Genomic DNA, 144,179 nt, shown 5'->3' with positions numbered 1-144,179 from the left:
TAATTTGAAGAATAACTACAATAACTCTTGCTAGTGCAGTGAGAAAATGCCCAATGAGCTCTGCTGGTTTATGTGTCAGCACTTTCATGCTTGCATTTCTGTGCAGAGCTGTAACCCTGGGAGCTATTCTGGTATTCACCATGTCCATCTCTGTGTTTTCCCAGTGTTTTGATGTGAAGCTGTTTTTAGATCTGCTTGCAAGTCTCTGAATCAGCAGCACAAGGGAATGAACTGCTTTCAGTGATTAAAGGCAAATATCACTAAACACTTTCAGGATATAATTACAGAGCATTTTCACTCCTCTGCTGCTATTGGCTTAAAGGAGTTTGAGTTTCTGCTGATAGTTATCCTCTAACAGCTGGGGCCACTTTTGACCCAAACACATGGATGTGATCTATGTGGTACCACCATAGTCCTCAGAGATATTTAGTTAAGATGTTCTTCAAGATCAGGCCAAAAGCATGAAGGAAAGCTTACTCAACTGTTATGAAATGTACAAGTACCATTGTAGAACTATTTTCTGTTCTCTCTACTTTTATCATGACTTTGTTAATAGTATTTCCAATTTTTTTCCCCCTTTGAAAAGACCGCAGTTTAAAGCTCTCCCCCAAAGATATACTTCCTTCCAATGGGTTTATAGCTTGACTTTTTTGGCTTTTATTCCCCTTGCAGTACACCTTTAAACATTAAAATATTTTTATGCTGTGTGCATCTTACAAGGAGCCATAGGTATTTCCTGAGACAAGGAAAGCACAGAGACAACAAAAGTCTCACTTCTTACCACAGTGTATATGCACCCTCACTCCTTTTTTTTCCCCCTCTTTGTTAATCGTCATCTACTTCAAAACATGGATTTAAAAGATCAGTCTGTCTTTCATCAGATGAGGGCATCTTATCACTCAGTAACTGTAAGCTTGGGCCACTACACAAGATGCTATGAAGACACCAGCTATAAAGACAGTTCTTCCCTTGAAAACCTTACTGTTAAGACATCACACACCCAGAAAAAGACACAACACACCCAGAAAAAGAAAGAAAAGTGAGACTTGTAGTAGTATTTGGCAAAAAATCAGGTAAATTTTCACTTGGACGATACCCCCCTGTTAGGAGGTCACTGGTAAGGTGTGTACAACTACATGAATGCTGCTCAGTTGTACTTACCCAGCCAAGCTAATGCTGAGGGAAAACAAACAACTAATCCATGGAAGTTGTATTCCTGAATGAGAAGGGCAGGATATCACAGCAGCTCAGGATTCAGATTTGAACCCTGGAGCCCCCATAGATCTGGAGAAGGCAGCCTCTTTGACCTTCCAAAAGTGTAGTATTTTGAGGGCTTTTTCTGCAACTGTTCTCTCACTTAATCCTTTTTAAAACCACTGTCAAGGAGGGAATAAGTTCCAAAGATGAGTTCTCCAAGATCCCACAGGTGTGGACTTGGCACATTTGGAGAAGAAGGCTGTTTCCTCCTTCTGTGTCCCTCTTCCCTCTTCCTACCCCTGCCTTGTACACAGTCCCTCCATACTTTTGGAAAAATTAGATTTGAGCTTAGCTCTAACCAAACCCTACACTCCAGTAAGGCTCAGCTAAGAGACCTGATGAGGAAATGCTGCTGGTGAAAAACATCTGGGCTTTGTTTTATGCACCCAAAGAGTTATAGTTATTGTCAGAAATACCATAATGTATAAAAGCTGCAAACACCCAACTGTAGTGTCAGACTGCCAAATTGTACAAATGTATTTGTCTCTCTTATTTGTAAACGTTATTTGAACAGAAATGGCACATTGTAACCACCTAACAAGAAGCAGTCTTTCGGATGACGTTTGAGACTTCATTGCTGCACTGTATGGAAATATTTAAGACTTAAAAGATTTATATTACAAAATAACATTTCAAATGGCTCAGTCCTGCTCCCAGTAAAGTCAAAAAGGGGGTTACTTTCAGCTTCAATGAAAGTGGCATAAAGGCCAAGATGAATTTAAAATTATTTTTTTCTGTTTTGTTCCAAGAGTCAAGAAGTCTCTCCAAGAAGTCTACTCCTTAAAAAAAAAGAAGAAAAAAAATCAAGCAAGTTATCAAGCATCCATCAGTGCCATGGCCAGGCATGAACATCCACCGAGACCCCTGAATGTCAGAGTTCCACCACACACAGTATGCTGGGCCCAGAGAAACACCATGTATTTCCAAGTTTAGGATTGGAAGGCATCTGTTGCCTTTTAAAATATTTTCTCACAATATCCAACACACCGTCCCATTTGCTCTGAGACAAAGATTCTCATCTTATGGACATACTTCAAACATAAAAATCAACACTAGCAAGTAAGTAGTACAGTCTGATCCTTTAAAGGGATTAGAGATTGAGTAAAGTCAGCAACCTTTGATTCATTTTCTTTTTTTATGATTGACAGATGCTAAATTACATTATATAAATGAACAAACAGGCCGATAAACTTTTATATCCATATTTCAATTTAAATAGCACAAGGACAAACATTTATCTTCAACTGAGTTTTCCCACCTGCCTCCAGAATGAAAATGTTTTTCTTTGTTGGTTTTTATGTTTTACACTGAGATTTTTTAAAATAATTATTTGGATCATGCATTTTGCATTTCTGCTGATCCTCAGATGTGAATAGCAAAATCATACCTAGCTTCTTGATGAAAGTTTACAGGAAACGTGGAAATTATATATCCTAATATTTAGATTATCCTTTCTTCTCCTCTTTCTTATTATTTCTCTTCCTTTTTAGTAATTTATTTAGAATTATAAGCTCTGTTGGAGACCTTATACTGTGCATATGTGGGCTAGGACACCCTTCACTAGTCCAGGTTGCTCTAAGTCCTGTTCCATGTGGCTTTGAACATTTCCAGGGATGGGGCAGCCACAACTTCTCTGGGCAACCTGTGCCAGGGCCTGACCACACTGTTTCCCCTCTGGTGCCACGCTTTGCTGTTCTGCTTGAAGAGCCCTAAGTGACCCTTTAAGCTCAAACATAGCCAGACAATTTTCATCCCAGAAATTTATGAGGGACAGCACGGTAATGTCACACAAAGGTGATCCAGTGACTTCATTTGGATCAAGTTAGCAGAGACAGAGTAAAGCTGTTCATCTCCTGAGAGTCCTGGTGACTGCTGCAGTAGGGTGAAGGCCTGGAAGAGCTGAGAAAGGGAACTACAAGGACAGGGAAAAAAAACCTTACAAACCCAAACCAGAACAAACCAACAAGCATTTTATAAGGAAAAAAAAAGAAGTTGGAATCCAGCTGTATATTTTAAAAGGGAAAGGTTAGAAAAACATTCAGGGAGAGCACCCAAAAAGTTAATTTCCAGCAGCACTTGAGGCAGCAAAGCCTGGGAAGGCTCCTGGCGCCCTCTGGTGTGAGGCGGCAGCAGGAGTGGAAATTTCCTCTGGAAAAACACCTTTGTCCCAAAGTTCAGGCAGATAAAATGACTCTTAAGAGTCCCGATGGAAAGAGGGGTAATTTGATCCCCCAAGAGAAGCGTGGCTTGGGGCGCAGCTTCGTTTTGGGGTGACGGGGAGGAAAGGCGGGAAGCTGCTTTCTATTTTTATTCTTATTATTTTTACTTGGTTTTCATTTCTTCTCCGGAGTCTCAAGTTGGGCCGGCTGCAATATGAAGAAAGGAGCCCTGAAAGCCGGTGAATGAAAAGCTCGCAGGATCCTCGGAATAATGGCTGCAGCATGACAAACATTTTTAAAAAACAGGAAAACCTCCCAAATCATGCGCGTCTGTTTCCCTCCCGCCTGGAGTTTCCAAAGGGAGAGATAGCCTAAACGAGCACGGAGGAGAAATGTCTTCTTCAACACCATTTAAATACTAAAAGGGAAAAGCCTCCGGGAAAAAAAAAAAAAAAAAAAAAGAAAAAAAAAGAAAAACAATCAAACAACAAGACAGAAAAGGCATTGTTGACTTCAAGCACCTCTCCCTTAAAATTGAAGGATGCTCCCTAACCCAAATCGACACCCTTAATTTAATTGCCAGGAGAGTGAGGAGCACTCTCTGCTAGCAGGCTATGAATTCACATTTTTTTGACATCTTTTTTTACATTTTTGCTATCATTAACAGTGATAATAGCTTCTTGTGAGAAACAAATGCACAAAAGCCCACTTCTAAATGCAAAGGGACCGACAGAGCAAATCAGTAGAACAAACACCAGGGTTCTTCCTTTAGGTACCTGCTGAGGAAATATACTCTGGGTTTAACCCCTGAAATTAAAGGGGGGTGGAGCGCGCTGTTTATGCGAATTGGAGACAAATACACAGAGCTTTCCAGCTCATCTTCACCAGCTGTTTTTCCTTCATTCCTAGCATCTTCCAGCAAATGTATCTCCCAGCCCCTCCCAGGAGACGGGATTTTTGGATTTTTGGCAGGAGCCGCTTTTTGAGAGGGGGTGGTCCCGCGGCGGGGGGGTCTCGGCTGCAGGTCCGGCCCGCGGGGTGCCCAGGTGGGAGGATGTCCCTGTGGCGGGGATGGTGGCGGGGTTTCAGCTGGCCCTGCACTGCAGCTCTTCCTCTCGGCACCCTCTCCATGCGGGCAGCAGCCGCTGGGCTTCTCCCTCAGCTGAGCACAAATTTACCTTAAAAACAAATCATAGGTTTAATTACTTCTTTTTTCCTTAATTATTTTTTTCTAAAAAATATTTTTGTTCTTTTGTTTTTGCCTGTTTATTTGGTGGGGTTTTTTTCTCTTTTAAAAAGGAAGCTTTTTGTGCAAGTGATTTCACGTCTTGATCTGACAATGCTTGACAAAGTTTGGGGATATTAGCGGCAAGTCCGTGACTGTCGCTCTGCTTTTGCATACCAACCAAAACACACTTCCTTGGGATAAAAAATGGTAAACTAAACACAGTTTATTTAGTAAAAGCCAGCAGATTTCTGTCAAGATGCAGGCAAGTCTCGGTACCTATCTTGGATTTGTAGGTACACACGCGTGGTGCTCTTCCACCCCAAGCTCTCCATCGAAGTGCTGTGAAAGAGAAAAGATATTCGTATTTTTTTAATTAAAGGACCCATTTTACAGGCAGCGATAAGTCAAAGCAAACTGCAGCCGAATTCTTGTAGGAAGGGTCATGCGCGGGAGGATTTGTCCTATTAATAGGACACAGGAAGAGCCGGGAGAGCAAACGCCTGCCCCGAACACAGCGTGGGATGTTATTTGAGGTAATAGATTGAGAGCAGACACGAAATCAGCGCTTTGTGGACGTTCAAACGCGTCGTTTTTTTGCGTTAAATAACATCTTAGAAGACGCCCCCCCCGGTTTTTCTGCTGGAAGGATGCGGGATTATTTGGAAGCATTTAGAATGGAGAGAAAAAAAAAAACAACTGTATCCAGACGACAGCTCCCCGTGGGAAGCTAATCAACATTATAGACAGTAAACATTCTACTATTAAGGGCTACTTTGCCGCAATTGGCTTTAAATCCAGGAAATAATTCTGAGACCACATCGGAGTTTACCTGGAAATGACGGGAAAGTAACGGAGTATTCCCGAAACTGTCAGTACCTTTCAGGGAAGCCTGTTGATGCTGAAGGACTGATAGTGGGCAGAAAAAAAACCCAAACAAAAACCCCGAAACAAACAAACTTACAAAAAACCCGCACACAACAAACAAACAAAATTCAGGACAACCCCCTGAGCCCCAGTGTCGCCGCGTTTAGGAGACAACATACAATACGTTTCTAAAAATCCCGCTCGCTTAATTGTTGCTATTGTAGTTAAAATATTGGCTGACACCGCATTAAAGGTCTCAGCAAGTTACAGACGATCTCAGCGGTTACAGACGTACGGAACATTTAAAACATGACCCTGCCAGTTTAAGAACTAAGCATTTTAGGTAAAAAGGACTCTGATAGCGATTCATTTTCCCTAATTAGGAATTAATGGGTTTTTTAAAGAATTTTTTTTACAACGAACACCTCTCAAAACAAGATTTCAGTATTTTTGCTTGTATTGACCTTCTTCTTCACAAGCAGCAAAAAAAGTAGAGTTCAGGAGGTGCTGGATTTTTGGCTGGTTGTATTTTATTTTATTATTTTATTTTATGTTGAGCTTTTATTGTTGGTTGTTTGCTTGTTTTTCAGTATCCACTTTGTATCCATGTTTATTACATTAGTCCATTACTAAAATTTTCAAGAAGAAACAAAAACAAAAATAAACCCAAAACTATGGAGGCGATGAGTAGGGCCTTACTGTACTTTTTTAATTAACGGAAAGACAAAATTTCTATTGATTTAGGGTGGAAGGGAACGAGGCCCTATGAGAATCACTACAGGAGTCAGGTGTATTTTCCTTTCTCTCCTCAGCCTCGGGAGACGAGGGGACAATGCCGCACTACCCGCCCATTCCAGGGCAGGGCTGCTCCGGCCCGAGTGACACGGAGCCGCTCCCAAAACTCTCCGGGATCCCTTCCCACGTCCCCACCGATCCCTTCCTTAGCAGAGGGAGGGCACACGAGTGGCAGGCGGCTGCTGCCCTGCCCGAAGGATCGGCGCGGCAGTGGGAGCCAGAACCAAGCCAGGGGCTTTGCAAATATTCCCTTCCAAAGCGCAGCGAAAAGGGATTACACTGAATTACAAATACCCCGCAATATTCTGCTTCCATTCACGCTTCAAAAAATTACTTTTCTAATAATCCATTAACTGCTTTAATGACTGCTTTAATGACCAGTGTGACTTATTCACCGCTGCTCCGTGAAAGTTATTATTTATTTGAAAATTCTTCGCGATTTCCAGTTGCTCTCCACATAACATGCACTACTCGAAGAAAGCAAGAGGGCTCTCAAACAGGAAAATGCAGAGTTAGTCCCTCATTCTGCAAGACGGTGACGCCACTGGGGCTCGTAGTTTCATTTTTAATACAAAGAAAATTATTCTCCTCCGTGTTGAGCACTTTTTTTTTATTTTCCTCCTTACTATTCCCGTGGATCTCCCTGGCAGGTGCTGGGTGCTGAAGCCTTAGGAGAAAACGGGCTACCTTTTGACAAAGGCCTAACTATGGACTTAAACAGTCTCACTTGAAGCGCCCACATTAACAAGCAATAAACCCTACGACGTCGTTTCAATCCCAAATTCACTGTACCACGCTCAAAGGATGCCGTAAACAATGTGAGCAGTAAAGAAACATTGTGCGAAACGGGAATAAAAAAAAAAGGAATAATTTTTTTTTTTAAAGGGCTCTCATAACCGAAAAATACTTTCAGGATATGTGACAATCTGGAGCAGGACCTGCAGACTCGTCCGTTCCGTGGGGAAGCAGAGCCAGCGCGCTCCGACCGCCGGGCTGCGAACGCCGCCGCCCCGGCTCCCACCCGCGGGGGATGCTCAGCACAGGGGCCGCCGGCTGACAACCAAAATCGCCACGGGGCAGAGCCGAGCGTGCCCCGAGTCCCACCAGTTATTTTTATCCTCGTCCGGCCTTTCCAATCCATCAGATCTTCGCTGCGAGGCGGGGAGATAGAAAAGCACCCTTGGAACTCAGCCGGGCTCGCAGGGACACACGGAGCTCGCCACCGGGCTGTGACATCGGGCCGCAGGCTGCCCGCCCTGACCGTAAATTAGCAACAGGAAGAGTTAGCTACCTAAATCCGAAATATTGAAGAGATCTCAGTAAAGCAAAGAAAGAAAATTTAAAAGTAACAAAAATACACCCCCAAATACCAGCTTAGGACAGGCGGGCAGCAGCACAGCGCTGCTGGCTCCCGGTGACCGAGTTGCTGCTGCTCGGATTATCCTCCGAGACGCTCCAACCACGGAGGGAAGGAACCTTCCTTTTTTTATTGTTGGTTTGATTTTTTAGTTTGTTTTTTGTTTATTTGATTGTTTTTCCCCCCTTCAATGTCTCTTCTTTTTTCTGTACGAAGCAGCAACCCCGACCTTGTGAACTAGGCCTTGCAGAATCTCCCAAAACAGTTTAATAAACGGTAAACACGGGATTGAGATATTCTGATTGGCATTTATTTATAAAATATATAAAGTACATATTATGTATTTATATGCACATGTATAAATATATATCTAAGCTCCCCCCGGCCTTTTTCAATTCATCGGGAAAAACTCAGACTCGAGGTAATGCAAAGTCAGTAACAGGAGCAGCTTTTCTCCGGCTCTGTCTGACAGGCTTTGTCTCTATGTCTGCGTCAGACAGCGCTCAGTCTAAACCAACCGGATTAATCAGGACGATCCCCGGGTGATCCTGAGCACGGTGACAAACCGCAGTGCTAAAATATGCCCGTGCCACTCTCTGCGGACACCTCGGGGTTGTTTTACAGTGGCACATCCCCGGTTATCCCTCTGCTCGGGAATGCCGGCCGAGGCGCTGGATGCGGGAATTAAAATCCACCATCGCACCAGGGGAAAGTTTTAAATCCCAGGATTCACTGTCCTCTTCACGAACAGTAAAAAAAAAAAAAAAATCAGGTATAGTGATACGCTCTCACGTTAAAATTGTGACACGAAGGCAACACTTTTTTAATTTTTTAAGTTACTTTTAAATAATGATATTTTTAAATAACGTAGTGTTCAGGAGTAGCGATAAACTCATGTGTAATCATGACACGGGTGCAATGCAAGTAATTTTAAACAATCGGTATGGGTTTCTTCAAAGGGCTAGTATGATTTCAGCCTTGTCTTTGGAATACACTTCGGGGGCCCGGAATGTTACGTGCTCGGTTACTCGGCAGGGAAAGGACAGACCGGGACGCTGTGGATGTTCTATTTAGGGGAATTTTTGTCCGATCCAAGGACAGGAGCCCCGGGCGGGAGCAGGCGGTCCCTGCACACAGCACCACGCAGACAGTCTCGCCATTTTACACAGCCACCGCTCCTGCGCATTAAACGGGACAGCGGAGGACGGGCTGGGATCACATCCAGGGGCGGCACAAGCCTTAATCCGGGGCCGTGGAGGAGCCAAGAAACCCCCGGAGGGACATGCGAGCAGACGGAGCCCTGCGCCCACCGCGCCCCTTCAGCGCTGCTTCCAGAGAGCCCAAGATTTTTTAAAAAGGGAGGAGAGCCGGCGAACTCTTCCAGTTTGTGTTTCCATGCACGGTCCTCCAAGCGAACACGAAGGGGCGATCGAAATGAAGATGTCTGAGGGTGCTGCCCCTCACGGCAGAGAGGGCTCTACGCCTCGCCAGCCTGGGTCCCGCTGCCCGGCACCCGTCCGGTGCCCTCCCACCCGTGCCAGCCCGCTCGGCCCGCAGGGAAGGGCGGGCTGAGGGCGGCGGGGGCGGTGGCTGAGGGCGGCTGCCTGCGGGGGGAGCCCAGAGAAAATGGAGGCAGGCGGGATCGTAGCACTGAGTGGTTGCATGGCGGCAGCGGGGCGGTCCGAGCTTCATGCTGAGGCGGGAGCGAGTGAGCTTCCCCCCGCCCGTCTCGGCTTAACCGGGACTCCACAGCGACACGCCGCCCGATCCTCCCCGGGATCCGGACACCGCTCGGCCCCTCAACGGCTCGGCCCCTCCAGGCGGCCCTGGGGCCGTTCCAGAACGTTCCCCGCGCGCGGGCTCTGCCAGCCCGGCATGGCGGGCGGAGGCCGCCCCCTGCTGCCCTCACGCAGCGGTCGCGGCCCTCAGGGCCGCCGGGATAGTGAAACATGTAAAAATTACTAATTCTGTGGGGTAAAACGTCATTTTTTAACGCTGGTTTGGCATCCTGCAGCATACACGCCTACCCCTGCCTCTTCCCCCCCTCCCTTCCCGCCCACCTACTGAGCGTATAATTTGTGTCAGGATTTCGTCATTTTTTTATTTTAGCAGTGTAAATTGAAAGTGCAGAGTGGCCAAGTAAAATAAAGGTTGAGTTAAACTCAGCTGACCAGTGCAATGCAGTTTGTTTTCCCTTTTTTTTTTTCTTTAAAAGTACGTGCCCATTTAATCCCCCCTTTATGGTGGTTTATGGTTCCTTTAAATGGCCCTGAATATCAGATTGCAAATGCTGAAAATGTAAATCCGGTTTGTCTAATCTGGAGTTTAAAATATTCTTGTGATGTCAGACAGTGATGGCTTATAAAATATTTTCATTTAATTAGGAAGTGCTAAGAGGATTTCTGCAAGGAAAAAAAATAAAGGCAAGGAAGCTCAGTTTGAATTATTTATGTGCTATGAACTATCATGATTGCTGCTGCAGCTTTTCAAGTACAAAAATGCTGGATTTGCTCGCTTTTCGTTTTTAGAACATAATTCTTTAATTATTCAGGCATGCAAATTACTGTGAACAGGGATTAATTATGCAGGTAATTAAGGTTTTGTTCTACGTTTACTTTTGAAAAGCAGATTGGCTGATACTATGTACAGTGTTGCTGACAGTGAGCTTGTGCACTGGAATACTCCTGTAAGGTATGAGAGCAGTTTGGGATTTCATTGAAGTAAAAGGGGTAGGGATGAGTTTGTGCTTTGCATAAGCTAAAGAACACAATTGTCATATGTCTTGCTATCCTCTGAGAGAGAATGATCTCCTTCCTCAGGACCAAGTGTTCATCATCCTCTTTCTTCTCACAGAATCATAGAATATTCCAAGTTGAAAGGGACCCACAAGGATCATCAAGTCCAACCCCTGGCCCTGCACAGACACCCCAACAATCTCTGCACAGACACCCCATCAATCCCTGCACAGACACCCCGACAATCCCTTCACAGACACCCCATCAATCCCTGCACAGACACACTGACAATCCCACCCTGTGCTCCCTGAGCGCTGTCCAAACCTCATCCGCCTCTGGCAGCCTTGGGGCCATGACCATTCCCTGGGGAGCCTGGGCAGTGCCCGACACCCTCTGGGGGAAGAACCTTTCCCTGATCTCCAGTCTGACCCTCCCCTGACCCAGCTCCAGCCGTTCCCTGGCTCCTGTCCCTGGTCCCAGAGAGCAGGAGCTGCTCCTCTATTGCCCCTTGGGAGGAAGCTGCAGACCACGGTGAGGTCTGGCCTCAGTCTCCTCCAGCTAAAGAACAGGAACTCTTCCCCTCGGTGGTCTGTACAAGAAGACATTCTGCAGAGCATGCCATGAAGAGGGGAGATCACAGGATGTTTCAGACTTGAAAGAAGTGTAAGTAAGAGGAAAAGGGAAGACCATTAATTCCACCATTTAGTCGCGCTGGCTGGCCTCTGTCAGAGGTGGGATTTGGTGCCCTCAGTGGTCTGTCTCCTCCAAGAAGGTTATGCATCCATAGCATCATGGCAGTTTAGAGCTCAGACTCTATCTTAGCATTGGCTATCTTGGTTTGGCTGCCAAAGCACAGAAATCCAACAGTGGCAGACTGTAAGATGGAGAAGCTCAACTTCTGTGCATAAATACTGCTCTGCATCATTTAATAAATGATGCTGTCAAAAGTACCACAGAAATGCACCATCAGTGAGGACTGGTTACATTTCTAAACGTTTTTGCAGCTGTAATCACACTTAGATGCTTCAATTAGCAATCCCTTATTTGAAGCTGATGGGTATACTTGTATACTTTCCAGATATACAAGTAGGACTGATTTCAGTGGGATTATAATTTGTTATGTAAGATCTTCTCCCAGCTCTTCAAACTCATATATTCCATTGTGCAGCTGAGCATAACACCCTGAAGATAGTGAGGCTTAGGGCAGGGAGTGGTGGGAAGGGGCCAGTACCTGTTTCAAGGATCTCTTACAAGCTGTTGATCACTTCAGTGCTTCTGGCTTTAAGGCATGTCAAGTTAGAAAGCCAAGATTTGCAGACTGGCCTGCTTTGGATGCTGCTTAGTTATGAGTCCCTTTTAATCAGTTATGGAAATAAAGCCATACCCTACACAAGGCTTTTTTGGTCTTGGAGAAGGGGGAATGTTGTATATCTCTGTCAAAACAGCTGGATCTGTGGAAGTAAGGAGTAATATTATCTTATTTGTTGCCCAAGGAGAATTATCTTATTCAGAAAATGAGATGGTTTTTTATACATCAGAGGAATATTTTAAAATGTTAGGACAAGAGTTAAAGGCCTGTGGAATGGGGCAGCGTGAGTCTTTTGGAGGCCTCATGACTCATTTCATCTTCCTCCCACCCCAGAACTCCCATTCCATTGCAGTTGTTTGAGGCACCTTCTGGGCAGCAGGGAGGAGGCCACAGCATTAAAAAGGCTATTTTATTTCAGACTGACAAAAATGTGCTACAGTGTCCACCTCGTGCACGCACAGCAACTAACAAAACCTTTTAGCTTCTCCCTGCCAAAGTAGTTTCCTCAGGCATCTTTCAATAGCCACTCCTTAAAGCAGGAGGAAAATAAACCTCAAACACTAATCCTCACCAACTACATTTCTGGCAGATAGCCAAAAGGAGAAATGGACCTCTCACTTGCTTTGAAGTTTTACTTTTTTGACTCACTGATGAGAGTGGTAGTTAAGCAGCAGCAGTGTAGTGGCTGTGACAATGTCAGAAGGAAAAGATGGGGTTGGGGGATGCTGATACAGCAGGGGAAAATTCTACGTGCTTGATTACCAGTTACATTAGTTAGATGAATATCACAATGCAATTAATTACATGGAAAATGTTACAGAAGATATTTATAGCAAATATAAATCTACTCCTTGCAAATATGAGTAACCTTCTCAAAGAATGGAAATAATAGTGCTCATACTAATCACTATTGGCATTTGCATTGGGATAGTGGGGTTTAGCCAGCTTGAAGGAAGACATCCTGTTATGAACAAAACATAAAAGTTCAAGCTGCTTCTTGTTCTGAAGATAAGTTCTTCAATGTAAGAAAAAAAATTGCTGAGCAAAGGAACATGAATAAAAGAAGTCATGCCTATAGAATGTGCAAACGTGCATGCTCTGGTGACATGTACTTAAGGAAGAAAAAGGTGGGCAGAAAGAAAGATAAATTAAATTCACAAAAAAAAAATCTGATTCACCCTCTTATTTTGTCCCATGATTAAATGTGAACATGGAGAAAAAGCCCATGCACACAAAGGACACAAGCATCAGCACTTAATAATGGGATTATGATGCTAAGGTATCGTATAATGTCCAGCTTTCAGGGCAGTTTACAGGTGATTTACAGAGTGCTCATCCTCAGGACATGCCAGCCATGGGGTTGCATGCTTCACTGTACTGGCACTGATGAACCCATCATGGTGCAAACCCTCTGTAGGTACCGTAGTGTTGGTGGGACTGCTGCAGAAATTTCCTGCCTAGGAACAGGAGTGGCTGGGGGGATCAGACATCTCATCATTGCCCTTAGTTCAGTTTCTCAAAGCGTTGCTTGCCACTTCCAGCTTTAGGTGAATGGAAGAAGAAAGGGCAAGGAGCTGATCCTCAATTGTATAGAGTGAACAGCAACAGATGGAAAAGTAGGAGGCAAATTAATTTTCCCTTCCCTTTCTGGATATCTGTCTGTATTTAATTATCCTGGGATTTTATAGCTGTCAACTGATGGATGCGCAGCCTACCAGTGCCTGCTGGCTAATCCACTTTGGGGCTATATTAGATTGGTTGAAAATGACTGGATTAGAATAATATTCTGCTGCAACATTAAACAATAATGGGATAATGAGGAAGTTTACGGAAAAAGTATTATTGGTGTCAGTAGAAGGAACTGAGTTTCAATTTCTAAGAGGCAGATCTGAGTTTCAATAACATTAGTGCAACAACAGGGAGAGTTGGTCTTGTTCATATGAGACTGAGAATTGCATAAAAGAAAAAAAAAGACTGAAAAATGAGAAAATAAATAGGATATATGGTCTGGTGGCTTGGTAGGAAACCAAAGACAGGATATTAAATTATGTGTGGTCAGTAGCATCTTGTAGACGCAGATGCAGGACATAAAGAGTGGTAAAAAAATAAGAATTGGAAGAAGAGAAATAGAAAGTCATAGACCTGTCAAAAGAAATACAAGGGAGCTCCTTTAAATGAGTCCATGAGGTTTACATAGGTGAAGATATGCCTTAAGCCATGAGAATCTTACTGTGTGTGAAGTTATTTAATGATTCATGCTCAAACAACCCACCACCAAAACCCAGAATGGTCCATAAAACTGAGTGTGTTTTGACACTGTGTGTCCAGCTCCTTGCTCTTATTTGTGAATAAAGGTTTACTCTTAAAGTGCTGATTTGGAATGGAGTAAAATGAGAGATTATCTGTGTATGTTAAGGTCTAAGGAAGTTTTGAAATATATGGTTTTTTACTTTTTTGTGCTTAGTGCAGCAAACACACAGTGGGCCTTTTTGCAGAAGTGTGAAAATTGTTTCTGCACCAATACTATGCTTTTATCATCCTGAATTCTTTCTTTCAATATATGTCTACATGCCAGTATCACCATTGTCTTGTTTGAATTGAGCATGATGCATTTTCTCTAAGTAACTGGGAAAGAAAAGTTCTTTTTTCATCCAAACGGTTTGCAAACTGAGAAACAGAACAGAACAGAACAGAATAGAATAGAATAGAATAGAATAGAATAGAATAGAATAGAATAGAATAGAATAGAGTATTTTCAGTTGGAAAGGGGTCACAACAATCATCTGGTCTAACTACCTAACCACTTCAGGGCTGGCCAAAAGTTAAAACATGTTATCGTTGTCCAAATGTCTTAAGGTCTGGCTTTGATCATTGATCATCTCTCTAGGAAGGGTTTTCCAGTGTCATTGGAAACTTCAATGCTTTCAGGAACAATAGGTAAATATTTTTTTTAGTATCTTAAGGGAGTAGAAGTAGCCACAGAAATCAGAGTCCTCGTACTTCCAAAAAGCTCCTTGAACAAACCAAGAGTGATTCAGGAGTATCAGGAGATCTCATAAAATACATGTGGTGTCTTCAATAAAGTAAGCCTGATCTCCTGACTGGTTTCTCCCCGTGGGAGGAAGTGGTAATTTTCCCTTGTTTCATCCATATTAGTAATTAAACAGATAATTTATGGAAGACCTCTTAGGTGAGAATATCAACAGCTTAATTGCCTGTAATGAGCAACAACTGATGCAGTCACTGGCATTCACAGATGCTTTCTGTAGCAGTGCCTTCATTACAAATTGTGCTAAAGTGACCAATACCCTGCCCTTTATGTAGAAAAGTGTTAACAATTTTCTCAGTAATAACATCAAAACACTGATGTTGCTTTTTGCAAGCCATGAATGCAAGGGCCTAGGTCACAGGTTTGGTGTTTGGCAAAACTAGCTCACACATGCAAAGACTGTGCAATATTTATATCCTTTGGCTTTATTACCATTTATATTTATATTTATATTAAATATATTATTTATATATTAAATATGTGTTTATATTTATATTAAATAAATTATATTTTTATTTATATTAAATATTTATATCCTTTGGCTTTATTCTTTCGTATCAGCCAAACCTACTGCCACCTGTTTGGCTTTCCCCCACTTTTGATACCCCTGCTGATACCCTGCTTTTCTAGCTCAGATTCTTCATTCCTTCAAGCCTGTAGAGAGGGAACTGGCAGGAAAGTCCCAGTCTCCTTGCTGAGGCAGGAGGCACCATGCTGGAAGTGACTTGCAGTCATTTAGTAAGGCAGTGATTCAGTGCAGACTGTGACTCACGCGTGTCAAATTCAGCATCCTCAGGCTTCCTGCAGTCATGACAAACCACAGGAACAATGATGAGCTGAAGTAATCTGTGACAAAGAATCAAAAGGCAGAAGGCACCCACTTGCCTGTTGTTTGATTTCTATGGTTGTATTATTTTACTGCATTATCAGCAGTATGGCTTGACAGACTAACAATGTAATACACTTAAAATGGCTGAGCTGGAGCTGAAATGCATTGGTCTGTCAGCATCTAAAAGGAAGACCAGAAAAGCCAGTTGAAGGAGATGTGGCATTCTAATTTCAAAAATGAAGCTCTAGCCATGGAAATTGGAAAAGAAACAGCATCTTGTGGATTCTAGAAATACTACATTTTCTGTCAGATTACACTCTTGAACCCAGATTTTATTTTTAGTTTCAAAATACAGTTGTTGATTTACAACAAATTCTTAGAAATACTAAAGAAATGCTGTATTTCCTGTATATTTTTAATAGAATGATTCATTTTATAAAAGTGTTTGAATTTTTTTGGTTCCAGAATATTTCTTTCCTTTACTCCTATTTCATTTAATTCTTATTTCCTTCAGTCCTCTTTCCTCTATTTGCTGATTCTCTTCTGCACACCATTTTTCTCTTATATCACTGTTCTTCAATTCTACCTTCCATTTTCTGTTCTCTTGCAGACTCTTGTTTTTGGGCAGTATGTAAGAAGAAATAATAGCCACCATTAAAGCCCTCTAAATATTTATTGTCCTAAATTGGACTCTTCCAAAACATATAATTATGCTACATATTGAAAATAGATTACTCTGTGTTATGACAGGAATATAAGTAAGATTTTTTAGCAGGGCAAGCTTTGCAAGACCTGACACAATGCAGTTCTAAAAAAGACAAGTTTTGATTTTCACATTACAAAGGAAAAGTACACCTACAGCAATATGGTGATCAGAAGGAAACTTCTGGGAAATTGCTTTTCTTTCTTCTTAACTGCCAAAAGTCAGGGGATGCCTTAAGCCAAAAGAGGTTTTTCTCCCTACATTTATGCCTCATGATTGTGGAAGATGCTGTCCATGGACCATTGCCCATGAATCAATCCAAGTTAAGACTTTTTAAAAGAAGAAGAAATGTAGTGAAAAGATATGATGAAAAGACAAGAGACTGTATTTAATCAAGGCAATAAATATGTTCTCACTTTATGGCTCACGGAGGCTCAGTAGACAATTCATAACAATGAACTGGAGTTTGAAAGGTCCCAAATAGCAAAGGGCAAAAGATTGTATTAGCTGTGGCATGCACATGAACAACTCAAGAATGACTCTGAATAAACCTTTTGGTCATTTTAGAGGGAATAATTAACTCAGTATAAAATAATTTGTTCAGTATAAAATCCCCCCACATCCAGAGACCCCACAGACAATGTGAAGTAGTGAGGAACATTCCCAAGAGCAATACTGGGTTGGAGCTATGCTCTGGATTTGGAAGGATGTTGGGGATTAATCATTCACATTCAGTAATCAGAAATTTTGTGTTCAGTTACGTGAAGGACACAAAGCTAGGCTCCAATTTGCTAACCCTCTTACGAACTTGTAGCAAAAAGTAGTTGTCTGCACCAAAGAATGAAGGAATTTAATTAATTCCCTGGGGTGAGACATGTTCATCCTACAGGAACTGTTTGTACCTCCTCAAAGATTCTTCAATTCTTCCCTTTTCTGAAAGCACAGGTAGGGGTGTGCAGGTACAAGCACAGTGGCACCTATTCTGAGTTCCCCCCTTCTTTTAAAGAAGCAGAAAGATAAATTGGTTCTCAAAGGCACAGAGAACTGAAGACTTGCTATGGCAAGGCCATGGCTGAAGACACTCAATAACTGGTCTCAGCTCTGTGCTTGACTTGTTTTGCTCTCAGGAGTGGCGGGCATGGCAGGAGCCAGCACCTGCCAGCCCAGTGTCTTACAGGGCTGGTTTGGGGTGCTTCCTTAGGAGACTGTCCACATCCTGGCAGCTCTCAGGGAGATACTCTGTGGGGGGAGAGGCAGGCACTAGGGTGGCCACACGATGATCTCAGATAAACATGGGATTGTGGAATAGTTTGGATTAGAAGGGACCTTTAAAGGCGACCTAGCCCAACCCCAGAGAAGGAGTGCAGATTTAATGCCAGAAAGGTTTAATGAGGAATCTCCTACTCTTTTGGGCCCTTGCTCAGGGAGCCTGTGTGTGGAATCCCACCTGTGCTTGGTTTGGTAATAATTTTTTAATGATTTTTATAATGCGTGTTAGGCATGTTAGGGCTGCATCCAAACAATCTGCAGAGAGCTTTCAGCTCCAAAGGAGGTGATGAAAGAGTAGAGACTGTCAACACCATGTGAGATTTAAACCCTGGTCTCTACAGATATCTTGTATTGAGTTTAAGGAGACACTGGAGTCAAGCAAAGAGTTAAATCTGTAAAGTGAAGTATGCACTTTTAAACATTTCATAAATTGCTTGTAACTGCACAAAATACCGCAGGGTGCATGTGAGCACCCCCAGATGAAGCTGAATTGCAGCCAGATAAAATATCCTGCAGCTTTTGCTGATAATCCTGATGAAAGAGAGACTTATTGTAATAGAAAGAAAATGTAGGAAAGATTTGTAGATAAGTGGCCATTCTAAGTCAGTGACCTGGGGGAGGACATGATGCAAACAACATTATTTGATGAGTCATTGGAAGCTGTAAAGGGAAGAGTGGCAGACCTTTTTAGATAATTTACAAAGTCTGGCCATTACATATATATATATATACAAGTTAATATATCCAATTCTGCTTTGTCATAGCATGACAACACAGCTAGGTGAGCCAAACCCTGATACACAGAGGCAATGATTAAAATATCCATGTAAAAGAGACAAATGTTCTGGAAAACAGATGAAGGATGAATGAAGAGTAAACTTCTTTGGGCACATCCTCATAAAACTACTCACTAGAGGTCATCTTCACCTGAGAGCCTCTTTAATGGGGCATTTATTTTTGATTTAAGACACTAGAAATATTTCTAACTCCTAAGAAGTAGCCTATGAATGGACATTTATTTCCATTGACTTTGCTGTAGCTGTAAATAAATTGCAGACTCTACTCAGTAAGAGCAGTAGATGTTTTTAAATTATGGCTAGTGGAAAAGACAGCAAGCTAAACAAACCAATGTTCTCATGTTTAGGTTGGCAGCATTAATATCATCAATCCTGTGTTTTCAAAAATAATGTCTGGACTCTTCCTTCCCCCACTTCCACTATTAGATTTACTTTAAAAATCAGGAAAATTTTAAATATTGCAATTCTAGATATGCTTGTTTTTCTTAGAAGGCCATAGTTTCTGTGAGCAGGGAAAAATATCACATTTAGAAGTTTTTCTTGGCATCTCACATGTACGGAATAAAATAATCCAGAGGTTTTCGTTTGTCATTTTAAAACATCAAGCATTGGAAGGCATGTGATTAGCTTTTGAAATCTAGAAATAATGTACTGTCAAATGTATATAAATACAGATCATCAGAGTAATTTTTAAAAACAACCATGAACAAAATTGAGAGATGGTATTTTTATTCCAAACAGGAGGGTTCATATTCATACAGATTTATCTCAAAATAGTAAGCAGTATACAATAAAACAAATTAATAATTTCAATAGGAATAAAGCCGACAAAGTCCTGCATTTTTATGAAGAAATGGTTATCAAGTCTGTTAATGAGTTATTCTTAGGAGAAAAATGAATGTTTAAAGGCTCAATTACATGATAACGAATATGACCTAAGCATAGGTCTGCAATTACAGAGTTTCTTACTGGTTGCTGAAATAAACGGGATATTTTCTTGATAAGAGAGGGAAAAAAATATACTCTTACATCTGCACTATTTGCCTTCCAGGATGTTTCCCTGACATGAGACTGCACCAGGTAGCAAGATGCAAATAGGCACTTTGACTCTAGACCTGAGATTTCTGGGAAGTGTAGTTTAGAAATCAGAAAGAAAAAAAAAAAAAAAAAAAAATCCAGTTTTTTTCTTCTTTTATAGATGGTTATTTGCAATTATTGGAGTGACAAAGTTTTTGGTTTTGCAATTAATAAAGCTACAAGATTTTGTATTTGCATTTAGTGAAATTGCAAAATTTTTGTGTGGCTACATGCAGTGATGCTGTTTTGGTCTGGGGGCAATCGTGTTTCTTCTGATGACAGAAATGCATTTAAGCATTTATCTGAGAGATTATAAGCAATACCTTTGAAAGCAGTAAGATGAATTGCTAAAGGAGATTCACATGATGAAGCTGTGTCACCAGTGATGTACTGACAAATGTAAAAAGAGGTAAGCTCATCCATGTTGTGGTCAAACCAGTGGGAAGTGAGTAATTTCCACACTGCTCAAGTTAGAAACAAGTACATTTTCTCTCAGCGTGTGGCAATGAAGCCAGAACACGGATGGATGGAGGCAGGGTAAGTGGAAACCTCATGATACCTTGGAGCTCCAAATGTTGGTGTCTGGCTTGACTGGAAGAGAGAACCATTGTCACATTTTATTTGTCAGTTAATTCTCTTCCCCCTTATATTTCTCTTGCTTACTCCGACTAAGGCGCCCTGTCCTTCAATGAAAAGTTCATCTCTGGAGGGTCATCTGAGGAAGGACTCCAAAGGACCCTGCAACCCTAGACTCACAATCTCTCTACATACAATAGGGATAAAAGCAATATCTGGTAAGGGGACAGCTGCAGTGGTGTAAAACTTACAGCAGGACCTGATATCTTGTATTTATGGGGTTCCCAGACAAAGGAAGGAATGATGAATCTGACTCCATGTTCTTAGAAGGCTATTTTATTATTTTCAGACACTATATTATATTAAAGAATACTATACTAAACTATACTCAATAAAAGAGAAAGGATACTTACAGAAGGCTAAAAGATACTAAAGAAAAACTTGCAACTCTTTCCAGAGCCTCGACACAGCTTGGCACTGATTGGCCTATGAGTGAAAACAACTCACACCAGAATCCAATGAAACAGTCACCTCTTGGATAAACAATCTCCAACCACATTCCAAAGCAGCAAAACACAGGAGAAGCAAATGAGCTAATATTCTTTTCCTTTTTCTCTGAGGCTTCTCAGCTTCCCAGGAGAAGAATCCTGGGCACGGGGATTTTTCCAGAAAATATGATGGTGACACTGGTAGACTTTTCTCTTTGTCAATTAAAGGGTAGGAAGGTTTCTGTCATAATTCTGCTAAGAAGCAATCTTCCCTTGCTGGAAGCAATCTTCCCTTGATTGAAGAGTGCCATGCTCCTTATCTGCAAGCTCATCTCCACATTTGGCACTGTGGCCACTTTGGCCTTACACTGGGATGCTGCCCTGGTGACAAACACTCTGTGGGTCTCACTGTGTCTGAGCCAAGGGGAATATATTGCTTGCCTCAATGAGATTTCAAGGTCTAAATAGGAATAAAGGAATAAACATGCCCAGTTACTATGTAAGACCAGATTCAAACCTGGACTATGGTACAGGTTTTATTGCCATTAAGTCATGCTATTGCCATTAAGTCATTACCATGCTAGATGCACTTGCCAAAGGGATAATCTCGTACCAGTTTGGTACCCTTCTGCTGAATCAAAGCTCAAAGACCAGATGATTGAAAAGACATCTCAGCATCAGGAACTCACTGAAGGATATCGCAAGCCTGAAAAATCTCTGGCATCAGAGAGTGGGTTTGATAGTCTCTTAGAAAGAAGGGACATCTTAGACCCATCTTAGCAGGTGGGTAAATGCAGTAATGTGATTTAAAAAAACACTTCATGTACAAAAGCATGGTAACACAAGTACAAAATATTAAAGACTACTAGTATGTGCATATGCTTAATGTGTACATTTGTTAAAAATGTGCATAAATTGTGTGTAAGATCCTGATCAGATGCAAGATACCTCTCTTTGTGTGCTTCTTTTTTTTCATTTTCCTTCTTTTAGTTTTTTCCTCTCTTTCTTTTTTAGCCCCATATGCTCTGGGTGTTTCCCAGAGGAATGTTTTTGTGCAATTGTTTTTTAGTGATAGATGGGGCCTTCATCTACAACTGCAACAGTGGAGCAACAGTGCCAGAGAGTGGCTGGCTGGGATAAATGCAGCTGGAATTGCCTTGTAGTTAAGCCTTTGGGACTTATAACAAGCACACACAGAATCATAGAATATGCTGAGCTGGAAGAGAACCACAAGGATCATCGGAGTCCAGCTCCTGGTCCACTGGTTGATCTGAGCAGTACAGAAAGAAGAGAAAGGCATGTAGAGTGGCATGCCACAGAGTAATTATCTCTGTTGTCTGCATTCCCTTGAAATTTCATGAGATTTACTCTGATTTTGAACACTATTTTTGGAAAAATGCTAGGGAAGATGATGTGAGCTCTGACCAACAGTTTCTTTCCCCTTTGGTCCTGCTTGCTCATACTTCCATTTACAGAGCTGTACAGGCTGCAAGCTGTTCCCATACTGTGGAGATTGCTCCTCCTGCTTCGGCAGAGTTCCCTGCTCATGAAACCCTACAAACCCCAGGTCAGGCAAACAGCGCAGTGTCCCTTGTGGCACATCCTGGAATAAAAGGGACCCATGCCTGGGCCAGTGACTGATTCCCATCATCTTCATTTTTTAAAGAGATGCACACCTACGTTGCCCTTGAGTGCCTGCAGCCAATAGCTACCTCCTGCTGACTAAGCTTTCACAGCCTGACAGGAGGCTCCTGAAGGTCGCTTGGATTCTCCTCCCTAGGTGAAGGAAAAGGCTCTACAGTTGTAGTGGGGGTAAACGCATTTGTGATGGATTGGGAAAGCTGAAACTCAGTAGGGCTTTGAAATATTTTACTACAGGAGCCACTTTATCAAAAGGCTGTGGGAGAGGTGTAGGGACCAGCAGCAGTGTGTGTAGGTGACCTTTGCTTTCGCAGGTTTTGGAGGTGTGAATGTTGAGCTTTGTCAGCAGAAAGTCAGTGCAGGAGAAACTTAATTACTGAATTTTTAATTTACTATATCCCCTGCTATGCCAGTTATTTTGGATGAGTAATGAATAAGAATTGTGTACTAGAAGACCATTCAGCAAATTATTCCAACCCACATCTACCAATGCTTTTCTATTTAGGAATATTACCTTGCATCCAGAAAGTCTTTTAGCATTATTAAGGTGGTATTTGTTTAAAGTGATTCAACGGGCTTTATATATTTTGCGCATAAAGTAATCAGGTGAATCTCTGAATACTAATGTGAGAATCAAGCATTTTAATATTCTACCAAGTTTTTTTTCTTAAATCACATAATTATTTAGCTTTATTAAATCTTCTTATCTTCAGCCTAAGTTTTCAGGAATAGTCAAACTGATATTTGAAGGTAAGAAAATAGATAATTTTTCCCCAGTCCAGGATCTTCAAATCAATTCGCTGAAGATAACAGCGGAGTAAGGGTCAAAAATACAGAAATTTTTTTGCTCTCTAAACGATGCTACAATCTAGTCTAGTTTCTGTTGTTGAAACTTGGGTTTGTATGAAGAATACTCACTAGTTTGCAGAAGCAAGTGGGATGTGCTAGCCTGACAGTCACTGAGGAGACAATGTGAGTTGTGCTCCCATATCCATGGGGTTTGGGACAAAACAGGCACGAGGGGTCTGTAGAGGAGACCTGTGACAACAAATAGCTGTGATGTGGAGCCCCTCGCTCCTCCTAATCTCCCTGGCCAGTGAATGCCCAGTTCCTGCTCATGGTCTCACACGCGGGGGGAGGCAGCTTGCCCCTCCACGCCGGTTCCGCACCCACGCCCGGGTTTGTATGCGGGTGCGGGGGCAAAGGGAGGCAGCCCGGCGCTCCTACAGCCAGCTGCTGCGGGGGGACCGGGCTGTACATCCCGGCTGTGCCGAGGCTCCTGAGCGCATCCCGGCCCCACGGGGCGGGGCCGCCCCGCACCCTCCGCTCTCCGCGCCCCGCCGCACCCGGGCCCAGCGCACCGCCGCAGGGTGGCGCTGTGACCCCGCGGGACCGCCCGGGGCCGCCCGGGGCCGGGGCTGCCTCCGCCGGGCCGGGGCAGCGCTCTGGACAGACCTCGGGGCAGCGCTCCGGACAGACCTCGGCGCAGCGCTCCGGACAGACAGACGAGGCACATCCCCTGGGCAGCGCTCGTCACAGACAGCCGGGGCACATGCCCGGGGCAGCGCTCCGGACAGACAGACTGCCGGGGTGCATCCCCAGGGCGCACCCCGTGGCACCCGCCCCCTGCCGCGGTTCGGGTCCGCCGCCGCCCTCGGCATCGCCCGGCCCTGCCGCCCGCCCCATCCCACCCCGCAGGGAAAATCTTTATGTACCCCGCTCCTCCCGCCACCGCATCCCCGCGACTCTCATGAGGGACACATGACAGACACTTCGTTTCCAAAAAGTTTCAAAAACCAGAGTAAAGATTCACAGGTGGCGGGTGGTAGTGGGGTTGTATCGTGACTGAATTTTGGTGTTGGTGGAAGAGTTCGGGAGGCAGCTGTGGGTAAAGTTAGAGGCTGTCAGAGACACGGTTCTGCAAAAGCGAAACATAGAATCAAAGTGTTATGGAATATTCTCAGTTGGAAGGGCCCCACAAGGATCCTCAAGGTCCAGCCCACGGACCTGCACAGGACAGTCCCAAGATTCGCACAAAGTGCCTGGGATTCCTGTGATGCTGTGAAACACGGCCTCATCTTACAAAAAATCGCTTAAAAAATAATAGGGATGAAGAACAAAATAATCCTTATGTTGGGTCCGGAAAAAAAAAATAATAATAAATGACTTTTAAATAGAAGGAAATGAGTGTGAAGGGAAGACTCGGCATTTTTTAAGGACAAATTGTCTGTAGTTGGGTATTGATGACAGTGTGGCCGAGTGGACTGGAGGAGAGCTGGCTGCCTCCGAGAGCCGGAGCGCTGATTATTAAAGAATGAAACTGAGGAATGCGGGGGAAAAGAGCCAAACCGATCCGAAACAGAGGAATCGGAGCTGGCGGTGGAGTGGGAAGTCTCGGCCGCCTTCGTCGCTACTGGGGGACTTGCTCTGAGTCCCCCTTCCCCAGCACGGCCCGTCTCTGTCCCGCTTCGCTTCCCCTTCCCCTCCCAGGGACTGGCTTGGGGTCTCTGCATGATGCCTGGAGAGGACCCTGTTCCTGTGGGCTGAGTGGGTGATGACAAGGTGCGGGCAGGCAGTCTGAACATGACCTGCAATTTCACGCTGCACCTCTTCAACCACGGCAGCCTGGCTGGCCTTTAAAAAATCCATTGTTTTCTCCGTCAGGATAGATACTTCACGATGAAGTTCTATGTTCAGCCTCTTTTGCTTGCTTGTCACTGCCTGCTTTCCTTTCAGGCTTTCCTGGTGTGTGTTTAGCCGATTCTCTCTGAGAGATGCCTAGAGCCATCCGTGCTGACTGTTGCTACACGTATATGAATGTGTGTGTAGGAGAGGGCAGAGGTGCACGAGTTTTTCCGTATCTGTGTAACTCCCTGCAGCCCACAGACTTGCATCGGAGTGTTATTGAAGTGTGCATATGCATGCAGATCTGTGCCTCCGGACAGGCACACATTGTGTAGTAGACTGGAACAGATAATTCCGCAGAATGCAGGAATAAACGGAGCAGCTCAGAAATCAGGGAGGAAGAAAAATAGAAAAAAAAAAAAAAAAACAGAGAGAAAGAAATGGAAGGAAAAAAAACCCCAAAAATCAGAAAGGAAAGGAAGCCTTGCTTCATTGTTAGTGTCTGAACACAAAGTGAGGTTTTGTCCCACAGATTAATCTCTCTAGGAGTAGCAAACTGACTATCCTAAGCTAGTGTTACAAGCTACATGTATCAGTTGCTCAAAGGAGGAAGCATATTCTCTTACTGCCGAAAATGATATCAAATTTGGTGGCAGACATTGGTGTCCAGCAGGGTCAAATGGCCGAAGAAGTAGTCTGGACACATGTTGCTTTTTAGGATACAGCTGCCAGCAAGTGGGGATTAACGCCTGCCTCTGTTTGTTTAGAAAGGGAAAAAAAAAAAAAAAAAAAAAAAAAAAAAGAAAAAAGAAAGACGAAGAAAAAACTTAGAAAAGTTTAACAGTTTCTTTTGTGAAGTCCGTACATTGCAGATCCAGCCGCGTTACCATACTAAAGGAAATGAAAAAATGCTTTGGTTTGAGAGGACGAGTCCTTTATTTCCCTTATTGGATACGTTTCATGTGTTTTCCCCAATACTCCGGCTTAAGGACATGCCTTTTGAAACACAAACACACGCACAGCTCGCACATGCACACACAGATAAGATATGTATTAGATCCTGACACATGCAGGGTGGAGGGAAGAGCGGGAGAGCGAGAGAGAGAGAGAGAGAGAGAGAGAGAGAGAAAGAGAAAGAGAGATCCTCCTACCTGGAGCCATAGATTGCAAGATACGTAGTGTTACCTGAGGAAGTCAGAACAAGTAAAAACAGATTGAACTTCAGGGCTCTATGAGGCAGTTGATCAAGATCAGTGCTTGCTCATTCTCTCCCTCAGACTGTCTGTCTTGGGGTTTTGTTTTACTGTTTTGAGCAGCGCTTTCCGTTTTTTCTTCCTCTTTAGCTTTAATATCGGAGCCGGTTTCGGTCACCATGGCTCTGGGAAGAGCTGCCTGTCTGCGCGGAGTTGACTTTTTACAGCTCGGCCGGCTTTGCTCCTGGGTAGCTTCAGCAATGCTCTTGACTGGGATTTAATCGACAAGATCAGTTCGGCTTTTTGTGCAATTTTTATGGCTCAGTCCATTTTCTAGATCATGCACAGAAACTTTCGGAAGTGGATTTTCTACGTGTTTCTATGCTTTGGAGTCATCTATGTCAAATTAGGGTAAGTCCTTCTGCACGACAAATCTCCTTGGCTTTTGGGTCACGTTAAATGCAGAGTTGGGAGCAAAATACTGCAGAGGAGGAAAAAAAAAAAAAAAAGAAAGAAAAAGAAAAGAAAAGATGTGATTATTATTTCTCTCCCCGCCTCCGGGTGTCCCAGCGCCGGCAGCCCCCCGAAGCACGGCCGTCTCCCCCGGTCCCGGGCCATGCCCGGCGGCGGGGCGCTCCGCCCGCCCCGAGCCTGCAGGGAGCCGCTCGCGGGTGATGACGGATCCTTTTATTTTGTACTGCTTAAGCGAACTTAAATATTATCTCTGGCTTACAGTACCCTCGGAGGAAAAAAAAAAAAAAGAAAAAGAAAAGGCAGCCTGACAGAGTTAACTCAGGCGCTGCTGCTGGGACAATAGAGCAGAGCTGAGGTATTACGCGAAAGGGGCGGGAGGAGGGGAATCCCTGCTCTGAACCTGCGCTCAGGGATTTGGTTTATGCAGGCCTAGACACAATTTGCGTTTCTATCCATCACACGGACGTGTTGAAATTAACTTGACAACTGGTCCGGCTACCTCTGCTCTGGCGCTCCCGGGCAGCCGAGCGGGCTCCGGCGGAGGGACCGGCCCGGGGCCCTGGCGGGTGCGGCGGGGGCTCCCGGGGAGCCCGCTCTTTGCTCCTCGGTGTTTGATCACCGCAATCGAGTGCACGCGGCTATTTTGGTTGCCAAGTTTCGCCCTCTTTCCCTCTGTCTCTCCCCCCAGTGCCTGTATGCCCTTATTAATATTGCTCGTCGCAGTAGGCTGACTTGAGTTGAATTTCCACATTCCTGAGCCTCAGCCGAGTCCTTACCTGTCGAACTACAAACTCTTTAAAGATCCTGTCTTTGCGGGATTTTTATGCCTTTTTTTAATGATCAAGAATACCTAAGGTGAGTTGCAATCCAAAAACGCTCACTTCCCACCTTGAAATCAATACGGGGAAGCCAAAGGGCAGCTCCCAAAGGCAGGAGAAGGGGCAATATCCCCAGGGCGACGGGCAGGCTGGAGCCCGGCCGGGGCATCAGAGCGGGAGGGCAGCGAGCAGCGAGCAGCGGCCCGGCCCTGCCCGCCGGGAGCCGCCGCGGGCGCTGCCCCGCGCACGATGCGCGGCGGGAGCAGCCACGTCCCCGCTGTCAGCAGCGCCGGGAGGAGGGGGCGACGAGAGGGAGGGAGCCAGAGCCGAGGATTAAGGTTAAACAGCGGGGGGAAGGAATTAAACTGGGCTCCTCGGGGATGAGAAAGGAGCTGCAGGCTCTGTATAGCCCACCAGGAGTTCCCGCAGCTGCGGGCAGCAAGGGCAGAGCTGTCCCGTTTTCAGGGTGCCGGCGAGACCCTGAAAAGAAGCCGGCTGCTTCCCGGAGGGTTCCTAGCGTGTTGCTCGGCGGGATCGCATCCCTTTGTGTTTGCTCATTTAGGTATTTTTGGCACGGCTCTCGGCCCGCCCCTGCAGCCGCAGGTGCCGCCGCGGTGGCCGGCGGAGCAGGGCGCTGGCCCGCGGAGGATGCGCGGGTGCGGAAGGGGCACGGCCTGCGCGCTGCCCCCTGCCCTGTGCCCGTGGGGAGCCCTCGTCCGCCCCTGGCCCGTCTGAGCCACACGCCCGGGGGTAGCTCCAAATCCTGCCTGCTGCAGACAGGTCCTATCAGTGCTCTGACCTTTGCGGGGCCGAGAACCTGCGCCGCCCTTTGTCGTAGCGATGTCGGCTCTGTCCCCCTCTAGGCTCGGATTGCCGGGAGTGTAGATGTGTAGTGAATTTGTTGAGGCTGTGTATCCATAAATGAAGCGATGACAGGGTACCCAATCTACTTCAGTAGTGTGAGGACTTTGTAGAGCACACCCCTCAGAGAGAGGCAGGCGAGCTCAAGGAAAACGCTTTGCGAAATGAGGGCAATGGTACAGCTATTGCTTTCGCTGCGGCCGAAGGGAGCAGGGGATTGGGCAGTCTGAAAGGCAGATCTCTCTTCGAAATTGGTTTTGGCTGTTTTAGAAGGGGATTCAGAGCAAAAATCACAAGAATGTTGTCGGACTGAGCCTGGAAGTGAAACTGAGCGGACATCAGGAACAGTAAAAGCCTTTGCGGAAACCCTATCAGATCCATCACCATGCCTGTAAGGCGATGAGGATACTTCACTTTCTCTGAACAATAGCAGAGAAATTTGCTCTGAGATCCAGGGCTACTTCTAGGCTAGGCATGTGGGATGCAATTATTTCCTCTTTCATCAGCCACTGGAACTACCATTTTGTTGAAACCGTATCCTTTGGGTGTAATGATGCCTTTTCTGGTGAGCTCTTTGCTTTGAAAAGGGGGAGGTGAAGGTGGATAAAATGTCTTCCAGGGCATTCGGTTGATTTTCAGCGGGAAGGAGAGAGCCGTCGTGTCAACCACGGCAAGGAGGGGAGCCTTCGCAGGTTTTGTTTTGTTTCAGTTTTTTTTTTTTTTTTTTTTTTCTGCTGAGCACATCTTTTCATCTTAATAAAACGTGCTAAAACTCCATTTTCGGTGGCAAACATGACTCCGAGGGGAGAGAAAGTAACGCAATACATAAGCTGTTGGACGGGCCGGGGTGTTGCGTGGGGTGATATGGCAGGATCCCATAAAGAAGCTGCTATCTCCTCCAGTTAGGAGAAGAGAGCAAGTCCCACTCAAGCAATCCTTCCTCTAGGGGATCTTCCCGTTTCTATTTCCGGTCCCTCAGATTGCTGGAGAAACAGGGGTGAGGTGAAGCATCCCTTAATATTTCTGTCGATGACATTTCCAGGCACCGAAGCATTCAGTATCTGCAGCTTTGCTGACTTCATGTAACCCCCCGCGATAGCGGGTCACATCAAATATTGACCTCAGGCGGGATTGAAACAGAAATATTTCCTGCCAAGATCACAGAGCATTCGGATACTGCTTAATTCGGATACCGTTTTAATTATTAAATACGTCAGAAATTAAAAATTACAGCAGTAAAAATTTACAGTACTACAGATGCAAATGACAGCGGGAGCTCTGGGTATGAGTGATGCGTCTTTTGGAAAGATGAAGTCGTGGACAGTGCCCAGATCACAGATCTGGGGGCAATCCCCACCCTTTCCCTCTTTATTCTGGAGGAAAAGAAAGGTGACAGCCGGGCAGCTCCAAAGGGAGCGGGGCAGACCCCCCTTTTCCCGTGGGGAGAGAGTCTCTATGACGTTAGAGGGATGCTGGCGGCAGGAGCTGCTGCTGCCCAAGGGAGCAACGAAGGGTGTCGGCACCCCTTTGAGGGGCGGCACGGACGCTTCTTTCGTGCCCATCCGAGCCTCGGGCGCACAGGGCTACGGATATCGGGGTCCCTGGCCCGTTCTGGGAAGGCCGGAGCACTCTGCTTCCCGGGACGCCCAGGGATGCTGCGGCGGCGAACGTGAGAGCCGGTCCCGCTCGCCTCCCCCGCGGGGAACTTCGCCTTGGCTTTGCGACGTTTGCGGTAAAGGCCAACGAAATCCTGCTGCCCTCGCCATCCCCGGGGCTGTCCTGCCGCGGAGGGCCCGCCCGGGCCGGCCCTGTCCCCCCGGCGCTCGGCAGGCAGCGGCGGGAGCTCAGCCTCGACAGCGGCAGCACGTGGAGCACCGGGAGCGGCGGCGAGGCCCCGGGAGGAGACCCCGGGATTCCCGCCCGGAGCGCCGCTGCCTGGCGCCGTCCCGCCGGCGGGACCATCGCTCCCCGGCCCCTCCACGGGCACCAGCCCTTGTGCTGCCGTCACCCCCTTCCCTGCTGTCCCGTCGTCCCCGACACCGCTCCTTTTGAGACTCATCGTCGCCTTCTTTCCCCCGGCGCTGGGCTTGCAGCTCGATGGGGTACAACAAACGCCCGGTTCCACCCAGAAAGGAAGCGGTGTGTTGCCCGCCTGGCGCATCTTCCCGGCTTCCGACGTGCCCTTTTGCCGGGCTCTCTCCAGGCTTGGGGTAAAAAAACACCAAAACCAACAACAAAGCAAATAGTTTATTAGTGCCCGCCCGACTATAGTGTCGGCAACTATTTCAGTGTAATTCTGCCCCATTTTGTCCAAAACACAGCTGCTTGTGGGAAAAGGAGCGACAGATGCTGAAATGCCCGCATAAGACTTTGCCGACAATACCTCCTTACCAGTGTGACGTTTTATTGAAGGGAACTTCTCCGTCTTCAATCAACAAAATGAGTGTGGTTCTCGCTGCCCCAGCTGATATATGTATAGAAACCATTTGGATGGAATTTGCAAGGTTATTCTCATCATCATCATCGTCATAATCTTCATCATCCTCCTCCTCATCACCATCATTAATTTTTCGCCATATTAACCAGCCCGTGGTTTTAGAATAAAAATTAACTCCCCGAAAAGAAACTGCCCAGTTGGGTTTCTTCATATGACTTTTCTTCCCCTACACAGCACATCTGTGGATAAAGTCAGTTTCGACCTGAAAATTATGGAAATTGGCAAACCGTCTTCGTTTTCAGGTGGAGTGGGTCAAACTCTGCCAGCACCAGTCCGAAGTTTTCCAGTGCCAACTTTTATTTGCATTTTTACTGTTTTCTGTCCCTCTCCTTTCCCCCCTCCAGGCACATCTTTAAAAGCAGACGCACATTTAAAACACCTATCCGAAGCGAGACAAATACCAGAAATAAAACATTCAAAGTGGCTTCTCGTTCTCCTGGTTTCACACTCAGCAGAATTGCCCCAGCCACATGTCTAGCATGGAAAAGGGCACTGAGGAGATATACATCTCTAACTCTATATATGGAGCTGCATGCACACTTACAGAAGTATAAATATGTCCATTTTAGAATCTTAAATAATTATAAATAAGACGGTTCTGGGATGTTAATAATCGTTGAAAGGATTAAGCTTCCGTCTCTTGTTAATCGAGATCAGCGTTTCTCGGAAGGACATTGACTGCCCCAACGTCTGTGCTGAACTTGCAGATGAAAATGGTTATAGCAACCAAACCCCGAGAAGATTTTTATCGCATATTGAGCGGCATACAACGTTTTTGCACCAGTTCTGCAATTCCCAGTCCATCTGAGGATATATTTCGTTGTGTCGCTGAGCCAGCTGCACCCATGTTCTGGGACTGGTTAACTGGAGGAGGTGTTACCAGGGCGTTCGGTAACACCAAGACATCTCCTTCGGTCAATAGCCAATTAACCTGAGACGAACATTTACAGACCGAGGACACTTCATAGCCTGGTTCTTGTTCGTTTCAGCTGCATTTCAGTTTAAGTGTCTTCAGTGGCCACTTATTTTTCGGGGTTCGTTTTCAACCCCCAGCCCCGGTATCCGCAGCGCGCGTATTTCACCATCGCTCTCAGCACTTCCGAAATAAAGGAGAGATGTCCAACAATGCAGAGGAAGAGCGATGTCTCCTGCACGCCTGGGGCTGCTCAGGGCTCAGGCCCGCCGGAGCGGGAAGGGTCGAGCATCTCTTTGCCGCGGTGCCAAGGGGCAGGAATCGCTCGGCTCGGGGGGAAGGCGGGGAAGAGGCGACAAACCTGCCGGGAAACGCCTCTTCGGACTCGCATCTTCTCGGAGACGAGAGAAGCAGAGGGAAGAGCCGAGACGAAAGCTCTTCCTGCGGGGGAGGCGAGAGGTGTGGGGAGCCGGGAGCCGCCGGCAGCCGCCCCCCGCTCGCTCCCTACAGCGGCTGTTCCGCACTAGTCCGTTCCCGAAACCCAATCTCGCCAGGAAGCTACGAGTGTGCATGTCTTTATTTCTCACTCAGTAATGCTATGACTACATATATGTTCCTTTTTTCTTGACGTTGCTCCTGAAATCGAAGCCTAATTTTTAACATGGGGGGTACAACAAGAGCCAAACCCCCTCCGAGGCTGGAGGGAAGGCGGAACCCTTCGGTGGAACCGGGACAGCTCGCCACAATAAAGCAATTAGCCGAGAGTGGGGCTGGAAGCTGCCAGCTCGTTCAGCCTCTCGCAGGGCGAGCTAAGGGTGCCACGGCAGAAGCAGGGAGCTCTCAGCCCACCGAGCGCTGCTGGGGGGAGTTAAAAATGCCCCACGGAGCGAGAAATGAGCCCTTGTCGGGCGAGGCGTACGGAGAGGGCTCAGCCAGGGAGCACGGATTCATTGCAGCCCGGGCTAGATCAGTGTCTTTCCATTGTCATCCTCCCCCTAGGAAAAAAAAAAAAAAAGAAAAAAGGGAGAGGGAGAGAAAAAAGTAGGCGGATTGCAGTGACTGACTGCCCAATGGCAGCCCCGGGCCTCAGGAGAGTTACAGAGAGAGAGGGAGAGAGAGAGAGAGAGGCACTTTCTGCCATCCAAATCCCTTAAACCATCCTCATTCCGACACGAGAACCCACTGTAACAACTTCCAACCACTGAGACATGACAGGCAGGAGCCCAGAGGCAGCAGCAGCAGCGAGAGCAGCAACAGCAGCAGCACACACTCTGCACAGGGAGCAGCATTAGCACCAGGGGAATACTACACACAACAATACAAACAAACAAACAAACAGACAAAGCCCCCCCAGGCCCAAGGGACTGGATTCCAACTCAGATTCAAGCCACAGCTGACACCAAAAAGGGTGGGGAATTACGACCAGGGGGGGCCAGAAAGGAATAACCAAGGAAGAGAACTCAAGAGTGTAAACGGGATTCAGCCATGATCCTTTTTTCATCTCGCAGTGTATTACTCTCAGTGTATTACCCTCAGATTTTCCTCATCCTTACCAGTGGGAGTTACCTGTAAGTGATCCAGATTTTTTTTTTTTCCAAATACTGTTTGCAATGCCCCCGCTAGCAGCTACCTAGGGGCAATGCGCAGAGCGAGCAGAGGGAGCCGGGAGAAGCCAGCACGGGCGGCAGCTCCGTGCGGTGCGTGGTGGTGAGGATGGTGGTGGTGGTGGCGGCGGAGGAGGAGGAGGAGGAGATGCTGCGCTGGTGGCGGTGCTGGCGCTGCTGGTCGGACCCCGCCGGGGGAAGGGACGCACCGCCAGGTAACTCCCGGGGCTGCCCCGCCGGCGAGGCCGGGGCCCGGCGTGCCCGCAGCGGGGGCGGCGCACCTGGGAGGGCGGCGGGGCAACGGGACGCGGAGCGGCCGGCGTCTCCCCTGGGGACTCCGACCCCGACTCCTCCTCCTGCCAAACCGGAGATGGGCATCGCTTCGCGCCCGTCGCGGGAAGGCTGTTTGTGCGCGGAGGTCTCGGGGAGCGCGGGGCTGCCGCAGCCGGCGGCGAGCGCCCAGCCCGGGCCGCCCGCGGAGCGTCCCCGCTCGCCGGCCGGCTGCTTTCGCTCCGGAGGGATCTCCAGTCCCGCAGTTAGAGCTGGCTCCAGGACTTTTTCCTTGTGAGGAAGGGGGTGGAGGTAGGGGTGGGGGAAATGAGAGTCGGTGGGTGGGACTGCGAGGAATTTCGGTCTCTTTTTTTAATATCTATATCTGTATCTATCGTTGCGGTGGATAAGAAGCGGCTGGGCTAGTCCGTGAGGGCTGCGGAGAGAGTGTCCGCCGCCGTTCTCCTGCAGGTCCCCGGGCAGGTCTCTGTGCCCGCCGGCCGCCGCGTTAGGGTGGCGGGGGTGGTGGGCCGGGGTCCCGTCCGGGACCGCAGCCGGAGCCTGGAGGGGCTGCCGGGGACCCGCCAAGGGCTCCTGTTCTCCTGCGCTCCGGAGGAGAGCTGACCGCGCCGCGGGGCAGCCGTGCGGAGAGGAGGGCGCTGCGGCGGCAGGTACCCGGCGGATAGAGCCGCTGGAAAATCGGGGAGCCTTCTCCCTCCCTTGAGCATCCCCCCAGCCCCGGAGCAAGAGTCTCCGTGTCGGAACGCGGGGGTCGGGCCCGGGGGAGCTCCGGGGCGGTTCGGAGCCTGCTCAGGCTGCTGGGGCTGCGGCAGAGGGGTGCACCCCGGTCGGTGATGGGGAACCCCGTCTCGGCATCCCCGGCCCTGCATTTATCTCGGCTGCCGGAGCCGGACGGATTTCCCTACTCTCCTACCCCCAAGCCGACCTCTATTTTTTGTGCCCCGAAGGATGTGATTTTGAGGTCCTATCCCTGAACTGTACGTGGATTTATATATATTTGGGGTTTTTTTCTCTGTGTGTGCGCACGGGAGCACATGAACAAGCACGTGTGGGTGTGTTCCTCCGTGTGTGTGTCCGTCTGTTTTCTGTGGGCTATGGAAAAAAACATATCCCACTGCTGTGGGAGAAAAGTAGGAATAAACACGCCCATAAAAAGAAACTACAAGCCTATTTCTACATTCTTAATTCTTAATGAAATGCACATGTCTTGGCCACCGATTTTTAAAAGCGCTTAGATTTATGGAAGCACATTAGATTAATTCAACCAGAGTTGCCTGTTTCTGTTCACAGGAGGGAAATGTCTGCTGCGTAGGTGACCGATAGCTTGTAAAAAAGCTTGCCGTGCTATCTTTGGTTGGTTGGGGTTTTTTTTGTGGTTATTATTTTTTTTATACAGGAGGAAGGAGTCGTAATAAATAAATAAATACACCCTTTTAATATAAGCGTAGCCATATTTTTCTCAAAACCGTAGGAAATTACTATCCTACAAAGTTTTCCTTCTATAAATAGTTCAAATCTTAAAACAAAAGTTTGCAACCGCACACCAGATGCTGGGATGCTGGCGGTTTCCCTTGCTGTGTGACATAATTATAAGGTCCGAAAGCAAAAGCTATAGAAGTATAATAATAATACTAAGGCGACTGCTGAGGGGAAATACAAGGGAAGCAATGCCTGCTTTATTTAAAGCCAACTGCTTGTGGATCTTTTGAGCACTGCCCCGCGACAATGAGAAGTTGTGGTGGATAAATAATGCTCTCTCGCCTTTCCCTGGGCCGTCCCCAGTTCATCCCCTCCGCGGCAGGTCACTGGGAGCTGGACCCGCGGAGCTGGAGCCGAGGTGGCTATTGCAGCCCAGCAGAGCAGAAGCGAAAGGGATCAGGAGGTGAAACCCAACAAAGCGGAGCCCCAAAGCGACGCCCACCTCCCTCCATCCATCACTCCGGAGGGACGGAGCCGGCTGCTTTCCCGGGGCGCACGGGGCCGCTGGGATCAGGGTGCCCGGGACCCGACCCCCCTCCGCTTCTCCTCCGTGCCACCCCCGGCACCAGCCCCCGGCCACGCTTGCTCCTTTTCCAGAGTGTCCCCCCCATCCCTCCCAGAGAGCGGGGGCAGCGGCGGGAGAGCTGCGGCGCTTCGCCTCACTCCCCGTAGGAAGTGAAAAGAAAGAGGAGTTATTTCAGTGCTTAATGGAGAGTAGCCTACTTGTGGTGTTTGTCTGGTGGGTAAATATACTTCTCTGGCTTACTAATGGTAGCTTTTGAAGATTTAAGCTTAGCAGAGTCTGTTCGAGCATTATCTGCTGGTGTCTCCGCTACCCTCGCTCTCCGGAGGGGAGGATGCTTCCCAAGTTGCTGTTTGGTGAGCTCCCAGGGACTGTCAATGGTTATGTTAATTTTCCCCGAGATCTCTATCATCTTTTAGCTATGGGAACGACTCCTTGTCTTCTGAATTTCTTCGCCTTCAGGGACAGAGGGGGTGAGTTTCAGCGGGCAAGCAAATGGAGTGCGGGGTGTCCGTGCTCAGTCTCTCTTGGTGCAGGGAACGCAGGCCGGGGGAGATGGGATGCTGCCCGGTTATTCAGTGAGAAAACCTGTCAAGCAAAAATCCCATCGGATTTTTCTGAATGGAAAAGGCAATGGTGATGAAATGAAATGAAATGAAATGGGCACCACACCTCAGGTTTTTTTTGTGCAATAGCTGGAAAGAAGGTTAAGTTATGGTCAGCTACATCCAAAATTAATTTAAAACCCGACTGCTTTATAAAATTGATTGCTATATTGTAATTGTGCTATCTCATAAAGTCATCTTCTTCAGTGTGCTTGCCTGGTAACCTTTGGCCTGCTGAGGCACTGTGAACATTTTTACAACCAGAAGAAATTAGTGTCTGCCTCTCTGAAAAAGAAAACTGACTGTGGCTCCAATAGCTGGTGCATTTTAATGCTGGACGTATTTTGGTAATCCAATGAAATATTTAAAGTATAAAGCTGCCATTAAATAATATCAGTGTAATTAGCATAAATGTCTAAACACCAGGATTATGCAGAACGCTGTAAGTGTTTCTTGCAGTGCATGTGAGAGTGTGCATGTGTCTGTACACATTCACATATTCAGCTGCTTCTAAAGAAGATGGGGCTCGTGGGTTTTCCATTGGTGCACCCCTTTTACTGTTCATCTTATTTAGCGCAGGATGCATTCACCAGCAACAGGAGAGACAGTTCTGAAGAAGCTTATTTGGAGATTATCTGCTGGCACATAGATACAGTTAATTCAGTTATTTGCTATAAAGTGATTTGGAATAACTCTTAAGAGAGTGTGTGCATATGTAGTAATAGCAGCACAAATGTTCAAAGCAGATACATTTTCTAATACCATAGCACAGCAAATAATTTCTATTGGTGAGTAGATATCACTGCTTGGTTAGGAAATGTAGAGGAAGAAAAATCCTCTGCATGTTTTGCATTTGTTCTGCTGGTGCTGCCACATCCTTACAATTCCGTATCCTTAACAACAGGGCTTCTCAACACTTGTGGGAAGCAGATTAGAAGGAATGCAGATGGTTTATATGCCTACAGGAAAGTGGTCATGCCTAATCCCTAAAGATTAGGACTGCTGGAGAGAGCCCCTGGAGTTTGCTTCTTAATCCATCAGTGCTGGAGGGAGCTGCACAGGCAGAGAACAACCCGACTGCTCTAGGAGGCAGAGCCTTCAAGGGGATAGTGGGCACAGCTTCACCAGCAATGCCAACCAGCCTGATGATGCTCCCACTTTAGCTGATGCAGTCTGAGTTACTCAGGCTGGCCCACTCTTCCCATCCTGGTTAGATCAGGGCAGGATCAACCTCTGCGATTAAGCAGCCTGTTATGGGGATGGGATTGTCTCTGGCTCAGTCACTGATCTGCAGTGTGAATCCATCATTTCCCTGCTTTTGCACCTTCTTCATTTTATAACTGAGACTTTAGGGGAAGCTTGCTCTCTCAGCCTCTAGTTATGCAGTGTACAATGCCCGAGGAGAGCTCTGCTGTTATATTCTCCTTTTTATATGATGCGGTAATAATGATTGTCTATAAGAGGATTTGTAATAGGACTTCCTTCCACTTTACCATCCCTCAAAGATGTGTTTGCATATAGACAGAACAGGTCAATCTTCAAAGAGTATCAAGTATTTTCAGGCTCATCTAAAGCTAATGCTTTTGCTCAGCTGAAAAGAAAAAGATAAAGGATATTTTTATGCTGGACTGTCATAAGCTTGGCTTACATGCCTGGCCCAGGAAATTTCCATGTATTGAAGCAGCTACACAAAGATGGGAGAATTATTGTGATGTGATTTCTTGGTAGCTCTAGGAGGTGAAGTCCAGCATTTCATTTTGAGACCCAGAATAAAATTCCCTGCCTAAAATCAGAGAGCTCTGGTAAGTCTGGGACTGGCCACTCCTCTCCTGCCAAGGTCTAGATCTAGCACTTAAGTTCTGAATATCCTTGAATCCAAATGCATTTGGATGAAGGCAACTCTCTCAATCCTTTGCAACAGTCAGGTTCCAGGAATTGGATGTTGAGTACACCTTGAAATTGCAAGAAAAATAATTACTTTAGAAATTATAAGGAAAGGTGGCAGCATCCAGAATGTGTAGGATGACAGCATGGAATTACTACATATGTTGTATTACTAACATAGAATAAAAAGTGGGTAAAAAACTATATGAAATATTCAGATGAGTAGGTAAGATGAGTACAGATGTGTTTGTATATTAAACACCCAACAAGGCTAATCCCTCAGAAGGGAGTCTTTCAAAGAAGGTGTTAAAGAGCTGAACAAAATGACCAGCAATTATACAGTTAGACTGACAAACACCTTTTTTGCAATGGGAAAAAGCACCACGTGTACCTGGCAATGTGGCATGCTGAGGGTAGAACGGTGGCATCCACTTTGTCAGTGCATGGGACTGTGTAATTGGGGCTGAAATGCAGTGAGAGAGCCTCCTGACCCCAAAATATAGTTTAACCCTCTAGTCCTCCCAAGTTAACCCAAGCAACAAAAACCTAGGACCAGCTGTAGATCAAAGGAGTTCTACAGATATGCTGACACTATGAGTTACAGAATTGGTTAATGTTGCAAGCCCAGTTTCTTCAGCCCACAACTTTTGCATGTTGCTCTACCCTCAGTGGACTCTCACCAGTGCTTTTCAGGGCTGCTGGTAAAGCATGTCTGCCTGTTAATTACCTGACAGACGAATTTTTGCAATACAGGTTCACCTGTTGGTTTGGTTCTTCTCACAGTTTTTGCTCTTTCCCCCTTGATGCTCCACTGCCCTTCTGTAGAGCATCTCTCCAACCTCACCCAGGTATGGAACTTGCACAGTGCTACAGTAAAACTCTATATGAGAACCAGACAGGCCTGTCTCTGTGAGAACCATGACAGAAAAGCAAAATCTCCATGACTTTTTTTGTTCTGAAGTTGTGCCATGCACATGTGAACACCGTGTCAATGAACTGAAGAAACTTGTCACTGAAGGCTTCAGGTTTACAAGTCCAGAATGATGTAGGAGGATAAGAAAGTCCAGGAGTGAAGGCACAGGAGTGCTCTGGAAGAAAAGCCAGGGAAGGCATGTTTCTGGAGAATGTCTTTCAGTCTTTTAAGGGTTGTTTGAACCCTCTCCTCTTTTGCTGTCTCTTCAATCCTTCCCCAAATGTAGAAAGATCTATTTTCTCTCCATTGTGGATAGCTGTATAGGACTTGCTGTTAACTTCTTGATAAGACAATTCCTATGTATTTGCATTTGCTACAACACATGCCTAAGGAACATTGCAAATTCTGCATTAGCAGAAATGGAAAGAAATTCTAGATACAAAGACTTAAATATTTGACCAGTATGTTTTTCTGTCCCTATGTATTTCTGTCACTTCTCCCTTCCGCTACTGCCAAAATGTATTTAGGGCAAACCTTTAGATAATATGCTGAGGTTTTTAGTTTTTTTCCTACGCTTTCCTCTTGGGTTTTCTTTCTAAAAGTCAGTTTTCTGGATGGAGCTGAAAGTTTGCTGCCTTATTGAGTTCTAATAGAGTATGGGCAGTTTTACTGAAGTTAAGATAGTTAAGGCCAAATAGTTCCTCTCATCATAAAAACATCTTTCTTCCACTAGGATCTGATAATAAGATGATTATCACCTACTAATTATTTTTCAGCAAATCATACCTTCTCTAGAAAATCTCAAGACAGAGTAAATCAGAGAGTTATTGTATCTTTCTTTTCTGGAAATAATTTTAATAGTGCATACAGTGTGTACCCGTATCACTGTTACAGTTTTGAATGTTTGTTTTTGTTTCAGCCTATGCTTGTGGATCAGATTTCCCTTGAAAAAGGATAAACTTCATGTTTATGCAAAAATCCCACTTAATCATCATGGTGACAGTCTTTGTTCCAGCTCTTTGTCCAAGGTCAGATTTCACCCTGAGTTCCTAATAAGGAGAAAAAAGACATCCAGTGGTACGGCAAGTGTGCAAGTGAGAGAAGAAGTGAGGCTTAGGAGTTTGATAGGTGGCAGAAGAATTTCCCCTGTGTAGTGGCACCAAGTCCACTGGTCCCTGCACATCCCAAATGTTTTATCTGATGTAGAGCCTCGCTGTTCCAGGTAGTGATACCACTTTCAAAGCTGATGGAACTGTATGGGCTTTACTGGCAGATTTGTGGTGCAAAAAGCAATGCAGGTGAGCTGGGTCTCCACCAGCACATACTTGGAATGCACAACAAAGGCATTCAAAATAATTTCTTTCTGGATGGCCATCGCTGTGTAGAATTTTGGGAAGCTCTCACCTTTCGTCTTTTAAGCTTTATGGGCCTAAGGCTTCTCTCCCCTGAGGCCATATCCACAGCTCAGCAAGCTAATAAAGCAGGAGTAACTCTGCTGCAGTCAAAGGAGTGACTCCAGTGCAATCAAAAAGAGTGCCAAACAGAAAGTCAGCACCAGCCTTGTCCTTACAAATTCAGTATCCATTTGAATGCAGCCTTGACACAGGCTGCTGTTTTATGCAATTTATAGGGAACCTGGCCATAGTTCTCAAGAACATATAGTGAAGAGAGTATTAGTAGGAGGCCATGCCAGACAAACCCCAAAATCTGTTCCGTGGGCCACTGAAAGAATTATGGCCTTCGGAATCAGCAAGACCAGACATAAATACAAAACCTTATTTGGTTTTTTGAGGGGAGAAATAAGTCAAAAGCCTTGAAGCATTTGCTATTGCTTGTGAAGTATTGCAGAGAAGCCCAAAGTTGAAGTAAGCATAAACCAGAAAGATATAAACCACTGTCTGCATCCAGGCAGGACCTGCGTGGGAAATGTTTTGACTTGTATCCAATTAAAAATTTTGAAGTGCTGCAATACTGGGACTGGAAGTAATATGCACCTTGCTAGTCTTGTTGAAGTGAGACATAATTATCAAATGTGACTACTATTTAATAATAACTTCTTTCATCAGGGATCGTAAGTGAATTAATCCTACCAATATGCAAGTGAATTGGGCAAGGATCATTTCCCTCACTGCTGGGGTGGAGTGCAGCAGTTGCTGTGCAGCACCCAGCAGAGCTGCATGGACGTGCAGGACCAGCACCAGTCCTGGCATTCCTGGCAGCCAGGCAGGAAAGCATCTGAAAAAGCCCAAGCACATCTCTGATTGATCTGGACCCTGGCCAGGGCCAGTCCCTCTAAAAACTGCACTTTCCCATGGTGGGTTTCACTCTGTGGTGAAGATAGGAGCAGTCTGAGAGTGGGCTGATGTCTGAGATGCTGAATAGCAGCATCATGACTTCTGCCTGCCTCAGTTTCCCACAGCTTTAATAGGGCAATAACAGCACTGGCAAGGCTTGAAAGTAGGGGAGGGGCAGGAGAGCAAGAGTTGCCACAGCACTTTGGAAAGAGAAAACGCAGCGTAAGTGCTGCGTCATGACTTTCAGTGACTCTCTCTCTGACCACAAGCGCAAAGGCGATGCGACTGCACTCATCCGAAGCACGGCGTCACCATCGCCCTCTTCACCATGGCCTTGGGAAGAGCTCAGGGCTGCTCACCAAAGGTATGAGCATCATTTCTGACAGAGCCTTCTCCTTCCAGACAGCCACTGTGGGCAGCGTGGAGCAAGCCCTGGCCTCGGAGAGCTGCTGGCCTCGGGGCTGGAGCGCTGGGCACAGACAGGACATGGTTAAGGGAGTGCTGAGGAGAATGGCTGCATCTCTCATGACTCCTTTGGCTGCTCGCCAGGGAGCCATGTGACTCCTTGGTCAAAAGAGCCCTCTCAACCATGAGACACTTTCTTTCCCCCTCTGGTTGTACCTTTTCTTTTCTGAAGTTAAAAAGAAAACAAAACGTACCCACAAAACTTTCCACATTAAAGTTATATTGTAGTCCGATGACTCAGGGTGAGAAATTCAAGGGGAATGAAGAGGAAGGGAAGCATTCCTGAATCAGATCTGTTGTGCTAGGCCTTAAAGAAGAAGATGATTTTGCTGGATGGAGAACAGCTCTGCTGCAGCACAGTGAGCAAGAAGTAAAGGAGGAGACTTAAATCCCTTCCCTGCTGCTGTGGACTACTGCTAAATCTCTCAGGGTAGCTTCAAACCCAGTGGACTTTGACGCTATCAAGAGGGCTGAGGGTGGAAGCACAAATAAATATGGCTTCTGATTCACAATGAATTCCTTTTTCTCCACTCCCATGGCCTAAAGGGTATATCAACTAGCTTAACAGTTTTTGGTTAGCTTTTTTTCATTGGCACTGCCTGCAATAATTAGATTGGCACATCCCTAGTAGGCTCCCTGGAGTCTTTTGTTCCTCTGCCTACTCTGTCTCTGGGGAGCTCTGCCCAGGGTAAGTGCTCCTGATGGGAGGGATGGGGTCAGGTTATTGTTGTTAATGTCACTCTGGTTATGTTGTAAAAGAAGTATCAAAGAGGAAGTTCTTGCACTATGACCTAAAGGTCATCAGACTCTGGATTAGGCTAATCTCTAAAAATTTGTCCCCTAGACAGATCCTTTCGACCGAGAGTAACTTACCTCTAGGCACAGAGCTTTGTTATGTGGTTTGTGATCTCCATTGTTCCTGAGAAGCTCTGCAGCTGAGGCAGAGGTTTGTTCTGCCTTCTCTTGCTGGGCCATGATCCACTAATTGTTTTGCTGAGGTCAGGCTTCACACCTTGAACTAAGGATGAGAGAGAGCAGGGGAGATGAGAAGGCCTTGCATGCAGAGGTGACGCGTGTGGCACAGCCTCACCCGGACACTGACTTTGAACTCAGCATGCTGTATTCATGGTCAGAGCACTTTGGAAGTCATAAAGTCTGCATCTCACTGTGGCTTTGCGCTCTCTTTGGAGAAAAAGTGCAAAACATTTTGAAAATTGCCAGCCAAGAAGTTCTCTAGGCTTGTCTGTCTCTTTGGGACTCTTGTAGGCTGCATTAAGTGGTTGGAAAAGCTGTGGATGGAGAGTTGCAAGTTCAGGGATGTCCATTAACCAGCAACACAGAATGCAAGCTGTGCCAAGGGTGTGGAGGTGCAGGACAGGATTCAGAAGCAACAGCTTGCTCCTTTGTTTGTAACCCCCAAATGCACACATGCTTTGGAGCAGAGCCAAGGTCTCCCCTTGGTGTAAATACTCACTTTTAAGGAATGCACTTAAAACAAGCATGTGTGCCTGGCCCTGTATGCTCCTCTCCTTTCCCCACCCCAGTTCTGCAGTGTGCCAAAGCCAGTTCCTCAGCAACAAGACTTGGCAGGTGGCACCTGATGAGATAATTGTGCCCCTGGGACATTAGGAGTCATGAGGTGCAGCCAGGTGCTCCTGATCCTTCCATGGGTGTGATTTTCTGTCGTAACCACACCCTCAAGTGTTGTCCTACTACAATTAGGAAATTTGTTCAGTTTGGGTCAAGTACTTCTATTAGGGTGCTCTTCACACCTAACATGTGTTGGCACAGAGAAACGTGTGGATGTCCAGGGTCAGGAGCACAAGGCTGAGGGGTGTTCTTCCAATGAACAGGGAAGAGATCCTACTTCTCACCACTTTGATCTCTGCTTATGTCCAAATCTGGACCTTCCCTTCATGAAGAGCCACTAATCTGAGCATTGATTCAGGTGCAAATAACGAAATGGCTCCCTTGGACAAGATGCTGCTCCGTTTTGTGTGTAACAGATGAGGAACCTTTTAAGAGTTTGCCACTTTTGCTTCCTGGGATTTCCATTTTGCAAGAAGGTCTTTTAAATCTTAGACATATGAGGGCCATGCAGCAGGAGAGATAGATCAAATGACAGATCCCTTCTTGTAGTTTGAAAATGCCTTGCTGTCCCAGGCTGTCTTGCCTTGCTGTCTTACTCCTGGTGTGGAAGCTAGAGGTTGAATCAGTCATAGTTTCTTATTAAAGACTTGGTGTAGCAAAGTCCAACAGACAATGAAGTGCTCTGGCTATCATGGAGGTGAATGGGAAAGGGGGGGTCTCCAGTGAATTGCAGAGCTCCTTCTCTGTGTCTTTCCTCAGGCAGAGCTGTCACTGCTTGCCATGTTTGCCTCAGTGCTGTAGGAGGCAAGAAATGAGACAGCCAAGAAGTGGCTTGAAGTGCTGCCAAGTCTTGCTCCAACTTTGGGGAAGCCTTTCCTGACAGTGCGCAGGAAAGTTCTTCCAGCATTGCCTGCTTGACCTGCAAGCAGAGGAGGATGGCTCTGTGCCTTCATGCAGGGAAGCACATGCAAGGCTTCTGCTATTTGCCCTTCTCACAGCCATCTGGGTACTGCCTAAAGTTGAAGTTTAAACTTTGGTTCCACACAAACATCACCTCAATAACTTCAGGATTTAGGTCACAGTATTTTGTTAGGAGAGTGTTGTTTTTTGGAAAGAGAGACTGGTGCATTTTACCTCTCTAAAACTGAAAACCTCTTTCAGCACTAATCAAAGTCCCGCTTTTCTTTGTTATGCCCAGATAGGATTTTTTTGAGGTGTATCAGATCTTTTTTTACATGACGGTTGCCATTGTATACCTAATTAGAAATCAGCTTTAGCTTTCTGACAATAGCTGGCACAGACTATGTACACTCTAAGATATCTTATGAGATAATTAAAGCGTTGACTGAAAACATAGCACAGCAAAAGGAATGTTTCTTGAAGTGGAGCCACTTTACAGGTTGGTTGTGTGTGTTTTGTTAAATGCAGCCCAGGCATAACTACCCTGACTTGGATGAATTCCCCAGATATTGGCACCTTATTTTTTGAGAAAAAAAAATCTTGAAATTCTTTCAGTTTCTGGCTCCTTTGAAAATTAAACAGATGTATATGAACATACTGCTTGTGAAGGGTGCCTGAATCACAGCCCTGGAAAATGAATTCCTCTTCTTACCCACAAAACCAGGACAGCACAAGCAGAGGGTGTGTGAGCTTCCCCACTCCACCCCATCCTCACATCTCATCCATGACCTAGAGGGACAACCTCTAGCTAGGCACAAGCGGGTGGCTCAGTCTCTGTACTCATTTAATCCTTGGCCAACCTGCCAAGGCTGCTGAAGAGGGTGCCAATTGTGGTGGTGGTTTCTGTGATGTGGAGAGTCATCCACTGGGAACTGGATTAAGACCATCAACTCGTTTCAAATACTCTAGGCCACAAAGCTTCTGCCAACCAGTAACCATTTTTTTGGTCACTACTGACTTGGGTCATGTTTGGATCAGCGATGAAAGGCTCCATATCCCAGTACCAAGCCCCTGAGCCATACAGTTTCCCGAAATAATTTTTTTAAAGAAGGAAAGCATTATTTTTTGTCCTAGATTCTTCTTTGATCTGCTGATTTTAAATGTGCATATTGGCACTTTAAGACACATAATTTTCATTACTTGATTGTAGAGGGCTCAGATGATGGGAAGCATTTTGGAAGATGGCAGGTGGCAGACCCATGTGGTGTGATCCGAAATAAGCTCTCAGAGATAGTGGTTACACACTAGCACCCCAGCTGACATTTTGTTTTGACCTAAGATTGATTTTACACCTTGAAATTTATCTCACAATCCCTCAGGAGAAAAATTGCTGTTAAAATTGAAGATCAGATTCTCTGTTGCTTTTGTTCCTTCAGAGCTTCCCTAGTTGTGTGTCAGATCTGGTAGCACTTCCAGCAGCTGTTCATATTGTCAGTGGCCCCTGTTGGTCTCTGTGCATGCCCTCTAGCACTCTGAGTTGCTGGGAAGTGGTTTATTTCTCAGAGATAAATATTAAATCTTTTTGCTGAATGCTATAAAATCCAAGGTTTCTATTGTATTGCATGGCCCAGCAGGGCATAGAAATGGAGTAGAGCTCCAGCTTAACCCCCAAACCATAAGTTCTTCTCTTCAGCACACCTGAGAGAGGAGTTAGGGGCAGCTGAAATAGTTTTGTTGGCAATAAATTACATTGCTTCCTGGGGTTGTAGCTCTTGAGACCCAGCCCCAGAGAACCCTGAAGGTGAGCAGCACATTTTCAGCATGTCAAGTGAAATATTCTGGCCTTTCTCAGGTAATGTGTAACCATGCAGGGCTGCCACCATCTCTCCCTCGAGCTGAAGCAGTTCCTGAAGGGTAACTGGGTTTGTTTTTCTGGGGGTAATTTCCATTGAAGCTGGCATGAGGGCACTGCTTTGATTGCTTTAGTTCCTTGGAACAGTGAGTCACCTGTCTCTTCCCTCTTACACATGGAAGTGACTCTGCTGGGATAACAAAGGAGTGGCTGTAAAGATGATAGAGAATTCTGAGCAAAATCCATTTGCATCTATGGATATTCAGAAGCAACAAATAGAGGGAAAAAATGACATTTATTGCTGGTATTGTGAGGCTGTGGTAGTACCTGCTTTCTCACACACAGGTGAAGTGTCAGAGGCATCTTACCTGTGGTTTGTTAGTCTTGGACTGTGAAGCATGTATCTTGGATTTCCTTTTATTTTGTTAAAAAGAAAATGAAAATATTTTATTTTATGTATTCATCTGCTGTGAAAAGTTATTCCTGTTCAGAGAAATAGAGGAAGAAAAGAGTATTGAAAAAATTGTGCTTGAAAGATTATACGTAGTCATATAGATACATATAGAAATAATAATTCTTTAATTTTTTTTTAAATAAGTGTGTCTTTTAGTAGTTTCTCTGCTTATTTGGAATCCTTTATTTATAATTTGTCTTTCCAGAGTAGAAGCTTCCCTTTTAGTGACAGCTGAGGCTTAAGTTCATGGAGAGCTGGAAGCATACAGGCTTTGGAGAGTTTGTAGTTATATCACATATTTAAACAGACCATGTCACACATGTAGAAAACAGGACATACACAGTGCCCAGCACCCTTGTATGTTCCCTGAGTACAAAGGGATTCTAAGACATCCTTAACTCTTTCCTGAACAAGCTCTAAATTTGAGTGGCATCTCAATTTTACTTTTTCCCTTCCAAACCCATGAAAAGAGAACTGAAAATGAACTTTGTCAGAGAAATCTCAGTTTGGGACACACAAGTTTATGTAAATAAATCAGATTTTTCCTTTCAGCTTGTTGGCTGTGAGTGAAGACCAAGCTTACCATCCTAGGAGTTTTGAGGTGAGAGGTGATGTGGAATGATCGTGGCATGGGAGAGACAGCCAGGGTAGGGCCTGCAGGGAGAAGGAGAGAATGGAGAGAAGGGTGAGGTGAAAAACCCATCTGGAAGGAGACTAACAGCTGAAAGGAAGAAAATAAGAAGTCCATGAAGCCTGGAAAAGGTGGATCTGGAGGATGAAAGAGGCTTTAGGATAGCTGCCAGAGAGGGAGCCAGTTCTTGGGAGGTTCAGCATTTAGCCAAATCATTGCCCAACCTGCCCTGTTGGTCCAAATCATGACCCCATCAGCTGGTCTGAAATTCAATCACCTCACAGCAGCTTTTTTGCCCCTCAGCAGGAGGATCATATCCTGGAACCAGAATGCGGGTGGGGCATTGGGGAGTGTGCTCAGGAGGTGTGAGCAGAGCGGCTCAGGAAACCAAGCTCAGCCCAGAGACACTCACTGTGCTGCTGTGACTTGTTTGTCCCCAGCCAGGATGTGAGTGACCATTGCTGGCCAGGGAGAGAGCACAGCACAGAGTGCTGGTCACAGCTGGCTGGTTTCAGCTAGCAGAGCATGATCCCCTTTTTCAGGGGAGAAGTACAGGAGAGGGAATGCAAAAGAGATAAGAGACAAAGCACAGTTTACATCAATAAGAGAATTTGGTATTTGTAGAAGACTTTATGCATGGCTGCTCTGCATAAATTGTGCTCAGCTCTACAGCTGCAGGATTTTGAGGTCTCTTGAATTGTCCTAAGGACAGTTTTGCAGTTTAACATTCGAGAAACATAAGGCCTTTACACGGGTGCACTTTTAAACTTAGAGATTCAGAAATGCTCTAATACTGATGGTCAAAAGAGATGTGGAATAAGGGCTGTTTTTACAGGTTTTAATTTGTGGGCATGGGGCAAAAATACTGTTTGGCCTGAGAGTCTGCAACTGCAGTGTGTACTGGGAACACATAGTACTGCAAATCTTTGGTGCAACACTGAGGTGGAACTCACACAGTCACTGTGAGTGGATGCTCAGCTCTGCCTTCCTCCAGAGCATGAATTAATTTCAAAAGCCAGCTTTCAGGGAGTATAGCATTGCTTGTGCGCAGCCAAACCATAAGGGAATTTTTTTTCCCCCAAATTAAATTCAGCTCTTTCCTTGCCATCTTTAGAACTATTTTCAATATTTCAGCTGACTGGGATCCAGTTTTTAAAAAATATATATAGGAGCCTTTGCTTGGCACAGAATGGAGACCTTGGATTTTATAGCATTCATGCACTATAAGGGTCTAGGTTATTACTTTGTAAAGGGTTTTTGGGATATATCTTTTTTATATAAAACTAAGTTCAGAACAATTCATATTTCCCATCTCTCTTCTCTGTTGTTTTCCTCATGCATACAAATATTTATAAGGTACAGAAAGACTCCAGAGAAGGTGTGAGTGATTTTGACATTTTCTTTTTAGTCCTTAGTGTCCTCTTTTCAAAGTTACACACCATTTTAGTTGAAATTGGTGCCTCATCCATACATATATGATTTTGGTGTGTGTGTCCAAGCCTGATCCTCAGGGTTTCACTCAGCAGTTTTCACCAAGGGCATGAATGTGTATACCTGGGACCAAGCAAATGTTAACATAAGGTGGCTGTTGTATCTCATCCTTCTCAGTAACTCCAGCTCCTGGAGATGAAGATTGGTATCTGAACTAAGCTGTCTTATCAAGGCTTGTCTCAGTGCAGCTATGCCATTTCAGTCTTGCCATACAGTTGGAGAGCTGTATTTTCTTTTTCTCCCCCTCCTCTCTTCCCTCTGTTGTTTCTAAAATAAAATACTTAAGGAAGGAGATAACTGACAGAGAAACACATGAAACTCAAAGGAGGCTCAGAAACCACTTATGATTCTCTTTGATGTATCCTCCTATTTGGGATAAACCTCAAGTCACTCACTTTCCTGAAGGTGTGAACCCCAAAATACACTTCCCAGGGGCCAGGAAGCACCTGGCAAATACCTGGAGAGAGACTTGCTCCCATGTTCAGCAACACATGCAGGCACACACGTGCAGTTGCCCAGGCAGAAGAGTAAATGCTGGCTCCAGTGTTTCCAAGTTGAGAACACATATCTGGGCAAGCATAGGTTATTATAACTCTGGACAGCAAACCACAAAGGCATTCAAAGAATCACCACCACAACATTTTGCAGAATATTATTACAACTGTCACTAGGAGTTCTCTCAGAAATCTGGAAATTGCAAAGGACAAAAATTTAACCACTGAGGAGCAGGGAATTCTCAAAAATTGTCTGACAGTATGCTGGCATGTTTGACCAGACAGAAAAGCGCTAGACTTTGCTGCTAATGATCCTGGAGTGTAAAGAGGGAAAGTAATGTCAGAATGATACTCATGTGCCCCTCTTCCTTCAAGATCCTGGTGCATTACCCTTAGTGTTTTCATGTCTGCTTGCTCTCCTCCTCTATATTGCACCACCTGAAGCTGGACTGGCTCCAAGGACTAACTTAAATACTCTTCAAAATCTCCCATCTCATTAGAGCTGAGATTTTGGAAACAACTTTGAGTTTTAAGAGAGAGAAAGTAAATGGAGCTGTTCTTATACAACTGTGCCAGCAAAATATGTCACATCAGGATTGCATTTAAATTATATCTGGGTGAGCATGACCTCTTGTCTGTTAAAAGCCTTATTTTGTGCTTTTGTATATTCTGATAAGATGCATGGCATTTTGTGTTGCTTCAAATTTTAATTTTACAATATGAATCCTTTCGCCTTGTTTCCTTGATGCAAGAGGCTATCAGGAGAGAAGTGAGGATTTGGACATGAGGATCTGAAAGCTGGTACCTTTGAAACTTGGGAAGTTTGCACAGGAAGGGGTTTGGTGGTTTGAGTCCTTGGGATATCTTTTAGACAGGAGGTGGAGCAGGGCTGTATGCAAAGATGCAGAACTTGAATTCCTCCATTTAATCCCACATCAGCAATGACTGAGGAGTCTTCATGCTGCATCCTTTTTAGACGCTACTTCAACCCAAAGTGATCCATGAGCACATTGCCTAAAAGCTTTAGGTTGCATTGCTAGGAGTGAAATGATTAAGCACACTAATCACCATTTCTGCCAGATTTCAGGAAAAGCAGCTAGCTGATCTTTCTCTTGGGCTTAAGGTTTCAGGCTCCTTGTGGAAGGGCTCACGACCAAAGCAGGGCTGGAGCTCCCGCAGTGAGTGAGGACATGTTCATGTAGCTGGCCCTGGTTCCTGTCTGGGAGAGCCTGCCAGCATGTGTGCAAAGTGCTGCTGGGGGTGTGTAGCTGCTGGCAGCAAGGCTTTGCTGCCTCTGTCATCATGTGTCCCAGGGATGGCTTTCTTGGAGCCCCACACGTGGCACAAGGAGACCCTGTGGGTGCTCCTGTTTGCTGGGATGGGATAGCTGCACCCGGAGCAGTTCTGTACCTGCCTTCTGCTTCTTCTGTGATGCTCTGTGCAGAAAAAGTTTTTTTTTTAGTCCTGGAAATACCTGAGAGAGGCATGAAACAACATTTTTACTGCTGGTCATGCTCACCTCCCTCCTAAGCCAGGTGTCTCTAATAGTGACAGTTCAGGTTCTTGTCTGTGACACAGAACTGGCACTGTGAAGGTGTGAAAGTGCCCAGTTGTGCAAAATCCGTTTGGCTGGCACTGCTCTGATGACTTGGCCTTTGGTGAAGATCTGGAAATTGAAGTTCAACTTCAATTTGACAGGACAAGAGGACATCAGCTTAAGCTGTGCCAGGGGACGTGCAGGTTGGAAGTCAGGAAGAACTTCATGGAAAGGGTTGTAGGCATTTACTGCCTAGAGAGGTGGTGGAGTCCCCATCCCTGGAGGTGTCCAAGGAACATTTTGGTTGATATGGTAGGAATTGCTCACAGGCTGGACTTGATCTGGGAGTTTTTTTACAACCTTAATGGTTCTATGATCATGTCCTCTCACTTCATCCCATCCAGCTCTGGGACCATTTTGTTGTCTAGCGTAGCAATTTGCAACCAGGAGAAAACACAGTTGTATTTTTGAAAGTACAAAAACCCCCGTAAGCTGTAGACCACAGGGTGAATGAGAATGCATCAGGGGTGCTTTTTAGGCAACCAGGGGTGCTTTTTTAGGCAACCTGAGTCCAGAAGCTATGTAAAATTGTGGATTGCTTTAGACTCATGATCCTGTAAGGCCTAGGAATGGACAGAAGACAATTCCCAGCTCCTCAGGGGTGCAGCATGCTCATTTCCAGCCAGAATGACTTATGAGATATTACACGTGAAGCCTGTTGGTCATCCAAGGCTGACCATTGTGCCTGACGTAGGAAATACTGATTCTGGGGGGAAATACGTTTATGTATGTGCTGGTGGTTTTATAACTGCTGCTTAGGTTTGGGGCTTCTGAAGTGGCTCCAGGGAGCCTGGATTAATGGGTACAAGAGGTGCAGGGTAAGTAGAGTAGGAGGATTTCCACAGCTTAGCAGCTGATATCACCACAGTGTAAGTGATATCAGTGTCTTGCTGAACAAAGCAATCTGCTGTACTGGGTTCCCGTCTAGGGTCACTTCTGGCGTTTTGTGGCCTTTTCACCAAAACACTGGAGTCTGGGAGTATCCCACTGGCTCTGCTTTGAGCTCAGTGGGAGCATCTGTGTGTTTAAAACTTTCCACACACACTTCAGAGTGTGCCAACAGCCCATGCCTGGTGTGCTCCGTGGGGCCAGCACTAAGAGGCTGAGTGTCATCAGCAGCCGCCAGTGACGTGTGTGCTTCAGTCACAGCCTGGTCCCCCGGGTGGGTGGTTGCTTTGCCAGACTGTTTTCGGTTACATTTTATTTTCCTGACCAGGAATGTTTTGTTTGTCCCTTTCCTCTTTGCTTGCACAGTTGTGTTGCTCTTTTTAAGAGCTGCCTTTAGCACAGGAGCTCAGACCTCTAGGGAATCTGCCCACGATCGGCAGAATCGGAAGTGACAAATCTGCACGTGGAATGTGCTGAACATGTAACGTCATGTACTGTCCAAAGGAGATAGGAGCTCTTCAGGAAATCGGGCTGCTCCTGTCCTGGATATGTGACTTTCAACTCTCCAGAAAATTTGGCTGCTAGACAGATTGCCTTTTAGTTATTGCTCTCTGAAGCCATTCCTAGCACTGCTAAAAGCTTTGTGAAGGTAGCCACCTTCTCCGAAGGCCTGAAGAACGTTCATTCCCTTGCATGCCTGTACTATTGCCAGCACACTCAGCCAAAGATGCACACATTCTCTGGCTCTGGCTATAGCCTGGATCCCATCCCAGTGCCTCTTTTCACAGAGGTGCCCTCAGGGCTGCCTCACCATCCCATCCATACACAAAGATGTGCTGTGACTCTTTATTCCTGGTCTTCTCCATCTCACTCTAGGGATGGTCACCCCAGCATTGTCCTTTCCCATTCACTGCCATTCTAAAATTTACTATTTATTTATTTTAAGCTGGGCTCTACAGCTGCCCAAACTTCTATCTTCTAGCAGGTTCAGTCATCAGCACCCATGGGGTCATCATCCATTCCACATTCCCTGGTCTAGCAGGGAAGGAAAGGGGAAACATGCACTGGCAAGGTCCCGCACGAGACAGGAACACTAAGGCAACAATCATCGGCATGGATACTAATCCTGGCTTCCTAAGATACTCCTTGCCAGGGAGAACAGTAATTTCTTTGAAATCCCCAGAGACTTGTAGACTTAAATGGACTTTGGCTCAGGTTGCCTTTTTTTTGGTACAATAATTTGCTTTAACGATGAGAGTGAAATTAGTCCAGCTCCCTTCCAGTCTGAGACGCAGCTGATTGAAGGGGAGGGTGTGGAGTTGCAGTAAGAGGGACGAAGAGGGAATAGTCTCCTTTGAAAGCAGATAAATGTTACCACTACTTCTAATTGCATAAAAATGAACAGCTAAGCCATAAACTGGAGTGCAAGTCTGAGATTACTTGACACCCTGTTATTCAAATGCAGAATGCTGGATGGAGCAGATAGAGAGGAGCTTAGTGCTGGAAAAGGCACTTATCTTCTCTTGTAAACCCCCTGTGTGTATGAGAAGTCATCCCCAGCCTGGCAAAGGAAGATTAGTGCACACCCACCAGGATTAAAAGGCATGGACACAAGAGACTGTGACACCAGACCCACATGGCCCCTGATCTGTGGGGAGCTGATGCCTCAATCTGGCCATAGCTCAGGCCCCTGTATCATGAAAAATTCGAAACCCACCCGTCTGTTATGTACTGATGAACATGCAAAGGAATCATTTTGCTATGTGAACTGACTTCCCAGTCCAATTAACCCAGTGAAAAGACTCCTGCTGTTTTCAATGAGCTTTAGATCAAGCCCAGGAGTGGCTGATAACACACACTTCGTGTTCCTTCGTGGCCCAGAAGGACAGCAGATATTGCTGCTAATGTTTGGCAGCTCTTGTTAAAGCCAAAGCATACCAGAGTGGCTCCTCAGAGACGACTTGCTATGGAGTGACAGAAAATTGGCCTGGGTGTTAAAATCCAGAGTTGTTTTCAAAGTCAACTGGAATACATATTTGTGTGTCGGATTTTTGCTTTGAAAAATTCAATCTGCGGAAACCACAATTGCTCTGTGATAAGAGGGGGTAAACAAAGAGAAGAACAAAAGGAGCTGTGAAAGGCAGTGGCATGTTGCAATCTATTTGAATGTTTATCTGCAGCAACATGCAGAGGTGGATTCCTACAGCCAGATTTAGGCAATGAGGAGAGGTTGTCAAGTGAGGAGTCCAGTCTCCCTGGGTGTCTTCTGTAGTTAATGGAGAGACAGGCAGGTCCATGGGGTAATTCAACACACCTCTGCTCTGAATCATCCTTGGGAGATGTCTGGCTCTTTCCTTGATGGTAGAGGGAACCTGGTGCACCTGGTGGCTTCCCTCAGGTGCGTCTAGTAGCACTGTGAATGGAGAAAAAACAGGACCCAGTGAAAAAGTCTACCAAAACTCAGGATGTTCTATAATTCTGTAAAAAATATCTTTTTAATTCCCATTAAAATTAATTAGACCTAGCCTGGTTGCCTGAATGCTGAGCTGGAAGAGATTTAAAAGGGAGTGAATGGGATGCTAAAGAGGCAGAGGACCAAACTCTTCTCTGTGCCTGTGATCCATCACATCCAAGGAACCCAAGCAGTGTTGGGGAAAATTCAGCAATGGCAGTTTTTGTGCTGCATGGATTTTTAGGTTGCTAAACTGGAGCTGTAACAGCCCCTCATAAATTGAAATAGTCCTGAGGTGGTGCACCAGTGGCACCCTTCTTTAGGCTGCTGGACTGAGGAGGGTGACAGTGCTGACAGAGCTGCAGTTCTTTGAATATGGGATAGTGTATCATCCTGAGTTGGAAGGAACAGACAAGGATCATTGAGTAGACACTCCAATAATCCCATCCTGTGCCAGAGAGCGGTGTCCAAACGCTCCTGGAGCTCTGGCAGCCTCCTGGAGCTCTGGAACCTGACTGTTCCCTGGGAAGCCTGTTCAGTGCCCGACACCCTCTGGGTAAAGAACTTTTCCCTGATATCCAGCCTAAACCTCCCTTGACACAGCTTCCACTCATACCAACCCACTCCTGTTCCTGAGGCAAAACAGCTTCTCCGGCTTTGTTTTGGTTTATCAGTGTCCAAGTGAGAAGGAAGCAGAGCAAAGGTTTCTCAAACAGGTTAGGGGCTCGGCAGCACTTTGGGCAGAGAGAACGTAATCTCTAGAGCTGCCAGCATGTGCTTGGGACTTCCAGGCAGTGAGGGTGAGTCACAGGGAGGGACAGAGAGAGAGAGAAAGAGAAGGGAGCTCAGATCTGGGAAGGTAGAGAGTGTGGGTGGAAGGCAATTACCATGAAAGAGCAAAGGGCTGCTGTGTGAGTCAATTGAACCCTATAGATACTAATAGTTATCATAAATACCAAAGAGGTTTAGCAGCCACAATTTTCAGAAAGTAATAAAAGAAAACTGTTTCCTGTGGTTAGAAGGACCAGAGAGGATGATGTGAGGGGAGGAAGAGGAGGTATCAGGACTGTGAAGGCAAGGGAAGGAGCATTGCGGGGGATGACATAATGGAGCATGGATTAGCAGCAATTATGTGGCATGGGCACAAGACTGGATGATTAGCTTTTCCAGAAAGATGTTGTGCTCTTTTTCCCAGTAATCTCATATTAAATGGGTGCTAGAATGCATGAACAATACAAGAAAACCCCTTCTTATTCTAGTGGGTTTTTTTCCATAACTAAGTTTTGCCCATAAAGCATTGCAAGACACTATTTTTTTCCTAGTGCTGCTTTATTTCAGTGCTATGTGTCTTTCTTGCCTTGTTTTTCAGGTGGCACTAAATGTGAGGCAGTCTGCAGAAACATTTTTAACTCTTGAAGTTTCTTTTTGGGAGTTCTGTCAATGCAGAGATCGCTGTTTACTGCTTGCAACATAATCCCTTGCAAAGGCTTGCACTGTGGGGTGCAATAGCCTATCAGTGATTCAATTATCTTATTTCTTTAGAAAATGCATTGAGAGGTGAAAATAAGCATTATAACAATATTTTTACTCAGGTTTTAGATTTTAATGACAAGACAGACACTGTGAAATAAAAGAGATTTAGAAATGCATCTTTGAAGCTAAGACAGCAAAACAATGTCTGGGACAATGCAGAGTTTTCTCTAGCCCTTTCACAATTTTATAAAGCCTAAATTTTGGGCATTCCCAAAATTCAGAAGTGGTTTTTCCCCCAGTTTTCTGAAGGACAGAATGAAGTGATTTTCAAATGAAATTGTCTATAATGCACCTAAGCCATTTGAACTGTATCAATTTGCAGGTAAAGTATATCACTACTCAGACTGGATATAAGCATGGGAAACTCAGCCACAGATGTGAGGGCTATGCATGCAAACCAGAGCAGGGAGAGAGATTTTTTTATCTGAAATTATACGAGAGATTGTTATACATGTGATATGGTATTATGACTTTTCCTGTTCTGTGACATGAAATTTCTGCCTCAGTGATTTCAGATGAGGTGGTGCAGAAGATGCTTAGAAAAGAGGCTACAGAAAGTGAGGCTACCCTGACCTTCATGTTTCTGTCATAATGGGCTTTTGAACAGGGAGTTGCAGTTGCTATCCAAGTTGTGTCCAGGTTTGGTATTTGAAAGTTCCCATTTGAGTTAAAATTTCAGTCTAGCAGGTATTTCTTTTTTTTTTTTTTTTCCGGCAACTGCCAATGGATCCTGAATGTGGCTCCCACCTAAGTGTGTGTTAGTGTCTGTTCTCTAGTTCAGTCACATATTTCTACAATATTTCTGCCTCAGGGCATTTACTTCAAGTGGCTTTGGGCTGCAGGCTTTCCTCCAGGGGCTGTGCAGGGGGAGCAGAAGTCTCCTCTGAGTCAAATACTTGAGTGTTGCTATATGAAAGTTTTTTGTTTTTTAAGTGAGAAGTAGCTATTCCCTGACACTGTATTTGGCTGCTTGGTTCCCAGATTGTGAGTTGATGAAACAGGGAACGAGCCCAGCTGCAGAAGTAGTCAGAAGGATCAGACAATAAAAAATGTTTTGAAGTCTCGAGTCCTAAAAGTTGTCCAACTCAACTCCTTGGACCAGTGAATACTTGATAGCTGAATCTTGCTGAATTTCTAAGGTGGGAGGATTCATGTCTGCTCTCTTCAAAGGGGTACTATGGGATAAATTTTCTGTTGTTCTCTCACACATTGTATTGATCATCACCGTACAGAAGGTAAGGGCAAGCTCAGACTCTTTCAATAAAACGGAGTTTGAAATGCTTACAAAGCCTGGGTGTGCACAGTGAAAAAGAAGGAAGCAAGACAATGCAATTCCTCATCAAGAGACTGCATCCACCCTGTGCACCAAGTGGATGAGAGGGTCCTGCAGAAAAAAAAATGTTGTGTTGCTGTAGAGTTGCAGGCTGCATTCCTGTGCATGCACAGGAGACAGGTGAATTCAAGTTTCCCTGTCAATCCTTGTCCTGGCATTTTCTGACTTGCAAGTGCTTGACCTCATGACCTGAAAATGTTAGTGTAGAGTTGCTTTCTATCACTTGGTATTATGTATGCTTAGAGAGGTTTGAATGGAAAGACTGGCAGAATGACCTAGGACATAAAACCCTGATGTAAACATTTTTTTTTCATTTTGAGCAGCAGTTCTTTTCATACTTAATTTTCTGAGGCTTTAACTATATCGTAATATATTGGCTCACTCATTTTTAAATTACCAAGTTAATTGAAGCCTGTTAAATCCTAGAGTTTAACAGTTTGGCAATGTAGAAGCATTGCTCAAATTCATCCATCATATTGCTCTAATGACATTGGTATTTGGCTTATTGCACCCCTTTCATTTTGGAAGGCTAATCCTGCTAGTCCCGCTCACAGTGAAGGCATACATCGACTTGGCCTGTTACACTGGACTCCTTTGTGTCAACAACTCAGTAAACAAAGAGACATATCTGGATGCTTTTGCAGGGCACAAAAAAAGGAACTACTTTGTGCATTGCCAAAGAAACAGAAGCATTCACAGGGCAAAAGAAAACTTTGCTACATGGGTGATGGAAAACCGCTAAGTGATAATTTCAGTAAGTTTGCTAAAGGTTGCACCCTGCTTACAAACTCTTGATTAAATCCATCGTAGCTCCCAAACTCTTGATCTAATTAAAACAAGATGTATTTTTAGATAAAGATGTTGGAACACTCTGTAATTTCTATGGCTGATTGCACTCTGCAGGAGCAGGGGAGGCAAGTGAATGGCTGGGTGTGTATGAGCGCAGCTACGTGTGTACGTGTGTGCCAGTATCTGAAACAAGGTGGAGCTGGGTCTTAGTTGAAAGAAGAAAATCAACCTCAGCAATTTCTGGATTTGCTTTGGATTTTTTTTTTTTTGGAAAAAAACCCTTGTAAAAGACACCCTGGGAAACACAGACAAGCTACTTTGCAGGCTGTAAGTGAAGAAAGGTGGTAGGTAGTAGAAGCAGGATATTGCGGCACGTATCTGGATAGAAGAATGGTTGACCAAAGTCCACTGAACAGAGATCTCCCAGCTTCACAATGAGCTGCCCAAATTCTGTCTAGAGCAGTATTAGTTGGGGGACATCACCACACCACAGCTGCTGGGTGGCTGAGGAGAAAATAGATGTTGTGGCTTCACAGCAGCACCCCTATGGGACCCACCAGGCCACTTCTGTAACCAGTAGCAATTAACACTCCTATTTCCAGTGTTAGCTCCATGGCCATGAGGCAGGCCTGGAAAGGTGAGAGCTTTCCCTCTGAGAGGCCCCTGGGTTGTGGCTAAACTTGTAGAATGAGCAGTGTAGTATCCTTTGAACACACAAAGAGAGTGGGCAGCTGAGAAGAAGCTATGATGGGGAAAGAGATGGGTTAAACTTGCTCTCTGGCTATTTAACTAACCCAGGGAAAAGCACTGAGATTGGTTAGTGAAGAATGAGAAAGCATCTATATCTTAGGATGCCATTGTCAGAGTCATAGAGCAGAACTGAATTTCGTATTGCAGATGTTTTGGTTTTGGCTGTCATTTGCTCTTCTGTGGCAAATATGTGTCTGAATCAATGACTGGAGGCAGAAAACAGAAAAATTAATATTTTTATGTTTCAATTGGAATTGCTAGAGCAAACTGCCATGGGAAGTGACGGGCTGTTCTTGCTCATGAAAAATCAAAATCCATTCGAGCATGTGCTTTAAAGCTGGATTTCTCAGATGAATGATTCATGACCTCTTTAGGGGTCAAAAGAGGATTTGGGTGATGCTACAAAGTGTTATATGGCACTGTGCAGCCCCTTGGCTCCTGAGAGAGAGGCAGTGCAGGTATGGGTGTCCTGTAGTTGCACCAGCCAAGGCACAGCACCATGGCTTCAGTGTGCTGTAGGAACTCAGCTCCTTCAGACCTGTGGAATGTGCAGGAATAGGCAAGGACAGTGGAGCAGAGGAAGTGTGTTATTGCCAAGTGTGGAGTCAGCGCCTAAAAGGTCACAAAACTTGTGCTGGGTTTATACTTGGTTCATCTATGTTAAGAATTTGAGGTTTAATACATTCAGGATGTCCTCCTTGTCCTTAGTGGGAGATATTTGATCCACAAACTAGTATTAGTATCCTAGGCATGTAACTAACCTGCTAGTTAGTGTTTGTCTGTTTAACATGGCTGAATTTGAAAATTGTCCTTTAGATGGTACTCCTGAGCAGCCTGAAGGAGATATTTAAGATTTGCTGTGCCTACACTCGTGTACCTTCTCTGGAGCTGGAAAGCACTGACACAAGTTTGGCAGGAGTGAGGAGGATGGTTTGTTTTAGAATTACTACTTTGGCAACAGCACCAGCTCAGCTAGGCAAAATCTATGGGCAGCTGGAGAGCTAAGACCAGATTCCAACCCAACATCTTTCTTCTGTGCAAATGAATTACAGCATCTACAGCAAAACTGATCATTTAAAAGAGTTTGAAAAGGTTAATTTGGATGGCAGAGGGAAGCACTAAAACTGATGGTACTCTAATTTTTAATGCCTCTCCTTTTTGCTGTCAGCCTGCTTGTTACTGGTGGTACCTATGTGAGACTCAGTTGATATATATATATATTCTAATTAATTTTTTCCAAATAAATTAATGCCTAGCACTCAGTCTGTAGCATGGAAGAGATTGCAAGTAGGGGCAAGTCACTGTCCTGGCTCACACTCTGTCTAGGAAGGTAAAACTACAAAGAAGCAAGAAAGCAGCACCCTACAAGGATGTGTCTCACTCAAACCAACACAGAAAATCAGAGCCAAGAGTAGCACCAGGTCTTGTTACTTTGATCCACCACTATTGGAGCCCCTGGAGAAGTGGCTCTCCACTCCTTATCTGTGCATCTTCTGAAGAATAGGTGAACAAGGAGAGCAAGTTTAGGCTGCTCTTCAGGGCCAGAAGACTCTCAACATCCGGCACCTACTGGATTCATCCTTCCCACAACCTGCCTTAGCTTGCAAACATGGGAAGTGAGCTGATGTTCTAGGTATGAACACAGCAGTGTAAGACCTGAGTCAGGTTGCCGGATTTTCTATGAGTCTGTGACTCCAGAGGACAATCTCAGATTTTCATTTCAAATTCTATCCTATGGGATGCACTGGACTATCATTCCCATGATTTGACATCATGGTCCTAAGGTTGACACTATAGTCCTTTCATTTAGAAGGACAACAGGATTGTAAATGTTGTGCAATACTGCCCTCAGTGTGTGCCATGGAGACTTCCCACACCATTTAGAAGCAGCAAGCCTCTAAAATGTGGGAAATACTGGTGCACACAACTAAAACCAGCAATCCATGTCCAGCAACTGCTTGGGTTTGATCCTGTAAAGATGTACATCTGCTGGAAACTCTAACTCACAATTTTCTACACGCTCCTGTGTGGGTTTTCAATCCCTTCTTTTTATATTGTGCTATAATGGTTGGAATTGTCTCCAAAAAGGAATGGTTGATTCTTTAAGTTTCGGTAATCACCAAGGAACTGAGCAAGAGGTTGGTTGACAAAGATATTGCATGTGGAAGATGTCACTAAGTTAAGATGGTAGGGAGCTAATTAAGATACTTTTTGCCAGCTTTTTCATTAAAATTCATTAAAACCTTTGCAAACCAGAAGATGTTTTGGATTAACTGCCCCATTCAAATTCCAAAACCCAGCTTTTTTGCATAGTTCTGTGCTTCAGTATTCACATCTTAGAGTGCCACTTCTCAACTGTTGCTATCGCTGGGAATTTCAATCTGATTTTTTAAGACTCCAGGCTTTTTTTTTATTTCACACAGGATAGGTTTGAGGATTATTTTGTTTGCCTATACAATGTCCCACCATACTCAGAGGAAGGTTTGGAATGTTCTGGATCCCATCATCAGCTGATGCCAATTAAGAAGAAATTATGGAAACTAACACATTGTAACTAGGATAGGAGTAGAATTCCTGCAGCACCACTTAATTCCTTGACAAAGTTGCCGTACACAAATTGTAGAGTCCAGCTTTGATTCCTGGCTTCAGTAACTCGCAAGATCTTCTCAGGGACCTATTTCTTCATGTTTTCTTTTTAGTCAGTGTCAGGTTACAATTTGGCAGCTTTCTACACAGCTTTCCTTATAACTATATCCAGGCCAGGACAGCTGTAAGCTTGCAAGTCAACAGCTTGCAATCAAACCCAAGGATCTCAGCCACCAGGAACACAGTCTGTCAATAAGACAAAAATAAAAGCTGCCCACCAGTTTACCATGCATATTCAGAGATATTTAATTCCACCCCCTCTAGCTTGGAGTAACAGCAGTTTGAAAGTATTAGCTTACTTCTGTGTGAGTTCACCAAATTTAGTGAAGCGTGTGGAATGTGGGTTGAATTTTGGTATTTTGTGTAGAATTTGAAACTCATGAAGATGCAAAGAACTGGTGGCCAGTGAGATAAGTTATTATAGGCAAATATAATACAGCTTTTTATTCTCACATTTTTGATCCAGATCATGATGAAACTAGTAGTTTGGAATGATGTGAGTTTGGCCAGCTTTGGGATAATTTCCAGAACCCAGAACACTGCAGCTGTTATCTGTCATTGCCTCATTGATAGTCTCTACACAGAATTCAAGGATTTACTGGTTGTGGAACAGGAACTCTCTCTTCATCCTCAGAGAAGATTGTTCCAGTTCAGCAGTGAATGTAGCAATCCTTGCATGTGGATAGGGAAATAAGGGAGGGAGAATATCAGTTTCTAGAAACTTACCAGAAGAAGCATGCCAGAATTTTTTTTCTCTCCTTTCCTTCTTGCATATAAAAGAATACACCAGCTATATCTTGTAAAAGCTGAACAAGAACCTTTTTATAACTGGAAAAAAAAGCCATCAGGCAAACACTGAATTATCACTTTTTTTTTTTAATGTTGGCTATGCAGAGTTTTATTTTTCTCTGCAAGCCCTGTATTTGTCACACTGAGTCATCTGAGGTCAAGCAGCTCAATGCTCTCTGCCATAGTGCCCATCTTTTCTGGGATGGGTCTTGGCATGCTGGCACGGTGCAGCTGCTGGCATTGCCAGGCCCAGCTTGGCTCGGGTGCCCCTGGCAGTGCAGTCAGTGGTGCCTGGCACGGACCAGCAGCTCCTTCAGGCCACACCGCGTCGCCTTCCCCCTTCTTGGGCAGAGCTTCTCCTGGTGCTGTCACAGCTGGGACCACGTCATGGACAACGTGACACTGGGGAGCAGAAGGTTCACTCTGTGGGACTTCTTTCTCCCAGTATTTCCAGTTCTCTCTGGTCTGTCCTGTTTTATTGCTGGAGTTTATTACTATTTCAGCCTTGCTGCAGACTTCAGTCAGTAAAAGTGACTTTAGTTGGCTGCAGTGTGTTAGGACCTTATACTACAAGCTATTTGATCTCTCTTTGGGGTTTACATTTTCCTTCTGAGTGAGTGATTTTTTGGCATGGGAAACATTTTTATTAATTATGAACTTTTCTCTGTGTTAGAGTTTTGTGCAGTAATGTTGTTTGGACACACATGATGATACACTGCTGAATATTGGGCAGAACTGAGATCCCTTCACCTAGAAACTGGCTGCCAATGTTTGTCTTTCACTGAAATAGCACAGTGGTGGTTTTGAGCAAAATAACCAAACTGGATAGGGAACTTGCCACGACAGCTATGATTCAAAAATACTCCACGGTATAAAAATCATTATAAGGTCAATTTTCCCATTTGAAGTCTCTAGATCTGTGAATCACATTTTCCTCTATTAGTAAAACAAGGAGGATAATCTCTTCTGTGCAATGTGGATTCATTCATTACCATTTCTAGAAAGCCCTGAGCGAGCCTGTTTCATAAGTCTGGCTCTTTTGCCACCCAAAATTCTTCTTTGGTAGGTAATGGCCAAAATCTATCCTGGCATCACTTGACTTCTCCAGCCAGAGAGAGCCCTAAGAAACACATAAAATGTTATGCCTTTTCTTTTTGAGTTAAACCCACATTCACCTGTGCTTTGTATGCATTTCATGAAGGTAAGTCATAACTATACAATATTTATGTCCCCAAATGAGTCCCAAAACAGTGGCAGGCCTCTGAGATGTGTACTCAATTTTACATTCATGGAATTGTCCTCTTGGGTTATAAAGTTAAATATCATGTCTGAACTTCTAGGCTGAATCATTTGAATCTGAACTGGAAAGTATCAGCCCTTTATTTAAGCCCATTTATAAAAAAGCTAGGATGGTTTTTGTACAGAAAAAATGCAGAAAAACTGTTTAAACAGAAAGAGCAGAAGACTACAACATATAGTTAATACTTACAGGAATTCTAAGCAGGCAATTTTATTATCTGATTTTCCATCTTTGATTCCAAAAAATGCCAGAAGATTTCTAGCACCACAAGAGATCAAGCCCTCTGTTTCATCTGTGGGAGGCAACAACAAACTGTAGGACATGCATCATCATCTGAGACCATCTATTTTCCTTGTGAATTAGACATTTGGTATCTCCAGAGGAACTGGATTTTGGGTTAGCATGAAATCTCATTGTTTTGTTCTACAACAAAGACACTGATTCTTGTTAGCTTTTGGGAGTTGGTTTGTGATGTTTGGATTGTATTATCAGGATCATGCACCATATGGGTTAGTTATCAGATCCTTCATGAAGTTACAGTTTTTCCTACATAACTAAAAATCCCCAAAGGGGCAATTTTCTTACTCTCATCTTTCTGTAAGACAGAAGGAATGCTGTTGATTTTTTTTTTCCTTTCTGGTGACAGAAAGTTTTGAAGCATAACAAACAAGATGCTTAGGAGAGTTCTGAAGCATGCTTTAAGACATGGCATTAAGGTATTATTTATAATTCTTTTTTTTTTTCTGAAAGCATGCACAACATTCTCTTCATTAAAGTAACTGAACAAATACATATGTTGTTCCATTAGGGCAATTAGTTTTTCCTTTAAAATAAAAAATTTTGGCATTCTGTAAGTATTTTTTAGAACACACTGGAAGACAGAATAAAAACACTCAGCTTGGAAAACACTGGTCAGCCCAGGAAGAGCCTTAGAGAAGATGGATTTTGAACAGCATGAACTGTGATTTTTTTCCCCTGTCTGTGGGGTGGGCTTCCCCACGCAGAAAGGCATATTGTGTCTCATGGTCAAATTTTCAAAATAAGTGAGAATTCTGTTTACCCTCCAAATGGGTGGCCAACTCATCACAAAGAATTGTCTGTCAACTGAGTAGATTTGTGAGAGGGGTGAGTGGTCCTACTTACAGACTGAACCCATGACCTCCTAATCCTATCTCATGTGTAGTGCCTGCCAGACTGTTCAATGGTCATTAGACCTGGGTGAACAATTTGGACAAAAAAAAAAAAAAGCCATTCTGGGGATTAAAGATCCAAAGAAACCAAAACCAAGCTCTCAAAGTTACTCTGGGCTTTCATCTTCCACTCATTTTTATTTTATAGTAATGTCTTTCCCATGCTGCATATTTGTTCTGCCATGGCAGTAAATGTTCATCCTGGATCACATAGGCTGTGCTAGGAAAACTTGAGGGTATGGCACAAATGCTTTATGTGTGAGGTAGGGAAACTGGAGTTTAATGATTCACGGTAATGGCATAATGCAATGGTAATCCAATAAAATCAGGCACTTTGATTTTTACTATGGATGAAATGCTCAGAAGTTGGAGGAAAACACTGGCTTAATTCTAGAAGTGTTACTGGATAGAAACATTTATATCATCCATACTCTATAGAAAAGCCATGAATTACAGAAAATTCAGAAGCACTGAATGATTTGAACTGTAAATCTTAACTCTCCTCGGGTCCCTTGAATGTACAGACTGGCCTAGAAATTAAATAAAGGGTAACAGTATTTAAGCCTGCAACTGAAAGATACCTTTTCACCAATACATGTAGCTCCTTACAAGAAAAACTTCTCTGGCTTTGTTTGGAGACACAAGAGAATGACTTAGTAAGGCTGGAGGTGATACCACCTCATCTCATCTTCTCAGTTCCAGCTGGAGCAATTCTCATTCTCCTGAGCAGTTGCTCTGATTCTCAGAAGTGCAGTGAAACCAAAACACTTCAACCCTACTTTGGCTACTGTTTGTTGGGAAAATTGATTCCTATGCCATAATTCCACTCAATACTGCACCAAAACTTGGTGTAGATTTATTCAGGCTGTGTATCAGTGAGAGGCAATATATGCAATATTTTTAAGATCTTAAAATAGGTGCTTTTAAAATACAAGCTTTGTGTGTTTTAGCTACTTAGCGAAGATACTTTCCCTTGACCTGTCTCTCTAATGTAAATATTAAGCACAATCTAAGCAAATTGTTTTTCTGTACTTTTAGCCACACTTCCCCTCCATCTGCCCCATGTTCTCAAAGTCAGATGGTGCAAATCAAAGGACTGCTCATAACTGGACACTAATTGCTGAACTGCTACTCTTCCGCTAATGAGGGGTGAGGCACAAGGAATCAAAATAATTTTGGGCCTGTTTTACACAGCTGCAATGCAGTCCATGCAGGAACTGAAGAAATCAGGAGCAATGGTAATTCACTGTAGAATAAGGACTGAAGAGCCACTTTAGGTCTCAACTCTATTTTACTAAATGGAGCTAAAGACATGGAATGGCAAAAACAGTTATCTTGTCTTTGTATCCCTGAGAGGAGAAAAAGGGGCTATAATTTCAGTCATGATGTGTAATTTATCTTCTTGTGCAGAAAAGCTTGGACCAGTGGGAGAGAACATTGAAAAGGGGGATAGAAATGATCAGAGGTCTCATGCGTGAGAGGAAAATTTGAATGAGGGCTGTTTTGTTCTGCAGAAGGTTTATAAACAACTTAAAGGGCATTGCCAGGCCTCTGGGGACAAAATATTCTGTTCTCATTGAGTATCAGAGAAGAAACTCTGTTCTTTAATTGCAGAAATTTCCTAGAATCATAGAATAGAAACATTGGAATATTCTGAGTTGGACCCACAGGGATCATCAAGTCCAACTCCTGGCCCTGCACAGGAGAACCTCAAGAATCTTACCCTGTGCCTGAATGTTCAAATGCTTGTTGAGTTCTGTCAGCCTTGGAGCCATGACCATTCCCTGGGGAGCCTGTTCAGTGCCCAACCACCTTTTTAGGGAAAAATTAGGTAGGATGATTTATAAATGGTTTGAAGTGCCTGTCAGGAGTGGGAGAAGTGCAGTTGATCCTGCCCAGGGAAGGTGGATGGACTACTGTCTCCTCAAAGTCACTTACTGTCCAACTTGCTCCCTTCTGTGGCACCTGTGCCTTCCCATCACCACTCAGACGTGCTCACCACGTTCTTTCTCATCCATCTCTCTCAGGCGAATGCAGCTCATTCCGTCCCCAGCATTCATGGTCTCACACTCTCCCAACAGGAGCCTTTCCATGTGAGCCCCCAGGGGCCAGTTCTGCACACGCAGCTGCCAGTCTGACGTGCCTTGGCATGTGGTTTCAGATCCCTTGGTGCCAGGTTGATCCTGTAGTGCCTACAGTGCCCAGGCACCTGCAGTGCTAGGTGCTCTAACACCATGTACAAAGGCAGATCACGTCATCAGAGTAACCACTGGGGGAATGGAGGGGGCAGGCTGCAGGCTTCAGATCTTAGAGGATGTCCACGACGGTCCTTGTCTATGACCACAACCCTTTTAAAACAAACTCATCTTCTGAGATGCTATGATGTGGAAACCCAGGACACTGGGAATATTTCTCTGTCTGCTCTGGGGTGCCCTGACCCCCGGGGGAGCACTGACTTTGACCCTCATTCATGGAGAACGTTTCCTAGACTTCAAGATAAACTAGAGTCCACAAAGGTGTGAAATGGATTATAGAGAGTAGTGCCGGTGTATCACTTGGTGAGAAATTTAGGTTTTGGGATTTTCAGTATGTTGTGGATGGAAGCAAGATGGAGGGCACAGGGTGTCATCCTGGGTTGCTTCTTCATGCTTCTTCTTCCTTCTTCTCCATGGGTTTGGGTGGCATTCTGTAATTGGGCAGAAAAGTCCCCATTGTGGGCTCTTTGGATTCAGTTATTGGGGTAAAAGGGAAAATAATCCAGGTGTCAGTTCTTCATTGGATAGTTTAGTCTTAAAAGACCTGGTAACAAGAGATTGTTGGCCATTTTGTGCCTTCTCATCAAAAGCTGCTGAACTCACAGTAGTGAGACTGTTTTACTGATAAGAAATAATCAACACTTGAGTCTGAACATGAACTACTGTCTCAAGTGCCTTCAATCCAGACCCAGAGAAACCAACAACTGGTACCCCCACACTAGAGTGCTTAAAAGATATTTAAGTCATAGAGTTTCAGGAAACTTTGACAATTTCTGAGCTTCCTAATAGTCTGTGATGCTGCTGTTAGCTTAAGTTTTTCTTCTGTGGAACAGATAAATGTAATTCAGACAGAAAGCTAGCTTCTCTATCAGTTTCTGTTTTACCTAGGGGTAAAGAGTTAAAAAGACCAGTGGCAAAAGAACGGGAGAAAAATGAGAGTATTTGTTGGCAGTGAAAGGAGATTTCTGTGAGAGCGTGGGGCTGACTGATGATGAAGACTGGACTGTGGCTCAGGTGTGGCTGTTAAGCCAGGCTTAACCTGCTCTGGGTGCTCACTGGCTGACATTGGGCATGCCATCAGCTGCCTGTAGCCCCTACAGATTGCACATTACTCACTTTGGTGGAGCTGTTTTAGTACCACCTCTGCAGGCTCAGCTGTGAATCCCAGACACTCCTTATCACTTTCCTCTTTAAACCTCTTCATTCTTCGGATTGCATGGCCATAAAGGGATTTTTTTTCAAATTATCAAATTCAGAAAAAGAATGGAAGGAAAAAGGAATCCAAGATGCCCATAGTCAGCAGCATCTTCAGTTTGAAGGCAAGAAGCAGCTAAATTGGGGTCAAAATGCCACCTTACAAAAAGGCAGGTAAATGCCTGGGTGTGTATGACTGACAGAGTGTGTGGGATCTTTTGAGAGAGGATTTTAGAAGGAGAAGTATTCAATCCAGCTGCTTTCACAAGCTTACAGTGATTTTCAAAACACCAAGGGCACACCCAGCACGGGCCACTGGGATAATTACACAGATGCAAGATTTTTATGGCTGCACACCAAATTTAGAAACTCCCTCTAGAAAAATAACTCAAAATGACTTTTGCTAATCCTTCTGAACACCTGGAATAGACTCAAAAAGCCAGGGAACTAGAAAAGTTACTATGTGGTTTACCAGGCCTCTTATATCACTCAGAATTAAAATTTTGAAATAAGTAGCAGAAAGAAACCCTAGACATTCATAGATAGCCCTGTTTGGTGTCACATTATTTTGTGCCAGTGTTGACAGTTCAGATTATAAAACAGAGAGTTGTTGTTCACACAAAGCCCACATGCAGCATACAATAATGTTTTAAATGCTTGGAAATCTGCGTAGGAAATAAACCTTTATATTCTGCAGTTTCTGAGGGGTTCCCCCCTTTTTCTCCACACTTGAGACTTTCTCAGACTGAAGCTATTTTATAGTAATATCCAACTTTTAGGTACAGATTTGAAGGTCTGATCAGACTAGTGATCAAGCCCTGTTTCCATATCTAACCAACATGTATAATCTCAAATAGACAAATTGTCTCATAACTTCAGTAGGATGATACCTGTAAGGAGCTTACCAGAAATTATCTATCTGATGGGTCAGAATTTCTCTTTCCATGATCACCAATAGCCAGTGGGGAGTTTTGCTGGGTTCTGGGTGTGCAGGCCTGCTCCATGAAAGCGCCAAGCAGTTTTGCTTACCGCTGGTGTGGTGGTCCAAGAAAGGCTGCAAATAATTTTCTCATCAGGGAACAGACCCAGGAAATGAGAGACAAAATTAGTTAACACGCTAAGAGACTATTAAAAAAATATTTCCAAGAGCCATTTGCTATTTGCTTAAAAATTTTCATTTTTTTCATTTCATTTTTTCTTTTTCTTTTCAATAACTATTAATAGAAGTATAGAAAACTTAGCAAGTGTAGCATTTCTGCACTCTGCATTTCTTAGGCAACTTCCCTAGTGTAACACCTCTGCCTTCTTAACTTATTTTGGGATCTGGTGTTTAGCATGAGGTCTTTGTACAGGGCCATATTCTGGTACATTGACTTGGGCTGACTTGCAGTTAACAACAAATTTTCCACGGAAGCAAGTAGAGCTGCATGACCAGGAAAGCACAAAGGGCATCAGCCATACATCTAGCACCTTGAAATCTCTGATAAACTTCTTGTGTTTAGTAAGGCGGTCCTAAAAGCATTTTCCTTCCTAAATCAAGGCTTTGCAGGAGCTTAGCTGAGCTATGCAGGCTGAAAGGGGCTTTCAGGGCACTTTTGCTTGAAGTTTCAGCCAGCCCAGGGAGGTCATTTAAAGCTGGCTGTCCAGCCCTAGCACAAACCTGTCCTAGGAGCAGAACCTGTACCCAGGCAATCAGCCTGTGCCAATCTGAGCAACCTGCTCCAGTGAAAAGGGAGGCCCTGGCACAGAGAAGCTGGGGCTGCCCCATCGCTGGAAGTGCCCAAGGCCAGGTTGGATGGGGCTGGGAGCAACCTGGGATAGTGGAAGGTGTCCCTGCCCATGGCAGGGGGTGAGACTGGTTGGGCTTTAAGGTCCCTCCCAACCCAAACTCTTCCATGATTCTGAGGAGCAGGATCTGTTTCTTTTTGAGGTGATGTGGAAGGTGCATCCACCCTCCTGTCCTTGGTGCTGGAGGTGGAGAGTAGCTGTAATTCAACCCACGTCTCTGGCAGAGGTACCTCTGCACCACGCCCTGCCTCATGCAGACACACCACCCGTGTCTGGTGGGATATTGCAGGTCTCCTGTGAAGGAATAAACTCTGACATTATTAAAAAAAATATTTAAAACTCCACAGTCTTCCTCATCCTAACCTCTTCATGCTAAACATGGAGAGGTCCATGATTCCGGCTTCTGGGACTTTGTGTTTCTTTTCCAATTTTTCCCACATCTTGAGAACAGCACAAATGTGTTCTCTGTGAATGGGTGTCACCCCAGCTACTGTTGTTTGAGGGAAAGGTGAAGGTGGGTAAGTGAGGAGGAAAAACACAAGGGCTCAAGGCTGCACAACCAAACTGGGACTATTGTCAAGGCACCAGGGATCTGCCTGGTCCCACTTGGGTGGTGCCAAGGATGTGCCCAGCCCTCACACTCTTCCTCGCCTGCTGCACACTGGGGCAGGAGGAGCTGCCCTTCTGTCTGTCATCCCAAAGCTTCAGCTGTTGTAGAGAAACATCAAAAGAACTCATCCTGCTCCTTGTAGCCCCTGACAATGGTCTTGTCTGAAGTGAGGCCTTTAGAGCAGATGAGAACAACACACACTGCTACTGGTTTGAGTAATGCTCCCATTCCAGATGTAGGAGCCAGTAAGTAAACCTGACAGGACCAAATCCATGGGGTTTTTTGCTTTAATTTTTTTTGTGGATGTTATTTAATTCCATATCCTGACTTTTCATGGCCTTAGGAAAGATTTACCACCATGAAAACAGTGGTGAGGGAAGGAATAAAAGAAATAAATCATGGCTCATCATAGTGGTGTATTCAGTGGATAAAAATTCAATGTCACTGACAAAGAATTTAATTTTTTTTCTCCTGCTGCTAATTCAAGACTACTAAATCTTGTTTTATGGTCATGTATCTGTGTCCAAATAGCAGCCCTCAGTGGTCATTTAGTCTGAAGTTCATTATGGGAAGGGACAACGTGGCCTCTCTACCTTAATAATAAAAGAACATCTGAGACAACTTTGTATGGCTTTTCAGGTGTACCTCAAAGCTCTATACAGATTTTGCCTCCTCGTGGTTAACAGACACTGCAATGGAGTCTCAACATTTGAACACAATACACTAAATTCTCCAACATAATGGCTCAGTAGACTTTCAGAATTTATTCTCATTGGTTGCTCAGATCCTGATGAGCTCCTACCTGAACCATGACAGCAGTAAAGACAGCTGACTTAATTTTGTGAAGGAAGAGTCTTCCTCTCCTGTAGACCTACTATTACACGTTTTCCTCTTTCAATTTTTGTATCACATCCATGAAAGCCCTATGCAGACAAAGCATAAAATTTAAGATCTTTCAAAAATGTTTAATGAAAAATATCACAAAGCATATATTTTAAGATAGATTCCAGTAACAGTTCACCTTAAAAATTTTAAAGCCACAAGGCATACCTGGCATTTTAGAATGAGCTAACCTACAGATAGCTGCTTCTGTGTAAGACATCTGTGGTAGGACTGTGACAGGCTTTCATCAGATCTCACAAATTAAGCAGGGTATGGTCTTGATAAATCTTGGACTTTGCCTGAAGACTACCTGTTTTTTTTTCCTCTTAATCCATTCCCCAAACAGAACAGACTCCTAAACGTTTGTCAGAGACAAAATATGCACTTCATTGAAGTTTAATTAAGGCTTGGCATTGATAAAGCTTGGAAAATGCCCACTCTTATGAATATGCTGTGGGTGATTGGAGAAAGCTTATTTGTTCTTATTTACTATATGAAAAACATGGCAAAACTGTGAACTTCACATATAGAAGTGTGAAATTTTCATTTTTCTATGGTACTGAACTGTTTCTGCATAGACACAGAAAATGTGTGAGTTATCTCTTTTGGCCACTTTGGTATCTCAAAGTTGCATTCCATGCCAGGAGAGCTGCAATATCCCACCCTGGTTATCCTGCAGGGTAACTTTGCTTCCCACAGTGGTGGGTTGCTGCTCAGCAAACAGCTCTGTGCCTCCTTGTCAGATATTAGTGGGGCTCTTTCTGGTACTAAAGGGAGCCAGAAATGGGGTGGAAGGCAAATTATAGTGTTAGATATCAACACCAGCTGGGAGTGCTTAAGGGGCATCTTGGCATTGAGGAATGGATTTTGTTGTTTCTGAGGGTGGAAGTTGCTTGGTACACTGCAAGGCAAGGCATGAGCATGTTTGCAGAACTGGACTGGTAGGTCCCCCTAACACTCTCTATAGAGACAAAAGAAAAAAGCTGTGTGAGAATCAGTGTTTCAGTTTGATTTCTAAATCTGATAAAGCTCTGTTTGTAAAAGGAATCAAATAATTTTATATCAACACCATTTTTCATTAGGCTTATTCAGATAAGTTCAATTGCACCATGTATGTCACTACCTTCATCCCTGACAAGACCAAAGCAGGAATATTCCAGCTTTCCATGAATTGCCCAGGAGAATGCTAGAATTGCTACCTTCCTGCAGCTTTCAAACACTGGCCTATCAGTTTTCTCTGGTTTGGCAAAGCAAACACTTATTGAAACACAAATTCCTTCGGAATTTACCACACTTCAGATATTTTAACACCCAATTTTATTTTTATAAATTTTTATATCAACAGGATGTGTTTTCCAGCATATAACAAGATGCCCCCAGAGTAAAGTGATTTGAGACAAGAAAGAAAACCCTCATTACACAGTAGTTTGCCATAAAAATTCTGGAGGACAGTGAATGTTCAATGAAAATGAAAATGTAAATTTGCTACTGTGGCCTTTACAATAGGATACATGAGGACTGTGAGGCATTTCTGTTCTCCATGAGCCTTTTGTTGGTGTAAAAGAGTTGAATACAGGTAACCTACAGATGTAACAGTCTTCAAGATACCCTGCTGTTACATATCAATTGTTGCCTTACTGAAAAATTATTAAAAATTATTGCAGTGGACCGGTCATACAGCAAATAAGAGATGTGTCAAAATCAGATTTCTCCAGGAATTTGCAGGAGGCTGGTGCTGATTGCTGGTGCTGATCTGTGAATGGCATCCCAGGCAATGTCTCCCCTCCTTCTGCTGAAGCCTAATGATTCACAGCAACCATCCCAGCTGGCAGGGTGTGATCCAAGGGTTTGCTGGTGCTCCCTGATCACTATGGCACAGAGGGATGGGGGGCATGCCCCCACTCCTCTCTCAAGCAGGCATTTACCCCAAGGCAGGCTCTGCCCTTGTGTAAGCATCCCTCAACTCACCCATTCCTCCTGGCCATGCCAGCAAGCACACTGCACAGGATATCAGGCACTTTTTTGGGTGAGCTCCTCAGAGAAATCTCTGCCTTTCATTTGGTGGGAACAAACAGGTCTGTGTGCAGCCCCCTGACGAGGTCTGGTGTCGAGATGACCCTGAGGTGTTAGAAAGTCTCTTTTACCCAGTCCTGAGACTGAAGAAGACAGAATTCCTTGGCTCTCGTTCTCAAGGTTGTTTATTTGCTCTTATTTAATACATTGTCTTTCTGACCTGCTGAGATCTGTCCAGCACGTTGGTTCATGGCACACTTACTGCCTTGGGGTGGTGTTATCTTTTTATACTAAAAACTACATGTACATTACTTGCAATAATTCTCCAATACCCATCACCTATGTTAGACAGTGAGTTTCTACTCTAAACCAATCAAACAGCGTCACCATCCCAGCAGAAGATGGAGGACAAGAAGAAGAAGAAGGAGAAGGACAGGACATGCCCAGATTCCTCCATCTTGCCTCTTGAACCCCCATTCTATAACCCCCAAAATTCTACTTTTTCACCCTGTGATAAATTCACTATCATTCTACTCGAACCCTTGTGGCTTGTAAATCTTCACACAAAGTTGGTAATTGTTTCCATGGGCTAAAATTGAAGGCACAGGTGGTTTTGACTCCGTGCCAAGGTCTCTGAGCCCCTTGCCAGGGTCTTGAGTCCTCCAGGGCAGTCAGAGAAATGTCTTGGGTTCTGACAGCCCCCAGATCTGGAGCCCCAGCAGAGGAGAGAGCACCACAGGGCTGAGCCACGCAGCCTTGCTGGGTTTCCTCTTCAATCACACGTGTGCCCAACATTGATTTCCCAAAACCAGGGCGGAAAACAAAACTGAAAGCCTAAACAAATGCATATGGCATTCAGAGCCCAGGACACTCCTGCCAATTTCTGCAACTGATACGCACTCAAAATATTTACTAAGGAATTCTTAATTAAGTCAACCATTTGGTAGTGGTGTACGGTTTCAGATGTGTCGCAATGTCACCACAAAATACCTCGGTGGCTCCTGCTAACAAAGAACCCACTGTGTGGATTTTTTTTTTTGTCAGAGATGGTGGGGTAAGTTTTCTGTACAGTGTGCCAAAAAGCTGCACAACTCCTCTGCTGTTAACGGGGTTCGTGTGGCTAAATGCCTTCATTCCTCGTTGAAAACAAACCCCCTGCCCAACAGCAGTTTCAGGTGAATATCAGAAAGCAGAGCTGGGGTGGGATCACAGTGGCCCTACAGTTGCCTATCCAAGGGCTTGCAGCAGGGCTGGCTCGGAGGGGAGTGTGTGCTGTGCTGTTGTGCAGTCAGGAATGCAGGTGAGGGAGGGTGATGGAGGAGAAGACGTTCTTGACACCAGCCCTGGTCTCCAATAAAATGTAATTTGCCCAGGGAGCACAGACTGGCAGAGAATTTTTAAAGCAACTTTTTATTTTTTTTAATCCAAAGTTGATGGTTAAAATCAATATGATTAAGTGTTTCATGTGTATGCAATGTGTTGTTGGGTTAATCTCTTCTTTTACATCTTTTGTCATGTATTTGTCAGAATGGTATATTAAGCTCCTAGGAGAAATCTCAGGACACATCTGTGCCTGTGCAGGAGCTTGGGGACAGCTCCAACGATTGATCAGCTACTGCTCTTCATCTATAAGTAAACAGTTCTGGCTCATAATTTTATCAAAATTCAGATTATTTTCTGAATTTTAAAAATTTAATTTAAAAAGAATTAATTTTTTTTCTACTCATGTGCTTGTACAGCTGTCCATTATAAGGATTTGCTTTATATATTTTCCACTCGTGCAAAGACTCTGTAAATGATGAACTTCTTATATGTAAAATTAATCAGATGTTTCAAGGGCATGATAATATTTGAAGTCAATGAAATGGCTCGTGCTCAAGTTAAGTGAATACTTGTTTTTGCAAATATAAAATGGAGACTCAAGCAAGCCAACCAGGAATGAGGAATACATTTCTCTTCCAACAAGCAGTTCTTAAAACTCAAGTGGCCTTAGTGCTTAATTTCTGAAGCATTTCACAGACATTTACTTTTATGACTCGCTTAGAATATCTAATAATTTTCATTGCACTTTGTGAAAAGGGGAACTGGAATTGCTTAGGTGCTGCAGAGGAGATACAACTGTAACAGGAAATACATTTGGAAGGAGAAATTTCTCTTTTTGTGACAGGATTCATCTGTCTTTTCATAAGTTACCAAGCATTATTTCAGAAAATAAGCTGAAAATTTTCTCCCACCGCCGTGTTTTTCTGCTTGCTGTGACACAGTCCTAGTTATTTTTTCAAATGATAAAAACCCTGATGTTTCAGAATTCTTATGCAGAAACCAAGCCTCCCAAAATCTTGTTCATCAGGTGTAATTTGATGGAAGTTTGAACTGCAAGGTCCTATCCAAGCACAGATCTGATGGGGCTTTTTTGTTTGTTTCTGTGTGGGCTTTTTGTTTGTTTGTTTTTGTTGGGTTGTTTGGGTTTTTCCTGTGTTTTTTTTTTTTGGGGGGGTTGTTGTTGGGTTTTTTTTTTAATTTGGGCACAACTCTGTTTATAAATATTGCTCAATTTCAGTGCTGGTGTTTCCCTTGCATTAATGGCATAGGCATGAAGAAATGTGAAAGCTCTCCATATGCCAGGCACCAGTGCCAATTCCTTAGGAAATGTGCCATTATTCCACTCACTCTGTTCATCTGGATAAGCCATGTGGATGATGTTTAATGGAATAGCCCATGTGGATGACCCAGCAGAACGCTCTGAGCTGTGTGGAGACTGTTGTGGTGCAGGATGGTTGCAATTACTGTAAACTGCATCAGAAATCTTAACAAAATGCCACACTCAGGAGTTTCTGGTGATAAGAGTCAAGGCAATTTGCACCACAGAGAAAGATTAGATGAAAGAAGATGCCAAAATGTGGCATGGAGGATCTGCCTTTTGACAGCTATAAATTGAAAAAAAATAAATTTAGCCTTCAACCTGCCAAGGGGCATGAGCACATCACAACCCTCCCAAATGTGTGATGGATGCACAAACTGAGGGACGCCACAAGAAATAGAGGAGAGGAAGCTTGAAATGCTGTTGGGTGCATTTCTTTAATAAAAATAAAGCTTTCCAAAACCTCAGTTTCATGATTCAGCATTTCTTTTGGCAGTGTAACAATTTAAAAGTAGGCTAAACAAGTCTGAGGGAATATGCTGGTAAGTTCAGGCCAGAGAGGGGGAAGTTTCTGGAAGTAATAGAAAAACCAAGACCCCTTCCACCCCCAATAATTGCAGTTTAATTGTTATAATACATTTCACAAGCACACAATAATTATAATTATAATAACAAAACACCCTCACAATACTTTCTGAAGCAGGTATGGTTGTGCTTATTTTCTGGATGAATAAACCGACCCACTGCATTAAAATACTTTGACCAAAGCCTACTCCAAAAAACAATGGGAGCCCAAAGAATATATTCTTTAACCTAATTATGAGACAGCAGGGACATGTATAAAGGAAGCAACTTAACTGAAAATTATATGTTTAGAGGCTGTGGCCAATTCTTGCTTTCCTTTGTTTTGAAAGTTGTAAGGTTTTTGCTGCTCAGCTGAGAATAGTTAGTGGAAACTGTGGAAGCCCAGCAGTTTAAACAAAAATGATGTCAGGAAGTTATTGCACAGTTTTTATCAATTTTTTAATTTTTAAAAAAGTATTTATGTAACACACAAACAATTTTTAGGTGTGTGTTTTGCTAGCAAGTTGGTGGCATAGCCTCAGTAACTTGATGACCATCAGGCAGCTACAAGACCAGAACTGTGTGTCTTGTGCATGTGCCAAGCATCAGATGGAATTTTGAATGCCTTGTGCATGTCTCTTTCTTAGGAGGCAACCACAGATTTGCTCAGGGCTAGATTTTCCTGGAAGGGTCAGTGTCTGAAGCAGCAGTGGAAATGGGTTTCCAGGTGGGAAGGTCTTGCAGGAAGCCTGGGCACCTGGTCTGTCCCAGGGAAATGGGCAAAGCCAGGTGGAGGGGATGGGGCAAGAATGGGGCACAGCATTTTAGTATCATTAAAGAGCCTCTGTTTCTGAATTTGACACATTATCTATTAAGGGAAAATGTTTTCCTTTGTACTTTACTGCAATATTTTCAGAATGTCCATCCTACTTTGTGTGGAAAGTGAATGAAATTAGAGAGAGAAGAGCTCCATGACCTTTCAAAGAAAATAACACTTTTACTTTTCAATATTGAAAAGTGTGTGATTAAAAAAAAAAAAAAGAAGAAAAAAAGTACTGATACTTTCCTCTGTGATTTTCATTAGCTTTTGAAGCTAACATAAAGCTCATAAGCCACTGTAAAGAGAATCTTGTCCCTGTATCAAACATAATACTTTTTTAAGATTATCACATCTCTTGGAGAATCCTAATTCAAAGACATCACTATTTAAATTTTATTATTTTTTTAATTTTAAAGAGGAGAAACACTTTTTGCCAGAAAAAACCCCTTAGCTCAAAACCTGCATGAATCTCAGGGACTCTGGCTCCTGTTGATGCTCCAGCTTTGTTGCTCAGCATCCAGAAAAACACAAAGCTGCAGGTCCAAGCACTCCTGCTCCAACTCTGGGAGTGGTCAGGCTACAACTACTTTTTGTTCTTTCTTCTGTTAATAGGCAGAACAACAGGGCATGCACGTGCTGGGTGATCCCTTATTTCTGTGTCCATAACCCCCCTGCACCATCATAAATAAAAACCTAGCAGTGGTGAATTTCTCATGGATTGTTAACTTTGGAAAAAGTGCAAAAATACCTACTAAAGGCAGAGTAGATCATCATGGAATTTCCATTCCACAGGAATAGCAGTATTTCACCCTCCTTGCTCTGGCTTTACTGTATCCTATTGAAATGACAAAATGAAACACTCTGATTTCATTGAAACGCAACATTTATGTAATTTTGCAGTTTTCTTGTGATGAAGTTGACAAATTCTTATATAATTCTTTAATTTTGTTTAGTCAGCATTTCCCCAGGGGAGCATTTCCAGTGGGAAATTTTTAACACTAAGGTGAAAGGCCTAGGCTGGTGTTCAAGGTGGGAAGTAGGATCATGGGCAGTCAGTCTGCTTGTCCAGAGCCAGCTGAAGCATCTCCTCAGGCTTGGTGGATATTCAATAGATGTGACCAGAGGCATCACTGAACACGTACCCATGCTGTCTTATTTTTTTCAAAATATTACCATTTAACATGTAGGCTATAAAGATGTTGAAAAATGAGCCTGTGAAGATGTTGAAAAGGGAGCTGAAAAATGAAAAATAAATGTGCTCAAGTGAAAACATATGGCAGGTGCAAGTTATATGCAAACTTCTTAATGGATTCTGAAAATATACTTGAGGAATGAGAACTGCAAATGTTTCTAGCCTGGATGGCACATATTAAGGATAACTCCTATGTGCTCCATCATGTTTGCCAGATCTAAAAGCACAGTTATGCTGGTGAACTTCATTAATCATTCAATACCCTGAGCATAATAATGGGCAAGAGGGTTGGTAGTGTCAAGTCATTTTCTAAATCGTGCTTAACAGTTCCAAATGAGGGGTGAATGAACTGGCTGCGGTAACTAAAACACATTCTGAACCTGCATTCAGAGATTTGTGGATGATCGCTTATCGCTATATTTCAATTTTAAACGAGTCTTTCTTTCCACATCTCATAAGCTGATGTCTCTGTGTAGGACTGGAAACAAAAGTGCCCAAATTCAATTTCTTTGTTTCTTCTGGCACAAACCAGACCAGGAATTACTGCAAGGTTTCCAGGCTGCTATACTAGACCAGAGACAAGTTGGCATAATTGCAGGAACTCAACCTCCGACACTTCCCCTTTTGCACAGCACCCCGCCAGCCACACAGCAGCACCTGCTCACCTCAATTCGGTTATAACGTGTCTTTCTGCTTTTTTCTTCAGAGCTTTGTCATCCGTGGTGGCTTTAGGAGCTAATATAATCTGCAACAAAATCCCAGGCCTGGCCCCTCGGCAGCGCGCGATCTGCCAGAGCCGCCCTGATGCCATCATCGTGATCGGGGAAGGGGCACAGATGGGAATCAATGAGTGCCAGTACCAGTTCCGGTACGGGAGGTGGAACTGCTCTGCTCTGGGAGAGAAAACAGTCTTTGGACAAGAGCTTCGAGTAGGTAAGGGTGTCTCTGTCCCTACAGTGCTGTAGGGATCTGTTTGGGATGGTTTTCTCTTACCTTTGCTGCAAAGGTTTATAACCCTCGGAGCTCAACAGCGATGCTTCCAGAATAATTGTGTGTTTCCACCCAGTGAAAAGTCACTGGCAGGAGACATGGAGTCTCCAGTAATCTGTAGATGAAGTCACTCATATCTGTGCAACTTCAGACCCTGCAATGGCCTCAGTGCCTGCACAGCCATCCAAAGTCACAGCCCATGAAAAGAGTATTTCCAACTGTTGTCCCGTTATGTGTTATCATGATAACTGCGGTGAATATTATGGCCAATCAAAAATTCACTAAAAGCAGCTCAGAAAAAATCCCTCAGGATGGATAATTCCAAACAGAAGGCCGGGAAAGGGAGGGGGACAACTTATGAAGGAGAGATACTCATAAATACCAGCGATTCTTGCTCTCTTTGTACTGGAAGCAGGTAACATTGTCAGTCCCCTCTTGATTTCATGCTTCAGCTGCAGGCCTAAAAAGACATGGGAATTGGGCATGAAAGTCATGGAGGAGTGGTTTGTATCTTATCATACATGCTGAGGGGGTGTCAGCCAGTAAATTATTCTTTGTTCAGACTTCCCAGAAGCTTAAGCAATGAAAGAGTCTCAAATAATTGATGGAAGTACTGTGCATACAACACCGGCCTTCCAATACGTGGCAATGATACATTTTAGTGTTGCTATCACACTGCAAAGAAAATACTGCAAGTGATTTGAGGCAGGAAACATAGTCAAAGAAAATAATACATGGCCTTGGCCTGACAAGCTGCTAGCTGGCAGAAGTTAAATCAATACCTTTTCATTTACCCTATGTCTGGTATTATTTCACAGGGGAGATTATGTAAATTTTTTTCCAGCACTGAGGTCACTATTTTCCTCATCACCCAGCTGGGTATCCTTAACTTATTCCTGACCTTTTCTCTCTCCCTCAAGGGCTGCCCACTCTCCTGTCTGCTGCTCTGGGTTGGGATAACATGTCGTACTGTGTGGCTCTCTCAAGGGAGAGAGCGGTACCACTCAAAGTGATACCATCCAGCTTCTCAGGGGGTTGTAGCCTATTCTTCTTGTATCCCATTTTTCTTTGGGTGATACCTCTTACATTCAATGGTTTGGGTGAATCTTGTGCTTCCAATACAGCTGAGTGTGGTTTGACATAAGATCTCCTTAAAACTGTATGAAAAAAAGGCATTACATTTAATTTCATGTGTGCAAAGAGGTGTTGACTCACATGGTGCTCTGGTTGTTAGTGGTGATCAAGGTGTCAGGGTTTTTTTCTGACACCCTTGTGAAATGAAAAAACTGAAGTATGTTTGGGTCAACAAGGGAACTGAATATTTTTTGAAAGAACATCCAAATCTGAGAATCTAGCTGAGGTCTGGGTGTTTTAAGGACACAGTGGTTCAGCTGTGAAGTGTTGTAATGGAATAAATCCACTGGCATTGGGCAATTGACTTACATTTGCAGAGGGGCTGTCATATTCTGTGAGTTTTACATTACATTCTCAAGGCATCATATTCAGGGACTAACCTAACTTTTGACTTCTACCTTCAAATTTAAATGAGCCAGAAAAAAATCTAGTGACTTTTCTTGACTATTAGAACCATGGTCTGGTCCTCCTTGGCTGGTATTATGTTTGTTTGCTTTCAGTTGGTAAGCAGAATTACGTTGCTGTCAGAAAATATACATTTGACAAGCATTCTGTGCTTCTTCATGCCCTGTTTTCATCTGCCAAAGCTTGCAGGCATGCCCTGACCTTAGATAAGTGAGTTGTGTTACCTTCTGTGAGATCCCTTATGGCCTGAGAGGGGCCACTCTGGAGGGTTGTACCAGAGTGGATGTCATCACAAAGCTTTCCAGTGAAAAGGCTTTCACCACTTTCACCACTTTCACCACTTCACAATTTCTGCTCTCCTCTTCAAGCTGAGGATCTTGTGCTGCCTCACCATCTTCACCGCTGTGCTCATGGGTAGCAATCCTCTTCACCAGAGGCTCCTTTCATCCTCCAAAACTTTGCAAGTGAGGGCAGTTCAAATGCCTAAAGAGGACAAGTTGTAGATTTGCTTTCAGTCTCAATGTTTCTATGCAAAGTAAAAGAGCTACAAGGAACAGAAATTATTTGTCATTAGGATGGACCAGCTATCAGGCTGGTCAGACTATACAAGGTTGGAAAAAACCAGGGTTTTCTTGAGCCACTGTTCAAGCCATATTTGCCAAAATGTTTGCCAGATTCTTGACCTGTTCACTGAACCTGGGTGGTTCCTTGCAAGTCTGAAATGACTGATGTGGAATTTGGTGGGTTCTTTTATGGGTTAACCCAAACACAGATGAAACTTGGCTGTTGCAGCTGAGTTCTGCTCTGACATTTGTTGGGTGTGAAACCACACAGACTCTAACAGTTGCAGAAGGTTTGCATGACCCCTTCCAGCCGAGCCAGATGAGTTCCATGCAGGTCTATAAAGGATCCCATAATCCACAAGTCTTTATTTCTTTTTATTACTGGGGCAGCACCCAGAGATGATGAGGTCAGTACCTAGGAAAAGGATAGGGTTTAGGAAGTAGTGTTATTACACTAGCAAGGGGGAAAAAGGTAAAAAATGGACCAAGATTTAAAAACCCAACTACTTAAAAGTACAAATATTCACATGTGTAACAAAACACACCCGTGTCTGACACAGAAACACCAAACCAGCCATTTGGTTCTTCCTGAACACACTGGAGAAAGGATTAAAACTAAAAAAATGACAGGCATGTTTTTCACTTCACCCCAAAGGAAAGGTGTTTGTCCCAGAAGCCCTTGGGGAGATGAACACTGAAGGTGAGTTATTCAGGTCTCAGGTAGGGAGGGAAAATGGGCAGTGATAACAGATTAATCACTCTCTTGCTGCATGGGAAGGAGAGGACCTCCTCTTTAGCCACTGACCGAGACTCCACCAGCACACTGACAAGTACAGAATTATGTTTATTCTAACTTATGTTTTGATGCAACACTGCCCCTTCAGAATTCAACGCAAACACTCACCCAACGTGAGGTTTCTCCAACAGATGTACATCTCTTTCTACCACCACCTCTCGGGTACCTTTATGTGCATGTCTTCCACCCTCCACCAAGCCAGGAGACATGACACAGGAGCACATGTCCCCCCTGGTGATTTCTAGGGATCCTACTGTGCCAGGAGAAGTCCTCAGTTTATTAGCTAGGTTTTAAGATGGATCAGGGAAGAGTTATTTGTTCACAGAGGTACTTCAGTGAATGAGGGCTGCGCCACCAATACAGTACATGGAATCTATATTAAAAGCAATTGAAATAGTCCAGGGGATGGAATAACAGTTGTAGAAATCATGGGGCATTCGTGTTGGTGTGAAAGATTTATAGCAGCCAGACATAAAAGTGACAGAGAAATCTAAATTACTAGCATGAACAAAGGCTGTAGCATGGGATGAATTTGCCAAGCATTGTGTGTGCATAGCTTATTTTGATAGATTTACAGCTGGGAACTCTTCCATAGTCATGCCATCCCCAAAGAAAGTCAGTCCTGCTCTTATTTTACTTATGCTGTCCTTGTGCATTTTTGTATTTGTCACCTTCCTGCGTTCATCCCTAGTTTTCAGGCCAGCTTCTCACATACTCTTCTGTACTCTCCATTCATTCTTCTTGCTTTAAGCCTCTTTAAAGATTGCCTCTTAAACAAATGAATTAAATAATTAAAAATTAGATATTTTTAAACTAATTAAAAACCAATTATACATCAAATGTTTTTACTGGTAATCACTTTTGAAAGATAATTGCCCTTTTAACAATTTGAAAGCAAGGACCCTGATCTGGAAGAGTAAAGCCTCTGGTCCTGTCAGGTTATTGGTACAAAAGAGCTCCAGCACTAGGTCTCCATTCCCCCAAATGATGGGCAGAGCAATTTGTCACACAGATCTGAAAGCTGCAGATCATGAACAGCATTGAAAGCAAAGCACTCCCCCCAGAAAAGTCAGCAGTGCAGGCTCTGCAGTATGAAGTCTGAATCAATAACAGAAATGAAACCTACTGTTGTTCTTTGACAGTGGATTATTTTGGCTGATCATTTGTGCATTGACCCTTTCCACTGGAATGCTTTAAACTGAAGTGCTTGTGAACAGGCAGCTCTTACCAGTGCTAAATCCAGGGCAAAACTGAGCCGTTCTGGGGTTTTGAAAAATATATCTGTCAAGATATCCAAAGTGATCTGTACCTGTCTCCTTTCTCAAACTCATGATGTGGAAAATGAGCATGATTTAGCAATATTTGGCTGTCTCACTGGTGCAGCGATTTGGAAAATCATTAAATTGGACAGTTGACAGGGAAATATTAACAAGTAGACCAAACCCAAGGGAGTTCTGAAGTTGATTTTGTTGTTTGTTTTTGTTTTTTTTTTTTGTTTGTTTGTTCTTGTTGTTTGGTTTTTTTGGTGTTGAATTTTTTTTTAAATTTAATGACTTACCCTTTGTTTTGATCTGTAGTTTTCTGGTGTGTTGAAAGGATGCATCTGAAGGGGAGTTACAGCTCTGCTTGCCAGGGGAGGTTTAGGAGAAGAACATCTTGAGAAGTTTCCTGTCCCCATTCATTTAACTTTTGATCCACTCTCCAGGCAGAAAGGGGGAGGGATAGGAGAAAGAAAACCCCTACAGTTTAAGCAACAAACAAAATCTGTGCACGGATTTTATTAACTCCCAGGTGAAGGAGACTTTGGGCAAACACAATCAGAACATAAACCTCAATGTCACAGCTCTCTACAAGCATGCACTTGTACATGTGCACACATAAACTGGGAAGAGGATGGATAATTCCAAACAGAAGACCGGGAAAGGGAGGGGGACAACTTCTGAAGGAGAGATACTCATAAACAACAGTGATTCTTGCTCTCTTTGTGCTGGAAACAGGTAACATTGCCAGTCCATTTTTGATCCCATGTTTCAGCTGCAGGCCTGGAAAAACATGGGAATTGGGCATGAAGGATATCTATGTGATGGAGTCATGGAGGAGCAGTTGGCATCTTATCATACATGCTGAGGGGGTGTCAGCCAGTAAATTATTCTTTGTTCAGGCCATATATAGGCTAAATTAAATTTGGATTCCACATATGAATCCAGTCATTTTTATTCTGGGCTATGATGATGGTTTAACCGAGATGCCAAATGTTCATAAAAACTTCCTACCAAAAATGGGAGGAGTAGAGAGGCTCATTATTCTCCAGAAATGGATATTTGGGTCCAAGCAGATGGATTAATCTAGCACAGTAGTGTCTAGTGTGGTATGAGTTGGCCAACTTGAGAATCTTGGCTTTCAGTGCGAGCAGAAAACTTGGGATACATGAAGACAGGCGGCATTCTTAGGAATGCTTTACAACCATAGCTGTGCTTTAATGCTATCAGCAAGTCAATAAAGGGAACCATAAATGAATCCAGACAGTTTGCTAAAGTAAGTACATTGCTAGCTCACTTTTTGCCTTTATTTTCTCCTGCCATTTCTTTCTCTGCTACTTTGTGTTCTCATTTTCAATTTTTTAAAATCGATTTATGTTGTTTGTTATATGTTTGTTAAGGCTTAGTAATATCCATATATCAGGTTGACTGTATGTTTATTATTCTAACATCTGCGTATTTATTATGGGAAAATCTATCTTTACGAACTTGCACTATATCCAATAAAAACAATATGGGGGAAAAAGAGGAATTGTACAGCTGGAAACAATTTGGAGGGGGAAAATGAGTTGGAATTAGATTATTTTAAATATGATACAGAGCAGGGTACACACTTCACCGACGGAAAGGCAGTAATTATCTTTGTCATAGCAGTAGGTGCTATGATTGGTTTAGGCATTTGTCAGCTATGGGAACCTCAATTGCACAGTGGCTTTTGGACCTAAAGTGGAAAAGTTTGGGGTTTTTTGTTGTTGTCGTATAGCACGGGCCCAGACAACAATGTTCTTTGAGCATTCAAGCAACAGAGCAGAAATAAATCTGTTTTCAGTAATTTGAACTGGATTTCTCTGTTGGTGCTAGGATATAGTAAAACCCTTCCAGTGTGAGGGGTGGCTTCTGAGGGCATGGCATCAGCTTTCAGCTCCTGGTGCAGCAGGCTGCCTGGGATTCCAGCAGAGACGTGCACAGGATGCATTCAATAGGCTGCAGTCTGTACTGAGGATGTGTGCAGCTCCAGAAGATGATGTAGGACCAAAACAAACTGTGTCTTTATTGCTCACATAGCCAACTTGGAGTGACTGCTGGTGGCCCATTTCCCAAGATGCCACGTGGAGTCATTGCATTTGCCCATTTGATTTAGTTAAACTATGAATACCATGGCAAATTTAATGATCTTTGGTTCAATCAAGCATAACTTACTAGAAGCACAGCGGTGCATAATAAGTTGTATATTTCTTGGTTATTTGGAGAGGGAGAGTTTTCTCATTATTAGCCTGAATGAAAAAAATAAAAATACATGCATGATGAACCTCCACCCATAGCAGCTAGGTAAGTGGCAGGCAGTAAAGAGATAAAAATCTGTGGAACTCCTCCACATGTTCATTTTGCAGGAAAGATTTACCACCTTGCAAATAGTCACTGCAAAGCCTCCCCTTAAAATGTCTCAAACAGCACCTTTATTTTCATCACTCGCATGTTGTTGCTGGAAGAAGAAACTAAAATATCTTTAACCTTAAGGAGGTCCAATCTATTTGTTCTCAGTTATTAGCTATATGTAGTAATATATGTAGCTACTAAGTATAATAATACATATTATATTATATATATAGTATAATAGTATTCTGCTGTTATATAGTATTATATATTCCTTATAATAGAAGGATTCTGGTGTGTCAGGGACTGTCCCACAAGTTGCCTTACAGAGGTAGAAAGGTAGACAGGCCATGCTGCAGCTGAGCTGCTCCACCCAAAGCCCTGTGTGCTGGTCTGAGTTATTCCACAGGCAATGAGAAAAGTCCTCAAAGGCAGCCTGCCTTAGCAGAACAGTTTCCTCAGTGTACTTCATCTCAGCTGAAAGCTAAGCACTGGGGAAAAGGGGTGATAATGCAGCAATAACAGGGCAGAGTATGTGAGAGGGCATTTCAGTTTGCATTATCATCTTTGGGGGAAGTTGAGGAGTTGGTTCAAACTGTTCACACTTTCTTACTGTTGAATATTGGATAAGCTTTTCACTATCACAAATAACAAGGTAAGACAGTAACCCAAACCAGAATAAGAAAATAAACCCTCCCAGCTGGTGGTAGCTGAGGTTGTGAAGGAGCAGTAAAAAGGTTATGAAATCCTGAAGGTGCTAGGAATTTGTACTTTTAAAACTGAGGAGACAGGTTATTGTGGGAGTGGTAGGTTGAGACTCTTAATGTCTGTCACTTGGACGTTTTTAGAAAAAGAAAAGTATCTTTTTGTTCTAAGAAAGTACTGCTGTTTTAAAGAAATATCCTATTTTGATAGGATAGAGGATTCCCAGCTTGGTGAATAAATCTGAACATTTGTGTGTGATAATTTCTCTGTGTTTTAAAAATTTCTTCGATGTCAGAACCTCAAAATGATTCAGGGAGGCCTTAGTAATGTTTTCAAAATACATTGTAAATCATAGAGGAAAAGACAAACATAAATGTTTGGATGAAAATATTTACCATTTGTAAATTATGAGTTGACCGAAATAAATTTTTTTTACTTTACTAGAAAAACTGTCAGTTTTCCACATTAATTTTATAACCTTTATTTCTTTGTCTCCCTATAAAAGAAATAAAAGCATATATAGTCTGCAGCATATAATAATTTCCAGCCATGAACAGACAGATGTTTATATATCTCAATTTATCTTCTCCACTTCCTTGTCTTTTTGTAAGGTTTTACTGTTCAGCTCAAGTATAGCTCAATTGTATTTTCTTCTTCCCTCAAGGGTCCTGTGTGTGAAGAATAGTATAAATTCTCTTAAATTAAAATGTTCTTGTTGCCTTTTAAATATTTACCTATTTGGCAGCAGACTTTCTTTAAAAGGCAGATATCCTTATTCCAAACACAGCACTAATATGGTAATACAATTACTTGGTGAGCTGTGTGTGGCTTGCAGCTGGATGAGGAATGGTGGTTACTGATCTGAATGAAATCTGGAATTTCCATTCTGAGGAAAGGGCTTTCATTTCATTCTGTTTCATATAAAAGTGAAGATTTTCTTGGAACAGGTGCTTTTCTGTAGACATTTTTAAATTTAAATACACTGACATACCTGACTGTGAGCAATTCCATTTTTGTTTTCAGAGCACTTAATTTTAAATTTGTTCCATGCATTGCTGTAAATTAATGCCAAGAACTGTAACTTGGGAGACTCAAGTCTCTGATCTCCTGAACTCTTCTCTCACATGCTTCCATGAGTATTCTGGGATGTAAGGGCCCATGACACTGCACAGCTTGGTAGGAAACATAATATAGACCAACACACTGTCTTCCTGTGACCCTAAACCTCAGATCTCCTGAAAAACCAATGGACTGACATGGGATAGGGGTTTAACACATCATTTCCATGGTTCAGAACTAAATGGACCTTTTTATTGTATGGAATTGCTCCATCTAAGTGTCAGTATGGAAAATAAACATTTTTTGGGGCAGAGGGGTGGGTGCTCATAAGTTTTGGCATTTGATCATCCTACTTGTGTACTTAGGTGTGGTGGAAAGGGGGCAGGAACATGTGATGGGGCCTTGGGTCTGTGATGATCATTTCCTGCTCAGCACTGGTCAGAACAAAAATCCTCCTTTTCTCTATTAGCTTTGTCTGTAGCTATTCAGGGTAACATTTTCCATATTGCTTTTCTGGTTTCCCTTGGGATGAGTCAGTCAGAGGTCCTGTGGAAAAGATAGTGTACAAATTCTAGGCTATGGTTTAGTTGAATTCTGTACCGAAGTTTGGACACAGGGCTAACTTTGCGCACCAGCTTTAAGCTTGGCATTTCCTTACTTCCAAGTGCCTCCAAGGAACATTAATGTTCATTTAGTGTCATTTTTTAATATTTTTATTGCTGAGTATAAATGTTCCATAGCATGCTGACTCATTAGTTACTTCAGCATCCCAGTCCTGTTGGTCAATGACTTAGAATGCGATGCATGCTTAAGCCAGGAAGGCAAATGGCATTAAAAGTCAAATAAAGTGGGGTTGGGCTTCATCCAAAAGGACAGGGGCCAAGTTCTTGTCCTATTGCTGTCAGTAGAAATTTTGCCACTGGTTTCACCAGAACCACTAAAAACTCTCCTGGCTTTTGGTTATGAGCAGAAGTTGAAAGTGAAGCTGAACTTCATAGAGGGACTCAGCTAAACCCCAATTAGTTAAATGACAATCAACCATACAACATTTGACTTTTTAAGTACAGAGCAACTTTGCAAACAGGCAGGTGCGCCAAGCCTTGCCACGGCAGGGGAAGTTCTTTATGGAGGGTGACAGGGAGTGCAGGACAGCACCTGCTGGTGTGGGATGCCTTAATAACTTACGGTTCCAATGACTCTGGAGATTCCCTGAGCTTTACTACTGCGGTTAAGTGTGTTGTCAAAATCTCTTCCCTAGAATTACAGATGATAGGTTTGGTCATCTAGGCCAACCTCTACACCAAGCAGGACAGGCTAAACATAACATTAGGCTTCAGAGTTACATGTGTAGCAGCATCCCTCCCTTTCCTCCTCTGTTCTTAGGGATAGGTTCTGTTTGGTAAACGATCTGTTTCTAAATTGAAAACTTGAAATGCGGAGAGAGGCACGTACAAACATTACAAAAAGCACGGCGTTTGTTATCTGCGCATTTTGGTTTGCAAACAAATATTTCAGCATTCAGGATTAGACCACTGATCCATGCAGTTTGCCATCGTGCCTCCAGTCACGAGCAATTTCTTTTCCTAACAAAGTGGCTGGTGTATTGCAAAATATTACATCTGACAAATGCCTCATTTTCTAATTGACAAAATTTCCTTCGTGCGTATCATGCCTGACCTTTTAGCACTGGATTAAATTGTGCATGACTGTAGTTTATTTCTTACTGATGTTCATATTGTGAAGAATAATATTATTGTTACTCATAGAAGAGGAAAATTAAAAAAAGAACTAAAGAAGCAAGCAAGAGGACTCTATAATCTGTTATTTGGAGACTTGAAAAAAGTGAATCTAGCATTCTAAGGTAGTCATTCTCTCAGTATTCAAACTGGGAACTGACTCCAGCCGTGCTTATTTTACCCAATGCATGCTTAACTTGAAACCCTCCATTGTAAGTGCTATTAAAGAGGCTTTGAAAGCCTCCTTTTAAAGGCAGAACCAAGTGGTTTGCAGAATACTGAAGTCACAGTGAAAGCCAGCATGCAAGAACAAGCCAAGGATGGGTCCTTCTGCCCATCACAGATCCACTTGGAGGGGATCTAGGGGACTGCTTTTAGCCACAAGTGTAATTTGCTGCTATCTATAATGCTCTCTCCACTGCAGAGGTTCAAACTCTTATTCTGGAATTGTATGAGAAGGATAATTCCCAAGAATTAGCCTGTGTTAGTTAAATGGGCTTGAATTACTGAGGTGTTTTTTTGGTTTGCTCTCACCCCAGATATCTCTCACTGATGCGCTGGTAGAAGGCTCTGCTCTCTCTAGATGGGAGCTCAACAGACATGCATGGCACTGCTGTGGACTTTAGAGCTTTATTCACATTTCTGAAACAAAACCAAAAATTACTCATGGACCATGACTTATTTTTACCTGTTCACTCATTTCTTCACCAAAATGTGGAGCCTCATATTCTGTCTGATTCAGCCTCCAGCCACCTTGTTCAGGAGAGATCTCAATTTTCAGTCCCATCAGACATGGTCAGTGCAACCTCACAGTTCCTGAGGGGAATGGCACAAGAGGTTCAAGTGGTTTCTTTCTGCTGCTGAATTAAAGGTTTTCTGACAACAAAGGCAGAAAAATGAGGAGCCCCTTCCTCATATCTTTTCTTTGGCCCAGTTTCACATCACACAGCTCCAGGCATTTGCTTGAGATATCTGAGATAGGAACCTAGTCGGGCTGTTTTCCTTGTATGGTCACAGAACAGGGAGAAACACTTCCAGAGGGTGATTTGCATCTTAATTTGACTGCACAATGGTCCCTGTTGCCTATCCCGGGAGTTGAGACTCCCTTAGTACCTGAATTCTAGTTGTGTTTGAAATTTTTCCATCTCTTTGTCTATAGTTCCTCAGGGGAGCATTTGGTCCTCTCACAAAGCCAAACCTGCTCCCCCACATGGCAGGAAACATGGAAACTTGATCCCTATTTAAAGTCCTACCAATTCTCAGTACTCAATCACCAGTAGTACCTGCAAAAGTTGTCTTAGCTGAGGACTTTTAGACAGATAGTGGCAAAACCCAAAAATAAATGCTGCAACCACAGGCGTAGCTCCACCGCTGCTCTTTGGAAATTTAAGAATTGGGAGTCCAAAATTACCGCCAGATGGTGCACCTATTTAGCAAGTGACAGAGACATGTTCCACAAAAAAATGGAAGCCACAGCCTCCAGCAACCCACCAAGTAGCTTCCCCTGCTCTTTATTCTCAGTTGTGATATAAATTGAATGTGTTTGAAACATGGACCTGCTGGTCATACTATCCTGTTACATTTAATACGGAGTGTGTTTTCAATCTTTGTGATGGAAACCTTTCAACTCTCTGGCTAGGGACGTGAGGAAGTGGGAAAGAGTGCAGCAGACCTATAAATGCATATGAAGGGAGAGGGAAAGAAAAAGGGATGGGCCCAAGCAGGAAAAATCAGTAATGGTGAAGGGCAATGACAGGATCCAAAATCCAAGGTGGCCAGCACAGAGCAGTGGTGCATTCCTGCTTTAAGTTGAGGCAGTTCTGGCTATCAATGGTGGGCACCTGACAGTGCATTTTTGAAGGATAATCTTGATGTCTATATTTTGGAAATTTGCTAATGCCAGTATCCCAGGCAGAATCAGACAGGGTATTTCATTCAGGGCATAGTAAAGGTGGTGAACTTTCCTAAACAGTCGGGTGGGTTTTATTCTCTGCTTCTCATTCCTAAAAATTTGGGTCTTCCATACTCAGAGCAGGATTAGCCCAAATCAACAAGCATATATTTTCTGCCATATTTGTCACAATGACAAAATACCACGTTATTCTTTCAACCATCAATACGTTATCATGTGTGATGATAATTACATATGATAACGTATTGATGAGCTGGTATCTATTTCCATTCTACTCTACTTCTTGGTTTAAAGAAAATTCCAAAGTAATAACTAGGTTCCTGGCAATCCTATTTCATGAACCTCACAAAACTTATGCAGAAAAAAATATTGTGTCTCATTCCTTTGCTTAGGTGGGTCTTTTACTGCTTCCTGTTGTTGTGGTGTCTTTGAAATTATGCCGTAATTAGAATTTAGAATATTGCTAAGAATGATTAATTAGATTTTAGTTGTAACTGAAAGAAACAACTTCACCAGTGAAAACGAACTGAAAATTTCCTGAGTGAAAACATTGGAATATTCTTTAACTCAAGAAGTATTCATGCAGAATGGATAAAATAATTTTTCATTCTCTTTATCTAAGCTGAGAAAGGAATCACATTGAGAAGCTCAGTACAATTCCTTGGTATTGAGAAGCTCAATACCATTCCTTTTTCACGTACCTGTGTCTCCTAGTTCAATGCAAGAACAATAATTTTATGGTGAAAGTGTGGACCAGGAGATAATGGACATGTTCTCTGCTCCCAGATGTGCTTTTTTGTGTGACCTTGGGCAAGTCACTTCATATCTCACTCTCTGGAAATTAACAATGACTGATTTCAGTGAGGAATTGAAATGACTGGAGACTAACCTCCACTTAAACATTTGGGATATATCCTCAAACAAAACTGGTTGCTGTTAAAGTCTTCTTACTCAAAGAGGAAAGAAAAGGGAAAAGAAAAAAATATCATGGAGGAATATGGTCTTCTAAAAAGTGAGTCCAGGCCTGAAAAAAAAAACATAGTGAAAAATCCCAGTGGAAGAGGCCTAAGTAGACCTTAGTTTGCAGAAGAAGGAAGTTTGAAAACCTTAGGTAATTGTCCACTCAAATTTCACAGACAAAATACTGAATTGATGTTCAGTACTTACATGTAACATAAAAGGGACAGAATAAAGCCCACAGGGAGAGTAAATTCTGGTTATTTATTGTATGTGTGCTGTGATTCTTTGAGTAAATCTTCCTGTCTGTGTTCCCTCTTTTTCTAGCTACTGGTGCACATCCTGACGCCAGAGATGTGGCATTAACACTTCTCCCCTCTTTTCCTTTCTCTTTCTCCTTGCTGTCTCCCATTTTCTTTCACTTCAGCAGTTCAGTAATGCTGAAACCAAGCTCCTTTCCCTTTTGTTTGCTTTCCCCCTGTCTACTGATCAACCATCTTGATTATTACATTGTAGTATTTACTATAGTATAAACAGAAGGACTGAGCAGGGAGTTAGCTGGGTTTTCCCTGCCTTCTTATGCAACCAAAGGTTCTGCAGCACCCCCTTCTTGTTTGTTTTCAGGGATTAGTGGCAATAATCCACATACTGGTGACATAATGAGGCATAAGCTTCACTCAGAGAAGGCAGGACACTGTGTTTTGAGAGACCCTGGACTAGTGTGCTAGAAGGGATGGGCATGGAAACTTTGAAAGGTGGCAGCCTACCCTCAGAGCTGAGTGGCAGGAAGATTGCTGATGGGGTTTTGCACATCATGAAAGCATTTCCATGAATATTGTCTTCTTCATGAAGCTGGATTCAAAGTGTCTGCATGGAATATCTCACACAGCAGCATGTGCACGCTGTCAGTTTGTGCTAACCAGAAGAGCATGACATCATGTGATAGACAAAAACACTACTTGGTACCATATAGCCCAACCCAGAACTTTTCACGTGAAACATTTGTTTTGGTTTGGTTTGAAGACATTTGCCTTTCGAACTGGTCCATTTTAATTAGAGCTGAACCTGAACCACAAACGATAGATTTGAACTTTCCCAGAGTTCAGCGGTGTTCAGATCTGGCTTTTGGTTTGGCCCATCACAAAGACAGGGGTCAGCTTCAAAGTTCAGATCTGGAAAGGAGCTGCTGGAAAGTGGGGGGCTGAAAAGATTATTTAGTGAGACCCATTTCTCATTTTAATGGGGGATTTGCAGTAGAGACACTTGCTGGTGGGTTTTAGGAGAAGTTTTGCATAAGCAGCATCTCAAAGATTGGTATTAATACCAATCTATCTATTGAAATACTCATGTACAGCAGAAAGGGCCTTATTCCTCCTTATTCCTCCTTTCCATAAAGCCTGGATCCTGGTCTGAAGCTGGAGTACCTTAAAAACCTAGAAATTTTTCTTCTTGTCTTTGTGTAAAACTCATCATTCCTTTCTAGGGTATACTGCTTAAAACCAGTTGACTGTGGGCTAGAAATTTGATCATTTTATACTTATAAAATTTAGTTTTTTCAGCAGGTAGCTTGTGGGGCTGTTATGGCATCTGCCATTTGTCAATCTCTTGCAGGTTTGGATCCCCATTTTAGGGTGAGCTCGCTCAGTCCACGGCAAGACACAAACTTAACACAACACAAATAATAAACAGCAACCACTTGTCTGCTAGATCAGATAACCTGACACAATGGGGTTAGCTGGATAGGCTCAGATAAAACATTGATTCAGTATCAGTTATAAGCCCTGAGAAGATTCAGATAAACCTTCCTTGTTTATGTGAATCTTGTCACTTCCCAACCCTTGTCAGGACCAGAAACTCCAGAGCTGAAAAAACAGACTTTGCTCTTGTGATGCTTCCAAACTCATTTTGCAAACCAGAGAGGTTTGGATCAGAATCTAAACTTTGTGTATTTATCCCAACTTCTCTGAGCTCTTTAGTCTTTTAAATCTCTTTCATATGTGTGATCTGCGCTGTGTCTTGCTCCCTGGGGTTACAAATGTGACTACCAGGCAAGGACCCTTTAAACACCAAGAAGGGTGGACATCATTTCTTGACCCTGTCTTTCCTCCCAGCAAGATGTATAGGCAAGGCAGATGTATCAGAGAGGTGAATGCAGCCACACAAGCAGTGTGAAAGAGCATTTGGAAAATATTTAAGCAAATTCAAAAGCAAGTCTCAACCCAGCCCTTCCACCAGAACCTTCTCATTTGCTTTCCACAACCCCTGAGCCCGGAGAGAGGACAGCAGTGACTTGCAGGGTTACTGCCCAGCCTGTCTGCTGCAGCCCAGGAGATGTGAGCAGAAATAGCAGAGCACAGACGCATGCTGGGGGCTGCCAGCCCAGCCCCTCTGCTGCAAGGGCTGGGTGGAGTGGGCTGAAGCCAGCGAGGCACATCTACTGCCATGGGAGATATCCAGAGAGTGAGAACATCCTAAACAGCCATATAACTCTCACTGATGTCTCCCCTTCCACACTCTGCCCTGCCAAGAATGCACCAAACCCATGAGAGCCCCCACACCGACAGGATGGGTCACTTGTGACAGTGCAAGCGGCTTGCATGTGGAATTTGACTTGCTGAGTTGGTCCTCTAAGGTGTCCTGCCAGGCATTACAAACCATGCCAGGAATTTGTGTGAGCTACAGATCGTGGGACAACCTTCATACCTTCATCCTCCAGGAGTTAATCCGACAGCAGTTCCTAGAAAATGCAGCAAGAACCTCTCTGCTGGGTTCCTGTGCAGAATTCATACAGAAGAAGAAAACATTCTGGTATACTATTTGACACAAATTATTTTCCCCTTTTTTGGTCAAACATAAGTCTTTTCTCTATGTTTATGCACTCCATAAGAAGAAGGCCACCTTGAAGAGCAGAGTTACCAGACAAGAGAGCCTAACAATCTCTGTGCCTGGAAAGTGCTGTCCTGGGCACACAGGAGCTGTTTCTCCATGACCTGAAATTCTTTTCAGACCTCCCAGTCTGGCTGTCACCATTTCTCAGTTTGAGCAGGATGTCCTCCACATTCACTGCTCTTACCATGAAATGTGTAGAGCAAGTTATTTCTAGAGGTCATTGTTTCACAGTTATTTGACATAATGCTCATCTTGTGTTGCTGTTGTAGTGAGAACTAAAAGGACAGCGATTATTCCATTTCATGATATTTGTCTGGATTTAGATTGAAAGTCTGAAAGAGAATTTAAATATTTATTTATTTATTTATTTATTTATTTATTTATTTATTTATTAGACCCTTCCTAGGTCACATAGATGCCTGGTGTATGTGATTCAGTTTAATGAAAGATACTGCTGCTCGTCATAAATTTTACTTCAGAAATGTCATGACAAAGTAGAATTAGTACTTTTATATAAGCTCATCCTAATTCTGTACTTGACAGAACCAAGTTAAATGATACCCAAAAAAAAAACCACCCTAGAAAAATACACTAGAAGAAGTTATGTTCAGAAGAATGTCTTTTTTTCTCATCAGTGAAAGCAAGAAAGCAATCTCCTTGCTTTTCATGTAAAGAAATCTCTTTTCCTCAGTCAGAATATTTTAAGGGTGGGCTCTCCTTTTCTAAAACCACCATGTCCCTCCAGCAATTACACCAAGATGATTGCTGCCAGCAGAGCTGGAAAGACTCACTGTGCAGGGAAATCTGGCTTAACTCTGATGGGATAAGTTTAGACTCTCCCTTTCCTTGCATTTTCTGCTGCCAGTTTCGGGGCTTCCCCATGCAGCTTGATACATTCTGGGAGCCTTGCTTTTTTGGTTTCTAACTCTCTCAGCTCTTGGTGAGGCTGGATTTTTGTGCCAGCCACATGGAAAATGCTATGTGGAATAACATCTAAAAGACAGGCTTTTAGAGCCAACACCCTGCTGCAGATTTAGCTCTAGGTGATTAGCTCTTGCCCTTATAGATGTAAATTACTTTGTATCCCATATATATTAGTCTGAAAGCAGTATCTCATATTTGATAAATGTCCTGGGCTATGCTTGCTTTGTATGTGCTACCAAAAGGAGTTTTCTAGATTTATATGTTTCTATCTATTCTGTCTGTCTGTCTATCTATCTATCTATCTATCTATCTATCTATCTATCTATCTATCTATCTATCTATCCATCCATCCATCCATCCATCCATCCATCCATCCATCCATCCATCTATCTATCTCTCTCAAACAATTTTGTGGGCTAACATAAAAAATGAGTACAAGAAAAAAGTCTACGCTGACAAACAAAATATCCAGCTTGAAGTTGCGCCTATCTCACTAGTAGTCAAGAAATGTCAATTCCAAATGGGGATGTGGAATCACTTGGTATCTCTCTGAAACAGAACAAATAGAACCTCAGCAATTCTTCTGGGAAGACATATTAGGTATTTTTTAGTCAGTTATTTTTTCCAAATTAAAAGTAAAGGAAGGGTGTGGATCCATGCTAAGCAGGTGAGGCATGTGAGGATGTGTGTGAGTGGGAATGTAAGGAGTGGACTCTTACAGCCATGGCTTTCTCTGAAGGCACAGGGATGCTGAGCATTGCTGTGTCAGATCCCCCTGAGGCTCTGGCAGTAGATGTGCAGGTCAATACTTTATGGAACAGTGGGGGAGCAGAGCAGAGGATTCTGAGTCCCATAACTACTGCTCCTCCATGGATATTACCCCTGGCTTGAATTTGTATTTCAGTTGTTGCTTGAGAAGATTGCAGCTGAATTACTGTTATCTCCTCACAAAAAGAATCCAGTAAGAGGACAACTTGTCCTCTTGCAGGTCCTTCTGTCCTCTGGATACATACCTTAACCTCCTCATGCCTCTGTGAAAGCGAGGTAATTATATCTCCCTTCTCTTGCCCTCTCCAGCTGAGAGATGTGTCTCCTTAAGGCAAGGACTGCCTCTTGCAGAAACAGATTTGTCTCTAACACCAATTTCATCCAGGTATCACTCAGATATTTGTAATTCCACAATTCTGGCAAAGTGGCAGTGGCCCATTCATAGGCTCTGTATAGAACATTGAGGCAATATTCATGATTTAACTAAACAACCTCAGGAAGCAAGATCAGAAATTTTATCTGCAGAATGCACAGAAACCCATCCACAGGCACTCTGGCATGCCCAGGTACAGGAGTTTGGTGCTTACAACAACCCATAATTCAGTGGACCCTTTAGAGGATTATTTAACATGTTCCTACAGCAAAGGACAGGTCTGCACATTTATTTAAAAAAGAATACAGACATGACCACTGCCCCTGGGGATTTGTTATCTGGGCTAGAAAAGACATAAGGTAACAGAGAAAAGGGTGATTTGATGCACATGGCAATGCAGATTTATTTTTATAGAGGCGCTCTTCAAGACAGTGCAATTATGTCAGACCACTGAGATGATTTAAGTTAATTAAAGATATACAAGTTAATTAAAATACTGACCCAGTAAAAAGTCCACTGAGAAGGTCTCATGCTGTATGGCAGTGGATTTTTGATACTCATGAGTATAATAGAAGGAATATAGACAAAGTATTTGCAAAATGGGGTCCACAGCAAAATCAATACAATCACAAAATTACAGAATAATTTAGAATGGTAGGATCCTACCCTGAGTGCATCCATTCTGAACTGATTCACTCTTGAAAGGCTCAAGCCTTTAAAATCTGTGCCCATGAAAATCTCAGTGGTTATGGTAGCCACCTCCTCTGCTCTTGTATCTCCTCAAATGGAATATAAAGTTTATTTGAAAGCAAATGTACTTTAAAAATGTGATTGGTAGCACTGTCCTGTTTTCTTCTCAGGTTCAGAGTGGAGGTTTCTTTTCTGCTTGTTTTTTCCTTCTGTTTTTTTTTTTATGTGGCAAGCATGTTTTCTACTTCTTAAATCCAAATGGACAATATCTCCCTCGCTGAGCCCCACACAGGTACCTCAGAAACCTTTAACAGGCCATATTATAGTGCAAGAATTCTATCAAGAGCAAACCTAAAAAAAAGACAAAAATATGTGCCCACCCAGTTATAGATTCCCTTCCCTTTTTTCTAAATATTGGACTTATTTCCTCTCTGTGAAATGCCCTTTAAAAGAGAGACTGTAATGCATTGTCAAACCCTACATAAGAACTGTTGTTAACAGGTTGAGGCAGTCGAATTATTGAATAGAATAGAATAGAATAGATGAGAATAGAATGGAATGGAATGGAATGGAATGGAGTAGAATAGAACAAAATTAGAATAGAATAGAATAGAATAGAATAGAATAGAATAGAATAGAATAGAATAGAATTAGAATAGAATAGAATGTATAACACATCTGGTTCCTCACAGACTCATTTGATTTGAGGACACTGGTGTACTTCAGAGCACAGTTTCTCTGGGGAGCCTTCAGGATTCCATGTTTTCTGGCAAGGGGTGCAAAGAACTTTTTCAAACCCCAGTGCACTGGAAGATGTCTCCAGCTGAGTTTTCACATACTGTGACATATCAAACCTCTTGTCATCACTGAAAAGAGAAGGCACCAAACATTCATCAGGGAACCATTGAGGGCCACAGTGGGACATCAGCAGGTCCAGAAGAGAACACAAGCAGAGAAGACAATCTCTCTGCTCCAGCCCTTGTTTCCCACATTCTACTTTGATAGTATTAGCAGCAGCATTGTGGAAGCACAGCCGTGTGTGACACACAGAGGCTCCTCTGAAAGGCACAGTGCATCTGGGAACTCCCCCCTCGTGCTCCTCAGGCCATGCTCTCGTGCACTTTTTAAATGTGTGCTCAGCACCATGCTCTCATTTAGCTTAGACAAAAATAAGCAGTGGTGCTTTGGGACCAAAATTCACTTTCACCATTTTCTCTGAGAATCCTTCTTAGGGCTGAGCTGGTAAGAAATATTTGTTATGGCAAATATAGTTTTACAGCAGAGAGCCCAAAAATTTCATATTTCTCTGGGCACTGCTAAAGATCTTTTCAGAGATTACAGCAAACTCACTAACCTCACAGAAGCTGTCTCAGAAAACTTCACCAAGGGACCTGCTGCCAAAAGACAGTCAAAAACATAATAGAATTATGCTCGCTGGAACAGAAATGCTGACTATTGTTTAAGGTTGCCAAGACTTAACTGAATAAATTAGGGGGTTAATTAACTTTAAAATCCCTGTAAATCCTTGGAAGACTCATTACAGAAATCACTGTGGAAAGTAACACCAAGCCTTTAGAAAATACCCATGACATTCAAAAAATGTTTGAAGAAATGTGAAAAGGAGAGGCGGAGTAAGTGTCTCTTTTTAACAGACATGCTTTCAAAAGTGTATAAAGAGTGATAGCAAGAAGCTGCAATAAGGCTAGTGTGAAATAATTCTGGCTCATGTACAGCCTGTTCTAAAATAAGATTTGACAAACCCACATGAGCAACAGAAAAGAATCCAGTTGACAGAGCAATTCTAAACTGATGGCCAAGATCCTGGCACCTCCAGCCATAAAAACTTAGTGGGAGCCTGGAGATGAAAAATGCTGAGTAAGAGAAGAATCTGTAAATAAACCATTATGTCATATCACTACACATGCTCAGCTTTGAGATCTGCAATTTTCTCTGTCCTGGCCATGTGTAATTGAAAATAGATACCACAGACAGCCTAGGCAGAAGCTGCTGTAATCACCCCTGCTCTAGCTCTAGTTCAACTAAACAGACCTGTATGGATGAAACAAAATTAAGCAAGATTATTTTAATTAGATTGCAGTAGAAAATAAGGGGTTTAAGGAGGAAAAGTGAAATGAATGAACACTGTAAAGAGAACATTACTGAACATGACCATCATCAGGCTCCATCCCAGAAAGTCCTGCCAGTAAGAGATTCATTCACCCAGCACCACATTCATTGTTCAGGAACACTTCTGAGCACAGGTGCTTCAAAGGAACCTCACAACCATGGATGGCTGTATCTTTTTTTAATTAATTTATTTATTTACAGGAGGCTACACAGAAATCAATGAGTTAGTAGTAATTTGTCAGTAGTAATTTGTCTACATCTCCTATTCCTGTGAGTAGGAGCTGTAGAACAAAGGCTGTTCCACTGCTCAGTGGAGTGGACTCCTGAGGAGAGTACAAACAAGGATAATATCAAGAAGGCAAAGCACTTCTTGCCTCAGACTTCCCTAAGCAGGTGAATGGTGAGCAGATGGTTATAAACTTACACCATCAACAGAGGAACCCTCTGAGCTTCAGAGAGCAGAATTTGTCTGTGTTGATTGCTTTCCAGTTAGGTGTCCCTTATCTCAGAACATTTAATGGAATGAGTGGTTGTCCTTACAGCCGCTACAGCTGAAAACTAGTGGAGAGCTCTAATTAAGAAGAATTGAAAAGACAAATGTGTTGCCTTTGTTAAACAAACAAACAAAAAAAAACAAAAACCAACAAAACAAAACCATTAAAAACCTAAAAGAAAGGAATTGTAGGACCAATCAGGTTAACTTCAGTAAATGAAAAAATACGGGAACAAACTCCCATTTGTAAGCTCATAACTAAGAACAAGGACATGAGTAAGAGTCAATCAGGATCTGTCAAGAACAAATCACATTAAACCAAACTAATTTCCTTCCTTCTTGGGCCACCCAGGGCCTCAGAGGCAGAGCAGTTTATACCATACATCTTGGACTTAAAGGGAGCTTTTGACCCTGCTTTACATGACATTCACATAAGAAAAATAAGAACTTGCCAGATGGTTACAGACCATGTGGAAATCATACTTGGAGAGTAGTTACCAAAATGGAAAGGTGTTCTGACTAGGTTTCTTGTGATCTGTGCTGGAGCTGGTACCAGTCAGCATTATACTCTGGACTTGACCAAGAGAATATGGACATTGCATTTGTGAATTATATTGTGTTGGGAAGGACTTCAAGGAAGCTGGAGGAAGTTTGAGTAAAAATTGGACATGATCATGGATAAGTGGTCCTGAAAAGAAGAAAAAAAGCCTTAAAGCAAAGAAAGAGGAGGCAAATCAGGAAGGCAAAGATCCGTACGTGGGAACGATCATCTGCACAAATGTGAGATGAGAAACATCTGGTGGGAGAGCAGCTGCACAGAGGACAGCTGCAAACTGAGTACGAGTCAAAAGTGTCCTGCTGCTGTGAAATGAGGAATGCTGGCAGGAACAAACAGAACTACAGCACACAAGGCATATGAAGGGCTCCTTCTGCTCTGGCCCCAAGGAGGCAAGACCTCATCTGGAGCACCCTGTCACATCTCCAGTGCTGCAACTCCAACCAGCCAGCTGGGAGAGCAGGGCAAGGAGCAGAGCCCTTGGGGGTGCTGGGCAAGAACTGATGATGCAGCACATCTGGGAAGGGGTGGAAGCCTTTACATATTTCAAGGCTGCTGCTGGAGGGGGGAATAATCTGCTCTTGGCAGCTCTAGAGAAAGAAGCAGTGGGTTTGCACTCAGAAAGAGAGTTTCAAGTTAATATTAGTGAAATGCATACCAGGAGGGGTCCTAAGGTACTGGGCTAGACCCTGGAACATCCTCTACTGAAGATCCTTAAGAACAGGAACAATAGAAGCTGTTGTGAGGAGCATCTGTCTTAGCCTGTGTCAGGGTTGACAGAGTAGAGACCCTCCTGAGTTTTCTGCTCTTCTGCCTTAATTTTTCTGCCTGTACAAAGTGGTTTCTGTAGCCTTTAGTTCTGACATGTAGCACTGGGTACAGAAAGCTAGAGGGACAGAGAAATTAAATTAAATTAAATTAGCCCCTACTTTGTAAACCAAAGGTAATTACGCTGAAAATACAAATAAAGGATCTGCTCCAGACAGTGAGAAAACTCCCTCTGACTTGTACTGCCCTAGGATCAAACCCAAAATGAAGAGCCTGCACTATTTTCCTTGAGAATTGTTAATATGTGTGTTGAATAAAATACAAAATTACCAAGGAAATAAACTTGTCTGTAAAAGTCTTCATCCAACACTACTTAGGATGCTGTTGTCTGAGTTTTAGTTTATTCATCTAGATGTATCTATTGTCTTTTGCCATAGAAAATGACTCAAACTGTCATCAGTTCCCAGACTTGTTGAAAAGGGTAGGTTTGTCAAAAAAAAATTATTTTTGCTCTGGTTCATTTCTTTCTCCCATTGACCTATGTTGTATTGTGTCATATAATCAATCTTTTGTCTTGTACAAGTGCATGAAGAATTTGTTTTCTTTAATAACAGTGTGTAGTACTTTTTTCTATCATTGCTGATGCAAGATCTAGGAAATTACTGGCCAAACACTGTATGCTCTGCAGTTAAATATTTCAAGTTAGATTACAGTTCTAATGGTTGACATTCAGTGGCAGCCTTATTCATCCAGCTGCTGACATGAGTAATTTCAGGGATGCTGTGTGCAATAGCAGAATTCTCATCTAATTACTCTGACAAAATAGATGTCTTGCAAACAGCTATCACAGTTAAATCTTTAACCCTGTGCTCACAGCTGGATAATTGAATTTGTATTTAGCCTGTGTGGTTCTCAGCTGATTGTGGCTCCAGGCTGGAAGTACTCTGCTGAATCTGTGCATGTTGGAGTCTGGTAAACTACAGCAATTGTGGAATTTGTAAGAATTTCCACATCCAACCATGCTAAGTGCTCACTTAGAAGTCTAAAACTTAGCCAGAAATGACATCTAAATGGGGGGTAAAACACAGGCTGCTCCATGACTCCAAGGACAGATTAAGGCTCCGCTCATCCTATCTGATGGAAGATACACACTAAGGAATCAGTGGTCCAAAATCTGTCTGAGCAGCAGCTGCCTGCATTTCTGGCTGTTAGCACACTTTAAAAGTTCTGTTAGAGTGCAAATAAACTCAAGAAAATGGCAGCAACTCAGATTGGCAAATGACAGGCTCCTCTGATAGCCTGGCAGATTGCTAAAAGTGGCCTTGAGCACCTTCACCAAAGAAAAAAGGCTTAATTTTAATTAATACTGGCAGTCATCTCCTTTTGGAGTTATTAGATTAGACAGTTATCAGTTCACATAGTTATTAGTTCATGTTATATTCATGAAAACATCCCTTCTATGTTTTGGGAATAAAGTCAGAACTGTCATATTCGACACCAATGCAGGCATTTCTAACAGAGAAATGGACAAATCCAAGGGTTGCAATAAAGCCAAAGCAGTGTCTTTTCCACCAAAATAAAAATCTCAACAGAATTTTTCTGGTCTATGTGCCAGAAGACTTTGGAAGTCAGACAACATTTTTTCTTCTGAGACTGAGAAGCTGAGTGTATACAGTGCCAAATAACTAGATAATCAGGATATTCACTGGGAAAAGAAATATCTAGCCCCAAATTTGGGTCAAACCCCAAATCTGCTGCTACTTATATCTTCATTTCATGAACATTTCTGCATGTTGTTGCAGACCAAGAATATTTTTGAAATCTCATAAAATTCTGTAAAATGACATTATTGTTCTCCATTAAGGTATCACAGCAATCGTTACTTAAATATTTTTAGCTGCCTAACAAAGACTTGCTTAGAACTGATTCCAAGTGATGACATGCTAATGAAAAGTTTTGTGTACAGCAGACATTATTTGAGCACAGAGGTTCCCTTCCCTCCTCCATCAGCAGTTTCTGATAGACTCCACTGATCCTGGGACCTTAGTGAACTGTTCAGGAACACTAGGGAAGTTTTAGAACATATTCTAGTTAAAAAATACCCCCAAAACTTTAATTCTTAGCAGGACAACTTAACTTGCTAATTTCTGAGACCTTCTTATTTTAGAGCTGCACTAAAACAGGAGAGTAATCTCTTAAGAGAGTCAGTGTGGTTTTCATTGGATATTGTCCCATGACTTGAGAAAATTCCATTGCTGCTGTTAGCCCTCAGATGGATAAAGGGAAGATATTTTCCTTTATTGTTGATGGTAATCAGGGGTATAATGGCAATGAGGGAGAGAGAAAGGAAGATAAAGACATGATTTTCTTTCATTTTGTAAAATTGACCAAGGGAAGCAACGTGTGAAAGTTTACAAAGCAGGCACAGACACAGTGGCTGTAATAAAATGTGCTCTGGAGACACGGGGAGTATATTGAGCTGAAACACAAAATATGAGCAACTGTCACTAAACCTCTGAGTGAATCTACTCAGCTGTAGGTCACAGCTGCCATATTCCCTCACAGGAATAAGTTTCTTCTTGTTAATAAGCTTTTCCACATATATTTCAAGGGTATCTGACCAAAAATTTCCCTGGGTCTGGTCTTGTGTTGTTGTTTACCCTCATCCCTAAGAAAAGCCAGCTGTACCTATAAATGTAGCTTCTATTACATCTCATACTTCCAATATTTCAATTGGTAGATTAGAAATAGATTTTTTTTAAAGAAGGAAGAAAGTAATCATGCAAATCAACAGAACACATTAATAATTTTAAACACATTATCATTTTTTGACACATTATAATTTTAATTTTAAAATGAGAGTCCCAGATTTGAACTTAGCTGGCAAGCAAAGAGAAGAGGAGTGAATATCAACACGTGAAGATCACACTAGGAGCTAGAACAGCGGTTCCATAGCTGTTTTGGATTTCTATAAACCCTCAGAATTTCTTACAGACCACCAGGTATCGTTATCATCAAACTTTTAATTGAAAACACTATTTAAAATAGTGTTTAATATGGCTCTGTGGGTTAGCTGTGAACCCTTTACCGTGGCCTCCTGGACCACCAGTGTTCTGCAGAGCATTTTTGGGAAGCACTGAACCAGACTGCACACATCGTACACCCCAACAAAACACTGCTGGGTCTGAAAGAGAGGCACTCCTGCAACTGCACCATCTCCTCAAATAATGCTCATGTCAGCTCAACCTTCTTGGTAGCTGAAGAGCACAATACCCTTTTGTTTTTTCCCCTACCCAAAGTTTATTTTTTATTTCTTTGGAGAAACAAGCAAATGGTGCCAAACCTCCGTTTCTGATTGTTTCTTGTAGGATCTTCCTCATATCTGGCAATGGTGTAATCTTTCAGGAAGCTAGCTATGAAAATAAGAAATATAAATTCCCCCCATACTGTGGAGTTATCATTCCAGAATAATTATGAGATCTATGAATCCAAAAATTTAAAAATTAAAACTAGCTTCTAAGTTGGTTTTATTTTTTTTTTCCTCCTCTGGAAAATTTTTTCCTTTTTTTTCCTTCCCAAATCCACTAATGATGCTAGAGCTCTGTGTGTGGTCATTAAAGCATTTCAGCAACTTTCTGCAAATTCTTTACAGTTATTCTTTGGCTGCAGCACCACAGGATTGTCTGTTTATTACCAGAGAAACACACAGAAGAGAGCAATGAGAAGGGAACTTGTGGGGAAAGCATTGAGAAGGGAACTTGTGTGGAAGTGTCATAAAAACCAGCAGCAAAACACCACGACCCAGCCCTGTGTGCAGTCAGTGGCAGAGCGTGGTCTCACACAAGAGCAGGGATGGGCTGCAGCTTCCCCTCCCATCATTCTGCCTCCTTGCACCTCACAGGCACCTCAGCCAATCAGTGGAGAAAGGGGCCTTATTCACCTCTCCTCATATTCACCTTATTCACCTCTCCTCATACGCTCATTATCAATGGAATTGGCAACCAGGAACCTTTGCAAGTAGCAGCATTGCAGAAAAAAAAAAAACAAACCCAAAAATAAAATCCCCAAAAACCCCAAAACTACCAAAAAAGAACCCATTTCCTAAACCAACTATTATTTAAGAATAAGTCTGTGCTTCCAGGACAGTATCTCACCTAATTTGGAGAGAAAATAGTGCTGCCACAGCACTTCTGTGCCCTTTGTATGCTCAATAGCCATGGTAATGCAGAGCTTTGCAGAGTGGGAGTGGGAAAGGGTCACTTCAGCAAAACTAATGCACAGGAGAAGTCTGCAAGGGAAAGGGGTAACCCCTGCCTTTAAAGAAAATGAAACCTATCCAGTTGTTGTCTCTATAGATCTCTATTGCAGTACTTCACACTCAGCATCACTAATGGATGCTACTGGAGCATCCATTACTGTTAGATCAATAATCATCCAAAGATAGATTAATAATCATTTGTGTCCTAGGGGTTTTTTTGTCGCTGTTGCTGTTGTCTGAACAGTTCTCTTTTTCCATGCAGCACCAGTGCTTAGAGGTAGCTGTCAACTCACTTTTTATTAATCCGAAACAGATAAACTTCAAGCTTGCAAACCTGACTAGACAGTGTGAAAACAAATCCTGTGGCCTCACCTCAGCACTGTCCAGATTCACTGCCAAGTTCCCTCTGGTGAAGGGGTTTACTGGGACTATCCCATGCCTGCATACCTGGGGTAATTTGCCCGAGCTGAGCCAAGCATCTTAAACACGCGCGGAATTCCGTAAGATGAGAAATCCACGCTGAGGAATGACGCCCCTCCTCACTTTGCTGCCTGACCCCCCTTGCTGTAGATGATGTGTGTGTGCTTTCTTTAGCTGCCTTTCTGCCAACCCATCAGCTTTTGGCTTCTCTCCACAGGAAGCAGGGAGGCCGCGTTCACCTATGCCATTACCGCTGCCGGGGTCGCGCACGCTGTCACGGCCGCCTGCAGCCAGGGCAACCTCAGCAATTGTGGCTGTGACCGAGAGAAACAGGGCTACTACAACCAGGAGGAGGGCTGGAAGTGGGGAGGCTGCTCTGCGGATATCAGATACGGCATTGAGTTCTCCCGGAGGTTTGTTGATGCCCGAGAAATCAAAAAGAATGCACGGAGGCTGATGAACTTGCACAACAATGAGGCTGGAAGAAAGGTATTCCAGAAAGGATGAGGGATGGGAATGTGTGCTGGAGGACTGGGGGGGAGGCTGGCTTGGTGGCAGGAGGCATTTCCTGAGAGCTCACCCCTCTCTCTGAGAGTTCACCCCTCTCTCTGATGTTATCCCACACCAACATCAACCCATCCGTCGTTCACCTTTTTTATCCTGTTTCTTTTTATTCAGAGCTGGCCATGTATATATGGTACCTATAGTACCATGTATTATAGGTACTCCTGTAAAAATTTCTACTTCCTAAGCCTTCTTTCCAGCCCCGATAACAGGGAGGACCTTGCTGGATCTGTTTAGCTGAAAATCACTGCTTTTCATCCAATTTGCAAAAAATCTAGCAAGGGATGTCGGGGCTTTTGATGGGACACAATAGAGTTGTCTGCATTGCTGAACTACCACAGCACTTCAAGATATTTATTCCAGTGAACCCCAAATCACTTATTTGACCCCAGCTCTAGTGAAATACACATAGTGGTACACAATACATTTAGCAGATGCACAACTGTCTCTTTGTAAACACAAAGCTACAAAGAGCTGCAGAAGAAGAAGAAGCAGTTTCCTGTCTACAACCATGACTGAATTGCTTCTCATGGTCACAATAAACATCATGGAGCTATTCTGATTTGTGTTCACCAATCCTCCTAGCTGTCAAAGCTTGTCCTTTAAAAAGTGTAACAAATCTTTCTGCATCATATATACTTAACCTCAGGAGAGATTATACCCTGTGTTGCAGAAAAATCCAATATACCAATGTAGCAATCCAATAAAATCTGCCTCCTTCTCTAGTCCCCAAAATAAGAGTGAATTTTCCTCCCCTAAAACCATGTGTGCTTTCAGTCCTGTACTGAACACTGGGCAGAGAGAGTAGAATTGGTGGTGACAGAAACAATGCAATTATTTTACTGCCTGGATCTTGCTTACAAGCACGTTGCATTGGCCATGGTCTGAAACAGAAGGTTCTGTATGGGCAGGAGTTCACTGGGATGGAAATGCTACATAAATTCAGTGTGGTGAGAGAGGCACAATCTCAGGTGTAGAGACAGGATGGGTGCTGCAGTGATAGCTCACACTGAGGTCTCCAGATGTGCAGCAGAAAGCTGACTGAAAAGCCAAACAGAAAAACAGCCTTGAGGGCCACAGTCTTTTTTCCTAAAAATTGCTGCCACAGACATAAAAGAACTTAATTCAGCAGTTGACCATTGGAAGACCAGTTCCAGGTCTGATCACTTCCCCTAGGCTGGGAATTTCAGCTCAGCATCACAAATTGTGTTTGGAGGCGAAACAAGATGGAAGTCAACTCTTAAACTTGCCAGGGAGAATTTATTACTGCTAGATGCATTCCCATCCCTGCTTAAAGTGGCATCCTCTGTGGTGTGTGTGTGGCACCCCCATGAAGGTCCTGAGGCAGGTCCTGCTTGGAACATGCCACAGTCTAGATGTGAAAGAAGGACAAAAGAGCAAAAGCAGATACTGAGGTGGAAAACAGTGAAGTCCCAAGGACAGAAAGAGCTCATTATGTGAACCAGGCACTGATCATGGGTCCCCCAATTCTAAATACAGCCCAGTAACCACCAGACCACATTGCTGATTCTTATGAAGCACATTATATTTTACTTTTCATCAGAATTTCATAAGCAGAGGGACCTAAGCAAACCAAATAAGTGCATGTTTTTGCAGATACTTTTGGTAGCAGAATTCATGCAAATAAATTTTATTTAACAATTCTATGTTTTTTTTCAAATGTTTTTGCAAAAACCAAATGATAATACTTTCATATTTTAAGAAAGGAATACAAATGCTTGCAACACCAACAATACACTTTTTCCCATTATAAAAAATATTAATAGTATTTTGGAATTTATTAACTTTTTGTTGCATTTTTCAGTAGTTATTTATACTCATAGCTGTTTACTAACTCATTGTATTGCTTTCAAAAGCTAAGAATGACTGAAAGGATTTGGTGTCGTTTTTTGTTTTTAAGTGTAATCCATAAAATCCAGAGGAATGTGCTAATATAAAACATGGTTTTGGGGGTCACGTTTAGAAATAATATTGGTGTTGTGATACATATTTCCTTTAATTGAATATTCAGAGTTGTACAGTAAATAATATTTAGTGATTTTGGTTCTTCCAAGACAATTTGCTATTTGTATAAATTAGACATTTTGAATTCAAGACTGGTTGAAACTTAAGGTTAGAACAAAACTCTGGAACCTAGGTTATGCTTTCTGTGTTTCTGGGTTGGACCCTTACAAAACAGTTCCAAAATTTTCTGTAATTTCAGTGTGAAATCGCAAGTTCCTTCTGAGAATCCAGGTAGACTTGAAATCTGACCTACATTCACCTGAAATCTGCCTGTTTTGGGGGTTTTTGGTGAACCTGGGCTGCACTGTGAGCCTGACACAAAATCTGAAACCAGGGGGTTTTGCTTATGCATGGGTGTCATTGTTCCATACTCCACAAGGTCCTTATTCACACTCGAGTCAGAGATCACAGAATCACAAAATCACGGAATGGGTAAGGTTGGAAGGGTCCATCCCTCCCTTGCTGGCTCCTCCATTTGCCTGGGTACAACACTGAATTTCCATCTTTCATCTTTCTCCTTTTCCCCTCACAACACAACTGGGAAATGCTTGCACTGCCCTGAGAAAATCTGTCAGTGCCATCCTGCTGATCTGTATGTGGCTTGTCTTAAAATTGGAAACACTTTGGAGCCAAGTTTCTGGTTTATTGCTGCTATTATAAAGAACCAAAGTGCAGATATTTTATCCATGCTATGAATAGGAAGAAAAGGTAAGAAAGAAAACACAGGCAACAGGAAATTTTTAATTCCTTCATTGCTTTAGAAGTTCTCAGATATTTTCAAATAAGGTGTTTTCAATCTCAGAGTGGTAATGGACAGTAAAGTCAGTAAAGGAAGTGTGTGCTTTTGTGGCTTCCTACAGAGATTTCATGGCACTTTCACCATTTAAAATACCCTGCATTCACACCTGCAATGGTAAGGCTTGCAGTTCTTTTTTAGTCATTCCAAATTGGCTTTTTGAGTTAGCTAAGAGGAACAACTTTTAGCCAACAAATATGCTACCTTCCTTTTAGTCTTCTTTTTGAATCTCAGAGTCTTCCAAGACAGAAACATGAGGAAAAAAGGACACAAAAAGCTCCCAATCCAACACCAATTGTTGCCAACTTGCTCTGAAGTCAGTGGTGGGCCCTTGATGACCCCACTAGACATCTCCCAGGTGTCCAGAGGTTCATTGCTAGGATCATTAGTCAAGACTCTGGCCACTAGTTTTGACCCTCTAGCAATAATCTGAATGCTCTTTTATACCACCACAAGGACTTTCTCATGTGCTCTCAGAAATCTTGCCCATTCTGCATCTCTTCCAGCACTTGTCCCACACATGCCTGGGTGTCAGAGGGCTTTGTAAGTACAGCAGTGTGGCTTTAATAATTATTCTTCATTGGGATGCTCTCAAAAGCTGGCCTGCTGGTACTTCACTGCTGCTAAAAACAGAGCCCAGAGGAATTTTTCTTTGTGGAACAAGCAGCATGCTGTAAAAATAATTGCACAAACTTTGCAAACTGATGAGGGGGAAAACAGTCTTGGGGGGGTCTTTTACTTCTGTCTAGGGTTGAGATGTTCAATACAACCCTCTAACAAATGATCTCATTGGAAAAAAAAAAGACATTTAGGTTTCTCAGGGAATTTCTCATGACTGTGGAATGAATGAATGAATGAATACCCTAACTGCCCCACACTGCATCCCATATGGCTCTGCTCTGAATTTCTAGGAATTGTTTCAGCTAATGGCAGGTTTGCAAAGTTTCTGCCAAATTTGCAATAGGAAGCACCAGTGACAAAATCACAATCTTGGCATTGGTGCAGCTTGGAATAAATAAATGCTCAGGGATTCGTGGTGACACAAGACTCTCCTGATGGAAGATCTATGTTTGGTGGCAAAGTGGCACCACACGGTGTGAAAGAGCAGAGGAACAAACTTCCCTGTCAGTTTATAAACATCTGCTGTGATTTGGGATGGAAAGAGCAAGTGTGATAAATGAAAACAAGCCCCCAAAGGAGGACTAGTGTAAGTCTAACACAAATGTTACTGAAAGAACGTTTTGTTGCAAATCTGAAAGATTACAGAGAGATCTGTGGGCAAAACTTTGACAGAGTAATGAAAAATTAAATACCAACAAACCAAGCTGTTTTATGAGACAGCTTTCTACCATGTATTTTTAGAAATAAGTATCTTTCTTCTGGGATAAATGGACTTAGAGTAACATCTGGGAACACGCATCATTAAGCTTAACTTTTTGTTGAAAGTTTCAAAACAATGACTGTCTCTCATGGGAAATCTCATTTATAAAAATGGAGGTTTCTGTTTGTTTTTATGGGGTGAGTTAAAAGAACAAACTGACAAATTGGTAGCAGATTGCAGCTTTTACCAAAAAGTAGAAATGTTTCTAACAGTTTATCAATCAATTAGGCTCTTACAACAGACAGTGACTGTGGTTATGTGGAGAAAAATTGGCCCTTCCAGAAACACACCCATCACACTGAGTGCCAGCAACTCTGCCTGACACCATCCCAATATTTACTCCTTTGTTACAGCAATGGGGTTTTCCTGTTGTTTTTTGTTTTTTGTTGTTTTTTTTTTGAATGCCTGGAAGATGACAACAGCTTATTTTACGTATGAAACAATAAGAGTGTGGGGAAAAAAATAATTCAGGCTCTCTTCAGAAGAGATTTTTCAATTACTTGGGACAACATTTCCACCCAAGACATGGCTTTTTCTCATAGTTTCTGGTGCAATAGGCCTGTGATGCTGGGAAGGGGTTCTTTTGCTCACTTCCTTTGGCTGTAGAACAGCTAATGAGGTGATTGGTTAATTACCATTCATTACATATATACACATATAAAGATACAAAATTTTTATATATTATATTATATTATATTATATTATATTATATTATATTATATTATATTATATTATATTATATTATATTATATTATATTATATTATATTATATTATATTATATTATATTATATTATATTATATTATATTATATATACATAAACATACATAAATATATATCTTGTGTGCGCACATAATTATCAATATTTATACATATTTATGCATATGGTCTGTGCATATTTTATGTAAGACAGTGTTAGCTCCCTTCACCTCATGTGAAGCACTGTAATTAGTCAGCTCATTCCTGCAAGATGCACAGTGCCTAATTTGCTGCAGGCTGCCCCCACTGTCACCTGACAGGATGTAAAGATAAGAAGCAATGGTCAAAAAAAAAACCTGAGTAAAATGTTCTGAAGTCACAATGGAGGCTGAATCCCAGTTTCAAATGTGAAAGCCAACTAATTTTATGCTCTTATAAGCCTAAAGTATTCTTTAAAATGTGACTTTGTTTCCTAAGTCATTTCAGGGATGCAAAGAATGTTACTTTCCAGGTTTTACAGCCTCGGGTCCATCATTTGCTGAAAGTTTCTTTCTCTAAAAGTGACAAATTATTTCACTACACATGCCTTGTGACACCACTCATGAAAGAAAAGTTTTCAATAGTTGTGCTTCATGCCATACTTTCCATATTCCCACTTAAAATGATTTGCAGCCAGTTACATAAACCCAATCTCAAAAATTTTGGTGTTACTGCTTGGTGGGTTAGATGGATAACTAAGGACTTATCCATATGTCCTGAATATGCAAGCTTTGGCTCAAAATCTCATGAGGATAGATCTCCTTCTTCCAGTAGGGCTGGATTTGTTAGCTTATTTTTTTCTTCCAGAAACACACCCTTAGCACAGACTGCCAGCAGCTACATCTGGTACTACCCTGCTTTTTGAACAATTTGCTTTAAAATTAGAGGGGGGAACAGCCAAATATTTTAGGACTTGCTAAATGGTTTTGTTCAAGAAATGTGCATGCCCATGGGTACCATGTAATGCATGCAAGGCATGTATCAAACATCTAGTGAAATATCACTGCACGACCTCAAACCTGACACATCTGTTCTGCCTGACAGAATAAAACTACCAGTGAAATATTTTTAACTACTTCAGGTGATATTTCACCTTTAACCTGTTGTGGTTGTAAACCATAACAAAATCATTAAAAATAAACATTTCACTGTAAAAATAATATTCAGAATGTTTTAACCAATTGCAGCGATTTGTTGATCAAAAAATTTATTTTCTCTTCTCCTAGAAAAAGAAACACGGATGCATTAGGCTATTGTTCACCCTCATAACAGTAGGGACATCCATCAAATGGGCAGCAGGTCCCAAAATGCTGGGTTAATTTTCCTGGTAGCCAAGAGGAGAACTTGTGTAAAGAGTGCAGTGGGCTTTCCTCAGATTTTTCAATGCATTAAATGGGGACACTATGGAAGAGGGTGCCTTACCCAGGGAGGCAAGTGGAGAGCAGGAGGAGGTGAATTGGTATCTCCTGGCATCCCTGATGGTCCCCAGCCCTGCTCAGCTCTGGCCAGCGGCAGGGAAAATCCAGCTCATGCTGTGTCTGCAAAGCAGAGGCTCCCTGGTCCCATTAAACTGAACAACAAGGAAAGCAAGGATGTGACAAGAGGAATAAACACAGTAACTCAGTTCCCCATCCCACAGAATATAAATACTGTTGTGATGTTGATGGAACAGCTTCACAGAGGGGCAGAAAGAAAGCCATGCAGATGAAGTACCCTTATTCCTCTCCTGCTGGCTCCAAGCTCCCTCTTCACAGGAAGGGAACACAACCCAGGGAGACACACCATGAGCTGCTCAATTCTGGGCTCTGTGATCTGCTAGTAACAAAGAATAATTTCAGGACGTTTGTATTAGAAGAGTAGCATTGCGCCCTACTAATCTTGGTTACACCCCTGCCTATCCAAGGTAAAAAGTCAAACCCAAACAAACTGAGCTTGGATTCCCAGAGGGGTCCAGGAGATCAGCATTTTGTCAGCAGTGGTGGGCCTCAAGCTGCACTGAGATTTAGGTTAGCCTGTGCCCACATATCGTCAGCAAGCCATCAGCTCTCCTGGCTGCAGCTGCACGAGCACCAAAGAAGTGGTGACATCCTGTGACCAGAATCTGCCTCTTTTGGTAGTTATTACCCAAAACAAAAGTTGATCACTTACATATTTGATGAGGCAAAACTCTTCAAGTGCTTTATTTCTTTTTGATGCTTCAGTCAAAAAGTTATATGGATTTTGTTACATTCAACACTTGGAACAACAATGTGCATTTCCATTAAGGAAAACAAAAACCAGGAGGAGTAAACCAAAACACATGCACACACAAAATGTAACTATTGTTTTTACATATATATATTTGTAAAACTATTGTTTATATTATATATATATATATTATATATATATACACACACATACACATACACACACACACACATATATATATATTTATCCAAATATATATCCAAATTGGACTTTTACTATGTACAGAAACTGTATCTGATGTTATGCAGTTGGGGCTAGACATGGAACTTGAAAAGGTGAATATCTTTTAATGCATATAATTTTGTTTTATTTGTATGTAACTATACTATTGTTTTAACATATATATGTAAAACTATTGTTTATATATATGTGTATATATATATAGTTTTTATCCAAATAGGATTTTTACTATGTACAGAAACTGTACCTGATGTTATGCAGTTGGGTCTAGATATGGAACGTGAAAAAGTGAATTTCTTTCAATGCATATAATTTTGTTTTATTTTGGTCTTCACAAGTCTTTTTCTACTTAACTGGCAGCTGACAGGCCTCAAATTGCATTTTAAATGTATGATTTATATAGGTATAACAATATGTGGGATTAAGAAAGCTTTAACGTTCTGTTTCACAATTCATTTAACAAAGTAGCAGTAGTTAGAAAATTTTACTTGGCAAGATCATACTGGGGTGGGAGTGGGCCTGTATGTGGAAAAGGGACCTGAGAAATGTTCCTATGGTTAATCTGAGGCAGCACAGGCCAACGATGGGAATTTGCCCTGGGAGGTAGATGTTGCTGTAAACCATTCAAGATTAGATACGAGGCACTGACATATGACAAATGAAACTGCTGAGAGAGTGGCTCATAGGAGCTAATGATTTTCAATCTTTAATTAAGCACCTAGCTTGGCATAGTGTCTAAGATTTGGGTGAATAAGTACCTTTAGGGCTCAGGGTCAGAGCTTTGATGGGAATTTTGCTGAGGAAAGCTGAGCTGGGGAGACTTTTAGGAAGCTAAATGTTAGTTACTCTTCATTGAGAGCATTGAGCAAACAGGGTCAGATCCGGCCACCTCTGCCAGTCCCATGGCACCTCCCTGGCAAATGGGAAGCTGCTCAAGGTACCACACAGAGAGAAATTCCTCTGGAGGGCCAGGACATGCTGGCGTGTCAGCAAGGAAGGGCACTCTGCAGCATCTGGGTGGAAAGAGGGGAAAAAATGCTGCTCAGAATCTGCTTAGTTTGGGCCTCGTCTTCCCTGACCTCCAAGTCTTTGGGCACAATTTTATACCCACAGCTGACTGTGGGCACACAAATTATAGCATTCAGGAATTTAACTACCTGATGATTGGGCCTCTGCTCAGTGTTGTAACCCCAAGCATTCCACATTCATGAGAGAAGCCTCCAAAAAAAATTTTAAAAAACCTGCAAGATTGGCTTCAGGAGCATGAATTAATACTTCTTGAAACTTCTGATTTTTTGAGCCTGTGTGGCTTGCATTTGCAAGTCCTCCTAGCTTCAAAAATAGTGGGAATCTTTGAAAAAACACAGCAGTGAAATCAGGTTTCTGCTCACCAAAATGAATCACAAAACTGGACCTTCAGAAAGAGAATGGCAAAAAAAGAAAAAATATCAAGAGTTGGGATAAAGTTGATGGAGATTGTACTATAGAGGCTGCCAGGTAGTGTCTATAAATAATATATTCATAATGTATGTAATAATGTATATAAACATCAGCACCTCAACCAAATACACACAGGCAAACAATTATTATACAGACAGACAGGCATCCATATATAAATATACATTTCTAAAGATGTCACCCAGGACACCAAAATGGGTGATGTCTGTCTTTCAGGAGCAATGACACCTTCTAGTGTATCAGGGAAGCACATCAGAGGCTCCTTGGGACAGTGTTGAACCCACAGAAAAATAAGGAGCCTCATGAACTTCACCTCCTCCCACTCTCTTAGCAAGCTACTGACTTGGCCTTGTCAACCAAAATGTAGACACCAGAAAAACATGTAGGGCATGACAAAATATGGACCCTTCAGCAAGATTTATTGCTCAGGGAAGAGTACAGCTCAGGGGTGACAGATCCCATTGTCAGTGCTCTCCTGGAAATCCTCAGATCCTCGTGCTCTTTGGTGGAGGTGTAAAAGTTGTATCCATCCACCTCTTGTCATGGATTTTGTTGCAGTTCTTACAGCTGCAACTGCATGTTGAGAAAGCTGTAGGAATGGGTATGTTTCAACAAAACCGAACATTTTTCAGCACAGCTTCATGTCAAGCACAACTTCTAAGCATGTTTTTATATATATATATATATATATACACATCTAAATATCAATAGATTATTTGAACCCAGATTCGTGGAACAGGATTGAAGTCTTATTTAGGGGTCTTTGGAAAAAGACCTTCTCCATAGGCCAGAAATGGATACAGAGGAGACCCTGGAGACCCCTAAAAGACGCCAGTGTGTGTCACAGTGCATCCATCTCCTCACTGCCACTGAAGAGCTGCTGCAGCAGAAGGTGGCAAGTTTTCTCTTCTGTCAGTATGGGAGACAGGAAATGTATTCCAGTGTCCAAAAACCCAGCTCATCACAGCCTTGCTGATTTTCTTCTTTTAGAGCAGTTGCAGCTATAGGAATTTCTTCCCCAACTCAGCAAACCTTGCTGGGAAACGCCTTTTCTGCCTCCGATAGGATAACTTGACTTTCACCCTGGTAAAGCCTGTGGTTCCAGAAGGTCTGAGGTAGGACCAGACTGAGGTCAGACCTCAGCAGGGGCTGCAGCTCCTCCTGAGGGGAACAGGAGGGGCAGGCCCTGAGCTCTGCTCTCTGGGACCAGGGACAGGAGCCAGGGAATGGCTGGAGCTGGGTCAGGGGAGGGTCAGACTGGGGATCAGGGAAAGGTTCTTCCCCCAGAGGGTGTCGGGCACTGCCCAGGCTCCCCAGGGAATGGTCACGGCCCCAAGGCTGCCAGGAGCATTTGGACAATGCTCTCAGGGAGGCACAGGGTGGGACTTTGGAGTTGTCCTGAGCTGGACTGGAAGGGTCCCTTCCAGCTCAGAATATTTTATGATTCTTGCATAGGTTGCTCAGCTATCTCATGCTTGCTACCGTATGTTGGTAAGGGAGAATCAGATCCAAATATTCTCTTTAATATTGAAACCCCAGAAATCTGGGAAAAAACAAACCATACAATTTAAGTGAAACTCAAACAACTCAGGAGGGTGCCCTCTATTTGCAGGGATAACCAGATCTGTACAGCTTTTATTTTAAGGCCAGTTTCTGAAGCAGTAAGCATTTTTTACTCCCTCCTACTTCATTATGCCATTGTACTCAGATTTCGGCCCTTTTATCCTTTGCCCATTTCAGTCATGTTCTGGGATCTGCAGCGAAACCGCTACAGGAGATGGTCTGCAGCATCAGTAATGCTTTCAGACAAGCTCCCTAGCTCATGTTTCTTTGTTAGCATCCCGTTGCAAAGGGGAAAGATCAGCTTGCTTTGTTCTTAGGCCTTGATTTTCATAAGCTAATGATGGCTGTGGGTGTAATTATGGTCAGCCTTAAGTGGTAACGCAAGGGCAGAGAAACAGAGAGGCGCTTCCATGGGGCTGCCTTCCCCCTGCTGCACACACGGGGCAGGAGGATATCGCTGCCTTCCCCCAGCACAACCTGGCCTGGTGTCCTAGTTCAGGGCAAATTTGGGAGAAAACCCCCAAAGGGGCTCCTCTAGGAAAGCAGATTCAATTGTCCCCTCTCCCCAGCTGGTCCGGGAGAAAATACCTCCTTGGAGTAAAGTGGGAAAAAACTGTTTATTAAACAATAAAACTTAATATTAATCAATAAAATCCCTTGCTGCTCCAAAAGAGATGTCAAACTCAGAAAGTCCCCTGCCCAGGTTGCAGTTCAGTTCACTCAGTCTCTTATAAATCAGTCTCTGATCAATCAGTCTCTGCTCAGTCCCTCCAGTGCTGGAAATGCCACGGCCCAGGCCCGGCCCGGTGCCCACAGCTGGAGCTGCCGGTGCTCTGCTGGGTGTTCTGTCCAGAGCAGGGTTAAACAGGTTCAAAGAAAAGGGAAAAAGGAAAAAAACTGCAGTCCAGGGAACTTCTCTGCCTCAGCTAGCTAAACTAACTAAAAGCAAAGGAGAGCTCTGTCCCACTGTCTGTCCATCTGCAGACAGCACAGTCCAGTAGCAGGAAGGAGTGAGTGCAGTGTCTGAAAACAAATTGTGTGCTTCTTCTCTCCCCTCTTCACTCTCTGCAACAAGTCTTAAAGGTGCAAAACTTATTATTCAGCATAAACAGAACAAGATGGCTGGGGATAAAAGCATCATATAGTCTACCTAGGACACCCAGTGCAGGAGGGATGTGCCAGGTGTGACACGGCTGGGCTGCCGCAGGAACAGCAGTGTGGCAGTGGAGCATCAAACTGAGCACCCACCCCCAAGTTTGTGTCACTTCTGACTCTGAATTAAACCCCTCTGGCTGAACCTCCTCTACAACAGCAATGCATTTCTCTTCTCTCCTGCTCAACAGTACTCTGTTGAGCAGGATCCTTCAGGGGGATTTTTTTCCCCTCTAATGATGTGTTATCATTGCCCTGATGGAAAAAAAAAGGTATTTGTGGCTGATTGTTTGCTGAATTGTTGGATTAAATACTGCAATGAGTGCTGCTTTTTTAGGGAATGGGACATTCTGTGGGTGGATTAGTACATAAGTTTACCACTGGTGGTGTTGGTATAGGTACATAGGAAAAGTCTTTAATTATGCAGTGAATACAGGATCATAAAATGGTTTGGGTTGGAGGTGATCTTAGAGATCATCTAGTTCCAGCCCCTGCATGTAGGCTTATTCAGTCTCACAGCTCTTCTTAAGCATTCTTTGATCATTACTCAATGCAATTAAGTATTTTGAATCTTATGCCACTTAACCCACAAACCCATTCTTGTTTTCTGTTTTCAAAATGAAAATGATTTGAAAAAAATTTAAATCCCCTGTGGCTCTAAAGAAATGTCTCCTAAAACGTAAGTAAATATTCTCCAACATTTGGAAAAAGAATGGAAATATTTTCCCAAGAAAATGACAAGGCGCTGTATTTCCAACCAGGTCCAAGGGTATTTCCAACCCTTGAAACAAAATGTTATGAGCATTGTGCTGGGAGGTGAGAAGATTTATAAAGCATGCATTTGAAAAATTTCAACCAGCAGTAACGAATATTCATATGAACTAAACAGATTGAGGTTTAGGCAGGCTTGCAACATTATTTTTCCTGCAGTAACAATATGCAAATGTCTGTACACATAGGTTCTCGAAGAGAGGATGAAATTGGAGTGCAAGTGTCACGGAGTTTCAGGTTCCTGTACAACCAAGACCTGCTGGACCACGCTTCCTAAATTCAGAGAGATTGGATATATTTTGAAAGAGAAATACAACGCCGCCGTGCAAGTGGAGGTGGTAAGAGCCAGTAGACTGAGACAGCCAACCTTCCTGAAGATCAAGCAGATTAAGAGCTACCAGAAACCCATGGAAACGGATTTAGTGTACATTGAAAAGTCACCCAACTACTGTGAGGAAGATGCTTCCACGGGGAGCGTCGGTACCCAGGGACGGCTCTGCAACCGCACCTCTCCCAACGCGGACGGGTGCGACATGATGTGCTGCGGAAGGGGGTACAACACACACCAGTACACCAAGGTGTGGCAGTGCAATTGCAAATTCCACTGGTGCTGCTTTGTCAAGTGCAACACGTGCAGCGAGAGGACAGAGGTGTTCACCTGCAAATAGCGGCGCCGCGCGCGAGCGCGCAGAGCAAAGCGCCGCGAGCGAGGAAAGTGGAGTACAACAAACAACGACAGCATCATTTTGCACATCTGATCCTCTTGGGGGAAAGAACCCCAGCCAACACCACAACAACCACTCCCTCCCCACAACTACCTATTCTTCTAAGGATGGTGCATTTTGGCTGGCTGGCTGTTGTAACTGCTTTGGAAACAAGGGCAACAGGATTAAGGTGATGTTGACAACCACATGAAACTTTCTCTCTGTCTCTCTCTCTTTTTTATTTTTTTTGAAACTACAATCTGGGTGTTGTAGAGTTCTCTTAGTGTTTTAAATTATACATATCAGAGAAGCTGATTGCATTGCAGCTCCCATGACATTTAAAAGAAAAAGACATTTTCTCCTATTTTACAGCAACAAAACTGTCTGGCCCTGTGCAAACAAAGACTTTTTTTAACGAAATGAAATCTTCACTGACTAGAACACAGCATTCTCTCTGCAAAAACCAAAATTTCTAAGAAAGCAGATAGAGAGAAAACAACAGGTAGGGAGCAAAATGTATGGCAGAAACACTCCACTATCAGTTTGGAAAAAAACCCCAACAAGCATTCACAAAATTACATCAGCTGCCAGTGACACTGGAACTCTTTGAATGAACATTAAAAATAATTATTTATGGTTTTAATAGTATCAAAAATTTCTAAGCACTAACGGGTAGCTATGTCTTAATTCTGTACTAAATGTAAACTTATTGGAACTCTGACTGTATGACTTTTGTATTTGGTTCTGCCTAAGTTCTTCAATGCTACTGATCTGTTGTCACTCCACTATTAGAGAGCTCAATTACTGTAGGCCTTAAGCAATTGCCAGAATGGAGCGAAAACATGAAACTTTGGTTACCAATGTTTGATATTGACTTTTACCACTTGCCTCCTGAATAAGAATGACTTTTTCAGACTCAGGCCTGAGGTGTGGAGCACCTGCTCACAGCTCCTCATAGGGAGTTTTAGGATACAAAGATGTGCTTCAACAGGTATCACAGGTTTTGCTTTGACAATGAATGCACTGGCAGGGTCTTCCAGGCATTGTGTTTTCCCTTTAATGGTTGAAAGTTAGTATTTTCAAGACTTTTAAGAAACTTATGCTCAGTATGCACTCAGAAGTTGATAAAAGTCTGGCAGCTGAGCTCTAGGTTGCTGCAACCTCTGAGCTGTCATGGCTTCACGAGCATAAGAAAGTCAAAATTTGGGTTAATCTGTGTCATCATTATTTTAAGGCTGGCAATAGAGTACCTCCTGGTAAGCACATGAATGTTAAAAGAAAGAAGCTCACTTCTTAATAGCACTCAATCCTAATTCCCACACCTTTTCCCTATGAGAGATTTTAAAAACAGCCTCAGATATTTTACTGCTGTAAAATCTAGTGTTTTAACCCCAAGAGCCCAGACATGCCCACTTAGACCCACAGCCCATTTAACCATGTAATTGTTTGCTTGTCCCAAGGGCCCCTGCCTGATTTTCTGAAAACTTGGATTAAAAATTTCCTTCCATCTGCATATCTGCATTTTTAGCTTTTGTTTAATTTTTGTTCCTTATGTTGAGGGGCTGCAGAGCCATGAACCCCTCCCCACCTAACATGGAAGCACTTGTCCATCCACATGGTGCTCTTGGGGCAAGGGGCTGGTGGACCTGGAGCTCCACCAGCTCCCGTGCTGGATATGTGAATGAGCCAGAATTACCTCTGCAATTTGTGGACCTGTATTATCAAAGGTAACTGATGATTTGGGGACCTTCATTTGAACACTTTCTGACCCCAAGCACTTACCCTGTGAAAATCAGACCCCTTTGATGACTCCTTCACAGAGCAATGTAAAATTGCTTTTTTTTTCCTTTTTTGATGTTGCTATTGATTTCTAACTGCCAGCCTTGGCACAAATGAGTGCAACTTCACAGAAGTCAACAGGGGCCCCCAAAGTACTAGATTCACTCCATGTAATTTAAAGTCCCTTGGACTCATGGGTATTGTTGTTGAATAATAGTGATGATACTGTACTTTCACTACATTCTTGACAGGAAGCAAATAAAGCTCCCAAACACAGTAATGCACAGTCTTATGGTACTAGATACTGTAAATTTATTAGAATAGTATTTGTTAAGTACAATTGAGGAATCCAATTAAGTTATATTATTGTATATCGTTTAAATGTCTATAGAGTATTTTAAATTATTGCGAACTACACTGCGTTAGAGAAAAGAAAAAAAAGGAAAAAAGGTTATATATTATAACACCAACCACTCCAAAAAGTGGACCAAAGTGACACTTTCTCTCTTCCACATCCCTATTTGAAGTAGCTCTGTCTGCTACTGTAAGACCACTGTAACAGTCCCATGACTGGGTGAGCAGTCTAGAATGTAAAGTTTCAGAGCATCCTACAAAAGCTTTGCTCATGTGGAGGTGCAGCATTCCAAAAGGTGCTGTATGGCACAAAGCAGGGGCTGGCAGTGGGAATGCTTGGACTTCGAAATATGTCCCATGGAAAAGCAGTTCTGGTCAGAAAATACCATTACCACTAATATTACAGAAACACTCCCCAAAGTGACAACTTTTAACAAAGGTGTCTGTGAATAGAAGTGGGTTACACACAACTTTTATTTTTAAAAATGTAGTTTGGTGTCAAAGACCTGTGACAATAGAGGTTGGAACACGACCAGTAACATGTGGTTTAACCATACCTTAGCCATGACAAAACTCAAAATACTTTATGTTATTAAAGAACTTAAGAGCAAAGATCAATTTGTTTACTATGTTAATGTTTTGTGGCAAGCAGAAAACAAAAGATGAAATGTATGTCCATTAAAACTTAATTTTTTCCCCTTCCAATTCCTTTTCCTTTTATTTGTTCTTTGTTAAGGGAAAAAATAAAAGGCAACAGGGCCTTATGAAAAGACCATTTGTGTATAGGCTTCTCCACATTAGAAATGATAGGTGAATTCCAAGTCTTATACAGTTTTTGTGTTCCAGGAAAAATAGTAATGAACATGACTATGTGTGGTATCAGTCTTGAGTCATCTACCTACACCAGTGCTACAGAGACACCAGCACCAACATTGCTGCTGCCAGAGACTTTAGCTGGCTACAATAAAAAATCAATTTTTTGGTGGAAGAAAATAAATGTTTTATGATAGAAATTTGGCATCTAACTCAGAAATGTCGCTTGATCATGAACCTCACATAACAGATTAGCAAACAGAGAGGAATAAGAGCTGTAGAGGAGAGGGCTGAAGGTCCTGATTTGGGCACTTGTACATGCTCCAGTTTATTCAAGCCAGCTCTGGACACATCTGAAAACCCTACCTGAATCTGAACCTGAAGGATTCTACTATTCAAGCATTTACCTTGGCTAGAATAGTTACAACCTCTTTGATATTGAGAATACTGTCTTTCTATACGAAATCTAAAGAAACTGTACAACTTTTGCTGTATTTACCCCTCAGGGAAGGTATCCAGATACAGATAGTGTTATAGTGAAATTCTACATGAACTGAGTCCAAAATAACTCCATTAAAATGAACTAAGTTGGCCTGGGTTTTACAGTAGCATAAGTATGCACAGTATTTTACCCACAGATGCCAAAGAAAACACTGCACCTTCTTTCTAATTACATCATGGGAAACTTGTTAATAGAGCTGCAGGAAGTTTTTATAGCATATGGTAATATTACATTTGTTTCTGCAATGACATCTGGAAACTAGATGAAACTCATCAAAAGCTTCGCAAATCTTTTAACAAATCTAAAGCATGTTGTAAGCAGGTCACCTAAAGTTTTGAACATATTTCCTTGGGTCTCTTTGTTAGTTGAAGACTAAAACCCCAAAGTGATATTGAAGCTAACAAATCAAGACCTTCCCTTATAGCAGCTTTCCCCTGCAAATGACTCAGTGTGGCTTCCATTATTGAAGGCAAAATTGGCATTCAGCAGAAAATGCTTTCTATAAAGCTAATTTGCATTCATAGCAATTTTCATAACTGGACAAGAATGACTGCACGTTTCCTTTCCAGCCCTTCAGAGCTTTTGTTGCAATGACAGTTCCCACAGCGAAGGCGATGGAGTAAATGGTACAGTAAGGACACAACATTCTTCTCTCTGAGCGATGGCCACAACAAGATGTGGGATATACACAACAAAAACTATGCCTAAGGAAAAAAAACCAAAAACCATCAAAGTTGGAAAGGCAGGGGAAGTTGTAAGCAATTTCAGTTTGTGTTACTGATATTGTAAGAAGCCTCCTGTGTGCTAAACAAACCGCATTGTAGGCTGAACTTCACCCACAAGCTCATTTCCCCTCAAATCCAAAGTCCCTGTCTGCATGTCTACACATTCAGACTTCAACAAGCCTACCCAAAGGTTGGCAAGTATTTCCTTTTTTGTGTTTAATCTGCTATTAGGAAACAGTAGGGGATCATTCTCTGGCAGGGAACACATAGTCGCAAATTTAAAATTTGCATCTCATTTTTTAAATGAAGATTTAAGGCTTTTCCCCCCTGCACAATCCTGCAGAACAGATATGTTTGCTTTAAAAGATTTGTTCAGTGAGGAATGGCAGTTCACATAGTACATGGTAATTGTTTGCAGTGTGTTCCACAGAGTACAGAAGGAATAGTACTACTGTAAACTCAAAATCTTTACCCGTACTCTTTTTACTAACAGCAATATATTAAATATTAGCTGTTTGGAGACCCCTGTGTGAGTCTATTTTGATCATCCTTTTCAGAAGTTAGTGCTATGAAAGACCAAAAAATTGAAATATTAAAGTTTGCTTTGTTTCCAGGTCCTCTTATTCTTGATGCAAACAGATCCTCAGATCAATAAAAAACAGCTTAATGAGCCTTAAACTTGCATAGGTCATAGAAACTATTAAGATATTTGTTTCAGAGGCATCCCAAACAACTGGCAACCGCTTTTCCAGACACTGGAAATGTTTGCATCTAAAGCCAGCTGTATGATTAGCCTCTGCCTTCATTTGCCCAGCAATTTAGGGAAAACCCTGCATTTTAGATCCCATACAACTAAAAGGAATTCCCAAGAAGATTACAAGATTTTGATCTTATTGTTTAATTCTTGTGGCTGAGAATGAAAAGGAGCATTCCCTCAATCTTTGGGTAAAGGGAAACCCAAAGGCATTTTGAAGGCTATTCACACCACTCAACTTAAAAGAGTAAAAGACAGGCTAAGGGAAGTGACAGCCTCTCCGGAGTCCCTCTACAATAGGGAGAGCAATCTTGCTTCAGGGGGGGCCTTAGTTCAGCTCTGGCAGACCTTCTCCCTCTCCTCTGGAGAAAAACCCTAGGAAGACAACGTTGGATGATTTAACTATTGAAATTAAACGCCAAAAATTGTATCACGGGAATGAATTTCCATTTCCCCTCTACCACTTGCCTTAGTTGCTCTTGGTACCAATTCCATTTTCCTTAGGGTTTTCTTAAGTGCAAGCTTTTTTATTTTATATGTTGTGGAATAGATGCTCCATCAGTGAAATTTGCTTTGCTTTTGCTTTTTACTGCTACCCTCTCCTCTCTTCCAACCAATCTCCAACTCCTGATTTAATTCACGGACAATCTCCCCGCAAAAATTAGTACAAATAGAATTGTAAAAGCCAGACTAGTATCCAGTGATTTGATTGAAGCAGTTTCCTACAAAGCATCTTATTTATAATTTTGAATTTTTCTAAACATATAAGCTGTCCAGAGAACTCTTATTCAAGGGGTGAACATTTAAAAACGTCATGATACTGGTTGTGGACAATCCTAATGGATGTTCACAGAGGTCCTCTCCTGGTTCTTTCACCAGAGTGGATCCAGGCTGCACTTAAAGGCTGTCACAGCAACTGCATCCCAATTATCTGCAAGGATTGCACCCAGCTGAGTTCAGCTTCCAGGTTAGGCTTGTTCAAATGGCAGTGAAATTTAACAATCACGTATTTTCAGTAGTGCTAGACATAACACAGAATTTTCCACAGTGCTAAACATCATCTCAGCACTTTGCTGAGGTATTACATTCTTTTAAGACAGAAATATACACATAACAGGAGGTTCAGGCTGGATATCAGAGAAAGGTCTTCCTCCTGTTTGGGCACTGCCCAGGCTCCCCAGGGAATGGTCACGGCCCCAAGGCTGCCAGAGCTCCGGGAGCGTTTGGACAACACCCTCAGGGATGCACAGGGTGGGATTGTTGGGGTATCTGTGCATGATTCTATAATACTTGAAGGAAATAGCATGTCCAGAAAGAGGGAGAAAAGGTAATCCTCAAATTGTATCTTCTAGCCCAAATAAAAAGCCTAAAATGCATGTACATTATCCATGTATTTCCGTGCACATGTGCAGATACATATAAATACATAAAAATACATATGTGTGCGCAAATCTGAAAAATACTCACTGCAGATATTCAGAACAATTTCTGTAAGCTTCTTCCTCAAATTTCCTTTTTTAAGGGGAGTGGATTCTGTTGCCTCCTACTGACATACAGGGATACAAATTTTCTATATTGTCTTCCATATACCTGTGTCATCAGCACCCAGTAACTGCTGATAAGACTTACTTCTTTTATTTGTAGTTGTTTTTTTTTTAATTAGTAGATCTCCATGGAAAGCAGAAGGGGAATTGGATCTAGATGATTTTTATGAGCCTTTTGTAACCAAAACTGTTTTGTGATTCTATGCTTGTGCACTGGCTAGAAGGGGATATGTCTCAAAACTCTCTCCCTCCACCTAGTCAGGAACAGAAGGCAGCCTAATTCCATTCTAAATCCCTTGCCAAAGGCCCTGCAAAGGCCAAGAGTAAGGGCTGAATTCAGAGGTCCTGGTTTTCAGTGCTATTGCCGGCCCCACCAGCCGTGGCTCCTGCAGCCCACAGGAGCGACAGTTGTGATGAATATACATTTATTGGCAAGCACCTCACAACCCTCCCTCCTTATCTCTCTCCTTAAAAGATAAGCTACTTAATATTTGCCCCTGGCTGATATCAACAAAAGTGTCATGATATGCACTTGATCTGCACCCGTGTTAACCTTTTGAGCAGATGCAGGCACTTTCAGTCAGAAAACCATCACTGGTATGCTCTGTTAGCACATTTACAGTAATGAGTCAGATAAATGCTTTCTGTTTTTAAAAGGCCAGAAGCAATGCAGCAGGACAGGTTTGTCCACCCACTGCATTTTGTTCCAGCAATTCTGGCACTGAGCTGCATCTGGGATGGAATAGTCTTAGGAAGCCGACATGCCAAGCTTGAAGAGTAGGGTAAAGTAAATATATAATGGCGTGGGAAAAAGTCTTTTGTTTGTTAATATTAGGTGATATAGAATATCTGTTGTTCAGGATAAGGAACCACAGAGTTGTTGGATTGTGTTCAAGAGTGCCCAGTTGTCTTTTTTTAGTGCTTAAGTTGCTTTACTCTCTGTGCATGTGCTCACATGCAGAGGGACTTGGGAAAGATTTACTGAGTCAATGCATTAATAAACTTTACTTTTCATGAAAGAAACAAAAGAAGAAGGTGTTAGGGATAATCCAAGCGAGAAGTACCTGGAGATGGGTCGCAGCAGCACGGTAAGAAGATACGTGCTTTGGAAATTTCAGCTGACTACCTAATCCAAACCACTCCTGGAGGAAGGAGAAGGAATGAGGAAGTCAGTTTGTGGTTACCAGCTCCTCTGGCTGTGATATCCAGTACATAATTATTACAGGGCTACAGTTCAGCCAGCTTTTGACAAAAGAACTACCAAGAGCTTTCTCTGCATGTTTTCTATTCAAGTGTATTTAGTCACAAATACTTGCTTCTGATGGCATTTTCTTACTCAAACAGAGCCACTCCTAAGCATTAATGTTCCTGGTATAAGCCTCTGGTTTTTATTCAAGTTGAAGATCTTTTTACAGAAGTTGAATATCTTGGACTTTTTCAGCCATACTAATTTTGCCTAATTACACTCCTAGCCCTCTACATCTCCAAACCCTTTGCAACAGCTCTGCTGAAATGCTTCCTTGAAATAGAAATAATTACTGAGATGTTCAATAGAGTTATAAAGTTAATTTTAGAAAAGGAAAAAAATGTAGCAAGAACAATCAGGCCACAACATCAAATTTCTTTGTTCCCAAGCACCTTATTCAAATTCAGCTTCTTTAGTCTTCAGGATCATAAACCAGAAACTCATGGGTTTGTAATGCTCCCACTAACTTATCCAGAGATATCCCCATTTTAGAGGTATCTGCAAATATCAACTTTCAGTCCCAAAGACCTGGAAGAAGAAGAAATAAGCCTTTAACAATTTGTGGTGATGCTACTTTATGCTTTGGCTGTATTTGCAAATTTAAAATGAAAAGGTAGATGTGGAAAATGTCAATTTATAATCAGTGCATATTTTTCAAACTATATTACTTTTTAAAGTGATAGCTAGAACTCTTTTTCATTATTTGCAATTTTACAAGCAGATAATAAGAAGTCAATACACTCCTTTGGGGATATTTTCCTGAAGGGAAATTAAGATTTAGTGAATTGAATGCCCTCTACTAGTATTTGAACAATTTTTGTGGTTTTTGATTCTGCATTAGAAAGTCATGTATACTTCAAATACATTTAGTGAAAGTATCAGCACTGTCAATTTTTGTTTTAGGCAATTCCTGAAACATTCTCCCTATCCCTAACCGCCCACTAGCAAAGAGAATAAACAGAAATAAAATTTTTCAAAACCCAGCTAAATGAATGCTTTCCCAAGGACCTGCATTTGCTTTCCTCTAAAAACAGTACCCTCACTTTTCTGTTTAAAGCCTTTTGCCTTCAAGAGCTGCCTCTTTTCCCTGGGTGGGTTTGCTTGAGCTTCTTTTTCCACTTCAGCTTTTTAGTTGGCTGCCCTCCCTCCCAGCCTGATACCTGTTCAAATGTCTCTACTCAAGCTGAGACAGATCCAAAAGGCACTTGCAGAGGGTGTTGGCCACCATCCTGAAAGCTTTTCTGCTGGCACTTCAAAGCAGTGAAGTGTTTGCCTGCTCCCATCATCTCCAGCTGAAAGAGGAGGGAGCTGAGCTTCCCCTTCCTCTGCGCAGGACTGCAAGGTGAGACACACCAGCTTAAGGAGCAATAAATCAAATCAGCTCCAGCTCCTGACCTGAAACCTGTCCAAGGTGATGGTTTTCACCAAATCCAGCTCTGACTCTACTCTAAGCAAAGCCAGGCTAGAGGATGCTATGAATTAAACAAGGAAGTTGTCTCGGTCTGGTGTGCCTCTCAAACCTGGCAAAAAAAAAATTATTTGGGGACAAAAGACAGATTAATCAAGACCAAAATAGAGTTATGATTCATCTCTCAAATTCAATATAAAACTAGAAGACTTGGGAGTGAGGACATTTTTTAAGGCAGGCTTTCTCAGTGTCCTAGTTTTTGCATTATTTTAATATATTTAATCTAAAAGCTTGAAAAAAAAAAGGAGGAACAAGATACAGAAAGATTTCACAAATATCAAACTGGAATTAGTTGGCTGGTCAAAACCAGACCTTGTCTTAAATCAAGGGAACTATAAATTTTTGTGCTTCCTTGGAAAGAGAACCATTTTCAGGATTCTTTTGTGTACATGTGTGTATTTGTGATGGGGAAATCATTGTACTCCTAGTTAAGGAGCACGTTAGCTTTTTGAACATTTCTGTCCCAATGCAGTTGATAATCTTAATTTCCCCCAACTTTTGTGAAAACCTTGACTGGATGACAGTATGGAGTTTCATATTTCAGTTCCAAAAGAAGATGGTCCTGTTTTTTTCCTCTCTCTAAGCTTTCTCAGATATACTCTGTTATTGTTATTCTTCCAAGTTCAGATGTGCAAATCAAACAAAATTGGAGTATACCACCGTCTTTATCTTAGAGAAATATATGAAGCCAAAAGGTGTTAAAAGTACTTTTAAAAGATATTAAGATAGAGAGAAAAAAAACCTCCAAAACACAGAAACCAAAATTTAAATAGCCAAAGTCTATCGTTAAAACAAAGCCAGGCTATCATATTCTGTCAGAGTTTTAAAATAAATACAACTGATTAAATAGGAGCTTACTGGCCTGACCTGGGATGCCATTTGTGAAATATTGCCCAATGCCTGGGGGTAGTTTCCCCTTTCCTTCATTCAGCAGACCCTAGTGAAATTCAGTGCTGAGGTCAGGTGTAGCAGAGGACACCTTGGAGAGATCAAACTGAACAAGGAGGTCAAGGAGCACTTGGTAGGCGCAGCAAGGCACAGACTCAGCAGGGTTTGAAAACCTCACCACAGCTATTTGTGGAACACAGGAACACTCCTACCAGCAGCCATACCACAGGCAATCTATGGCTGGAGCTATTTTCAGTCATTTTCAGTATTTCCAAGCGGAAGATGTTTGGCTTCTCTGCACTTCTTGGTTAATGGCTGCTTCTGCATCCTCTGGGGGGGAGGAGGGCAGAAGGCAAGGCTCTGAGAGCTACAGGAAAGCTGATGGGAAACTTGGTGTGGTTGTTGCTGCATCTCATGGCACCAGCTCAGGAGAACACTTGGAGTCCAGTGCTGGAGAAGTTATTTAAGACAGGGAGGGACAGGATGCAGTCAGTGCCCAAGCAGAGCTTCCCAAGTGACCCTGCAGCCCTGTCACAACAGTAACAGCCCTTTACTGAATCCCACATTATTTAACCTTATTATTTGGCTCATATTTGTTTTCTTGGTGCTTTCCCAAAAGCCAAGCGTCTTTCTTTTCCAGACCAGCAACCAAACAGTGCAAAATAAACATGCTGCCTGTTGCTAGACAGCTTCAGCACAGGCTGAGGAGTCACTCTGAGCGTGGGTGACACAAACAAACAAGACTTGCCCAGATGACAAAGCAAATATTCCATTGGTGTAATTTTGGCTGTGGCTTGTGTCAGGAAATCAAAGGCAGAGGGCATCCCATCTGCTCAGGGGAATGGGCTGGGATTGCTGCCCTGCCACCTGCAAAGAGCCATGGTGTGGAGCCAGGAACCAGAGAGGTGAAATCTCAGCCTCCAGCACACCTCCATGCTTTGCCTGAGGAGATTGAGTTTGCATACTCAGGGCATGAATAAAGGTGAAATTTTCTGAGCTATTTTAATGTAAATACAGGGGTATCCACAGCTAACCAGCATGGCAGTTCAACTGGGATGGCTGCCAAGGAACAAATTTAATGCAATTTACTCCTTAACAATGGGTAAATGGCACTCTCTTGCTGTTCCAGAGGTGTACCCACTGCTGTCTACGTGTCTGCCCACAGGTGTTGTGCCCTGTGAGCACTCACAGCCTGTTAACATAAATCTGTTTGCTCCTGTTTGCTTCCCTCTTCCAGCCTGGCTGCTAAAGCCTATCCCAGGTCCCAAGCCAAACAAGTACAAACAGAGCTCAGAGTGAGCAGCAGCAATTAGAGCTCGCCCAGGTAGGTGCACAGCTCCAGCCTTGCTGGCCCCTGGCCAGGGAGCTGCTCCAGGGAGCTCTGCTTCCCCAGCCAGGCAGGAGGAGGGAGGAGGAATTCCCTTCCAATTCCCTTCCTGCCTCCCATCCTTTCAGAGCTGTGCCTCTGTGCTGGTTCTTCCAGCTGCCAGTGGACATTCACGTGCCCCTTCTTAAAATCTGCCTTCTCTGCACCCCCATTAAACACTTGTAGTAGCCCCCTTTTCCCCCCCGACCACTACCTGTGACTAGCAAATAAACTGCTCTTGCAGTGAATTTATATGTTGTTTGAACAAATACCAGCAGGTCCTTATTGGTTTTGTGGGAAAAAAAGTGAAAATTCGTGGCCAAATCTAAAGGAGAGAAAATATTTTGCTGTTGCCTAATAAAAGGTGAAAAAAATAAAGCCATTTTAAAACATCAAACTAAGATATTTTATCACTTTAAGAGCTTAAAAATAAGCATGCACAGAAGCATTTTGCTGAATTGCAACCTAAAGAGTTTTTACCTTCTGGGACAAAACCTCCGGTACTGTAATGATGATGGGGAGCAAAACCATCTGCTAGTTCTGTAAGTTTTTCTTTCCAGGATTTTTTTCCATTTTGAGTGTATACATTATGAAAGGAAATACATTCAGCTCATGCAGATTTTCCTTTGGACATAGACATGGGAAAAAATAATAATCACATGGTTCAGTGTAGGGCTCACCAAACTTGCAGCTTTCTATTTGCTCTTCTATTGGTGTGGAACAGCTAGAAGTGCATCCCATATATTAGCATACAAATAGTGTATATAATTCAGTGTAAACTGAATTGTTTATAAACATCAAACATTATTTATAGAGCTCACACATGTTACCATGGAAACAAAGCAATTGCCATACCATTAGGACCCAATTTCTCTGTGCAGTGAGAGACAATGGCAATTTATCTGCATCTGGGTGGTTTCACATTGCTGCTTGTGGTCACAGATCTCCCCTCCGAAGCATCTTCTGGATGTGGAACTAGTTTTGATTAAAGGAGAAAGATTAGATCAATATAAGAGACTTGAAACAGAAGCGCACATGTGAAAAGACTGCAATTATTGCTCAGGAGTGATGTGAGCTATTCAGGGATGGGAATTCAAAGGCAAACTGAGGAATTTCAAGCCCAGTCAAAGGTCACTGTAGGCCAGTGTTTCCCATCTCACCATTGCCAGTGGTCAGTGGTTGCTGCCATCTGTTTGCTGCTCAGCAGCCTCATGAAGCAGCAGGATTGATTGCACATCCAAAAGGTAAAAAATTACCAAGAAGAGACATCCTTGTTTATAATCCTTCTAGGAAGGTCAAGGGTTGGACGGACCAGAGAAATGTTTTTCCTCTTTAAAGAGAATGGAGTATGTGCAGAGTCAATATTTAAAGGTAAACAGAACTTTATCAGACTACTATAGAGGCAGAGTTTGTAAAGGACAGATACATCTGCATATAGAGAGAGACTTTAACTGGGATTTTTTTTGTTAATATGAGTGAGAATATAAAGCATTAAGAGCACTGCTTCCCTTCTTGCACTTGAATTGGAGGCTATGATACAAAGAAACCTGTTTTGGACCTAACAGTGTTAATGGCAAGATTATCACACCTTGGCAATAACAGCTTCCAACTTGGTCTTTTCCGCCCAACAAGAGCCCTTCAAGGGAGTTAAGAGAAAACAGGTGATAATTCATCACAGCATCATACCAGACCGCATCAAACCATGGCTTGAGCTGATCAGGTATGTTTTAACATGAGAAAATAGAATAAAATTCTCAGCTGAAATGATCATTCCCTTCAACCAAGATTCATAAAGATGAGCAGATTTATAAGATGAGGATCCTTGTACTTTTGATACAAGGTTCACATTGAGGCTAATTTTAAAATGTTAGTGCAGGCCCAACTCCTGGAGATGTTAAGTCAGAATGACAAGGTTACTCCAAAAAGACTGCATGTAGAAAGTCCCATTACTCCATGAATTGAGCTTATTCCCAGGCTAGATTTCCTATGAAATGTCCTGCACTTTGTGTCATCAAAAAGTGCACCTACATTCACTCCTTTGTGTCATCTGTGCTAATAACAGTAAAACCAGAATGGCTTCTTTATACCTGACAGAGATTTTTCTGTAAGGGGAAAAAAAATCTTCTCCCTCCTTGCAGATCTAAATGCTGCAAAGTACTTCAGGAGGCTTTAGGATAAAAAAAAAAGGCTGGAGTAAACACAGGGTATAATTATCATCATCTGTCTTCTCTGTGAATCCATACATTTTATATTCCATTTAAAACAGAAAAAAATCCCCCCCTCAACGGGATGTCTTCCAGTGAACCAATTTAGCTAATGAGAGTGAATATCAATGACTGCTGCTAATCAGAATGGTATTAGCATAAATTTTACTTAATGAGGACATTTTTGCCTGGTGCCAGGAGCAAAATGCTGCTGAGATAGATTGTAAAATGCAATGGATGGGTAAGCCTCATCTGGAAAAAAAAAAACCCAGCAGATGAAGTAAACAGAACTATAGATGTGGTTCCTGCTAAACTAGTTTTTTTGCAACCCAGGACTTTAACCCCACTTGAGGCTTTTCAAACTTCTCCATTATAATAGAATGCTATCAAGACTTTAAATGTGATGAATTAAACACCCTGGGGAACAGCTTGACAAGAGATTCCATTGAACACTTTTAACCTCATGTGGGTAGGTAGATCACTGAGGGAACTTGCTTTTTTTCAATTTAAAGCATGCAATACATGTATTCTGCCGCACAACAAAAGTGTATTTTCCCTTTGTGCATTGTGTAAGGCTCTTTTCTGAAAAATCCTTACTACTCCTCTCAGCTTCAAAAGCAGCAATGGTACATTGCCCTCTGCCTGCCTGCGAGTGATCTTGGGTGGAAAATTCCCTTCAGCCACTATTGTCTTGAAGGAGTTAAGTCCCAGCAGCATCCTGGAGCTGTTCAGCACACTGCATTTCTTCCTCTTTATACAGAATCCCTATTAGACAGTCTGAGGAGGCTCCATGAACAATATGAAAGATTTTTGTCTACAGTAACATAAAGGGGTTAGAGTTCAATACTCTCACAAAATATTTAATCTTGTGAAATGCTATTTGTAGTGTCATTCTTGTATATACCTGCTTTGAAATTCCTAACCTCAGATTCTTCTATGCAAAGGAATATAGGGCACAAGTGTTCTTACCTTTGATATACTATAGGATCTAACAATATTTAACTGGTGAAGTCATTTTTGTTTCCAAACCTGTGTCTCAAATATGCTTGGGAACGTGGAAGCTCACAATGCCCTTATTCATGACATCAAAATCAGTTCCATGGTAACACATTGTGATGACAAAATACACAGATTGCAAGGTCACAAGTCACACTTAAGGACAGGCAGGGGAGAAATTGTTAGTTTAATGAATAACATTAGCCAGTTCCAATAGGCATAAAAATAAAGAAAAAAATAAAGTGCCTAAAGTAAACACCCTTAAATGCACTTCAGAACCATTTCATCTTAAGTAGTTCTTCAAAGGCAGAAGGCTTCCACAGCTTTCACCTCTGCAGTAAAGAGAAGCCAATGTTAAGAAGAAAAGAGGTGCTGTACATTAATGATGACCCTATCAGTGCTTTTACATGCACAGACAGAATCAGCAACTGCAGGGAAGAAATGCTGGAAGAAAAGGAGTCACATCAATTCCAGGCTAAATCCCTGAAAGCAACTAATGATTCTTATGCTCGGCAAGGACTACTGAGGGGTTTTGCACCCAGTGAGAAGCCACTTCTGAAACTTGCAAGACCTTGGTCTACAGACAGGTATTTGGAATATTTCTGCCATGGAACTCTGCAATGAGAACTGCAGTGTGACTTCTTCTGCTGAATTCGAAATTATTCTTTTGCTGCTTGTTTTCTGAACACTGCATCACAAGAAAGCAATCCAGGTTTTAATTTCCAAAGGCCACCTCTGACATTTTAGCCCTTTTGCGGCAAGGACCCCACTCTCTGCAGGTATGAGAAATTCCTGTAACCAGCTCATTGCCTGAGTAGGTAAAGGCTGCAAAAGAGAGAAAGGAAAAGCACAAAGGAGGAAATGACCAGCCCAGTACCCAAACAAATGCCAGGCACCTCTAAGTCTTTGACACCACCACCAGATTTGCTTGTGATTTCCTGGGCAATGACAGGAAAATTTTGGAGTTCTTCAAGCAAATGAACCAGAAAAATATGTGGTTTAGGGAATGTTCTTGCAAATGGCATGTCTTAGTCATTAGGTGGTTGGTCCATGAAGTCACTGCACAAAAAAGTAACAAGAACACATTTGAATGGGTTTTCCCTCCTGACTCTTACATCTAAACCTTCTTTGAAATCACAGCTCAAATATGTCACGTACAATCTATTTGACGTGACTGTGTCATAAAATTGGCACCGTGTGTTCTCTGCTTACCACAGTCTGAAAGGTCAACAGAGAGGATAGATTTCCTTTAGCCTCTTGTTTAAATAGCATCTTATTTTTATTAGGAGAGATGGTTTTGGTTTTTTTGCCATATCATGGCAGACAGTCCTATCCCAATACATCCTTACATAAACAGCGACTGAAGAGCCCAAAAAACAAATTGCAACTTAAACTCTGTAAGGAGAACCATGTCAGATTAGCCTTCTTTCCATATATCAGAGCAAAGGCTTTGAAAGGTGGGAGCCTTTCAAAATAGATCAGGGAGCAGCTTTGATTTTTATTTAAATTATGTAAAATCACTGGATTATTCAAAAACAATGAAGCATGCTTTGGTAAGGCATTAACATTTTAAACATATTCTTGCACTCTGGCAGTGAAGGGAATGGTAAAATTCCCTCTATATTAGATAAAACAGCTTGACAGTTGCATACATACTTAACCACAGGTGGGGGGGTTCTTCTTAATTTGGTGTCTATCATGTGATGCTTCATAAGCAAAGAATAGCAGGCCATGCTGCTTTATTCAATTGGGTTATGCTTTTACTCTTTCTTCCTGCATGTGAAAAGCATAACAGAGAACTAGCAGAGCAGAAGTAAGATGTGTTTTGTTAGTTGTCTGAAGCCCTGGGGCCCGGAACCGGATAAGTCCTGATATTATACCCTGGATTGAGCAGAATAAATCCATTTTGTTTCCTCCAAACATTTAGCCATTAAAAAAATATGAGATAGAAAAACAGACTTTGCTGTCTGCATGCCTTCTTGTAAAGCTTGTATTGTGGAAATGTCAGAATCATTAGGTCATTGGCATATATTTTGCAAGCTAATGCTTCTACTTTAATTCTCACTGGGGACTGCATGTCTGCTTTTCAAATAAAACCCAGACTGAAGAAGGTGAAGAGAGCTTAAAATGATGCTGGTAATGCTCTATGATGGCTGATAACATGTCAGGATATGAATAATTAGGAAATATCAGCCAAGGCTGATACAACTACAGCTATTAAAGTACCAAACACCACAAAAGTAATTGGTAAGTGTTAAAATTGCCTCATAAATATTTGTGGCTCCTTTTAAATGCACCGAGAGGCACATGACTGAGTAAAGTTTTAAAATAAATGCAGCACAAGAAATAAATTTAATATGTGAATTCATGCACGTAATAGAAGCACAGCAGGGTTATACTGCAGAGGAGACAAGTGGATGAATATGCTCCTGAATCACCCAAGACAGATGCAAAACAAGTGGTCACAGAAGCACAAGCCCCATTCCAAAAAGAGCTGTTTGTCTCTCAAAACACATATTACTGATAAAATCCAGCATGAGTTGAAGAAAGAGGTTAATAATAGTAGACATAATAACACAAGTAGAAACACTCTCAACTCACAACTGGATAAAAGTCTTGAACTTGCAGCAGTTACTCTTCTGCCTGAGTGCTCCCTGCCCAGACCAGCTTTTCAGCCTTTTGCAGACACACACTCACACTTTATTCTGTGGACATCTCAGAATGCTGGGGGAGAATTGCTGGGGGAGAAAGGGCAGATTCCTCCACTTGGAGTGCTTTATGCAGAAGCAGACCCAGCTCCCCTGTGTGCTCCTGCAGCCCTGCCAAAGGCTCATGGCAGGGAGTAGGACAGGTTTGGCACCTCCAGGTTTTCCATCTTGAGCTTGGGGCTCTACTGAACTCAAAATAGCCACTGAAAACCCAGCCAAAACCACTGGCTGCTACCTCGATTTTATAGCATGGCCAGTTTGAACTGCTCAAAACCACAGGTTTAGAGAGATTTTGATACCAATTTATAAATCAGCCCAGATTTATCTGAAAGAAGAATTCAGAATCAGTAGACAAGTTAGTGGACTTGAATAAAGCTTCAGACAAACACAGATTTTATTCTGAATTTCCAAACAAATCCTCAAACTAAACAAATCTCGTGCAGTTTATGTTTTCATTGTCTTGCATAACCCAAACTAGCTGCAGATTTCTGTGTCCATTTTTATGTTTCTGATCCATATTTCGTGGTTGCATGCTCCATAACAATCCTTCAGGATATATCCCAACCCACTTTCACAGGAACTTCATGTACTGTGACATACTGGCTTAGAGTTACACTGCTCCAAAACACAGGAAAATCAGCTGTGAGCACTGGAAAGTGCTCTTTCACCTGGTGCTTTTCAAGGTATTAGTTTTACTTAGGAGTATTTAATAACCCAAATCTTTACTGTAAACTTCTTTAGAGTGGAAAGGCAAGACCAAAGAGATCGTAGGCATATGCATAAGCATAACTCCATAGCCATCAGAACAGATACATATTGCAAATCCTGAATCCTGCTCTGAGTTTCACTCATCTCCTTCTTCAACCTGCTCTTCTTTGAATTTATTTGACTTAAAATCAGTCTGACTCTAACAATCTATGCAAAACCCATTCTGTGTCCTTCCTCTGAAACTGGGTGGCATCTGCATTATTTTATATGAGTAAAAGATGAGTACAGGCTTTTGGCTTTTACCTGAAGCCTCCCCTTTTCTCCACTGCAGAAGTGGTAAACAGTAAATAACTTGTTAGAAATGCTAAATTGAGTTTTACTCAATTATTTTTGTGAGTAATTCTTGTCCTTCAACGAAGTGTATTGCAAAAAGATGGATTCCCAAAAGCTTGAATACTGGAATAAAATAATTTTCAGAATGTATGCCCCAAAAACCATTAAAAAGGTAATCTATGCGCTGTAAATAATCCTTAATATTTCTTTTTATTTTCTAATATTTCTTTCATTTCTTTGAAAAATTGTGGAAGGAAAGTTAGTTTGAAATTTTTTTTAAAAAATGAATAAATATTTTCATAAATGGTTTTGGGCATAAATTTGCTCTGATTATTAGCTCAGTAGTAGATTTATTTAATTTTAGCTGCTACACAAAAAGGGTTTGCCAAGTATTGGCCTCAGGTATTTTCCTTTCCAGATCATGCACAAGAGCAACGGGAACATGATTAAAAACCCCATGTTATTGCTCCTGTGAGCATGATGGCAATGTTTTTTGTGGCTTAGGGCAAAAGAGGACACAAGCTGCAAGAGAACTGGCCATCTAAAAGTCATGGAGCATTTAATTTCATTTCATCCTGTCCTTAGATGTTTGCTGACTTTGTGGAGAACCCCCTCTGCCTGGGTTTCTCACTAATTCTCTCTTTTCACAGTTAGCTTATTCTATAAAAGACCATCTATGGCTTGTAAGAAGCAATGCAAGGTTCTCCCTGGGGTGGTGACTGGGCATTATGTGGTCCCATGAATTTGGAGGCAACCTCCAGAACCTGAGGAGAAGATAAAGGGATCAGTGCAGGGCTCATGTCAGCCCCAGCACTGCTCCACTACATCTGTTACACAACTGGAAGAGGTTCAAGCAATATTTTCCTTTTTTGTGAAGACACTGAGTGGGGAGGAGGCAAAAGTGGCTATTATTACATAGAACTAAGTCAGAAACAATCAATTCATTAAGAGAAGAGCAAACTAGTTGCCATTCTAAAATACGGAAATCACAATGCTGCAGTTCTGGGAAAGATCAAGCTATGGGGATAGAAATATCCTAGGAAAGACAAAAAGATGGAAAAACCTCTGATATATTTAGCACAATTTTTTTTTTCACTGACTGATTAAAGCTGTGAGCAGATTTTGATTTAGTTCTGTGGATCACAGAATCAAAACTTTAGCCATAGCCTTAGCCAAGTACCAAGACAAAAAGCAAAAGATTGTTCATGCCAATACTGGAAGAAATAAAAAAGAAGAAAATGTCATGGAATTCTTTTCACTCTTTTCCTTCTACAGGTTTTTCTAGGTTAAACTTGGGTGCATAAGTTATTCTCACACCTAGAGAGTGTGTACAGGATACTAGTCAGCTTAGTTACCAAAATAATTTTGAAAGGAAAACCTATTTATAGGGAAAGCATTGATAAAATCTTTCTTTGATGACACTAGGGTAAAATCAAACTATACCATGTGAATGTGAACTTCATGTGAAAGTAAAACAAAATCTAGAAGAAATAACATTTATAATTGCTTTCTTATAAAACATTTTCAGGAAAAGGAGTACTTACTCAAGGGGTGAAAATGCCAGATATTATGCTGTTAAGAAAGTGAATACAGTAGGAGGACAGAAGCCATTAAAAGCTAAAAAATATATTCTCAGATGTTTTTAATGGCATAGAAAAGCTATCAACAGAACACAAAATAAAGTTAGCAGAATTCAAATTCCCTGTTGCACGTGTGCCAACACATACTTAGAAGCACACTTAGATGAAAACTTAAGGAAGAAATTGGACATTGCTCTGAATCCAGAAGAGAGTACTGATACACTTTTAGAATGGGTCTTTTGTCTACCAGCTCCAGAAGAGGAAGCAGAAACCTTTTACCCACACTTTGAACTGAAAAGACAGAAGGAGAGGGACTTTTTACAGGAGCATGGAGTGACAGAAGCAGGGGAATGGCTTCACACTGAGAGAGAGTAGATTTAGAATGGATATTAGGAAGAAATTCTTCTTGTGAGGTTGGTGAGGCCCTGGCACAGGGTGCCCAGAGAAGCTGTGGCTGCCCCATCCGTGGAAGTGTCCAAGGCCAGGCTGAACGAGGCTTGGGGCAACCTGGGAGATGTCCCTGTCCATGACAGCGGTTGGATGAGAAGAGCTTTAATGCCACTTCCAACACAAACCATTCTGTGATTTCATGTTCTGCCCACCCCCTAAGGGGCCAAGATCATAGATCTCCACATATCTACCAGGAAGAGTGTTTCTTAATAAATGCATTTTCCCCCTCTTCCTCTCATCTTACCCCAATTACTTCAATGGGGTGGTGGAAAATTTCTTAGGAAAGAAAATTATAGTCTGTGAAATTTTAAACACAGTGCTTCCCTGTAAATATTAGGCTGTGCTGTGCACCCATGTAATTTCCTGAAAGGATATCCAGACATGGGAATGCACTGAAGTTTAGGGATGGTATTTTGCTGTGAGTATAAACAATAGAAGGGCATCATGGACAGGGAGTTGGGGCTGTAAGCTTGGAACATAACAGACAGCAATGTAAAGGTAGAAGTGAATAATTAACTTCTATAGGAAAACCAGGACTGATCTGGGGGCCCTGCTAGGCCTTGGGGGGTTAGAGATGGCTATCAATATTTCTTTACTTACAGAGAAGGAAAGTACACATGAATGATAAATATGGCTGGAAAAAAATTCTATCCAATTTTATCACCATAACTGTTGATCTAAAAAACCTTAATCTGCAAAAAATGTGTACAAAACACATTAGTAATAATAATAATGATTAGCCTAGGAACAGCTTATGAAGAAGACACCCTTCCTTTGATTGTCTGGTGGTCATTGCTATACAGAATCCTCACCTGGACCTGCTATGTGAGGTCTTGCAACAACATTTTTGCAACTACACAAATCATCAGAGACTGTAGGTAATGCTGCAGGAAACCTAACAGTAGGTGAATGCTAGCAAATATGGACACAAACATTAAAACTTCCAGTGCTTATGCATGCACAACCCTCCAGCTCCTCGTTTGCCAAAGCAGGCTGTAAACCGCTTGTGCCAGTGGAGGAGAAAAGAGTTTCACAAACAGAAAAAGTTATTTCAATTGCAGATGGATGATTTACAGCCAGAATATAAACCTGGAAAAGATCTTGTGTCAGCAGACACTCTGTCTGAGTTTTCAGTAAAAGAGAGGCAGTGCAAACACCAGAGTCTGATGTTGCTCACATAAGTAGGTTCAAGAAAGTTTTCGGGGTCTCAGACAGGATGTGATCGGTCACTGCAAGAGACAGAAATGCAAAAAAGAGACTTTGCCAAAGGGAATGCCAGTGCTTAAGGCTGACTTCTGAGTGTAAGCCTACTCCTTTTAACAACTCTGAAGGAGAAATTTATGTGGCAGACAGAACTTTGCTCAGAGGTTCTAGATCATTGCAATGTAGGAAATACAAAATTGAGTGCATGAAAGGTCTGTGGACACCAGGAGTGGAGAAGACTGGAGAAGATATTTGATTCAAAATTAGTGCAGATTCAGGGAAGAATAAAGCCCTAACAATACAATAGCAAATGTCAAAAATAGGAATATTCAGAAACTAGAGGGGCTAAACTGGAATTTTAAACAACATAAGACCAATAGGCCACATTTGATGAATATAGGTGTACGTACATAGACTAATAAAAAATTCATGTTTTGGTTGGCAGGACAAGCAGATGGAGATTCAAGACGTGCCAGAGGAAGTTTAGGTTGAATATCAGGAAGATTTTCTTCGCCAAAAGGGATGTTAATCATTGGAAGGGGCTGGCCAGGGAGGTGGAGGAGTCTCCACCCCTGGAGGTGCCTAAGGAATGCCTGGATGCGGCACTCTGTGCTTGCTCTGGGTGACATGGTGGGGATTGGGCACAGGTTGGACTCAATGATTTTGGTCTTTTCCAGTCTTAAAAATTCTGTGATTATATGGTTATTCCTAATTTCCAGAAATATGATCATTGAAGGTCAATGATCATATTCATACTCAACCGTGAAATTTGTGACCAGACATACAAAATCTCTGTTTGCATAGAAGTTACTTGCTTTGGAGAACCAAAGATGGTATTAATGCATTTTTTGTAAATTTGTATGCCTATATTGAAACAAACTGATACAGAAGACACTATGACAGTATATCACATGACTAAAAATCTTTTTATGCACACAATAGCATACTGAAAACATTTGACAGCAAACACAGTTACGAAAATAATTTGTGTCCTGTAAAACAAGCTCATTCATTTCTCTGAGATTACTAAGAAAGTCCACACAAATAGCGCCTCCTTTAAAGCACATAAGAAAGAGGGGAAGCAGACATCCTGAGGCTCCAAGATCTTAGTCAGAGTAGACTAGAAATGGAGAGGGAACTGGCCAACATCCATCTGAGAACTGAACAAAGCATTGTGGAGAGCTACAGCCAAAGGAGCACCAGCTCAGAGCCCGCGGACAGCTCTGAAGAATTTGCTGCATCATCAGGTGAATTTTGTCCTCCCCTTCATGGAGAAATTTAAGTCTTCAGTGAGGTCCAAGATCTTATTTTAGTTTACACCTACCAATGTAAGCAGCCTGACTTTGCTCTGGGAGCCATCTCTTTTCCCCAAACTCTTCCTTTGAGCAGTTGTTAGCTTTGAAAATGCTGAGTTATTTTTTTGGCCACCAGCTGAAGACAAAGGATGAGCCTCATAGAACTTAGAGTTCAGGTAGACAACCATAATGATGGTAGATGGGAAAAGGGAGGCAACAGAAGCTGAATGTCAAGAGGCAGACAGAGGGAAAGAAACCATCTAATTCCTTCAGTCTGTTACCAAAAGTTTCCATTTCCACCTCCACCAGAATCTTTTTCAAGGCAGTTTGAAGAAACAGGCCATCTTCTGGGCAAACTGAGTTCTGCAAAAGAGAGGGCAAGAGACATGCAATATTTGTAGGTTTTATAATAATTTGCTTCACAGGACACTGCCCCAAGACTATGGGGTGCAGCTGTCCTGCAAAGTCCACTCCTGCTCAGCTGCATTACTCACCCAGAGCTGATCAATATTAGCAGCTCAAGATCCCTGAAGTAACTTTCTAGACTTGCAAGATTTATTATAGCCATTTTGTCTTGATCCCTCCCTAGATTTCCCCCCTGTTTTGTGTATTTAGACCTCAAAAGAGGAAAATAATTTAGAAATATACTTAAGGTTAAAGATGGGATTAATGCCTAAAGACATCAATAGCAGGTAAGCACATAATTACTTACGTCTAAAATAAAGATGAGATTTGTACACTTTAAGTGCATTCCTAAAAAGATTTCTCAAGGGAGATTTTTTTTCATCTTGTTCTGCTCTCTTGTAAAGTGCCTAACACAAAAATTTCTGTTAAAATAAGAAGCAAACAAAACCAAAGAAGCAGAAATGTTTCATTGCAAAGATGTTTAAAAGAGAAACAAGATTTTGATTTGTTTGGAACACAGTATATTTTACCACACATTGATTTTTTCAAACATTTGCAGAATCTGTATGAGGGGATTTTCAAGCCAGCATAACATATCTTTTGATTTTTCAAGGATAATAACTATGCCTGTACTTTTGATTTGGCCACATTAAATAAGAAAGTTTCCTTCCCCTTTTTTACAAGGCCTGTTTGATGCTGTTTCTCCATCTTGAATTAGTTGTTGCCTCATATCAAATGCAAATCAAGTCCTTTTACACTATGAATCATTGCTGCCCTTGGTTAAGGGGTAAGAGGAGATGAAAAGGGAAACAGAGCATTTCTGGACAATACTGATGATTGAGGGCTGGCATGACTCACACTTAGGAGGTCTGCTGCATTTTCAAGTCAGCTACTGAGGAGATTAAGAAGCAACTT

At 42.7% G+C, this 144,179-nt stretch overlaps 1 protein-coding gene across 2 annotated transcripts; it reads left to right on the top strand.

Annotated features, from left to right (window-relative positions):
* Positions 1-25,894: 25,894 nt before the first annotated feature.
* On the top strand, positions 25,895-122,781 carry WNT7B (Wnt family member 7B). 2 transcript variants are annotated; one of them, XM_030959738.1, is made up of 4 exons: positions 25,895-26,362; positions 78,917-79,143; positions 106,583-106,854; positions 119,428-122,781. In XM_030959738.1, the coding sequence occupies exons 1-4, from the start codon at positions 26,292-26,294 to the stop codon at positions 119,905-119,907; spliced, it is 1,050 nt and encodes a 349-aa protein (XP_030815598.1). In that variant the 5' UTR covers positions 25,895-26,291; the 3' UTR covers positions 119,908-122,781. The 2 variants fall into 2 exon arrangements, with proteins under 2 accessions (XP_030815598.1, XP_030815597.1); XM_030959737.1 differs by lacking the exon at positions 25,895-26,362 and adding an exon at positions 32,089-33,082.
* The last annotated feature ends 21,398 nt before the right edge of the window (positions 122,782-144,179 follow it).

Source organism: Camarhynchus parvulus, chromosome 1A (assembly GCF_901933205.1).
Source record: "Camarhynchus parvulus chromosome 1A, STF_HiC, whole genome shotgun sequence".
NCBI classification, from domain to species: Eukaryota; Metazoa; Chordata; class Aves; order Passeriformes; family Thraupidae; genus Camarhynchus; species Camarhynchus parvulus.
Note: the sequence above shows the minus strand (reverse complement) of the source record. Positions and strands in the feature narration are given on the sequence as shown.

Excerpts from the sequence above, each read along its gene's own strand:
- WNT7B (XM_030959737.1), top strand. The coding sequence starts at position 33,000 with ATGATCCTTTTTTCATCTCGCAGTGTATTACTCTCAGTGTATTACCCT. Across the intron at positions 33,083-78,916 it reads CTTACCAGTGGGAGTTACCT|AGCTTTGTCATCCGTGGTGG; the intron begins GTAAGTGATCCA and ends TTTTTTCTTCAG. Across the intron at positions 106,855-119,427 it reads ACAATGAGGCTGGAAGAAAG|GTTCTCGAAGAGAGGATGAA; the intron begins GTATTCCAGAAA and ends CTGTACACATAG.